The 143,215-nt window shown below is 47.7% G+C and overlaps 2 protein-coding genes across 2 annotated transcripts; both read right to left on the reverse strand.

The window, feature by feature from the left end:
* Nucleotides 1-11,632: 11,632 nt before the first annotated feature.
* Bcas1 (brain enriched myelin associated protein 1) lies at nt 11,633-71,477 on the reverse strand. Its single transcript, XM_042699292.1, has 13 exons — nt 71,426-71,477; nt 66,193-66,275; nt 63,697-63,775; nt 55,734-56,305; nt 44,807-44,962; nt 43,605-43,649; nt 43,002-43,136; nt 37,401-37,613; nt 35,117-35,158; nt 28,780-28,950; nt 23,249-23,314; nt 20,165-20,428; nt 11,633-11,956 (listed from the first exon to the last, which is right to left on the reverse strand). The coding sequence occupies exons 2-13, from the start codon at nt 66,268-66,270 to the stop codon at nt 11,882-11,884; spliced, it is 1,896 nt and encodes a 631-aa protein (XP_042555226.1). The 5' UTR covers nt 66,271-66,275; nt 71,426-71,477; the 3' UTR covers nt 11,633-11,881.
* Nucleotides 71,478-113,382: 41,905 nt separating this feature from the next.
* LOC122124591 (1,25-dihydroxyvitamin D(3) 24-hydroxylase, mitochondrial) lies at nt 113,383-134,249 on the reverse strand. The gene is made up of 12 exons (XM_042699251.1): nt 133,765-134,249; nt 133,397-133,587; nt 131,843-131,936; nt 130,486-130,582; nt 127,867-127,958; nt 125,058-125,169; nt 123,745-123,890; nt 118,515-118,681; nt 117,396-117,474; nt 115,859-116,056; nt 115,643-115,762; nt 113,383-113,867 (listed from the first exon to the last, which is right to left on the reverse strand). The coding sequence occupies exons 1-11, from the start codon at nt 134,023-134,025 to the stop codon at nt 115,652-115,654; spliced, it is 1,548 nt and encodes a 515-aa protein (XP_042555185.1). The 5' UTR covers nt 134,026-134,249; the 3' UTR covers nt 113,383-113,867; nt 115,643-115,651.
* Between the last annotated feature and the right edge of the window lie 8,966 nt (nt 134,250-143,215).

Raw genomic sequence — 143,215 nt, forward strand, 5'->3', positions numbered from 1 at the left:
TCAAGTCTCTCTGTGGCTCATAGCCCAGCTTCCTTTTTTTCTGGAGGGCTTTCCCCTAACATTTTGCAAATGATTTATGCCTGACATTATGAAATCCTGGTCAAAATTCAGCCTAAAAGAAGCCTTCCCACATCCTCTAACTAAACCTTTGGTGCCCTTTATTCCAAATTATCCTTGTCTCAGTCTCTCTCTCTCTCTCTCTGATAAGAGTTTGACTATATAGGCCAGGGCTGGATCTGAACCTGTATCCTCTTACCTCAGCCTCATGAATGCTGGAATTACAGGTATGCCCTACTAGTTGGGTTCTCTGTTTTGTTTGTAATAGCTCTTCCTTCCTTCCTTCCTTCCTTCCTTCCCTTCTTCCTTCTCCCTTCCTCCCTCCCTTCCTCCCTCCCTCCCCTCCCTTCCTCCTCCTCCTCCTCCTCCTCCTCTTGTTCTTCTTCTCTAATCCTGGGGCTTGAACTCATGGCCTGGGGGCTGTCCATGAGCTCCTTTTGCTCAAGTCTAGCACTTTACCATTTTGAGCCACAGCACCACTTCTGGTTTTCTGGTGGTTCATTAGAGATAAGAGTCTCATGAGGGACTTTTCTGTCCAGGCTGGCTTTGAACTGTGATCCTCAGGTCTCAGACTCCTGAGTAGCTAGGATTACAGATGTAAGCCATCACCACCCAGAAAGTATATTTAAAGTTAAAAATTTCCTGCTAGGAGCTGGGAAGATGGCTCAGTGGTAGAGCGCTTACCTTGCATGCCTGAAGCCCTGGGTTCGATTCCTCAGCACCACATAAGCAAAATGAAAAAAGCCGGAAGTGGTGCTATGCCTCAAGTGGTAGAGCTCTAGCCTTGAGCTGAAGAGCTGAGGGACAGTGCACAGGCCCAGAGTTCAGGCCCTACAACCGGACCAAAAACAACAACAACAACAACAAAATTTCCTGCTAAGTATGGCTTTACTTAGTCTAACTGATGTTTTGTTTTGTTTTAGTTCTGGTCCTGGGCTTGAACTCAGAGCCTGAGTGCTGTTCCTGAGCTTTTCAGCTCGAGGCTAACACTCTACCACTTGAGACACATCTCTACACCTGTTTTTGTTTGTTTGTTTGTTTGTTTTTTAATAGCTTACTGGAGCTAAGAGTCCCAGGAACTTTCCTGCCTAGGCTGGCTTTGAACCTTGATCCTCAGATCTCAGCCTGCTGAGTAGCTTGGATTGTAAGTGTGAGTACTATGTAATGCTCAGCTTGAGTCCTTGTGTCAAAGAACCATTTATATCATGTATGCTTTTATGCCTGGAAACCTATTAAGTTCCCTTTCACTGGCCAGGATGTAACAATGTTTGTAAATGTTCCTTGTGTACCTGCAAAGATTATACACTGTGTAGTTATTGCTTATTTCATTCAATGACTGGTATTTATTTGTAATAACTTATTTCATTGGTTACTTCTCTAAAGGTCAATAAGGTCAAGTGTACATATGAAAGTTGGCCAGCATTTCTTCATTCTCACTGTCTTTTTGTAATTTGGTCTAACTCAGTGTATGGATATTTTTTTTTTTTAGATCTGGAGGTTCCTGCTTTACATATATTGAGGCTTTATTGGTAGACACTTGTAGACTTAGAATTGCTTATCCTTCTGTTAGAGATAAGACCTTATGCCATTGTAAAATACCCTTTTTTAATATAGTTTCTTTCATTAAAATCTACCTTGATATTAAAATAGCTTCCTTTCTCTTTATCTTCCCTCCCTCCCTCCCTCTCTTCCTTCCTTCCTTCCTTCCCCTCCCTCCTTTCTCTTCTCCCAAGGCTTTTATTCTGTGGCTTGCAGCAGTTCTGCTAAGGTCAACTGCCCCCTAACGACTGCTTTAGGAGGGGTGGGGCGTGGCCCAGCCACCAAGGTCGCCTCCAGAATAGTCCTTTCTGGTGTCCTTCCTATAGTGCCACTCAGAGCATGAGGTGGTTTGCATGGTAACTGGCTTGGGTTCCCCGCCCCCCACCCCAAGTTGGCCATAGCAAATAGAGGCTGAGGGAACGGGAGAAGATTAGATGCCGTGGGTAAGACACAGGAGCAGCTTCACCCGAGAGGAGGGCACCCAGAGCAGCAGCAGGCTGGGCCCTCTGGAAGAAGGGAATGACAGGAAGTCACGCTCAGCCTCAGAACCTGTGAGAGGGTGGCATTCATTGCTTCTCGTTATTGTGTCACAGTCCCCCGAAGCCAGTGCGGGAAGGATCAGCAAGGCTTTCTTCTGGGCCTGTGGGAGAGAGTGGCCCAGGACGGTCCTTTCTTGAGCCGTACAGGTGTTCAGGCTGCTGTCTCAGAGTGCTGTGCCGAAGAGGGGTGAGACCCAACTCCCTCCCCGCACACACACCAGCACCCCTCCCTGCACACGTCAACTTTTCCACTCCCGCCTGCCTGCTGGCTGCGCATGGGTCTTGTTTGTGATTAAGAGGTTATACATTTGCAAAGGAATGGAAACACCTCTGGAGGTCGCAGCCATGGACCTGAGTTTTCAGGGTCCTCACGCTGGAGACAGGAAGAGATCTGTTTGCAGCGGGATTTTAGATATGGATTTTTTAAAACCATGTTCAGGTCTAGGGTATCAAGTCCTGTTTTTGTCTTCTCAAAATGGCTACGCTACTTGTGAGCAACCGGCCAGTAAAGACAAGGTGGGAAGGGGTGGGAGGAAAGGGAAAAGCTCCCCTGCCACCCCCAGCGCTGGGAGGGCTTGTGTCCAAGTAGCGAGAGGCTCTGTTTTGTTTTTTAATGATGATGAAATAGAGACTCGAGGCAGACTACAGAGACTGAAGGGAAGGCAGGAGTATCAGAGAGAAGAAACAAGTCCTAGCGGAAATTTAATGGGCTGACAGACACTCAGAGAACAGTTGAATCTTAGCGTTTGCACAAGCTTGAACATTTATTAGACTTGAACATTTATTACTGAGGGCTCTGTGCTAAGTGCTTGGCCCGGAATAGATCATGAAACTTCTGGGCAGACAGGCGCTGGTGACTCACGCCTGTAATCCCAGCTACTCAGTAGGCTGAGCTCTGAGGATCATGGTTGGAAGGGAGACTCTTATTTCCAATGAACCAACAACTTTGCAAACTGTACCCATATTCGGTTCCTTCTATCGCACTATTGGCCGGGGCTCTGCCAGTGACTGTCAATAACACAGGAGCTTGGCCCCAGGTAGTCGATTCTGGAGGCGACCCCAGAAAGATGGTGACCCCCAGAAGCACAGAGGGAGAGAGTGTGCTTGTGATACCATGACCGCGGTGGCTATAATGTCCCTGAGTGGAAGGGGGGCTCTGTGGGAGCGTGCAGCCTGCACCTCACATCTGCCCTCTAAGAACTGTCTGCCAACTCCTACCCCTCGCAGGATGAGGGCTGCCTCTGGGGGTGCGGAACCCCAGCTGTTCCTCAGTGCCCGCAGGCGGGCTATAGAACCTCCTTCAGTCCCTGCAGAAAGCCAGGAAGAAAAGCCAAGAACCCAGGGCCTTTGAGGTGGGAAGCCCAGAGTGCTGACATGACAGGGGGCGGGCCACCCAGGGCATCTGTTACTATGGCAACCAGCTGCTACCATAAGTAGATACAGCAGGAAAACTCCTCCCCAGAAATCCCCATGTACTCCATAATGGGATGCACACCAGGAAAACCATCTTTCTTTTCTTTTCTTTTCCTTTCCTTTCTCTTTCCTCCTTCTCCTCCTCTTCCTCCTCCTTCTCCTCCTCTTCCTCCTCTTCCACCTCTTCTTCCTCCTACTTTTCCAACTTCCTTCTCCTCTAACTTCTTCAACTTCCTCCTTCTCCTTCAGCTTCTTCCTCCTTCTCCCCTTCCCGTCCCCCGCCCCCCACCAACCAGTTGTCACAAAGAGGAGCGTGGGGGTGTAGTGTCGCCATTGGGCCCAGAAGGAGCAAGCTGGGTTCTACCTTGGACGCACGTGCTGGTACCCTCGCTCACCTGTGATGCACACTGCTCTCTTGGACCCTGTGCTCACATACTTTAAGCAACTATTTCATTTCATCCGCTCAGCATCTCTCTAGACACATGCCTTTAGTATCCAAATGCTACAGAGGGGGTAAACTGAGGCCTAAAGAGGCAAAGGAACTGTGCAAGACTTCACAGCCATGGGTCATGGCAGTGGACTCTCTTGGGTAGTTGGCTGAACCAAATGCTTACTAACACTTGAAAAATAATGTGTCCCTTGAAGAGCTAAATCCACTTTGAGGCTTTATCTACGTGAGTATTATAATATTACGTTTGTTTGAACAGAAAATGAGGCAGTTCATAACCTCTCTCGGACGGCTAATTCACTCAGTACATATTATTGGAACTGAGTTTGCACTTGAGCCTATCAGAAGCCACCGTCACTGAGATCTTTCTATGGCTCCCTATGGCCCTGCAGAAAGAGAGTTTGGGTGTCGTGGTACATTCTGGGAATTAAACTCAGGGCCAGGCTCCTGCTGCGCCTGCTACCTAACCACAGCTGCTCCTCAGTGCTTGGAGTTTGTTGCAGTTTCTTACAGTGGACTCCTTCCGTGTGCACTGGACAGTCAGGCCTGGGCCACCTCCCCAGGCCCCACCCACTGCCCACCCAGCCCAGCCCAGCCCAGTCTGCACAGCTACTGACTATTCATTCTACGGTCTCATTCTTGCCACTTGCTTGTTTCATTGGGAACCACTTGGCCAGCCTTCCTTCTTTGTGAGTTAGTTCTACTGTCCCTTCTGTAAATGGCCAATTTGTGCCCGTGTAGTCTTGTAGCAGTGCCTTCTCGAGACCACTGTGTGTTGCCTGCCTGTCTCTCCTACAGGCGTGCACAACCTTGGGTGAGGTTGCTTTTCCTCTAGGCCGTAGGGTTCTGGGTTAGCTTCTCCTATCTGGGCACCTTTGGGCTGGTCTTTGGCCCAAACAATGAATTGGGGCTCCATGAAGTGGCTTCTGTACCTAGCCCAGTGCTCTTCAATGCTTTTCCCTGCCTTAGAGCTGTGGGGCTGGCTTGCTGTGATGCAGGTGACGGGTGCCACTCCAGGGTTTGTTCTGTGGGTCTGGATAGGGATTGGAGGAGAGAGGGATCGTGAGACAGACAAGAGCTCCAGATCTTGCTCAGCGCCACTTTCTGGAGAGCAGGCTTCCTCCAGGCACGGGCCCTGCCGGGCTGAATCTTGTGGGAATGGTTGACTCAGGCAGTGCTTTGCCTTGAAAAACAAACAACCCCAACAATACTGCTTCTTGCTTTCTTGTTAATTCATCATTGCAGTTGTCTTCTCAACACTGACTCGGTCAAAAAGGTCAACTGAAACAGATGACATGAGTCTCTGGCCTGTTAACAACAGCAGTTCTGCATTTTGCATAGTTTCAGGATGAAGTCAACCCACAGAACAAGGTGAGCAGAGGTTCAGAGTCCCAGAGGCAGGCTGTGACATCACCCTTAGTGTGGAGACCAGCCAGAACAGAGCCTCAGAGAACCAAAGCCAAGCATCTACAGATGAAATGGTACATAGCCATACTGTCATAATTATCAGTAGTCAACTTGAGTGGGAGTTTCTGATCCTTGGTGCTTAAAGTCTCAGATGCTGGAAGGTGTCATTTGCTACTCGTTTATCACATAGCAGTGTTTGAATGGCGTATCTCACTCCAAGCTCACAGTAACTCACCCCTGGACACCATGGCTCTCCTATGGTTGACAGAGGAAATAGAGAGGAAAGCCGACTGGTTCTCCTCATGGCGGTGGACAGGGGAGGGGTAGGCTCACTTTCTGGACCACGCAAGGCCAGCAAGGGTGACATCAGCACTCTTCAGTGACGCCAGCTTAAATGCTTTGCCACCATGCATTCTTCCTGGAGCGTCTTCAAAGGTGGAACAGAGAAGAATGGAAAGACTAACCCAATCCACTCATCTTTGTTTGGATGGCTGGGGGGTTAGAGAACGCAGTTGCCTAATTTGGTTTTCTTGTTTCAGTTCCCTTGGTTAAACTTGACTGTATTCTAGAAGTCGATCAACAGACACTCTCCTAATGCCTCTCTGGCCTCGTTGTTTGGCTTTGCAATCATGGAATGGAGCCTGGTTTGAGAGCATGGAACCTCAGCTCCTGGGGAGCCCCCCGGGCCGCTGAAGTTAGACAAGCCGTGTTTTAGTGGCAGGAAGTAATGCAAGAAGGAGCTCCTCCTTGGTCAGCAGTACAGGTGAGCTCCGGGGCCATGTAGTCAAGAAAGTATGATTCCAAAGCCAGTGAGCCAGCACACACCCCTGCAGGTGCTGCCTGGCCCCATCGTGAAATGAGACAAAGGAAACAGCGAGATTCCACGGGGGCCACGTAGCATGTGCACAAGTGCATGCGGACCATGATGTCTCAGCTGGAAGTGTGGTTTCCTTCCCTGCTCCCGGCCATGGCTTCTGCGCTGGGGGTGGGAAGGCTGGGATGGAGAGCCCGAGGCAGTGGAGGTGACAGAATTCACAGAGTTCCCCAGAAAGCCCATTCATGCAAAGAGCACCTTCCTCCTTCACTGGAGATCTGAATTACGACATGCATGTGGACTTTGCTGTTCAGTAAAAAATGGCTTTTCTTCTTAATGGAGCCACTAATGTCTAGGGGGCCAGGGCCGCATCATTTCCATTGAGAGAATGAGCAGAGCCTACAGACAAGCCTGACTCTCCTCACCCTGCAAAACTGTATTCTTAAAAGGCTTAGACAGGTCTGGCTCCCCGGGTGACGCCTGTAATCCTGGCTACTCAGGAGGCTGAGATACAAGGATCGCACGTTGAAGCCATCCTGGGCAGGAAAGTCTGTGAGACTCTTCTCTCCCATGAACCACTAAACAGCCTGCAGCAGAGCTGTGGCTCAAGTGGTAGAGTGCCAATCTTGAGTGAAAAAGCTCAGAGACAGTGCCCAGGTCGGGTCCTGAGTTCAAGCCCTAGAACTACCACCAAGATAAAAATAAACCCCACCAAAAACGCTTAGAGAGTAGCATTGAGGGAGTGGTGTGGAGCCGTGGCATGTGCCGTGCCCACCAAACACAGCCCTGCCCTGGCTTGGCAGGCAGACAAGGGAACAGTTGGTACAACTTCCCTTTCCTTCCCTTTAAGAGAGGTAGGGGAGATGATTTCATTCTAAAAATCTAATTAATCAGTGATGGTGATGATGATTATCTGCAGTGTTGTGGAGGAAACAGTACTCGGCTTGGCTTGTACTAGGCAAGCACTGAGCTACACCCTTGGCCTGGCTTTCTCTCTCTCTCTCCCTCCCTCCCTCCCTCCCTCCCTTCCTTCTTTGGGGTTACTAGGATTTGAACCCAGGGCCTCACGTTTCCTAGGCAGGAGCTCTATCACTTGAGCGGTACCTCCAGGCCATTTTGCTTTAGTAATTTTTTTTTTTTTTAGCCAAAATCTCCATTTTTGCCAGAAGCTGGCCTAGAACTTCTGTCCTTCTCCTCATCCCTCCCATGTAGCTGGGGTGACAGACGTGTACCACCAGACTTATGACCAGCTTCTTTAGTGAGATGGTGTCTTACCTTTTGCCCAGACTGGCTTCAACTTTAATCCTCCTGATCTCTGTCTCCCCAGGGGCTGGGCTGAGCCACTGTGTCAGCTGGAGTTTGTTTCTTAGGACCTAGGACCAGCTGTGCGCTTGCACAAGGAGCTAGTGGGCCCACTATGGCTTCCACAGAAGTTAACTTAATGGGAGCCAGAGTGCCCAAACTGTTTGCAATACACGAGGGCAATCCAACTGCTGTGTGTGTGTGAGTGTGTGTGTGAGTGTGAGTGTGAGAGAGACAGAGACAGAGACAGAGAGACAGAGACAGACAGAGAGACGGGGCTCTCATAGTCTCCCTCCCTGGCCAGCATCTCTTTAGGGATGTGGCTTCTGCTTCCCGGTGAAGGATTCAGGAGCGGCCTCACGGGCTGCTGAGAACAACTGTTCCTTTAAACCAATTCTTTTATGGATACCAGCCAAAGTCACAGTCAGCTGGAACCAGTGTGTGTGTGTGTGTGTGTGTGTGTGTGTGTGTGTGTGTGTGTGTGTGTGTGTGTGTGTGTGTGTGTGTGTGTGTGTGCCTGCACAGTGGCATGGCCAGTGGTCCAGCTCGCTACCTCCACTCCTGGAAAGCCCACATCTTCCTGGCCTGGGAGAGGATGCGCTTCCCTGGGGACCTGGAAACAAACCAGCAGAGAAGTAAGGAGTGAGCAGAGCCCCGAGGACACCTCTGCCCTCCAGGCTGGGCAGGCAGCCGCGACCTTTCTCCCGCCATGCTGCCTGCTGCCTGCCTTTCCCTGCTGTTTCGCCCTGCCGAGGGGCTCGGCCACATTTGGAAATCTTCCACCCCAGCCTCAATCTGTCTGCGTCCTAAGGGCTTCCTGAGCTCCCAAGGGAAATTAGTATTTCCCGTGAACGCATCAGAAATGCAATCACCTCCCAACCGCACACACACAACACACGCACACATGTACACACCAAGTACACACAAACACACAACATACCCAGCACACACACCACATACATACCACAGACCACACACCATACATATACTACATACATACTACACACACCACATATATACATGCCACACAGAAACCACGTATACCACACAAGACACCACACACATGCCAAACACATACCACATAAACACATATACCACACATACCAAACACACTCACCACATACACAGACATACCACACAAACACACATACCACACACAATACACAAGCATACCACATAAATCACACACCAAACACACAAACACACAGCACACACACACAAACATACCACACACATACTGTACACATATCACACACACAAACACACATACCACACATACCAAACACAACACACACAAACGTATCACACAAATCATACATATACTGCAGACATACCACACAAACATATCACACAAGTCATATACATACACACAAACAACACACACATACCACACACCAAATACATTCAGAAACATACAACACACAAACATGCATACCACACAGACAACACCCAGCAATTACATGAACATATAGATACACACAATGCATGCAGCCCACACAAACATGCATACCACACACATCACACACAAACACACAACACATAAAACACACATGCCATACACATCACCCCCAGACAGACAGACAGACACACACACACACACACACACACACACACACACACAATCCACAACAGAAAGGTGGGTGTGATGCTTGCTTCTCTGACTACAGGTGAGTTTACACTCCCATCAGTGAGTCATTTAGGGGTTTAAAAAAACAAAAAAGGCACACAAGCATTTCATTAAGAGGTCCTCCTCCTCTTTGTCCAAGGGGTGGGGTGTGGGGGGGGGGGGGGAACTGCAGGTGTATCCCCCACTGGTATTCTTTGCCAAGAGGCTCAGCACAAAGCCTCTTTTTGTTTGTTTTTTTTCCTGTTTTGTTTCCGGGAAGGGGGAGGGGCTGGTCCTTCAATCTGCTTCTGGCTCTGTCTGACATTTCTCCTGGGGCCCAGCGAGGTGAAACTGGCAAATGACACTGTCACTTTCCTAAGGGACCTGGGGACCAGGGCTCACTGAAGGTGGCAGCAAGCGCCCCCCGAGGGGTTTCCAGACAAAGGGGTCGCCAGCTGCCTCATTTCCTAGACTCGGCCTCTTTCAGTAATGACGGCGCAGTGGACGGACAGTCACCCTTCGGGCAGCCCTCCAGGGCCTTTCCTGCCCAGTGGCCAGTGGAGCTCAAGGAGCTCTTATGGGGCGGGGTGCCACCTCCTCATCTGGTCAGCAGGGTGAGGGCTGGGACCTGACTTCTGCCCACTGGGTCTTTAAAATCTAGAACTCAGCGGGTGCATGTTGGGAGACAGCAAACCACCAAATCTAAATCTGTATTTAGAAGACCTTCCTTCCTTCCTTCCTTCCTTCCTTCCTTCCTTCCTTCCTTTCTTTCTTCTTTCTTTCTCCCTCTCCTTCCTTCCTTCCTTCCTTTTCTCTTCCTTCCTTCTCATGGGCTTTCCTGCTAGGGCTGGCTTTGAACCCTGAGCTTCAGATCTCAACCTCCTGAGTAGCCAGGATTATAGGCATAAGCTACCAACACCTGCTGAGACTAGTCTTTTCTGGACCTAGCCCCCAAATGTCTTTTTGCCAAAGGTGACCCCCCTCCCCCACCGTGTGTTAGGATCATGCATTCATTCAGGGATCATTTCTACTCCCTGGGAAGTGGTTGCACAGTTGATGGATGTATTTGTGTGAGCCAATATGCACGTGTGGCTCTGTGCTCCTTGCACGTCTGTGTGCATGCACAGGTCCACTCCTGCAGACGGTATGCATGTGCAAAGGATGGTTGTAGATACACCTGAATGTGTGTGTGTGTGTGTGTGTGTAGTGGACGTCATCCATGCATGTACACTCTGCTCAAGAAGCTCAGCTCCTCAGGTTATTTATTGGCCTTGCTGCTCCTCCTACCTCCCAGGGCAGGCTGTGACTCAACTCCAGGGGACACAGGGCGGGTCCCCTGTCCTCAAGGTAACACCAGATGCATGATGCAATTTATGCACCAGCTGAGGCCAGCGCTTGCCCCTCCCCTCCCTGCCCTCCCCCCCCCCCCTTCCTGTTCTTTCCCTAAGCTTGTTCCCAGCTATGACACCAGTGAATTCCTCTTGTAGCCTGGCCTATGACAGCATTTTTCTGAACGTTCTCTCTGCAAGGAGACCCAGGCAGATGTGGGAGAGTGTTACCCTCCAGAGAGGACAATGGAGGTGAAGATCAAGCTGTAACAGCGATCTGCTTTAAAAGTTGACCATCAAAAGATTCTGGAGAAGGACATTAGGTTTTTTTTTTTTTAATTCTCATTATTAAATCAGAAAAAGAAAGGTACAGTATACCTGACTGCCAGTCATTTTAATGGACTCACGGTCCTGTTTAGTCCTCTGTACAGGAATTGGGGGCAAAAAAATTGAAAAACAAAAAGCAACCCTTAGGTATGTGAATAATCTGTAAATGTTTATTAATTGGAGTTATAGGGAGGTTTTTTTAATCAGAGAACCTGAGAACATTAGGAAATTACAGACAGACTCGTGATAAGTGTCAGACGGAACATATGAAGCCAGCCCTTCCGCCATCTGAGAAGCATTCAATCTTTGTTAGGGATTCTGGTGGCAGATTAAAAAAAAAAAAAAAAAAAAAAGGAGGCTATGGCTCCCCCTTGTGTTGAAAAATAAACCTGCAACCCCGTTTACTTTTATTACTTTTTTTTTTCTTTTTTGAAGTTATAATTCTCACCCTTGCCCCTGAGACCCAGAAACAATTACTTCCCCAAATGATTGCAAGCGCTCTCCAAGAAACCATTTCCACCCCATCAATGACTCTCAAGGACCCACTTTGAACACCAGCTCTGAATTCTCCCCCTCTTCAGATCCCACACACTCCATTCTAGGAAACTGGCACCAGCCCAACATGGAGCTCGCCTGAATTCTCCCTCTTTGAAGCATTCACTTAAACAAGTGGATCCTCCTCTCCCCTCTCCAGGCTTAGAGGATGAGCACTTGCTGAAAAGCTCCATTCCCCCACTTCATAGATATGTTTTTTTTGTTTTTTTTCCTGCAACTTACTTGCTACCTCTATTGCACATGACACCAATGTCTTCCTCTACCTCCCTCTCCTCCTGGCGGACAACCATCCACTTTCCTGCTTTAACTAGTTGGCCCGCTAACCCACCTTTATGGTGATTTTCTAGGAAAGACTAGATCTGAGACGTAAATGATACACCTCAATGTACAACAGTCGGGCTTAAGCTCAGGTTTAGTGCGCAGGCAGGAGGCTACGGGACGGCTGTGTGAAGAGGAGATATATACACAGTGTGTGTCAGGGCAGGGGATGGAGTTGACAGAATGCATCCTGGGGGAGGAGAACCTGGCGGGGCGGCGCTGGTTTGTTTACTTGGCTTTGCCCACAGGTCCGATGGATACAGGGTCCGTCTGCACTTGGGCATCCAACATCCGCTTTGGTCCCTGGAGAAAAACAAAGCAGAGGTAGAAGACTGCTGAAGGCACTTAACAGGAGCAACAGTCATAATTTCATTAGTGCATGTGTGTGTGTGTGTGTGTGCAAGAGGGCTTAAACTCAGGGTCTGGGTGCTGTCCCTTAGCTTCTTTTTTTGCTAATTAATTGGAAGTAAGAAAGTTTTATGTATTAATAACATAGTGTGTGTTACTCCTGGCTGTCACAGGAAGTAGGGCTGTAAGCTCCACCCTACAGCATAGAGCAGTATAGGGTGTGGTATAGGCCTCAGCGTAATACAGGTGCACACAGCAGATAATATGCTCCGGATCAGCTGAATGGGCTTCTGATGTCACTTCCTGGGAGAACTGTCTAAGGGGTTTAACACCCTCACTCCTTCCTTTACCCCAGGAGGGGAGGGACACTACAAGTCATGGAGTCTAAGTTTGTATGTGGACACAGTACTTGTGGTGAGCTACCTGCTGGAAAACTGCCACGCCGACCCCAGTAGAGTCTGCTTAGCATGGGAGACCATCTATCAGACCATGATAGGGGCTTCGAGACCTATCTGTGAGTCTTGGGACTTCACCGAAGTCTACCTCAGAGAATGGGGCTTTACAGAAACCTATCTCCAAGTTTTGGGACTTCACCGAAGTCTACCTCGGAGAATAGGGCTTCTAAGAGGCCTAGTCCTGGGAAAAGGCTGGAAAAACCCCTGGGAAAAGATGTGTTTCTGCCTTTCTTCACTGCATAAGAGTGCCTATTAATCTTTTACTGCTTCTACTGCTCTTTGTACTTGCTCATTGTCAACGTTCCCTTATTCAAAGCTCTTTCTTAAGAGTGTTGGCGACTCCAATATCTGATGAGTGTCTTAAAAATATGACTAACTCACCAGAGTTAAGTGCTAACCTAAAACCCCTCTTATGGAGGCTAGTAGACAAGTCATAAGTAAATATTGGGGGTTTCATGATGTCATTTCAGCAGAAGGAATTGTTTGTAAGAGATTTACAAGAAGCTGTAGGCGCGGCTAGAATAGAAGGAATGTATGGCAATTGCTGAGATAACTACTTAGGAGAAAGAACTTCTTGTTACTCTCTTTCATTTACTAAAAGACTTGCTAGATGTAGGCCTCGGTGACCTTGCTATTGAGGAAAGAACGGGAAAGATCTTATGGGACAGTTAAGGCCTCTATAGAAATAAGGTAATGGTTAGTTGATGACAAAACATCAAAACCCATTATATTTCTTAGAGATAAGCCGGAAACAAGTGCCTATCAGGTGACCACCCAAGAAAGAAGCCCTGCAGCAAGATTGTGTAACCTTTTGCCCTTTCTCATGGAGACTTTTGCTATAAAAGTTTGTTATCCTCTGCATTAAATCGCACTCAGCATCCACTCCTAATGTGTGTGAGTTGTCTGTTTGCCATCTCCCCACCTATTCCAGGTTCCTCCCTTAGGTGTCCTCCGTCGTCCCGACAGAACCCGGTCCGCGGCAGGTGGCGCCCAACGTGGGGCAGAGGCTGAGGCTCAGAGCGGGGCACGAAGCAGTCTCTTTAGTCAAGGAACCTTGGGAGGTAAGCATCTCTCTCTTTTCTTTTCACCTGGAATAGTAGTCAGAAGCTCGTTGGGGTGCTGCAGGCCCCTCAGTTGTGACTGAGAAAGATAACGAGTAAATTATGGGGAGTTCATCTTCTAAGAATAAGGATAGTTTGTCTCTATTTTAAAACATATGCTAAAAGCAAGAGGCACTAAAGCCTCCACAGCAGCAAAGGGAGAACAAACTAATCCTCGGTTCCCACAGGAAAAAGGCAACCATTGAAAAAGTGAATGTAAATCTAAGTTCCATAAAGACGGAACTCCTCCTCGAGAGGAAACAAAAAACGGAAAAAGGGAACCATTGAAAAAGTGAATGTAAATCTAAGTTCCATAAAGACGGAACTCCTCCTCGAGAGGAAACAAAAAAGGGAAAAAGGGAACCATTGAAAAAGTGAATGTAAATCTAAGTTCCATAAAGACGGAACTCCTCCTCGAGAGGAAACAAAAAACGGAAAAAGGGAACCATTGAAAAAGTGAATGTAAATCTAAGTTCCATAAAGACGGAACTCCTCCTCGAGAGGAAACAAAAAACGGACAGAGGGGCAATCAGCCCCTCCCCAAGAGAATAAGAAACAATTAGATCATTTGATACAATTTTCATATTTCAGGAATGGTGAAAGCCTGCAGGTGTGGTCTTGGGGCTGGCGGAGAGTCTTGGCGGACGCGCTATAAGACTGCCAGCGGGGCCAGTGGGAGACGTCCCCTGGACGCCTGGGTGGGGCTGTCCTCGAGATCGGGTAGAGGGGGTTCGAGTCCCCCTGGTCAGTGGTGAGATGTCACCCCATTCACTGAGACCTGATTTTGTCTTTGTGGCCACTTGTTTGTCTTGTTTAGTGTGTGTGTTCGTTTTATGTTTTCTGAGGTAGGGAAGATTTGGGTGAGTATGGCAGGCTCACTCAGCAGACTCTGGATTCAGCTTGCTGAATGAGAACAGCACAGAGATTCAAAAGACTAATTAGTGAATTGCCTTGCTAGATAAGCAAGCTCTGGGAAAATGAAGCCCAACAAAGGTACCTAGTTAAAAGAAATACTGTCTTAAATTTTTGTTTAAAAACTTGAAATAATGTACGTACAACTGATTTTGATTTTTGCGCGCTTTAAGATCTGTGTGTTTTGTGTGTGTCTGTGAACATGTTCAAAGATAAGAATTGTCAGCATGCTGTAACAATTGGGTGAGTTTAAATTTAAAATTCAAAAGGTTATGAGGTTTGGACATTACCAAAGATTTTAAAAAATCTTCACATTGTTTTAAATGGCTTTGTAAAGATTCTTTAACTTGCAAATTAGAAAATCTGGTATTTTAAAAGACTAATGTTTTAAAATGCATAAGACTGTTTATTCTGTAATCAAGTTATCTGGCTTAACAAAAATGCATTGGCTGTTTGGGATCTAATTCCCTTGGCTAAAATTTGGGGATAAATATTAGAAATTTAAATGTAAAGGTTAGTTTAACACTGCCAAAGATGTTACCTGTTTTGTCTGTCTAAAACTGTATTTCATTCGAGAACCAAGAGAAGAGACGGGGAAAAACTTAGAAGCCAACAGAAGACCTATCTTTAGGGGTAAGGGGTGAGCAAGCAGAAGTGCAGTTCAGCTGGTCATGCATGGTGGGACAGGCCCTGGGAGGAGTCCACGCATGGTGAGGCAAGCTGGCACGAACGCAGTTCATCTAACCCTAAAGAGTCGGATTGGGTGTGTGCCCATTCCATAGAAGGGGCTGAGTGGCCCATCTTTGTTCTCTCTTTTCCCTGCAGATACAGACTGAAAACATGATGGTTAAAATGAGTGATGTGATGATCTGATTAGTATTGCTAAAACTTCCCCTTGGATGTGTTAACATTAAAATTAGAAAGGCCTTAAAAAGAGGGCTAAAAAGTTATTTGTATAATGTGACTTGCTTTTAATGTTTTACAATTAAGATATTTTTGAAAGTTATAGAGGTGTTAAGTCTAGCCTCGTGGTATAATGATGGTGACTGTAATTTTTGCATTAAGGAAAAATTGTCATTTGAGTTTAAAAATCTTAATGTGTGTCTGCTTTAAAACAAGCAACCAAGAGGCAATGAGTGACACTTGGCCTCAAGATTTCAAGGGATCTTTTCAAAACGCAAATGAAAACTAAAGTATGAAATATTAAAGGTGATTAATAAGAGGCTTTTAAAAAATTAATTTAAAAAAATGGATTTTTGGATATAAAGTTTAAATGTAAAATTGTTCTTGACATTGGCCTCAATGTGCACAAAGGAAAAATTAAGATTATCAAAAGAATTGCTATTCTAGTTTGCTCTTATAGGTCTTTTTAAGTCTCCAGCAAAGTCCAGAGCAAAACACAGAGGATTCTTAAAAGTTTGTCAAATGTAACTTTGACTCTTAATAAGTTTCAGGTAAGAGCATGCTTAAAAGCTACTTCTATGTTGACCACCTTGTTGCTTTTAATTGGAGGAAAGTGGCCTTTTATAAGACTCACTGATCTGCAAACTGGTTCAAAGCCAGCCCGGGCAGAAAAAGGTCCCAGTGAGACTGTCATCTCTATTCAGCCGGCAGAGTACTAGCCCTGGACTAAAGAGTCAGGGGACAGTACTCAAGCCCCAAGCTCGAGACTCACAGTGGCAGAGTACTAGCCCTGGACTGAAGAGTTAGGGGACAGTATTCAAGCCCCGAGTCTGGGACTCAAAGTGGCAGAGTGCTAGCCTTGAGCTGTAGAGCTGAGGGACAGTGCTCAGGCCCTGAGTTCGAGTCCAGCGACCAGCTAAAGGGAAATGCCAATGAGGCATTTATCCCAATGTGGAGAAGACACTCCTGGGACAAAAGCAATGGAGGAGCATCCAGAGGCAGTAAGCCACTGCTTGGATGGCAGAAATGTCAGATCTTAGTGTCATTTGTGCGTGGCCTTTCAAAACTGGTCAGAGCCGGGAGGTCATAGGAAGATAGTTTGGAAGCATGCCTAATGTTCATGACTACCTTGTAAGAGACAGGAACTTGCCAATCCTCTATGATAGTAAAAAGCTAATGTTATAAAATGTGGGGGATAGTTTAAATCTCAACCCCTTTATGTGCCAAAAAGCTTTAATTGATTGGCTGACACTAGTTACATGAAGTTCATTTGCTCAGGAAAAAGTTTGCAAACCTGAGTGTGTTTCTATTGATATCTGTCTAAAGGCCTGCAAAGGTAACTTAGGCATCTTAGGCATTGTTGAGATCACATTCCTAAGCCATCTAGGAAGATGCTTTTGCAAACCAGAGTGCTAAACAAGCTACACTGCTGTAGCCGGAGAAAAGGTCTGTGCAGTTGTCAAAGGTTAAATATTGTTCCTAATGACATCTAACCCTGATAGCCTCTTTGTAAAATAGGCTAAGGTTATAGGTTCCTGGCTAGGTAAGATCAACGCCCCTAAAGTCAGCTTGAAGAAGTTACAGAAGATGGATCTTCGCCCTTCTACCCCCATTTTTAAGATCAAGGGTCCAGAGTCAGAAATTTTGGAGAAATGAGGCAAAAAAAAAAAAAAAAAAAAAAAAAAGGCATAAAGAATAGTGTTAACTGTTGTAGGTATGCAAGGTGTGGAGACTGCATCTGTCAGAGATGGCTACAAGACAGCCTTCTGAGCCTTCTGTCTCTATTTACAAAAATATCTGGTTAGTAAAAAAGTTGTGATTTTGGTAAATTGTCCTGGGCTATTGTTTAAACATCTTAAAAACCAGCAGGATCAAAGCCTGCCAAGCCTATGCAATGTATCCTTAACCAGTCTGTGTAGGAATTTACAGCCCAGCATGAGGTGTGACAGTCCCTTGGAGCCACTGAGAGATCCTGCTGCTGCTGCTGCTGCATACCCTAATGGTTAAAGTTCAACGACTGCCTGACAGCCACCTGGAGAAACTCCTGCCTAAAGATTCCATCACCTCAGTCTGCTTCCTGGTTGACTGCTGCTAAATCTACGATCTTGTCGGACATTCTTTTGGGTGATATCCAAAAACCCTCTCTTCCCACAGTGGATATTGGGGACAAGGATATCACTGGCTTGCTTGCCAGTGCATAGTGACTGAAAATCCACTCTATGGTCACAGCCTAGTTTGGCTCTGGTATGGTAATAACCTGAGTGTGTTATCAATGGAGGTAATACTCTTAGCCTTAAAATCTAGCAAGCTTCTACATCACAGTGGTGCCTTAAGGCTGTTCTAAGATAAAGGTTCCGCAAGCAAAAGGAAAATTGTGCAGTTTTAAACTACAGCTACAAAGATGCTCAGGGATTGTAAAGAAAGAGGGTGGTAAAGAAAGCCTTGGAAAAGGGATTGTAAAGAAGGTAGTAAAGAAAGCCTTGGGAAAGGAATTGGGGAAAAAATTGATATCCACTTTGGATAAGAAAGGATTTGAAAAGTAAGAATTGTCTTTAAAGAAGACAAACCTCAGAAAGTTTAAGTATGTAGCAAATGGTATGAGTATGTCTTAAAATTGGAGCTTACAAGTACAGCTGGTATAAAATTGAGTTAACTGTGATACACGAAGTCAGGACTGGTGAAAATTTAAAAAAAAAAAAAAAAAAAAAAAAGGGGCAAATGCCACGCCGACCCCAGTAGAGTCTGCTTAGCATGGGAGACCATCTATCAGACCATGATAGGGGCTTCGAGACCTATCTGTGAGTCTTGGGACTTCACCGAAGTCTACCTCAGAGAATGGGGCTTTACAGAAACCTATCTCCAAGTTTTGGGACTTCACCGAAGTCTACCTCGGAGAATAGGGCTTCTAAGAGGCCTAGTCCTGGGAAAAGGCTGGAAAAACCCCTGGGAAAAGATGTGTTTCTGCCTTTCTTCACTGCATAAGAGTGCCTATTAATCTTTTACTGCTTCTACTGCTCTTTGTACTTGCTCATTGTCAACGTTCCCTTATTCAAAGCTCTTTCTTAAGAGTGTTGGCGACTCCAATATCTGATGAGTGTCTTAAAAATATGACTAACTCACCAGAGTTAAGTGCTAACCTAAAACCCCTCTTATGGAGGCTAGTAGACAAGTCATAAGTAAATATTGGGGGTTTCATGATGTCATTTCAGCAGAAGGAATTGTTTGTAAGAGATTTACAAGAAGCTGTAGGCGCGGCTAGAATAGAAGGAATGTATGGCAATTGCTGAGATAACTACTTAGGAGAAAGAACTTCTTGTTACTCTCTTTCATTTACTAAAAGACTTGCTAGATGTAGGCCTCGGTGACCTTGCTATTGAGGAAAGAACGGGAAAGATCTTATGGGACAGTTAAGGCCTCTATAGAAATAAGGTAATGGTTAGTTGATGACAAAACATCAAAACCCATTATATTTCTTAGAGATAAGCCGGAAACAAGTGCCTATCAGGTGACCACCCAAGAAAGAAGCCCTGCAGCAAGATTGTGTAACCTTTTGCCCTTTCTCATGGAGACTTTTGCTATAAAAGTTTGTTATCCTCTGCATTAAATCGCACTCAGCATCCACTCCTAATGTGTGTGAGTTGTCTGTTTGCCATCTCCCCACCTATTCCAGGTTCCTCCCTTAGGTGTCCTCCGTCGTCCCGACAGAACCCGGTCCGCGGCAGAAAACTATTAATAATAATGATTTCCAGTGGTCAAGTTGGACCCTTCATCCTGTCTAGGACACCTGTGGAGTGTGATAACCAGAACCTGCGGGCAGTGGACTGCTTGGTGACAGGGGTGGTCAGGAACACTCAGAGCCGTGGCTGCTCCTTCCTCCGTCCCCACATCTGTCACCCCTGAGGAGACTCTGTGAGCCACCCCCTCCTCTGCTGGCCTCCGCCATGCCACATGGCTGTGTCTGAGGACTCCTCAACCTTGCTCAGGCTTTGGGGGCCGCAGTGGCTCTTGGGTGGGATGTGGTGGTCCCCGGGCAGCCTGGGAGATTGTTTCTGCTCACGTTTGCTCTTGAGAGCCAGGGCCCTGCTCACTGCTCATCTGTCTGAACTTCAGCCAGGGGGTGGAGTGGGCTCCTGGCTTTCACATTTGCACGGAAGTGTGAGCATTTGTTGTCTGACTCAGCACCAGCCTCTCAGGATACTGCCACCCCTCTGAGGAGGCTGGCTAGGCCCATGTCATCAATGACCCTTCCCAGGAAAATGTCCTGGCTGGGCATCATTCTCAGGACCTCATTTCTTCTCAGGCTGACCCTGTGAGGGGGTCCCGAGGAGCCCCTCCTTGGAAAAAGACTTGAGGCTCAGAAAGGTGACCCAGCCTGCAAGTGACAGCGCTACAGTCACGTTTACATCCTGGAGCACGCTGTCTAACTGCACCCATGCACTTCAGTTGTCAAGGGCGATGCTCTTCTGCTGCTGTGGAAGTGAGTGCTGACATTTAAAATGAGCTGCTTTCCCAGGCAACCCTGTCCTTCACATCTGCCCCACGGCCCTGCAGGACAACATACAACTTCTCTCTCTTCTCCAAACACACCAAACTCACCGAGCTCAGTACCCCCTGGACTTGAGCCGGTGCTGTACCTGGTCCCACAAAAGCGTCCCCGGCCTCCTGTCTGGCACCACCGACCCTCCTGGACCCCCCAACTCAAAGCAGCACATGGTTCTGCTCCCCATGCCTCTCCATTTTGGAAGTGGAAATATTGCCCAAAATCCGGGGGGGGGGGGTGGAAATCCACCTACCAAGCCCTTGAGGAAGCCCCCGAGTGACTGCCGCCGCTTCTCAGGTCTCTTCTGGGGCTTGTCCCCGTTCTGCAGTGAGTTCGAATCCACCCTGGCCTGCTGGGCACACTGGGCGGGCTCTCTGGCCTCCTGTTTGCCGCTCTTCGGCTTGCTCCCCTCGGGCGCTGGCTTCTTCTCCTTCGAGGACCCCTCTTTGCCCTGCTGGGCTGTCCCCGTGGGCTCCGGCTCGGGGGGCGTGGTGGCCTTCTCTGTGGAGTTGGAAGTCTGCAGCAAGTTCAAACAGAGCCCTTTTTCAGTGGCCGAGACCCAGTTCTCCACAGGGGAATGGATCTTACAGCAGGGATGCTCACACTCCCAGGAGTTTTAGGTGAAGTGAAAAACAAGAAAGCTGCGCAAGGTGGCACACAGCGGGCGACACACTGATTTCTCTGAGGATGCAGTACTTAATTTTGTGCATCCCCAGCAAGCATTCCGTTCTCTTTTTTGGTAGACTTTGGATTTATCTGAGAAGTTACTCTTCTCCCCCTGTCTATTCTGCGTGGCCTAGGGAAATGAATCCTGCCCCTGGACAAGACCACGTGACTCTAGCCTGGCCAATCGGAGCATCGCACCGCATTGGCGAACTATGATTGGTTCAAGGTAGTCAAAGCCAGACAGAAGCTTTGCTAAAGTAACCCAGAGGGGCCTTGTCATTTTCCATTAGAATTGAAATGATGAAAATAGAAGCGTGGGGTGCCCAGAACTGAAGTCATTCCAGGAAAATAGGCCTTGAGAGGAAGCCAATGTAAGAAAGCTGAGGAGAGGGGAGGGGGAGGGAAAGAGGAAAGGGGGTAGAGGGGAGGAAGAAAGAAAGAAACCAGGGGCTAACATGTCATGCGTTACTCCTGGATCTAGCTATTCCTGAAGCATTGTCCTGCCTATGCCAGCTTCAAGAGGATTTTTTTCACATTGACAATTATAAGCAACAGCAGCCAGTGTTCCCAGGAAGCTATCTGTAGCCTGCATGCACACTGCATCCTGCTACCACCAAGCTGCCAGTGCCTAGATGCAAATTCCCCAGAGCCACAGCCAGCTCAGAGACGGAGATGGCCCCAGAGAACAGCAACTGCACCAGGAGTCCTTAGACAGGCCAGGAGCCAGTGACCATTCGACCTCCTGTGCCATTTTAGTTGGGTAGACTGTTTAGCAAGTGGCTAAACACTCAGGATGTGGCCAGGTGTTGGTGGCTCATCCCAGCTACTCAAGGAGGCTGAGATCTGAAGCCAAGTAGAAAAGTCTGTGAAACTCTTCATCTCTAATTAACTCACACACACACTCAAGTAATAGATTGCTAGCCTTGAGCAAAAAAATCCAAGGGACAGCACTCAAGACACTGAGTTCAAATGGCAGTGCATGCACACACAGACACAGACGACACAGACAGACAGACCGACAGACAGACACACACACACATGTACAGAGCTAAGGATCTGGAGTCAGGGACCTGGTGTGGATTTAGCACCACCCACTCTGGCTGCATGACCTGGAATAAACTGTCTGGTCTTTTCGGTGACTTGTCTGTGTGGAAGTAACAAAAGACGGGACGCTCATGGCGGGGAAAGGGTTAAGTTAGCTGGGGATGAAAGGCCTGTTTGGCCTGTGTCTGGGCTGTGCCAGGCTCCTTTGCTTTGTCCTGGAGTGCAGAAGATCCAGGAGAAGGAACTGGCAGTTCTGCATCCCGAGAAGCCCCAAGGAGTGGCAGAGCTGGTGGGCCTGGGAACATGGTGGCCATTCCTCTCTTTGGGATTCTGAGTGCCATGGGCAGATGCTTAGGGTGACACAATGAGGCCCCGGGTCCCTCGGGCTTATCTCTAGCCCTTCCTCTCTACCTTACTTCTCAGCTCATGGCCTCCGCCTTTCCTTCCAGGAAAAGGCTTCCAAGTAGATGTCAATTTCCCTTCTGTCTGCTGTCAGGGCTGTGGGCCAGGTCTCAAAGTATCACCTGCTTCTGTGGTCTAAAGAAGGCTGGAAGGCTGACCCATCTCATGGGACACACAGCTGCTCTTTTTCTTCTATGTGTGTGTGTGTGTGTGTGTTCATGCATGCACACCAGTTCTGGGGCTTGGACTCAAGGCCTGAGCACTGTCCCTGAGCTTTTCTACTCAAGGCTAGTGCTCTATCACTTGACTCATTTCAACTTCTGGCTTTTTGCTGATTAATTGGAGATAAGAGTCTCATGGACTGATGCCTGGGCTGGCTTCAAATCACAATCCTCCAATCTCAGCCTCCTGAAAGCTAGGATGTCAGGCGTGAGCCCCGGGGGCCTGGCTTGCTGTCCTTCGCTTACACGCGTGGTTATTTCCCCAGGGATGTCTCTGCTCGCCAGTGTGCCTGCCTCTCTCGCTCTCCTGGACTGGAGGGCGAGCCCTGTTCCTCCCCGGTATTATTCCCCAGCACCAGGTCTCCTTTGGCACGTGTTGATTGGATGGTGGCCAGCAAGATGCCCTCCACATACTCCCACCACGCATTCCTTCCCCATTGTGTAGGCTGGGGGTGGGACACACAGGAAACTCTGGCTCTCATTGGCTATCTGCCAGAGGGGATTTTGATGGACAATGTCCATTTACCACAGGAAGGCCCATTCCCCCCAGGCTGGTATTTCCTTTTTACTGGCTTAGAACCTGATGTTTTCAGATAATAATGAATGATTCTCTGGTCTCCTTGTCTGTGGATTCAGTCTAGAATGGAAACCTGCTGGCTGCTTGAGTTCTGGATGGGGTTGGGAACGGGCAGAGGAGACAGGCAGCTCACAGGTGGTGAATGGTTATGATCTGTGATCAGTGCCAGCAAGAATGGAGAAGACCTAACAATGACTGGTGGGCTTGGAAGGGCTCTCAGGGGAGGAAGGGGAGATCAGTGCGAAGTGACCGAGGACCTGCAGCTACTCCTTGCTGCGTCTGCAGAGCTCAGCCCAGCGCCTGCTGCTGAGTCTGGGGCTGGGGCACCAGTTGGCTGTGGCTCAGAATCACATGGGAAACGAGGCTGCAGAGAGAGAGAGAGGGTACGGCAGCTACACCCGCCACCACGGAGTTCAAGCTCACTTACGTGGCAGCCAGAGTCTTTCCCATCCGGTTCTCCAGAGCGGGTGGTCCCTCCGTCCCCTCTCACTGACTACAATAACAAGCACACGGTGACCTCTCAGCGATCACAGGCATGGTGAGTGCCAGGAGTGCTGGGCAACTCTGAAATGGACGATCTTAGTCATTTGTTCTAGAGATTCGGGATCAAGGAAACTCGAAGACCACGGTAGGTGCAGTGGCTCACACCTGTATTCCTCCTGTTTGGGAGGTACAGGTTGAGGATCACAATTTGAGGCCAGCCCAGGTATCAAGCTCCATAAGACTCCATCTCAACCAATGGCTGGGTGCAATTGTATCTGCCTGTCCACCCCAGTGACACAGATAAACACACATCTGGGAAGAGCAACATCCAAGCCAGCCTGAGCATAAGAAAGACCATACTGCAAATAGATAGATGGCCTTTTCGAAAATAATCAAGGGAAAAAGAAGCCGGGAACATGGTTCAAGTGGTAGAGCACCTGCCTTTTAAGCACAAGGTCCTGAGTTTAATCTCCATTAGCACCAGATAATAACCTTCCTGAGAGATAGGGATCTGGATATGGAGCCTCCTTCTCATCACTCCACCTCCACATCCTGTCAGCGGCAGGGGGCTGAGGGGTGTGTGTGTGTGTGTGTGTGTGTGTGTGTGCGCGCACGCACGCCGTACCATCTGGGTAAAGGGGGAGCCTGAGAGGTTGACAAAACAGAACGGACAGCTTTCACTCCTATCTCAGGGCTGGGAAGGTAGGCGTTCGCAGACCCAAGGGAGTCCCCCAGTCCTGGCTGCAAAAGGTTTCCACACTCAGGGCACACGGGACCCGCTCAGCACAGGCCCCTGCCCCGCTGAGTGTACATCACCGACAATCGGTGATATTGCTGTTGTCGTTGGTACTGACATCACATGATGGCGATGCCCCGAAGCGTGGGAGGAAGGCAGACATTGCCCAGATAAATACTTCCTCAGAAACTCTTCCTTTAAAGAGCAGATCATCACCAGTACATTAATATGCAGGGAAAGACTGGGATGAGGGAGACTCCTCCCTACATCTGTTCTCCCCAGATAGTAATTCTGAACAGTTTTGATTATACCTATTAGATTGCGTGTAATCAGCAAGAACCTCATTTCTTGGCTATCTCTTGATTTAAGCCTTTAATTGGTCCAATATTAAAGTTCACAGTCTCTCTCTAAGCCTGAGGATATTACTCCAGCCAAGGTTTTCCTATAAAACTAATGGTCCATGGAAAGAGCTGTCAGGAAGAGTTAAAAAAAAATAACACGCAATGCCACGGAGAGGGGAGAGGTGTTGTTATATGTACAGATGCTAACTCCCAAACCTACACAGCTCTACCTTCCACCAGTTTGGTTCTGAGTCTGCTTACTTCGTTGGTGGGTGCATGAATTCAGCATCCTGGTCATTTACTTTATAAAGACAAACTAGCACATTGGATATCTACTTTCCTGGTGTGCAGCTGAATTAATATGCATAAGGGTGCTTTGTTATTTAGCAAATGCTGATATCTTAGATGCTTCTTGTAATTACTCCAGAGCACAGGGGGTCTGTAGGATTTCTGTGAAGTGGTGCTTCTACATGTGAGTGATATGATGTTAGGTCTTACAGGATTTTGTTTTCTCTTAACTCAAATACAAGATGCTATTTTTTCTATTTTTATTTTTATGAGAAGTTGATTTCTGGAAAGAAAATTGTTTCTTTAGTAAGGATTTAGGCAATGTATTTGGTTTGAAATAAAATTATTCAACTGAGAGTCATTCTGCCATGGAATATTAAAATATGTGAAAGAAACAGGAGTGACAAGAGGGTTGAAGGTAGAAAACCAATAATATGGTGACTGGAGAAACCATGCAGAACAGTGTTTGCAATTCGGTTTTCTATTGACTCATTCCCTCCTTCGCCCTCCCTCCTTCCTGTCTTCCTTTCTAGTTTTTCCTCCTTCCTTTGCTCCCTCCCTCCTTCCCTTTCTCTTTCTCTCTCTCTCTCTTCCTCTCCCTCTCTCTCTCAGAGGTCTCACTGCATAGCCCAGGCTGACCTAGAACTCATGATCTTCCTACCTCAGCCACCTAAATGCTAGGATTAAGGGAGTATGTTATCCTGCCTAGGTTAAATCAATCATTTGCTTTAAATAATGTATTTTTTTTCTTTTTTGCCAGTCCTAGGTCTTGAACTCTGGGCCTGGGTGCTGTCCCTGAGCCTCTTTGTACTCAAGGCTAATCCTCTACTAATCGAGCCACAGCACCACTTCCAGCTTTTTCTGAGTAGTTTATTGAAGATAAGAGTCTCACAGACCTTCCTACCTGGGCTAACTTCAAACCTCTATCCTCAGATCTCAGCCTCCTGAGTAGCTTGGATTACAGGTGTGAGCCACCTGTGCCTAGCTAAATCGTATTTTTCCAATACTATTTAAAACGAATTTGAAACATTCACTTATTTGGCTCCAAGGAAGCCCCTCAAATTTCTGCTGTGCTTCACAGCAGGCAGGCACATCACTATTTACAAGCCCTTCAAGGAGGCTTTCTCCCCCGCTGCATAAATCCAAGACTTTAAATCAATTTGGAAGCCATGAATATGTTGCCAAAAGTTACTTCCTGAAAAATAATCCCTGGAGCTGACTTCCAGGAGTAGGGTATCTTAACACATGTGCCTAAAAGTGAGTGGCTAAAGGCCTTCAAGAGAGGGAGAAGCCATGCGTGAGAGGTCTGGGACCCACTGGGTCTGGGCATGGAGTCGGATCCCCTCCCCACCACGGAGTGTATTCTCCATGAGGATGGAAAGTCCTCACAATGCAAGATTGCTGCTGATCCTCTACTGTCCAGAATGTAAGTGAGCACTGGCTAATTCTTCACTGAACAAAGTAAATGAATGAAAGAAGAATTGGAAAAATGCTTAGAACAATCTAAATGTCCACCAGTGGAATAAAGGTTACTCTGAATGAGCAATACCTGCCAAAGAACTTGTAAACAGTGTAGCGGTTTTATATCGGGGTTACAAACTCACACATCCACAGGGACAGAGCCAGCCAAGGAATGAGCTGGCCTGGCCTAACTGCAGGGAGCAGTGGGAATATTTGTGGACTGCAAACCCCACAACTTAATCACAAAAGAGAAAAAGGACAATCAGGATGGCTGGAGTTCTAAGTGAAAAGCCCAGCAGCCATGGAGCTTTGGAGCAGTGTTTGAGAGTTAAAAGGAGGGGCTGGGAAGGTGGCTCAGTGGTAGAGTGAGTGCCTCGCTCGAATGCATGAGGCCCTGGGTTCGATTTCTCAGCACCACATAAGCAGAAATAGCCAGAAGTGGTGCTGTGGCTTTAGTGGTAGAGCGCTAGCCTTGCGCTGAAGAGCTGAGGGACAGCACCCAGGCCCAGAATTCAGGCCCCATGACAGACAAAAAAAAAAAAAAGAGAGAGAGTTAAAAGGAAAGAATAATATTCAACTTCTGAGGTAGTACGAGCAGTGAACATGATAAACCTGTTGTTCTTCTCCACCGAGGGCTGCTGAGGAAGACAGTGTCCTCTCTTCCTTCTGCCCATATTCTATGGAGAGCCAATCCCAAAGGATTTTCATATCCAATCCTCTCTCACCCAAACACTAAGACTTTTCTAGCTGTGGCTGCTGGAAAAGTGCATCTAATAGACACCACTAGGAGTAAACTGAGGTTACGTAGAGCCTCATTCTAACTTGAGAGTTTATTGGGGATGGATGCAAGGCGCGGGTTAGAAAGTTCTGGATTATTCAGTTTCTTTTGTTTTCCTCTCTTTTAAGTCAAGTTGATTGGAAGGGACTGTTACTCTATTTTCTTTTTTTTTCTGTATTTCTTAACTAGCCAGCATCCAGAAAAGGGATTGCTCATGGTATTTTGGTGAAATATTGGTGATCTCATTTATCATTCAGATGAGTTGCCAGAACCTGGTCAATGTGTGTTCTTGTCCTGGCATAAAAATTGGCTTAGATACTGAAAATGGTGATCTTGGTGCTAAATTGTAGAGCTAGTGGCCAGCAATAGAGATAGCCCAGCCATACATAGTACCTCTGACCTACTTTATACCTTTGACTCTGCGAGAAACCAACACAAAAAAGGAAATGAGCCCTGCCAACAATCTCTGACAGAATTATTTCTAATACACTTCAGCCCCCGCTGGCAAGGGGTTTACTGTGTTTCATTTTGTTTGTGGACTAGAAAGAACTCTTTACGGGTCTGAGCTTATGAAACTGGAGAATTTTCTTTCTCTAAGGATTAAACTCCCAGATACTGAAAATAAAGACACATTATAATTAAGTTTGTGTTTTTCATTAAAAGAGAATTAAATCAATGACCTTTCACTTGAGGTTTGGTTAACCTGCTGATTTTAGGTTTTGTTTCATTGTATTATAGAAGTTCCTGGCTGTTGAAGTCATATAATGCGTGTATACTTTTGTTGTTGTTTATTTTTTGTTTTGATACCAGTACTGGGGTTTGAACTCAGGGTCTTAAATTCTTATTCACTTGGCTTTTCCACTCAAGGTGTGTGCTTTATCTCTTGAGCCACACCTCCAATTCTAGCTTTTTTTTTCTGGTTTACTAGAGGTAAGAGTCTCTTGAATTTATCTGTTCTGGTTGGCTTCGAACTATGATCCCTAGATCTCAGCTTTCAGAGTAGCTGGGATTACAGTCAGGAGACAGAAGGGCCCAGCAGAGATAAGAGTCTCATGGACTTTCCTGCCTGGGTTGGCTTTGAACCATGATCCTCAGATCTCAGCCTCCTGAGTAGCTAGAATTACATGCCTGAGCCACTGGCTCAGTCATTTCTCGAGAAAGGGTGTCACTGTGTGTCCCAGAATTGGTCTCAAATCTTACGATTTTCCTATCTCTAAGCCTGAGATTACAGGTGTACACCACCATACCTACATAATTTGGACTTTTAACACAATCCTTAAAAATACCATGTGTCCTTTTGTTTGTTTTGTGTCAGTTGCAGGACTTGAACTCAGGCTTGGTTGCTGTCCCTGAGCTCTTTTACTCAAGGCTGGCACTCTACCACTTTGAGTCACAGCACAACTCCAGTTTTCTGGTAGTTAACTGGAGAAAAGAGTCTCATGGCCTTTCCTGCCCAGGCTGGCTTTCAATGGCTATCCTCAGATCTCAGCCTCCTGAGTGCTAGGTTTACAGGTGTGAGCCACTGGCACCTGGCCTGCCTTATGTTCTTTAGGTAAATAAAAATATTTGAACCAAAGGGAACTCAATATTATCACCCTAATGAGAAATGCAGTATCATTTGCCACCCACAGAAGGAAACTTTAAACACACACAACATGAAAGGCAGGCAGTACCATTCACTTCTAGGACACCTAGGACCCTTGACCACCTCATCCTTAGTTAAAAAGGGAACTGGGTGGAGTTAAAGAGGGGTTAGAGTATTAGCAGCACACTTCCTCTATGATCCTCTATGATGGAGCTGCATGTGTACCATTCATGTTTGTTTCTGTGCCCCAAGTGTCACCTTCAATCCCGTGCAGGCGGGCACTTACCATTTGTCTGAGAAATGCCATCAGGGAGCTCCTCCGTGGTTGGCTCTCTTCTTCTTGGAGCTTCGCTTGTGTGGGTGCAGGTGCAGCCTCGCCTTCAGTGAGGTCCACTGTCTGCAAGGTGCACTCTACTTTCTCACACCTTACAGTCTCTACTGCTGAGTCACACACCACCTGAGTTGTTTTGCCAGGTAAGGAGAAAGTGAAACAGAAAGCCAAACCAGGGCAGGTGTCTCCCCCACAACACGTGTTTTCTACAGGGTCTCATGATGGAGCGGCTGTTCTTCCTAGTCAGACCTTCTAGAAGTGACCCTCTTCAAGTGCGGGATGTGATCCCAAACAGCCAGCAGCTGGGTGACGGACGGGTGGACTTCCCTGGAGATAGAAGGCCCCCTGGGGCACAAGGCATTGCCAGGAGGTCCCTTTTGTGTGTGTGTGGAACTTCACTCCAGCAATCCCAACTCTTGGGGCTACCATAGAGGCAACGACACCTGGCCCCCTCACACCTCTTCTGAGACTGCGGCTTTGCAGGAGGACATTGCAAAGGCCACTAGCTTTCCCAGACTGGATCTCCTCCGTGAGACCTGCACCTTCTCACCCGTCGCTTAAAACAGGAGCTACCAACATGTCAGTGGCTCCTTCTCACTCCCTGTCAGCTCAGATCTACAAAGAGAACCTGGAAGAAGGCTGACTTGAACTCTGGGCCTGGGTGCTGTCCCTCAGCTCTTCAGCTCAAGGCGCGTGCTCTACCACATGAGCCACAGCGCCACTTTCGGTTTTCTGGTAGAGATAAGAGTCTCATGGACTTTCCTGCCTGGGCTGGCTTTGAACCATGATCCTCAGATCTCAGCCTCCTGAGTAGCTAGGATTACAGGTGTGAGCCACCAGCACCTGGGTTTGTCATCTCCTATTATCAGCAAACATGGAGAAGTACCCGACACCAGGTTAGCAGGCAGAACACCCCAAAGCTTAGCAATAAAACCACAGGAGCACATTCCAGTACTTCTTAAGACATGTTGTGACTTCTATTTCCCTTCTAGTGTGTTAATAAGCAATGGCTCGCTAGGTGAGAAAAAAGGACAGTAAGGATGGTTGTGAATGGATCTCAAGTTGTGGTAGGCCATGACAATAAAAAGAAAGAAAGAAAGAAAGAAAACCACTGGATTAGCCAAATGTGCATGTGAATTAGCTCCTGGGGCCCCAGCCTGACTCTAGGAAGCCAGGATGAGCTGGACTGGTGGTTGGATATGGATGCACTCTAGAAAGTAAGTCTTAGGCACAGGGCCAGGGCACAAGCCACAGGGCACAGACAGGGGTGCAGGCTGTATGATATTGGCTGTTGAGGTCCTCAGGCTCTGGAGCAAGCTGCCTGGACCTAAACCTTGCCTTTCTCCTTTGCAGGCCTTGTCTGAGGTCATGCTGTCTTCTCCCCCCTGCTCAGTGGCACACTATATACCCTAGAACGGTTCTGAGGACTGACCCAGCCATACACATCGAGTCCCTTGGTCTCTGCCAGGCACATAATAAACATTCAATTAATGGTAGTGGTTGTTACTTGTGTTAATGTTAGGCCTATTTACTCCTTAAGCATGAATTATCCAGAGTCACCCATCCATACATCCATTATTTAGAGATGATTATGCTAATAACTCCCTCTTACAATATCTTCCAGTGTAGGCGTTGGTTATATAGAACCTCAAGAAACAGTCTATATTTTACAAAGAAAAGCGTAAATGGTTGAAGGAGTTGGCCCAAGTCATGTTCAAGGGATTATAGGCATTTCAAGGAGTATGGTCTTTTCTGCTGGCAACTGAATAGTAGACTAGCCAGGAAGATGTGGAACAAAGAGTTTGAAAGTAGGGTCTTCTGGTTGTTGTTGTTGTTTTTTTTCATGGGTTCTACAGTGTCTTTAAGAACTTTGGTGCTTTAGGTCCTTTGGTTTTGCTACGCTTAGTATACTGGATTTTCGCCCTGCTGTTACCTCCTGGTCATAAAACAGCAGTTACAATTCCAGGCATCACATCCTCAATTCAATGTCCTGAGATGGAAGGATTTTGGTTTTTTTTTTTGGGGTGGTGGTGGTCATAGTAAAGAATTTGCTATAAGTGAACTTCTGAGTTCTGATACTTTATTTCAGGATATATAATTTTCATTGGCTGAAACTAAGCCATATCCTTACCCCTAGATTAACTAGTGGTGAAAAAATTAGGATGACTGGTCTAGACAAATCCCTATCAAATACTTTGGGGAAGGTAGTTGCCGACCTTGCTTCTGATCAAGGGTCAAAGGATGAAAGATGGGAAGTAATGCACAGAGTTTGATTTATAGACCCCAGATTTTAATGGTTCTGTGTTTAGACATTATGATTCTTTCTTTTTTTGGTGCTGGACCAGGGGCTTGAACTCAGGGCCCGGGTGCTGTCTCTGAGCTTCTATTTTATTTTATTTGTTTTTTTGCTCAAGGCTAGCACTCTATCACTTGAGCCACAGCCTCACCTCTGGCTTTTTGGTGCTTAATTGGAGCTAAGAGTCTCATAGACCTTCCTGCCTGGTCTGGCTTTGAACTATGATCCTCAGATCTCAGCCTCTTGAGGAGTTAGGATATCATAATTAATTTTGTGTGTACCTGGAGGAAAAATTCCCCTCCTCATAAAGGATCAGATCAAATCACTGCAACTTTGTAAACCATCCTTATTTGAATGACAAGGATTCCATGGGTTCCTCATTCCAAATGTGGGGAGATGTCAACTTATAAAAGGACATGAGTTCATTCTCTGAAACACAATTATTTCAATAGGCAAAATACAGGGGTCTGGAGAGACTTCTATTTCCTTTAAAGACAGGCCAAGAAGCTGACTTTCAGTAGACAAGGAAAATCCCAACACCCAGCATGGAGCCCCAGGACAATCTGATTGGCACATTCAGACATAAGAATTCAATTTTTTATTTGGCTACACTGTATGATTTCCTTCCAGGCTACAGCTTTGGAAAGAGTCTTTTCCTAGTTAGAGTACGTGGCTACATCTGCACATTTTAATTTTGGGTTTGATGGATATAATGAAAATCAGATTTTTGCTCTATTTTTATTTCCTTTACTTTTTGTACTACAGTTCAGAATGAAGTTTAACTTCAGGATGGGATATGGTACCCTGTGCTTAAACAAGGCAGGTGTGCTCAATGCACGTAGTGTACATCTTGGTGCAGGGTTTGGCTTAAAGCCTCACATGTCCCAATCTGCTTGCTTTCAAAATTTCATTTATGCACTTGTCACTAGAACTGGGACTTTGGAAAATGACTAGCCCAAAAGACTTCCCCTATTTAAACTTCACCTATAACATAATAATACTGTCATTTAAAGCCTTTTTTTAGAAGTGTGTGTGTGTGTGTGTGTGAATATGAAGAATTAAACTATTGAACTTAGGGCCTTGAGCTCTTGCTCAGTTGTTTCGCTCAAGGCTGGTACCACTACAACTTGTGCTATACACTTCCATTTCCAGCTTTTTTTTTTTGCCAGTCATGGGGCCTGAACTCTGGGTCTGGGCGCTGTCCGTCAGCTCTTCAGCTCAAGGCTAGTGATCTACCACTGGAGCCACAGCGCCACTTCCGCCTTTTTGTTTATGTGGTGCTGAGGAATCGAACCCAGGGCCTCATGCTTGCAAAGCATGCACTCTACCGCTGAGCTACCTTCCCAGCCCCCATTTCCAGCTTTTTGCTGGTTAATTGGAGATAAAACTTTTCTGGACTGGCTTTGAACTTTTGATCCTTAGATCTTAGTCTCTTGAGTAGCTAGGATTACAGGCATGAGCCATCAGTACCTATCTGAAGTTTTAAAACTATTATTATTATTATAACTACTACTATTACTATTTTGTGCCAGCATTAGGGTTTGAACTCAGGGCCTCATGCTCTTTCTCAGATTTTCATTCTAGGCTGTCACTCTACTACTTGAGCCACCTCTCCACATCTTGAGAATCTTATAAGATTACTCTTTGTTTCGGTTCATAATGTCACTAGTAGATTACAAAGATTGAGACATCGTTTTTCCTATTTCCCTCATTAGTTTCTAGTTCTCAGATTTTGTTCTGGGGCAAGAGCCATCCCTTCCTTTAACACTATGCGATTGGATGAAGCTGGCTGGACAATCTTAGCCAACCAACATGCAAACTCCTTGGGTATGATGGCTTAGGGCTGGAAGCAGTTGGCACAAGGTATTATTTTTGCATGTATTCCCTCTCCCTTCCTTTGAGATGTATGGGGAGGCCTGCTGTAATGACAGAACATGAGTCTCTGTGACCACAGCTACACAGACTCATTAGGAGCTATGGCCTTGCCCAGGGTGCTATCTTCTCTGCTACTAGAAGTGTTCATCCTACTAAGAACCACATCTTCATGCTGTGTATCAGCAAAAGGAGGCCACAGGAAGCAGCCACAGCCAACCTAGAGCGGACCTATGGCAAGAGTGGGACAGAAAAAGAAATCTTGGTTGTTACAAGCTACCAGAAGTTAGGGCTTGCTTGTTGTTGTAACATAACATGGCAAAGGCTGAGTACTGGAGTGCAGGGACACATTTGTGCCAAGGAAGGAGAACAAATTCCAGGGAATATACACAGGTTGCTACTGGACAAACCTCCCCTTCATTCTGGACTAGGTTATGTGATCCTGGTTGGGAAGGGGAGGCCGGTGTGTTGGGGGGTAGGTTCCTGAGCAAGCTTTATCTGAAACAGGTTCTCCTGCTAGAGATTAGAACTACTATATTCCGTTTTCTTTTCTATCCAGGTTGAGTTTTCCTTCACATAAGAGATACCACAAAAGTATCTATATGTCTTGGTTCTTATACATTATTGACAAGGAAATATTGTTATTATTATTACTTAGATCACATACTCAATTAATCAATGGGTAAAACAATTTCAGGTTTAGGAGAAGCTCTAAACTTCTATGGGCTTTGAAAAATCTTAATTTTCTTTTGATAACTTTGTTGAAATCCATCTGATCCAGATTTGGAAGATACAGGTGAATTTTGCACTGATGAAAATTGTGGACAAGAGAGATTTAAAAATAAACTCAACCACATGTTCCCCAGAGAAGGCAGTCATTAAAGTATTCTTGTAATATAGCTACTGGGATTTGATTGTCCAGTTGAGATTTAGAGTGAGTGTCACATGCTGTGTTACCACCTCTTGGTAGCTACTGAACCTTGGACTCTCAAGAAAATAGCCAGAAAATCCATAAGATCTTTCTAGAATCATGAGAAGCCTGCACTTTGCTGAGCTGCTAACTTTGGTACAATGAATGGAAGAGGAAAGAAGAAGAAGAAGAAGAGAAGGAGGAGGAAAGGAAAAGGAACAGTAAACAAACCAGCACATAGATCTTACATTTTTCTCCTAACCATAATCACACTACAGCCATTCAGTTTTGATTTGCTGTCATAGGTAAGAGTTGTGAAACATACTTGGATTTTCAACATCTGTTTGACTCCAGCAACTAAATAAAAACAAAAACACACCTGCCACCCATGGCAAGTAAGCAAAAGACACCAGACAGATCCAAACATCTTTTGCTTTGGCAAAACGATCGTGTTCTGTTTCTATCCTAAGAAGCTGTGAATTCATTTATCTTCATTTGTAAAATTCTCAAAGACTGTGCTTATTTCAGGGCAGAGAGCCTGAAATTTATGAAGGCCATCTACTGATCTTCCTAGAAGATGTTTTAAAAAGACGCTTTGTGGGTGTGTATGTGGTGCCTCCTGTAGTTCCAACCTTTTTGGAAATAAATATAGTATAATTTAAAAAAATTGGCCATGTCTTAAGAAGACTGAAGATTTGTAATATCTGGCCCTTTAATCAAGACCAGACAGATGCAGTTCCCCTCTATGGAGTTAGCTCTCCCGCCGAGACCAGCAGTTCCAGCCTAGATTGCTACAAGATGTTCTTAATGCAACTACCTGCCCTGGGTACCGCCCTGTGTTAGTATGGAGGAATGTGTGTCACCATGGAAACAAAGATGAAAGCCCATCCAAGGCGGAACGAAGCGGGAGATGATGCATCATTATCCGTCAAGGGTGTTCAAAGCCATTCCATGTGAAGTAGACTCTTTCAGCCTCTAAATGATTCCAAATGGTGGAAGCGTAAGCTCTGATTTTTGCATTTATTTTGCATCAATCCAATAGGAGTTAAAAAAAAAATTCCCTCTCCGCAGTGTCCCTAACCACGGGAAAGGGTGAAAGAGTCTACAGCGGGTGAATTAACAACCCGGGAGACAGGCAGGCCCCAGAGCCCGCGAGCCGACCGGGCCCAGGGTCCGACAGCCATGAGCGCGGGGTGGTGTCGAGCGTCACTTACGTTCTCCTCTGCCCCTGTGGACACTGATTCCTCCTTAACCGACTAAAAGAAAGACAGAGACAAGCGTGAGCGTCCAGACGTTGCACGCGCGCGCACACACACACAGTTGCACAAGAGCAGGGGGCGAGCCGGGTTTGCCGCCAGACCTCGTTCCCACGTCGTCGCGTGGAGTCGGCCACGCGGGCGCTCGGAAAGGAAGCGAAGCGTACGCGGACGCGGGAAGCGCAGCGAAGGCATGAGCCACGTGAGTTCGTACGTAAGTTACGTAAGGAAGGAGGCGGCGCACAGGCGGGGAGGCGGCCGGCCGCGGAGGACCCGCCCCCCGCACTGTCCTTCCACGCCTGGTAGCTAAGGAAAGAGGCAAATCCCGCTCGTCGCTCGGTGCCAGGCAAAAACAAGGACTCTGCTCGGCAACGGATCCAGAGGCATTCTCCCACGGCCTTTGGGGAGCAGTGCAGGGTCAAGGCTGCTCAGAACCGTGCCACAGGCCGGGGGTCAGGGCGGCCGGAACGCCTCGTGGTGAGCTGTGGGAAGTGGGGTCCGGCACCCGAGAACTCCAGCGCTGTGGTGAGCTGAGCTCCGCCCCGGGCCCCGCCCCGGGCCCCGCCCCTCGCCCCGCCCCTCGCCCTGCCCCGTCCCGACCCCGCCTCGCCCCGAGCTCCGCCCCCCGCATCCTCACGCCTCCTTCTTTCCCAGGCGGCCCAAGCTATTTGGTGGGCAAGTGCTGGTAGTTACCGACCATGCTGACATTTAATACGTGTAATACATTCAATAAGAGTGATACCAGGGGCTCCCGGGCCGCCTGCGACTCTTCCCTTAGAGTCCGAGTTGTAAACTTTCCCCCGCATCCATCTTACTACTGAGATCTGCACCCCCACCCCCTATAAAACATTCAGGAAGACATTTATAAAGATGTCTTTCAAGCTGGTCCCTTGTATCCATGTCCCCAAATAGCAAGTCCTATGATCGGTACCATGCTGTAAGAAGTATAGGTTCTTGGTCAATAAAAAAACGCGCTTTTTTTTTTTTGGTGACAGTACTGGGGCTTGAACTCAAGGCCTGGGTGCTGTCTCTTAGCTTTTTCATTCAAGGTTAGATTCTACCACTTGAGCCACAGCTCTCCTTCTGGCTTTTTGGTGGTTAATTGGAGCTAAGAGTCTCATGGACTTTACTACCTGGGCTGGCTTTCAACCATGATCTTCACATCTCAGCCTCCTGAGTAGCAAGGATTACAAGAATGATCTACCAGTGCCTTGATTACAAAGCTGATTAAAAAAAAAATCACCACAATCTTTTAAATAGAACCGAAAACAAACATCCCTATTATATTTCCTAGTAGAATACTGACTCTTCCATGATGAGGGTCATGGCTTTAGTGACAGAGTCCCAGCTTGGCAAGCTCAAATCCCTGAGTTCAAATCCCAATACCACCCACACGAAAAACCCAACCCCACACCACAAGCTAGGAAAGCAAAGGAGCTGGTTATACTAGGCTTTCAGTAGATGGTGCTTCACACCACCTGGCAGGAAAACCTGTGTGTCAAGAAAATGACGGTGCTCTTCCTTCTTGTTGGATGTAAGAGAGAAATATAAGATAAAGGTGATTTGGTTTAAGTTTCTCTGACTGATTGTTTGAAATAATTGGCTAAGGAGCCACAGTTGAATGAAAAGATAGGAGACAGCAAGTCTGAATAAGTGAATTCCCATAATTATGTTGGTCCTGGCTATTATTTCTTCTGGGAACAGCTTAAACTTTGAACCTTACAGATTCTAATCATTGAAGAAGTATAGGCAATGGCCTAGCGGCTGTCCCAGCCTGGACAGCACAGATCAATAGAGCAGATGACATGAAGATTGAGAAAGTATAGCTAACCATTACCGATTCTGGCTGGCTGGGAAGAGAAAACAGAGCCCCCTCCCCCCCCTCCCCCCCTCCCCCAGCTCCCTGGATTCATCTTGCCAGGGTGAGGTGCTCACAGGAAGCTAGAGAGAACCCACACTCACCAAGAGTTTCAGGACAATGATACCAGAACTTGTCACAATCGCCCACCAGGCAGAGTGAAAAACCCTACTTGTCCATTTCCTTTTTGGACCATGAAACACCTGTCTGTATAATATGATAGGCATTTCTCCATCAGTATATCAGAAACTTGAGAAGTTGAGTCACAGAGAAGAAGGAAGAAGGAAAACCTGGAGGCATTGTTGAGTGTAGCCATCAGAACGGATTTTGCAAGTCCTTCTCGCCGGGGCACTTTGCAAACCTTGACACACACATCAGACTAACCTTTTTCCAAAATAGCTTTCCCAGAGGCAGCGAACCGGGTCCCGGCTTCTCCTTGCCACCTTCCTTTGGTGTGTCACTGCTTGTCACAGATGGCCCGTGACCCGGGGCATTACAGCCTTTAGGACTCTTGGCTGTCACTTGGGGCTCCTGGGATGTGATGTTACTTTTGTCTGATTTCAGGTTGGCTGTAGGGGTGGGTGGCATTTCAGAACCCTACAGAGTTAAAAAAAAAAAAAAGCTGAAAATAATTCCACCATTTTAAAAGTGAGAGGATTCTTTATTTTTTAAAATAAGTATGGGCAGCCCCCCCCTCTCTCTATATATATATTGCCAGTGCTGGGGCTTGAACTCAGGGCCTGGGCACTGTCCCTGAACTTCTTTTGCTCAAGGTTAGAGCTCTACCACTTGAGCCACAGCATGCCACTTCCAGTTTTTTCTGTGTATGAGGTACTAAGGAATCGAACCCAGGGCTTCGTGCATGCAAGGCAAGCACTCTACCACTGAGCCACATTCCCAGCCCTGGACTGTCATTATTAAGTTAGTTTTCTTTTCTCTAATTCTTGGCATTCTCTAAATGTCTACCTTGAACATGGACTTTGCTAAAATCTTAGATTTGGGGGAAGGTCAGGATAATTTCCTTCTGGGGAAAATAGAGAAGTATTATCAGGGATGAAGATGAAGAAGAATTCTGCTGTTATAATGTGATGTTCTTACCAGGGCCATTGGTCTCCAGATGATTTTGATCCTGTTTCTGCCTGAAAAACGTTTGAACTCAATGTACCCCAACACATGTGTGTATCTTTTGTGAATGTACATTGTTTTACTAAGCTAAACTGGAAATTAAGGAAGAGTGGAGGGTTGCAATAGAAGTTCTAGAATTTTCTCTCATATTCTCCTTAAGAGATCCTTGATCTCAGCTACAAAGTCTAAAGTAGCTCAACTGGAAGTTGGTGAAGGGTCTCCAGTTGGAAATGTGCCCACAAATTCCGTTTCTTCACTTCTTGTCCAAGTCACCAGACTTCACAATGAAAGCACCTTCCAATACTATTCATTTTATGCATACTCTCTCCTTCCTTCCTGCCTGGTGTCTACCTTAACTGCTCATTCCCCCCTTAACATCTTCCATGTACTTCCTGGTCTCTTTCCTCTCTCCCAGAGTGGCCATGCTGAAGTTTCATCCTAAGACATCTGATGTCCTCAGTAAAGGGCTGAGAATTCCAGTGCTCTGCCCACCCCCCCCCCCCCACTGAGAATCATAGCCACAATGTATCTGGATGTAAGCAAATATGGACCTTTAAAAAATTTTTTTTGGTTGATCGTGGGTCTGAACTCTGGGCCTATGCTGTCTCTCAGCTCTTCAGCTCACGGTGAGCGCTTTACCACTTGAGCCACAGCACTACTTCCGGTTTTCTGGTGGTTCATTGGAGATAAGAGTCTCAGGGACTTTCCTTCCTGGGCTGGCTTTGAACCATGATCCTCAGATCTCAGCCTCCTGAGTAGCTAGGATTACAGGCGTGAACCACTGGTACCCGATGGACCTTTAAAATTTTAACACAAGGTTCATCTGACCTGATCTCTTTCTCTTCCACATCTTCATCTTAGGAACTTTTGTCCCGGGGACTTGTGACTCCAGCCCTTAAACTTCCCAAGCCTGTCATTAACTCCTGATTAGATTCTCTGACTAAAAGGGGGAAAAACATCTAGCAGTGAAAATGAAGGTGCAGATAAATTCAGGAAATTTCATAGTATTATTACTGGTGCTGGAAAGAGTCTTAAAGATCATCCAGTCCCATGCTAGTATTCAGGTGAGGAAACCAAGACTTTGATCTTCCCAACACTAAACTAGACTCCTATCTGCAGTGACAGCCCTGTCTACCTTCTTCCCACACAGCACATTACCTCTCAAGGGTGTTGACTATGTACTGCATGAATTAGAGAGTGAATGCCACAGTAAGTCTCACCAAGTTTCTACTCTCCCTCCCTCCTGGCTGGAGTCCTAATCAGAATGCCAGTAGTCTTTTTGTTCCCTGCTCACCCCTCTTTTTCAAGTTTCCCAAGGAAAGCTCCCAAACGGTATTCAGCCTGCATCAGGAAATTTAGGATTCTTAGAATTATAGAGAACACTAAAAATTCTCAAGTAGAGAATTAAGAAGCAATCTCACGATAAGGGATACCGGCTTTAGAATATGCAAATGCAAATACAGAATACCCCCATTACATTTGAATTTCTGGTCAGCAAAGAATTTTCCAGCATAGGTATTCTAAGTATCATAGGGGAAATGTGTCTATGGAACAGTAAAATCATTTCTTGCTTATCTGAAATGTGATTGTAACTGGGGACTCTGTGTTCTGTCTGGAGATGTTGTCTATAAAGCATTCACGTGTTGGGTTTGGAGATAACTTTATGTCAAGGCACCTTACCTCCTCAAGAAGTTGTCTCCCTTCCCCCCCCCCGCCCCCCCCCCCCCCCCCCCCCCGCTTTTGACTGCCAGTCATGGGGAGAGGGGTGTTAGTAATACGTAAACATTACATTAAGATCCAGAAAAAAACAATGAATGCAAGGCAGAGCCTATGAGTCATAAGGGCTGAGACAAACTTCAGCTGGTTTATTGCATCGAGGAGCACTCAGTAGACAGCCGTGTATTTCTGGGTGTGACAAACACCTTTCGAATTAATGCCCAGCCTCGCTTGTTGTCACGCAACATTAGCTGACATGTGGCAAAGTTTGATGCTGAGCCATTGCATGCAATTAAGCCAAGAAACAATGATTGATCTGGACTCAATCAGGAAGGCTGGTACTCTTATTATTTATTACAGTAGCCCTTATGCATTTATTAATTTTAGGCTTCCTCCCTTTTTGAAAACTCAGAAAATTCTTTTTTGTATGAAGGAAAACTTAGATGGGGAGAAAACAAACAACCAAAGTCAACTTCAGTTGGTAACTATGGTGTTTTTGTTTGTTTGTTTGTTTTTAACCACAGAATTACAAGGTTGTGTTGTAGTCCTGACTTTGCTCAATGTCCTCTGTTTTGGCCCTAGTTAGAACCCCAGGATAAATCCTGGGAGGGTCACCTTCCCACAGTCATGACCAAGGATCACACACAGGATTTGCCTCATCTTTTTTCCTTTTTTGTGCCTGTCGTGGGATGGTCTGTCTGTCCCTGAGCTTTTGTGCACAAGGCTAGTTCTCTACTACTTGAGCCACAGTTTCACTTCCAACTTTTTGGTGGATAATTGGGGACAAGAGTCTCAGGGACCTTTCTATCCTGGCTGGCTTCGAACTGTGCTCTGAGGATCTCAGCCTCCTGAGTAACTAGGATTTCAGGTGTGAGCCACTGGTGCCTGGTTTCAGCCTCATCATTTTAGTCATCCTAGGGTTCACCCTTTGAGAACAACAAAGTAATTGAAGAATGAAAGTAACTGTCCTAGGTACAGAGGTGAAGCTAGTGAATTCTACCAACTGTTGCGTAAATGAAAATCCAGCTTGTATAGGAATTGTTATCATACTTTAATTTGTATCTGCAGGGAAAACAACACCTCTTTCCAGGGTTCAGAGTCCTTTTCCTGATGGACCTTGGGAGCAGGATGTGAGCCAAAGATTATGGAAAGCTCTAGAAATACACTGAACTTAGGTATCCTACTTATGAGTAGGAAGAGATACTACAGGCATAAAAATGGAATGACAAAATGAAATGCAGTGGAGAGGGGTGTGGTCATACCCTTCATAAACTTCCAAGGCTCCCTACCTAGAAGGGCTCAAGTGGAAGTTAAACAAGATTGCTTTGGATGAGCTCTGTAGTGGTTTTCATGAGCAGTCAGTAAACTCTCTTCCAAACTCTGCAGTGGCTGTAACACCACTGCTATAGACAGCTAATATCTCCCCTCTTTCTCTCTATACAGAACAAAATAGTCTATATGGAAATTGAGGATGTCTACCTAGAAGGGCTCAAGTGGAAGTTAAACAAGATTGCTTTGGATGAGCTCTGTGGTGGTTTTCATGAGCAGTCAGTAAACTCTCTTCCAAACTCTGCAGTGGCTGTAACACCACTGCTATAGACAGCTAATATCTCCCCTCTTTCTCTCTATACAGAACAAAATAGTCTATATGGAAATTGAGGGTGTCTTCATCGCATGGGTTATACACATATAGATTCAGCCAGGAGAACTTTCTATCAAGATTCTACTTATACTCACAGTCCTGGGACTGTAAGGTCCACTTGGTAGAGAGAATAGTTAATGTTTTATTTTAATAAAATTTCCTAGCATGAAAATCCAGTATGAGGATTTTTTAAAAAAAATGCCAGTTCTGGGGCTTGAGCTCATTTGAGCCACAGCTCCACTGCTAGCATTTTTGGTGATTACTTGGGGATAAGAGTCTCAGATTTTCCTGCCTGGGTTGCCTTTGAACTGCTGATCCTCAGATCTCAGCCTCCTAACTAGCTAGGATTACAGGCCTGAGCCACCAGTTCTTCGGGGAATCTTTTTAGTTGATAGCTTCCGGCACACAATGGCATCTTTCTGTATGTCAGGACAGTGGTGTTTCCAACAATGACCTCATGTTGTCCTCACGTTCCCTCCACAGGCAGCCATGACGGGCTCTGCCTTCATTCATTGTGGGTTTTTTGTTGTTGTTGATGTTAATTGTCTTGGCTATTACTGAGGGTCAGTACAAGTTTAGTAAACACAGGAACTAGATACAAACAGACAGACACGTTATCTTGGTGTTAGAAGAGTGTTTCCCAAAGTGCAGTCAGCATACCACTACCCGGCCAGAGATAACTTCAAGTTGCACAGAAGTACAATACACAATAACATTCGATTGTGAAAATTCTTTCCCTTTTCCAATTCTCACATGGTCCATCCAGTAATGTGCCCTGGAAAGTCTCCTTCGGGTGCTGGCTGGCTACAATGTTCTTTCTTATTAGCCAGCTGCTTTTTCAGTAAGCCAGAAGCACACTGGATCCAGATCTGTACTTAAATGGGAAAGTTAGGATGTCACCGCTGATTAACCACAAGAATGGTTATCTTTCTCGTATGCGGAGTGGCTTTGCTTTCCAGGTATGATGAACTATATAACAGTTCTTTTTAAGATAAGAGATGATGAATTTCTACATAGAATAGTTTATCTGAAAGTGGCCAAGCAGGTATGCAAAAGAGCGATATTTGGGAAACATGAGGTGAGAATAAATTCAGAACCCTGGTCCACAGAGATGCTTATAAAATGGGGATTTGAGTCCAGGCTCATAATACATTAACCCTCCCTCCCCTTTTTTGGTTGGTCATAGGGCCTGAACTCTGGGCCTGGGCGCTGTCCCTCAGCTCTTCAGCTCAAGGCTAGCGCTCTACCACTTGAGCCACAGCACCACTTCCAGCTTTTTTTCTGTTTATGTAGTGCTGAGGAATCGAATCCAGGGCCTCATGCATGCAAAGTAAGCACTCTACCACTAAGCCACCTTCCCAGCCCCTAAATCACCCCATTTTAATGATCCAGCTACCCCAGGCTCAGGCTTCATCAAGCAGAGCTGAGGGCCTGGGCTGCCTGAGCATCTGTGGCGAAGACCAGAGTCCTTCCTCTTCCTCCAGATGTACCAAGATACAGACCTTATGCCTAAAGAATTTCCTAAAGTGCAGCGCTAGCCTGGGGCTGTCCAGGTGTTTTTTCTTGCTGCCTTTAGCCTGGCTCTCGGATGTCATCTGACCAGCTTGTCCATCACACAGGCTTTCGGCTTTGGGTGCCTTGTGGGCAATGGCATTAACAGCTTAGAATTTTGTTTTTAAATAAGTCCATTGGCTTTCTTTCTGTTGTTTTAAAGGGCACTAGTACAGGGTGACAATTAACTGCTGCTGTTTTACCTCCATCCCCTAACCACAAGACAACCTACGGATGGTTATCTTTTTTTTTTTTTTTAAATACTCCCAAGTGTTCTGCTGAACTTCATGGTCAAGCTCAGGTACACAGTGACCTAGCTAAATGACCCAGATTACTACATCTCAACCCCTCCCCCAGAAAACCCGCAATTCAAACCAAAACCAGTTCTCTCCTATCTGTTTTCTAAAGATAATAGCAGGACATCTGAGCTCTGTCTACATGATTTAAAACATCCAAATAAACAGTACACTAAAAAAACAAAGAGTCAAACAGCCAGAGAGCTAAACCCAATTCCATGCACAAAGCCAAACACAGAAGGACTTTAGGCTCCCTACCTTATCTTCCGGGTCTTTTTTTGTTTCAGCTTTGTTAGGCGAAACCTGAAAAGTTTGAAAAAAAAATTGAATGTTAAAAACCACAGGTCTTTGGGTTGAATTTTATTTCATAGATGCATAATTCTTTAGGTTGGTATAATGTACACTAGCAAAGAAGGAAATAGCATTCTTATTTTTTATTTTTATTGTGAAAATACTGTACAGAAGGGTTACAATTACATGGGCAAGATGATGAGTACATTTCTTACCAAGCATTGCAGCCTCCTCCTTTGTTTCCCCTTCCCATCCTCCCCTCGCCCCTCCCCCCTCCCGAAATAGCATTTTTAGATCAGTACAAACCCCAGTGACCTCTGAGTAATAAAAAATTAACAAGATGAATATTTTGTAATGATATTTGTACCTATCATCATATTTATGTATTTATAATATTTGTAGTACATCTTAGCTTATACAGTCATCAAGAGTTGGACCACCTTCAAACGTATGTTCTGAAAGGCCACGGACTTGCTATTAGTTCTACTACCATGATCCCAGACATGATCTGTTACCGTGATCCCAGACATGTTTTGTGGGCTTGTTGTCATTTTATCTTTTGAGGTTAGTCTTGATGTTTGCTTAGAGTCCAGACCATTTGGGGCTGGCTGGTTTTACCTTCATCTACTCAGTTCTCCTTTGAGTACCTGGCATCCACCGGGATAGGTAGTGTCTGGGCCATGCCAGGCCCTGGGCTTTGCTCTGGAGGTGGGGGTGAGGGCAGTGCAGAGGCCAGAGCTAAGTGAGCAATGTCAGGACAAGTTGGGTCTCCAGCCAATTAAAGTACTAGACGTAGGTGTACAAGATAGAAACTGATTTCTACAATATTTGCTTAGCCTTGTGAGTGGCAAAGTTGCTTTGATAGGTGAGCACCTCAGGATAGTATTTCCCAATAACTTTAATCACCAGTGACCAGAAGAGATCAATGTGCAATAATAGCATTTCATAGGATGCAGCTCGCGGGTCACAGTTTGGGCATCCACAGTTCCTGTCCTGGCTCCAGCCCTGATCTCTCTCATCTAATTCCCTGACTAAGTACTTTTTGCGTGGCTCGAACCAACCTACGGAACTATCATCCATGCTGTATAACCACATTCAGATACGCATTATTCTTAGAATCTTCCCAACTGGCAACCGCATTGGGGGAGCAAAGAAAGAAATGTACTTACCAGCGTCTTAAAGAAACTCATGATGGAGCTGTTTTCGCCCGTCTGCGTTGTCTGGCAGTCCTCCTTGGGGATCTCCAGGTCTTCAGGGTTTCCAGGGCCAGAGCCACTCACAGTTTCAACTCCTCGTCCTTCTGTCTCCTTGCTGTCCCCTGTCTCCTGGGAGCGACACAGACTTTTCACAGTTGCAGCTTGTTGAATGTGAACTACCAAACGCATGTTTTTGCTTCACACCCCTTTCTCCCTCACCCCCTAATTCCAGCCATACTTCTTCTGCCCACGGGGCGTGCAGGACAATGGGGGGTTTGTGAGCGCCCTTCCCCTGTCCCTTCCCCCAGTCTCTACACACTTAGCATCTGCGGTTGCTCAGAGGACGTGAAGGGGCAGACGTGGGGATGCAGGCGCTGTTCTAAACAAAACCCCTTTCCTGTCCCTTCTGCAAGGAGGCTGAGTGAGGGCTGGTGGTGCCCCCATCTTGCTGTTCTTATCTCTTGACTTGGTCCTTGTACATCGTCCCTGCAGATGGCTCTACTGGATTTCCCATCAGCCCTGCAGTAGTGAATCATTCCAACCAACCCAACAGACCAACCTAATTCCCTAACCATTCTGCTCGTGGGCTCTGGGGGTTCAGGGGTGGCAGGGATGTGACATGAAAAGAATCGATTTTCTCCTCTAACGCACCCAGCAGGACCGCCTGCATTCTCGCTCTGCCAACCTTGCCCCAGCCATTGTCCTGGGCCGAGTTCTGGCATCTCTCAGGGTGTCCTCATTCCATCCCATCTTCCACTCAACAGACCCCTTCCTCCACCCCCTCCCACCCTCCCACGGCCTCCCGTGGTTCTGGAGTCAGGCCCAGGCCCAGACACAGGCTGCCCAACATTTTACATGGTGTGGTACTCACCAAATTCTCCACCTCTCCCTGTTCCTGCCCCCCTCTCCATTCTGGCCACAAAGGCGGGGCTTGTGTCTCCCTCGCTCATTGTTGTTTCTCCAAGTACCAAGCCCACAGAGACCCGCAGATGGCATGTAATACATATGTATCATCTGACTACTTAATAGACATAGAGTGCCTGAAAACTTTGTCTAAGTGGGTCAGGCTTTCTGTACCCACTGGCTTTTCTCAATAGGAGAGTAGGCACAGCTCTCTCTTGTCCTAAGTTGCCCTGTAACATTGTATATATCACCTATTGTATTTGTTGGTTGAAGTGTTATTTGTTGTCCAGTGTCCTTACTGAGGAGGATTTATGCAGCATTAGGGTTTGAGCTCAGGGTTTCATACTGGCTTGACTTGCTTACTTGGCAGGTGTTTTAGAACTTGGGTTAGGTCTCTAGCCCAGCTTTTTGCTGGTTATTTTGGAGATGGAATCTCACAGGTTTTATTGCCCAGGCTGACTTTGGACTGTATGCCTCAGGATCTCAAGTCCTCTGAATAGTTAGGAATATGGTACCTGGTACCTGGCCCACACTTTTATTTTCATCTCTCCTGCATCTCTACTTTGGTGGGACAAATTACCACATTTCTGGGACAAGAGCCATGTAAATTTTGCGGCTTAGCAAGTTAGAATAATATAAAATAATAGCAAAATACTCATTATGTATTCTTGTAAAAAATAGCTTTTACTAGGCGGATCTCTGGTAGGCACAGTCCTGCCAGAAGGGCTGAGCATGCATGCATTGCACTGGGGAGACAGCAAGGGATGCCCAGACATGTGCGGGGCGGTTAGCCCTTTCCCTCCATCAACTGGTGATTTACATTTCAGCTGGGCACCGACGGCTCACGCCTGTCATCCTAGCTACTCAGGAGGCTGAGAGCTGAGGATCAAGGTTCAAAGCCAACACAGGCAGAAAAGTCTGTGAGACTCTTATCTCCAATTACCCAGCAAAAAACTGGAAATGGAGGTGTGGCTCAAGTGGCAGAGCACCAGCCTGGAGTGGACAAAACTAAGGGATAGCAATCAGACCCTGAGTTCAAGCCCCAGTACCAGCACACACATGAAGAAAGAATGTGCACTATATGTGGTTCTGTTTATATTGTTTTCTTGAAATGAGAGAACTTACCAGTGCTAGCCAGGAGTTTAGTTTAGTACTGCTGAGGAGGGAGGTGCTCGCCATGGGCGGCACTTGGTGTCTGAAGTGTGGTGAGCGCTTTCTACCTGCTGAGCAAGGCATCTCTACAGTTCTTATAGCTGTGTGTGGATCTATAGTATTTTCAAGACTCACAAAACTTATAGAATAGTACAGGAAGAAAGGCAGCAAAGGGTGTCTCTGAAAGTCTAACTCTGCTGGAATAATTGAATAAACTAACATGTAGTGGCACCTTGGAAGAAAATATTTTGTACCTATGAATTTTATCTGAGGAATGTGTGACAGAAGGAAACACATTCACAAAACTAGTAGAATGACTAAGCTCTAGATGCCAGGATGCATGGAAAACGATTTAAAAGATCCAACTTAGTTCTTACAAGAGTCCTGTGAAGAACACACTGTTTAGAATTCCATTTTACCTATGAATAAGTTGGCAGATGAACAGATTGAAGACTGGCCTGAAACCAGAGTAGAGCTGGGACCAGACCCCAAGCCAAACGGCCTGAGCGTGTAAGTACTGCTCTGTCTTGACTCCCTTCCTTCAAGTGCTTATTCAAATTTCATCTTTACCAAGGGTTTTAAGTTCCCTTCTCCTATCCTCTTCCCTATTATATATGTTTCCACTTTGTTATCCTTATTAGTACAAAGATACATGGAGATGTAATACACAACAAAGGTGATGCCTGGAATCACGTAAGTGAAGGAAGACTTCCAATGAAACACCGAGGAGACAGCAGAACAACTATCTGGGGCAAAACTTAACTTGGATCACAATCCCACCCCATGCCAAAATAAAATCCCAGTGGACAGAAACACTTGGAGAAAGTATGCCAAACGTTTTGTGCTCACAGTCATGATGGCTCTGTGTCTCTGACTTGAAACCTAGAAATCATGAAAGACTGAAAATTAAAAAAATATATACCTGCTTGTTCATAAATGCACTTACCCAGCTGGCTGGGCCAATGGAGGCCTTCTGGCATTGCCAGATAAAATCAGAAATTAATTCAGTCCAGCTGGAGAGCAATTAGGCACTGATACTAAAATTTTAATCATATGATATATTCTTTTACTGATCCTACAAATTCACATGTGTGAACTAAGACATTTTCAGTTACTGATCCCAGGAAATTAATAAAAAAATTAATAGGGACCTGGATCAATCAATCATCATCCATTCATGTATCCATCTATCCATCCATCCACTCATCATCCATCCATCCATCCATTATTCCATGGAAAAATTCATGAAAGAATTCCAAATGAGCTGGGCACTGGTGGCTCACACCTGTCATCCTAGCTACTCAGGAGGCTGAGATCTGAGGATCATGGTTCAAAACCAGGCCGGGCAGGAAAGTCCATGAGACTCTTATCTCCAATGAACCACCAGAAAACTGGAAGTGGTGCTGTGGCTCAAGTGGTAGAGCGCTCGCCTTGAGCTGGAGCTGAGGGACAGTGCCCAGGCCCAGAGTTCAAGCCCCACAACCACCACCACCACCAACAACAAAAGACTTCCAAGTGAAGAGGTTTTTTATGGGAAGATATGGAAGGTATTAACTGAAAAAAAAAAAGAAATAAGAATTCATGTTTTAGTTGCTTATATCTGCCTAAAGAAATCCCAGAAAGGAACATTAAAAAAATGGCATTGGTGGACAGATATCTCTTTGTGATGTCTTGTGAACCAGGTAACTTCATTATCTATTAAATTTTAGATTAAATGAAGCATGCATGACTCATGAAAATGTTTTAAAATCATCGGGAACATCAAAATGAACACGGCTGAGAGAAGGTTCTAGACTCTAGCCCGGGGTGTGCAGCCCAAACCCTTTGAGTTGTAAGAAGATCCTCCTTCCCTGCCCACAAACTGTCACTGGCGTGTCCAAAGCATCCTCAGGCCACGGCTCCATTCTCAGAAATTCTAGACAGAAGCACGAACATACTCCAGGAAATACTTGGAAACTCCCTTTAAGAAAGCAGGTGTTCTCCGGGCGATATTTCATCCGAGTCAGAAGTCTGTTTGTGCTTTTCCTGTCTGCTGGCACAGCATTATCCTAATTTGATGGTCGGTAATGGAGCCCATATGAGACTTCCGGCACCTTCTTCCAAGTGCAGTGTCAGCTGGATGTCAGCTTTATTCCTCGCAGCAGGGTGTGAGCGAGGGCAGGGTAGAGGCTACAGAGCCCCCAGGCAGGACTCTGCTGCCCGGCCTCACCTGGACAGGCTGGAGTCACAGCTTCTGCTCGGTCTTCCTCCTCCAGCGCCCAGTATGGTTGAGCACAAGAAATGTTGAAGGGACGCAGATCGGTTGCTTGGCATCTGTTAGAAATCTGAGCCCCACACTTCCTGAGATCAAAGGCAAGAGGAATCTCATTTCCTCTCTTCCTCCTCACAACTGCACGAAATGGTTTAACTTGCCAGGCGATCAGAGATGGTCTCCAGACGATCATGATGATCATTAGGGCTTGCTTTCCTTCCTCCTAGAGCAGCCAACTGTGTGAAGCCATTTGTCAGATTTGGGGGTGGGGGGAGTGGGGGTGGGGGTGAGGTGGAGGTGGTGGAAACTGGGCTAGGTTAATTCTTGCAGATAGAATGTGGCCTCCAATTTGCTAGAAGGGAAAGGAAATTAGCCAGTAGGAAGGAACATCGAGACCGTTTCCTGGAATCTCAGTGTTTCCTAAGCAATGATTTCTTTTCCTTTTTTTTTTTTTTTTTATAACCACAAAGCTCAGAGCCACTTCAGAAAGATCAATAAAGCCAATTATGAAAGGGTAGCAGGGCAGACACCTTCCTGTTTTCTCTGCACAGACCTCATGTTAGACACAGGTGTGTTTAAGAAATTGGGGTAGGGCTGGGAAGGTGGTTCAGTGGTAGAGCGCTTGCCTTGCATGCATGAGGCCCTGGGTTTGATTCCCCAGTACCACATAAGCAAAAAGGAAAAAAAAGCTGGAAGTGGCGCTGTGGCTCAAGTGGTAGAGCGCTAGCCTTGGGCTGAAGAGCTGAGGGACAGCGCCCAGGCCCAGAGTTCAGGCCCAGGACGGATCAAAAAAAAAAAAAAAAAAGAAGTTGGGGTAACTTTTGAGTGAGGAATTGTAACCCAAGCTCGGGATGGTTTATTTTAGGAATTAGTGGAGAGAAGGATGACCCCTCCCAGGCACTGACTAGTGACAAAGGGCTTTTTCTCGTACCATTCTGGGTGTCGTGACTCCACAGCACAGCCTAGTGGAGCACCCTGGGAATTGCCCACATTATGGGTTTTGCTTTTGTTGACCACGTGATTCATGCACCACATTGACATTTGCATTTTTTTCCTTTCCACGTTGGGAATGCTAGACTGCTAAGCCACACGCCCAGGCCTATTTCCTATTTTTCAAATAAAATCTACTCTGCTTTGGGTGCAAGAATGGACAGGTGGACAAAAAAATGAAGGGGTCATTTTGCACCCAGACATTGGCGTGTATGTTATACTATGCACGAATGTCTCCACGTGTCAGATCCTCTCTGTGTGTCATCCAGCATAATGATGGACACCATACATCCTCAGAGTCAAGCTGGGCATGGCAACACATGGCTGTAATCCCAGCTATTCAGCAGGTAAGAGGCAGGAGGATCTTAAGCTTGAGGCCAGTTTCAAGTTATTAAGATTTTTTTCTCAAGGAACAAAATGTGAACAAAAAAAGCTTACAGTGAACTTGTTTGCCTAGAAAGCTCAAGGCTGTACACACAGCCCCCAGTAATGCAAACAGACAACACAAAAAACTCCAGAAAATCCATCTTAGTGGATCTTTAGGATTTCCCTAACTTTTCTCTTACAAACAACTTTTAAAAAAGTCTTCAGAGGATGAGAGGAAGAAGTAAGAGAGGAAGGGATGGGGAGAATGCATATCCTGTGAAGCTAGGGCTACTGAGGGAGGGCTGGCTGAGAGGCATGCGAGGTAGTGACACCGACCAAGACGCACTGCACTCTGAACTGACTCGCTGCCTTTGGGCAGCAGCTTGAACATCACAACAACTAAAAAGTTCTCACAGATAAAATTTTGCTCCACTTCTCAACTAACTCTTAAAAATAGAGAAGGGCACATTCCAAAAAGCATGCATGCTGTAAACATTTTAATTCCGTATTGTGGTGGAACCAAGCTTTTTAGTGATCCAAGTAATAAAGTGAGAAATTATCAGAGACTTTAGAGAGGAATAAAATATGTGCTAAGGGGGAAATATAAGCTGAGTCAAACAAGATGTAAACATTTCCACTGAGCCATTTCCCATACCATGGTGGAAAAGAGAGAGACAATTCAGCTGCTTATCTAATTAAACTAAGATAGATGGAGGCACCTAGCACGAGGACACATGGATTTATTTTCCTATTTATGCAGTTCTAGGCACACTTGGTGGGCAAGCACTGATCGACAGCTAATTGGCCCTCTTTGGCCCCGTCCCAGTATGAGGCTCTTATTGTCAATCATAGCATTGCCTATCTTCACTACTTTATAGACCCCCAACCTCACAGTTTGCAAAACTCATCTTGGACTAAGTCTAACGCAGGATATTCACACATGGGTCCTCAACAACTCACTAACAGAGATGCTGTATTAGTGAGATTAAATAAAATAGTTATTCATGCAGCCACAGATGGGGGATAGGAAGAAATCTATCAGATGGAGCAATCAGGAGTTGCTTCTTATAAATCAAGAAGAAGTCTTCAATCTCAACACTTCCTCTACCCCCAGAGCAGATGAATCTCTGCACTTGATTTCCAAGGCTTGTAGAAGATGGGCAATGCATTAGCGGTGAGACACTCCTATCTTGCTTTTGGTTAGGGTAGCAGTCTTCACTAAAGTCATGTATGGAAAAATGGATTGGCTGCTGGCAAGGCCTGGAGGAAGTAATGCTGGGAGAGGTCCCAGGACAGACACGTGCAGGAGGTGCCGTGTCCCAGGCATTCCAACAGACACCTTCTCTCACCAATGTTTGCACAAATCAGCCAGGGAAATCAAGGCAGAGTGGCCAGGAAGGCAAGGGCTGGGGGAGCCAGGCGAGGAGGAGTTTAGAGAAGGAAGTTTCTGGCAGACCAAATTGAGATGGATCCACAGGGAATTCGGCAGCCGGGCTGAGTTGTAGAAGGCAAAACATCACACCCACTTTGACCAAAGCCTGAATCATGCATGTTCAGGGCAAAGAAGAGAGGAGGAAATGAAAACTTCTGCATTGTTCAAGAACCAGAGCACCATGCACAGTCACAACTTCCTTTAAGAAAGCCTGTCTCGGACTTGGAGGTGTGGGACAAGGTGTGGTAGAGGACCAGCCTTGAGCGAAACAGCCAAGCAAGCGTGTGAGGCATGGAGTTCAATCCCCAGTCATGGTACACACATGTGTGTATGTGCGCACGTGCGCGTGTGCACGCGTGCACACACACACACTCATGCATACAAAGAAAGCCTGTCTCTTACCAGAAGCTAGACTACTCGAATGGGCCAGGGACATCTTTCAGGGCTTGCACAAGGCTGGTGTTTAAGTAACAACTGTATTACTTGACTGAATTTTTAACAGAAAAGAAATACTTCCTTTAAATTTTAGGTGTACCCTGCATCCCCCACTCCCCATCCCAAATTTGCTTCTAGAAGGTCTAGGTGGATAACAGAAACTTAGTGTGGGCTTTTATTTATTTATTTTTAACCAAAAGGTCAAATTTCCATTATGCGATTATTTTGTGCACGTGTGATGAATCTTTTCAATGCTTATCTTAGAGCGCTGGGGAGGGAGAGGGGAAAAAACGCCATCCCTGCCAGCCTGTTGGATTGGGTCAATCACAGCTCAGTGAAATCTTTCAGGCACATAATTTATCTTTTCTTTGGCCTAGGGGGTAAATGCTCCATTTGTTCATGAATTCTTGCCTTGTTTTAAGTATGCCATGCTCTGAATGTAGTTTTCTAAGGCACAAAAATAAGACTGTGGTCGTTTGTTATGTTTCCCCAGAATGAAGTAGAGGTTCGCTCTCTGTCTTCACATTCACAGTTCTGTGGCTTTGTGGTTGAAATTCCAATCCAGCCAGGAGGAGGGTCTAGTGATGTGGGGGAAGGGCTGTGTGTGTGTTGGGGGGGGAGTGGGAAACAAGGGGAGGGACAGCTGACATGGAACAGCCCTGGCATAATTTACTCTAAGAATTCTGAATCGATACATTGACACCCGTCTATGCATGCTGAGGTCTTCCCTCCAAGAAAGCCATTGATTAGAAAACTCCATTGACATTCCCTTCTGAGGCCCACATTCCCCCAAGATCCCAGAGGACAATGCGTGTCTTCCAATCACAGATGTATCTAGGGGGTCTGAAGAGAAACTTTCACAAATCTGAAACTTAACTTTTCTCCCTTAACACTCCTTGCACACTTACGTATTTGAATACTCACATGTTCCCAGGCTGCAAGAGAAATGGCAAAGTCATCACTTACATAAATAAATGTCTTACACACACCTAATGCAGAGGGGACGTTCATAGTCAAAATGGAAATTTGCAGTGTCACAAATAAACCTGGCATGGTCAGGGCAGCCTGGCACTGGTGGCTCATGCCTGTCACCCTAGCTACTTGGGAGCAGCTGAGATTTGAAGATTGCAATTTGAAGCCAATCCGAGAAGGAAAGTCTGTGAGACTTTTATCTCCAATGAACTACCAAAAAGCTGGAAGTTTAGCTGTGGCTCAAGTGGTAGAATGCCAGCCTTGTCTGTAAAGCTCAGGGATAGTACCCAGGCCCTGAGTTCAAGTCCCAGGACAGGTATGAAGAAGAAGGAGCAGGAGAAGTAGAAGGAGAAGGAGAAAAAGGAGGAGGAAGAAGAGGAGGGAGGAGGCGGCGGCGGAGGAAACAGTAGCAGATATTCAACTCATCTCATAAACAGTTCAATCTTTTCTTCACTAGGAAAGAATTGGCTTTGGTCTAGCAAAGAAACAAATATTTATTAAGAAATCAAAATCACCACATCCAAATGTCTTCAGAGGCCCATCAGTAATGAAAATTCAATAGGACTTTTTCAAGGAATTCCAGATACTTCTGCAGACTGAAAACTAGTTTATAGCCCCCAGGGGAGTAGCTTTTGGGGTCCTGGCCTATGGGTTGCTCCTCGGGGCACTGCAGCCAATTCGCCTGGGCTTGTGCCCTCAGAAGAGCGCTCTGCGTGGCCATCCCAAGTTTATTCATTTGTCATCTCCCACTGGACATCAAGTCCCACAAGGGCACAGACAGCGCCATGCAGCACCGTGGGCCCACGTGTGCCTGGCACTGTTTCACATTTGCTAAAGGGCAGGTGCCTGGATGAGTTTCAAGTCTTACAGTTTGAATCGCACCAGCAATAATGCAATCAGCTTCTGGAACTGGTGCAGTTTGGAAAAGAGACATTAGAAGGGAGGAAGTTAAATTTCTAAATGGAGTCTTGGGCATCAGCTCTTGGAGAGTGATAGAAATAGGTTGTAAGTGCCTGGCCATGGAGCCTCAGTTTCTCCCAAGTTCAGCTGTCTGCTATGTTGAGCTGATGTGTGGCTGTTACAATGTAATTCTTGTTGTCAGCCTGGAAGCATTTAAAGCACAGGCTGACCAACGTTCATTTTCCTTAGGAAAAATAAGCTAAGAATAGCCTGGCCTTGCAAGTGCTGGATGAAAGAGTTATTAGCACCCTGTTAATGTCTCATGACATTATTATTAAGACAAAGGTATCGGGTGCCAGTTTGGAGACACAACCATACCCTAAGGAGCACAGCCCATCCGATCCTTTGCCTCCTAAATCAGGAGCATTTAACTTTATTCTTACAACTTAATAAATAGTGTTATTTCTAAGTCTTCTAAAACAAGGGAACATTGACTTCAAATGCAACTTTTATTTCCTCTATATTCCAGGAGTTCTTTTCCTGCGTAGAACACAAGCTCTCATGGTTAATGCTTCTCACTGTAACAGTAACAAATAGTAGTAGTAGTAATAATAATAATAACAATAGCTGCCTTTCTTTGCCCAGGAAACAAAACAATGGATTCAAGATATCTCCCTTTAAAAAAACTACTTTTTACACAAGTCTTGTTCTAACTTGTTGGACATTGATTTGTATGCAAACCATTCCATGCAGGTCTGTCTCTTCCCCCTCCTATCTCAGTGCAAAAGAGAGCAGAAATCCCACCATCATGGAAACCTGTCCAGCCAAGCCTATACCCATTCTCTATGCAAGAGATCTGAGATGGGCAGGGAGGGCCTTTTTAAGGAATAACTTTTGTGTCCCACTTTCTCCTTCTCCTTCTTCTTCTTCTTCTTCTTTTTTTTTTTTTTTGCCAGTCCTGGGGCTTGAACTGTGCAATGTCCCTGAGCCTCTCTGTGTTCAAGGCTAGTGCTCTACCACTTGAGCCACAGAGCCACTTCTGGCTTTTTCTGTGTGTATGTGGTACTGAGGATTCAAACCCAGGGCTTCAGGCATGCTAGGCAAGCACTCTTCCACTAAGCCACATGCCCAGCCCGGTGCTCCACTTTCTGTCCAGACCCCACTGATCCTACGGATGCAGCCTGCACAGGGCTCAGCCTCTGATTAGGTGGGAGAACAGATTTCCTCTGCGTGGAACCTCTCTCCTCTTTTACATGCAATAGAAACAGCAGCTGTTTCTGTTCTTCTTGGAGATGTTTCTGCCCCGGGGGACCTGGAGGAGAGGCTGAGCTGCTCCTGCTATTTGTTCTAGAGGGACAGTCTGCTTGATAGCTAAGGTGCTTGTACGCCTATGGGGGCACTGGGTGCAGCCACTGGGGATGGACAGACACCCAGGGCGCATCCGCTGCAGTTGGACATACATCCAGGGCGCAGCGCGCTGGGGATGGACGGACACTCACCTCGGTGGCAGGGCGGCTGTCCGCGGGCCCTGGTGGCCGGGCCGTCTCCCCGGCCTGCTCCCTGCGCTCTGCCCTCTTGGCTGGTCCTTGGTGGCCGCCTGGCGCCGTGTCCCCTCCCTTGTCCAGTGTGAAGAACTTGTGGAAGATGCTGGCGTCCAGGGGCTTGGCGGGGGCCCCGGCCTCAGGCTGGGGCGGGCGTGGCGCCGGCGAGCAGGTGGCAGGGGCGGCCTGGTCCCCGGCCGGGGGCCGCCCTGGGGTTTTATCTGCCCCGAGCCCGGGCACAGCTGGCCCCGGAAGTGCCATGTGCTCACTCGGGCCTTTGTCCGCGGGGGCCGGGCCTGCGCTGACATCCAGCCCGGCGGCTGCAGCCGATGAATCCCAGCCTTGGTCCCCGGGACGCCCTGGTACCGGCCGGGAGAGCATCAAGAAAAAACGCGATTTAGCAGCTGGTGCCTGGGGCTTGGCCGCCTGCCCGAGATTCTTTCCGCCGGCCCCGGCCACAGCGTCCACCTCCTGGGCCTCGCGGGGAGAGGCAGCCGCTTTGTCCTCCCGAATGCCGATGCCCAAGTCCACTGCAACACAAGCACAGACAGAGGCCAGTCACCAGGCCGGGGAACCCCAGGGCCACAGCGGACCCCAGGGCGCGCTGCGCCCAGCGCACAAGCCAGGGCGACAGCTTCCCGGTTCTGATCTTCTTGGGAGAGGTGGTGAGGGGGGGAGACATGGTCCCCCAAAACCACTTGGCTGCCAGACCCTGAGAACAGACCCTGTCCTAAACCTGAAATCACAACGGGAGGGCTAAGAGAGCAACCACAGCTTCGGTGCTTCAGTGTGAGAGCATTAGCCTGGCAGATAAATCGTCTTGGGGTTGCTCATCAGGGCCACTCCTGGGACTTTTGCTAAACTTATTATTGCCTCACTTACTTGTGCTTGGATTCACAAGCCAAATCTGTTTGTGTGTTTTTTTTTTAAACACTATAATTTTATTGTTATTATTAAGGTGTTGTACAGAGGGGTTACCATTTCTGTCTGGATTGGTTTTATTTAGAATGTTTAAAATCATAATTATAAAGGTGATGTTTTCATAACCCTGGCGGCCCCACTGGGTGGTGGCTAACACAGAGGTCCAAACACAGACAAGAGCAGTGTCTGGAGATCCAGGAAGTAGGAACCTAATGTGTCATTTGAACTTCTGGATCCAGCCTGAAGGTGAGCTCAAACATGACACCAAACAGTAATTACCCATCCTCTCCTTATGCTGGTTTAAATGGAGCAGATGTTTAGGGAGTGACCTGGAGAGAGTCTCAGAGAACTGGTCAGTACCTGTCTCTCTAGTGGAGTCAGTAGGTATGAACTCCCCCAGGGAATGCCTCTAGATTCTTCTACCCAGTCTAACGAGTATTTAGGAAGGAGGGAAAAGAGCAGAGAGATAAATACAGGAAAAGGGCTGTGTGGAAATGAGACTCATTTACCAACATTTTGTCTTATCAGTAGAAACATCCACATGGAAAGAGAGACCGTAGCCACCTGACACCGTAGTCAAAGCAGATCAACTGAGTGCTAAAACAAATGCACACCCAGGCCTGCAAAGCGCACTATGTGAGGAGAGCAGACCCCTCCAATCTGTGTGAGGAAGCTTTGCAGTTCTGTCTGACAGACTCTTACAAAGATGATGATGGTTAGCTGGGTATTGGCATTCACACTGTAATCTTAGCTACTCAGGAGGCTAAGATCTGAGATCGAGGTTGGAAATCAGCCCAAAGAGAAAAGTCCATGAGATTTTTTTTTTTTTAATCTCTAAAAAATCCACCAAAAGGCTGAAAGTGAAGCTGTGGCTCCAGTGGTAGAATGCTAGCCTTAAGTGTAAAAGCTCAGGGACAGTCCCTGGCCCTGAGTTCAAGCCCTAGGACAAGCACAAAAAGAAAAAAGAAAACAAAATCAGAAAGAAAAAAAGAAGATAATCAAGCTAGCATGTGAAGCCCTGAATTCAAGCCCTAGTACCAACCAGTACACACATGTGCACATGTATGTGCATATGTACACATATATACACACACACAGACTGCAGTGACATAATTAAAATTTTTTTTGTCGGTCATGGGGCTTGAATTCTGGGCCTGGGCACTGTCCTCAGCTCTTCAGCTCAAGGCTAGTGCTCTACCACTTGAGCCACAGCGCCACTTCTGGTTTTCTGGTGGCTTATTGAAGATAAGAGTCTCACGGCCTTTCCTGCCCAGACTGGCTTTGACCCACAATCCTCAGATCTCAGCCTCCTGATTTGCTAGGATTACAGGCATGAGCCACCAGCGTCTGGTGACATAATTTTTTTTTAAATAGTGTAGTGTATTGGCTATTGATTTCTCACTGTGCGTAATTTTATCAATTGAACGTTATCCTAAGTATGCCTGCACAGGAGCCAGCCTAGTACAGAGAGGCTTTTTGCTGTCTACAATTTCTGGTAGCCCTTAGGTGTTTGGGGTTTGACCCTCATGGATGAGGGAAGGCCACTGGCAGAGATCCCAGGGCAGAGCCTTGCAAGCACTTAGCAAAGATGGCAGACACAGCCATCCTGTGGTCGTTTCCGGCTAAGATCTTATTATCTGAATCCTCCCACTTCTGAAGGCTAAGAGGGAAGCAGAAATGGCTCATCATGATCTTATCTGCAAACAGCACATCCATTTAGGAAAATGTTCCTCACAGCCCTACTTCCTATGTAACTGGCTTGTGTGTTGGTATCCTGGCCTGCAGGATAAAGGATGACTCCCATTGCAAAGAAAAATCGTGCACCTTGCCAGAATGACAGGACTTTGGAGAATCATGTGGATTCATGCTTATGAGCATCTCAGATCAGGGCCATTGTAAGATCAAGATCTGACGATGCTACGACAGTTCGTGGAAGATGAAGGGAAGAAGTTCTTCAAAAGAGAGTTTTCTTTGACTATCAAAGGGTTGGGAAGAGCCCTTGGGAAAACCAAGGAGGCCACCCAAAGCTTGCCAGGAGGACCCATGACCGGAGTCAAGTGACACTTCAAACAGCTGTGGCTTTCTGTGTTGTGCAGATGAATTTGTTGTTTTTAAAGTCTGGGAGTCAGACTTGGAGGGAGAGGCTAGATTTGAACATTTCACTGAACGGTCACATTTCATGGTTGTCATTTCAATACCAAAAAAAAAAAAAAAAAGCCAGGATGGTTTGGCCAAGAAATTCTATCCTGAATGAAAGAGTGGTTTTAGGGGCATCGGGGAGGAATTCTGATTACCAGCTGGGTCTGGACACTTAGCAATGAAAACACTGGGTGCCGAAGGAATGTGAACAGAAGGTAAGAGCTAACCCTGTGCTGTCCAGAGAACACCTCCTAAACTAAAGGCAGCTGTGGTCATCAGTCATTGTGGGGTAAAACTGTGACATGCCCTCCTCTTCACTCATGCCTCCAAAATCCTGGTGATCACCACGTTAATTCAGGTGTAAAACTAGCAGTTGCTCCAATAGGAGCACATATTACCCCTCAAAGACACATCTGATACCTGATTTTCTCTTGGGTTTGTATTCCTCAATTGGATATGAATATGCATGTAGCCTATGAGGGCTACCAGAAGTGACTGATCTCTCGTAATGTTTTTCCTTCTCTGCCTCTCAAACCAGATGTGGCTTATCAAACTTGGCACATACAAATGTGTACAGATGTAGAGGCCAGGCAGGCATATATGAAGGATTTTTTTTTTTTTGTCAGTCATGGGGCCTGAACTCTGGGCCTGGTCGCTGTCCTTCAGCATTCCAGCTCAAGGCTAGCACTCTATCACTTGAGCCACAGTGCCACTTCTGGCTTTTTCTGCTTATGTGGTGCTGAGGAATCGAACCCAGGACCTCACGCATGCAAGGCAAGCACTCTACCACTGAGCCACTTTCCCAGCCCCAGGATTTTTAAATAATCCTAAAATCAGGCTGTCATTGAAGTAGCTCATCGTCTGCCCTGGGATTCCTACAGCAAGTCACACCTGGAGCTGCGTGAAGACATTGTGTGAAGACTGCCACACGCTGTTCTCTCTGTCCTCACACTTGATGGCACTAGACTCTCCCAGAGAGCTGCAGAGGCTGGAGCTGGCCCGAGTCCTTGCAGGGGTGGCAAGGCCTAGTCGGGCACAGGAGGCCTGAGAAATCATGTGTACAACATGCATGAGACATGTCCGCTTCTATGCTTCCTGTCCACTGCCCACGGCCATCTGCCTGTACTGGTAACTTTGTACAACCCCCAAATGATGTTAAAAATATCCAGATGGAGCCGGGCACTCATGCCTGTAATCTCAGCTACTCAGGATGCTGAGATATGAGGATCTCAATTCCAAGTCAGCCTGGGCAGGAGAGTCAATGAGACTCTTTAGCTCAACTTAACTCTCTATCTCTAAAAAGCCAGGAGAGGAGCTGTGGTTCAAGTGATAGAACACAAAACCTCAGGGACAGCACCCAGACCCAAATTTAAGCCCCAGGACTGGCAAACACACACACACACACACACACACACACACACACACACACACACACACACACACACACACACACACACACACACACACACACAAATCCAGATGGCCTTTGGCAGAGAGAAAGGCTCCCCCATCCCTTCACGGGCCTGGTTCTTATCTCTGGGTCTCGACAATAATGCAGGCAGGTGAACATGGCCCGCAGGGACTTCTTTCCTAGTTTTGGAAACAGTTTTGTTTCTTGTTTAAAGAGTAAACAGATGCTGTGGTGCACATCTATAATACAGACTCCTGGAGGCTGGGGCAAGAAGGGACCTGAGTTCAAGGCTAGCCTGAGGAATAGAGCAAAGCCCCTTCCCCCTGCAAAAACAACAAAAAAACCCCTAATACAAACATCAAGAACATAGCCCTGCAGTCAAACGTGGAGCAACTGGGCAGCAGTGTTCCGAGCCTTTGCACTCTGTCAGGGAGTGCTGATTTCTAGCATTGTTCATGAGCTCAAGTGTCAACCAACACCGGCTACTTTCACATCAGTAGTTGGGCTTTGATCAAGTATCAACTTTCAATTTGACTAAAATAACTCCACTTACACATATTTACTTTTTTTGGGTGTGCGAGTCCTGGGCTTGAACTCAGGGTCTCGTCTCTGTCCTTGAGCTTTTGTACTCAAGGCTAGTACTTAGCTCTGGAGCCCACAGCTTCACTTTCAGGTAAGAGTCCCACAGATGTTCCTGCCTGGGCTGGCTTTGAACTGTGATCCTCAGGTCTCAGCCTCCTGAGTAAAATTATAGGCCTGAGCCACCAGTGCCTGGTTCATATTTACTTAAGAAAGCAAACCAGGCATTTCCTCCTTTTAGGAAACATCGAATAGATACCAGAGGAAGATATCAATTTTAGAAACTTCTCATCCACGTGAGCAGAGGCATTGTTCGGTTGCTGAGAAACCATGTGTCTACAGATCAATCCTGTCAGCCTCTGCCATCCCTCAGCGAGAGGACCGAGCAATTGTTTTATCTCAAGAGGCTTATGCGGCTCATGCTCCAGCAGGCAATCAAAGCAAGAGAAAAATGGGGCATTTAAGGCACAAAATGAAGGTTTAGGCATAAGTACTCAGATGGGGAAAATCTGGCCAGAGGCTCCACAAGGAAGAGCCACCAAGGGTGGGCAGGGGGGACAGACCCTGGCTGGTGCTGGCCCTGACCCCTCTCACCTCGCTCACGCTGAGAAGGGCTGTCGTTGAGCTCCCTCTCAGAAGCTTGGACTACCAGATTCCTTGCGGAGGTGACGCAGAGAGCGAACGGCAGTGCTGGGATCTGCAGCCAGGCTGGGCAGACTCCCGCGATCAAGGGCACTGCTGTCTCAGAGAAACGCACATTTTGTCTTTCAGTTCTGAAAGTCGCTAGTGAAAACCAGGCCGCTTTTAGAAGCTCTAGAGGAAAACCCTTCTTCCTCAACTTCTCCAGCACCCAGAGGTCACCTGCACTCCTTGGCTTGTGGGTCCTCTGCCTCCAAGTTCAAGGCAGCGGCAGAGCCTCTTTAGATATGTCCGTCCGTCTGTCTATCTCTCTGTCATCTGCTCCCATTAGCTCTTCTTTTCCTGCTGTGCCCTCCCTCCTCACTCCTTGTAAGGATCCTGGGGGTTGTGCTGGCGCGCTTGGTAATCCCAGATGGCCTCTCCCTACAAGGCCCTTCATCTCAAGTCCAGAGTGTGCTCCCGCCGGGTACGGTGACACGGTGGTCACAAGCCGATGTCATCCTAGCAGAAGGGACATTGCTCCTGCCTGCAGGCCCTGCCTCTCATGCCCTGGGGCCTCAGAACTGGACACCGGGAGAGCCAGTGTGCTCCCTGGGGTGGAAGCTGTCTGCGGAGGTGCTGACTGCGGGACCGATGGCTGCTTCTGGGTTTGGGGAGCAGGACACCGGCACAGCACACCCACAGACACTCAGCATGCCTGTGATAGTACAATGGCACCTCCTTACTGAGACCTTACTTCTCCCCTGCTCCCCCCCTTTTTGGTGCCAATAGTGGGGCTTGAACCCAGGTCTTGGCACTGTCCCATAGCTGTTTTCCCTCAAGGCTAGCACTCTATCTCTTGAGCCACAGCTCTACTTTTGTTTTCTTCTTCTTTTTTGTTGGTAAGTTAGATAAGAGTCTCACGGCCTTTCCTGCGCAGGCTGGCTTTGAACCACAACCCTCAGATAACAGCTTCCTGGTAGCCAGCATTGCAGATGTGTGCCAGTGGTGGCTGGCTGCCCGGTCCTTCCTGGCCCACACCTGCCTCTTCCAGCCTGGCTCAGGGTGGAGGTCTGTGTGAGGGCGCAGAGACCGGCGACCTTTCTCCGCAGCATGGATGGTTTCCCGGAAGCACCGTTCTGTTATCGACCAACAAAATGTGCATGGCATCTCATGGGCATGGTGCTCTCACCGCTTGGTGCAAATCCATGCCATGCCCCTCCTCAGGGAGTGACTTTCGTGACAAAGTAAACTTGAGAATGTTTCTCCTGAGGTGACTGAAATCGTCTACTGCCTTGGGCTTTCTCGCTTTGCTTTTTTTTCAGGTGACAAAGGGGAGCCATGGCTGTCATTCGCCGGTCTTACCGGATGGAGGATTGGCCAGTCCCTGGGGGCTGTGGCATCTCCGTGGCTAACACCTGATTAAATGGGGGCATTGCAGTCTCCTTCCAGGATGAGGGGTTGCATCTGGCCCCGAGGGGGTACAGTCCCTGCCTTCCTGTCCTGTCCCTCCAACTGTGTCATCGTGGGCCACTCGGCCACAGGAGATCTCACCTTCCTCCACTCTTCATCAGGGTCTACAGTTGGATAGCCCCCCAAGGAGCCCCCCCAACCCCATACCCAGCAGAAGGGGACAAGCTCCACTGCGGGGCAGGGTCCACCCTGATCTCAGTCAGTGTCAGCAACATGTCCCATGAGGCCACCGTGTAACACGGCCAGCACCTGGAGATCCAGGACTCTAAGCTAGACTCTAAACTCTCTGAAGTGTTCCTGGGGCTTTCCTCTCAGCTCACGCAGACTCCCCTGTTCTTCAGGCAGACAAGATGGGCACTGTTACAAGCTGAACCAGGTCCTAATTCCTGGGAGTGGGGCTTTATTTGGGAATAATCACGTGAGCTCCTAAGGAGGACCCTAGCGTGTGTGTATGTGTGTGTGTGTGTGTGTGTGTGTGTGCGCGCGTGTGTAGGGCACGAGGACCCGGCGCAGACCTCCCGGGGGGGGGGGGGAAGAGGGCCACTCCCAAGTGTGGACAGAAAGCAGGTCCTCCCTCCCCACCTCAGGGGGAGCCAGCCCTGCCACATCTGGATTCGGAGCCTGTGGCTGCAGTGTTGTGAGCCAACCAGCTTCTGTGGTTTATGGTGTCAGGGAACAAATAGAGAGCTTCCCAGATGAGCCCGCCAGTGGCTTGGCCCTTCCCCTCTGCCTGTCCCTGTCCCAGGCTCTGAGCCCCTCTCAGCCCAGCAGGGTCCTTACCTTCATCGTAGTGCTGAACTGTGTGAGTAGACAGGATCACTCCAACGCCGTTTTGATCACAGTCCCCATCCCACGTGACCTGCAACAGAACCAGTGGCGTTACCAGGCAGGCCTCTGGGGAAAGAACTCAAGGCTACATGGGTGCCACTGGAAATTCAACCGAACTACAAGGCTATGTTTCTGGGAACCACCCAGCTTGCTATCTTACCTCAGAATGCACACAGCACCCATGCCTGGGCTGGCCGCTGTCATCGCCCAGGTGACCTGAAGTGAAGGGGATGGGCACAGCCACAGGCAGGCCCTGCCCCCTTCCCGTGGAACAGATGGGATGCGGAGGATGGAAGCGGGCATGGTGTGGAGCAAGAATTTCCTGTGCTGAACTTCCTCCACAGCTGTGTGGGCTGAACCTCACCCAGATGTCTCCCACACACACAAAACTGTCATCCACGCCCCAAGTCCACATACTTGCCAAATGCAGCAAGTTTATTGGCGTATGGATATGGGTGTGTGCACATTGCATGCAAGCACATACATGCACGCAGATGTGTGCATGGGTGTACTCACATATAATAGGTGCACATGCACACACATGCATGTATGAGCACACATGTATATGTATATGCATGCCCGCAAATTTGCATGTATGCACATGTGTGTGCACATTTGCACATGTGTGCATGTGTAATGTGCATGTGTGTACGCACGTGCTTCTGTTCAATACTCCATCTTTGTGGTTGTGATCTTTATCTAAGTTTAAGGCACTACCTGAATTATTATTATTATTATTGTCAGTTGTGGGTCTTGAACTCTGGCCCTGGGCACTGTCCCTCAGCTCTTTAGCTCAAGATGAGCACTCTACCACTTGATCCACAGCCTCATTTCCAGTTTTCTGGTGGTTCACTGGGGATAAGAGTCTCATGGACTTTACTGTCCCGGGCTGGCTTTGAACTGCAATCCTCAGATTTCAGCCTCCTGAGTAGCTAGGATTACAGGTATGAGCCACCGGCACCCAGCTTCTTTTCCTTTTAGAACTAGACAATGTTTGAAAATAGAGCGATTTTATGAATGCTGTTTCCAATTCCAAGTGACAAACGAGACGTGTTTGTTGGCTGCTGCCAGTGCCGGTCAGGCAGCCCTGGGCCTCCATTTCTCCATGGCAGAGCCTCCTGGTACACTCTGCCTCTTTCTGCCTGGCTCCTGGGGGCTGCTCTGGGGGTTATCTGGGGACCTTGCTCTTGGCCACAGGCTGTGCTATCTGTTGGTCTCAGGTGGACTTAGCAGCAGCAAAGCATCCAGGAAAGGATAGCTTGCAGTCAGAGTTGAGGTCCACCGTGCAGGCCTTTGCATTGGAGTTCTGCAATTCCAGCCTTCTCTCCTGAGCAGGGTCCTCTGCTGAGTGACCCGCACCAGCCCCTGCACCCTCCTTCTGCAGGATTTCCATGTCTGCACTCGTCCATGTCTTCAGCTGAGTGGATGGTGGCGGACCTGGTTTCTGTTTTCTGGATGTAGGAGCTCCAAGAGGTGTCTGTGTGGCTTTGGCCTCTGTTCTTCTGGGGACAGAACCCAGGGCCTTGTGCTCTGCCATGGCCACACCCTGAGCCATGGCCTTGCTCCGAGGGTAGTCTTCCTTCAGCCAGACTGTGCGTTCTACCAGCCAGGACGTGAGCATCTGCCCTCGCTTCCCCACAGATGGAGTTTCATTGGTCTACAGGGCAGCTCAGGCCCCATGGGGTGGAGGTTCCTAGGGGTCCCCCATGTCAGCTGAGATCTCCAGTCACTGATGAGAACCTGGGGTTCTCATTCTTGACACAATGGACATTTGGGGCAGTGAAGTCTTTTCCCACAGGGGCCTCCTGTGTGTTCAGAAGCAGCCCTGGCGTCTGTGCACTCCATGTCAGAGCTGGCTCCCCTGCGCCCACTCCACACACCCTCAGGAGCGGCGATGGGTGAAATCTACCACCAGATCACTCCTGAGGGCAGGCTTCAGATCATCTTCTGGGGATGACTTCTGGAGACTATCTCTGCAATGTCTGCTTTCGGGCCAGGCCAGCCTCAGGCCTGCGTTTTTAGTTAGCTCCTTAGGTGATGTCAGAGGTCTTGTTTTTGTTTTTGTTTTTGGTGCTGGTCCTGGGGCTTGAACTCAGGGCCCGTGCGCTGTTCCTGAGCTCTTTTTGCTCAAGGCTAGTGCTCTACCACTTAAGCCTACCTCCAGCTTTTTTGGGTAGTTAATTGGAAATAAGGGTCTTTCCTGCCTTGGCTGGCTTTGAACACTGCAATCCTCAGATGTCAGCCTCCTGAGTAGCTAGGATTACAGGCATGAGCCACGATTACAGGCGTGAGCCACCGGCAAATGGTTGGGTCCAACTGTTTTATCAAGCCATAGTGACATCAGCCCCCACCCCCACCCCTTCCTCTGTGTGAGCGGTGAGCAGACCCTGACCTCTCTTCCTCTGGCTCTACCCATTAGCAACGTCCCAGTGACTCCATCTCCTCTACCTTGTGAATGTGAGTGTCGGCTTCTGATTCATTCTCCTGCTCTTCAACTCTTTGTGGCACACTCATTTGGTTACCCATCGTTCCTGTAATAGAGACAAGGAGGGAAAGAAATAAAAACACAACCCAAACCAAAGTGTCACAGTCACAGTGGAAGCTACAGTGCACAGCCCCCGCCCCCCCGTCCCCATATCCAGGTTAGAGCACATTGCTTAGATTGGTTATAGGGAAGGTAGTTGAGTACTCTTAGGCCCTCCCTGCCATATAAGGTCAAGGTAGCCTAATTTTCAGCTGCATATCGTGGCTGGTAGAAAATATTTATCATCATTCAATGAACAGTTTGTTATTTTTATTTTGTGGTGTGTGTGCTGGTACTGGGGCTGGAACTCAGGGCCTGGTGCTCTTGCTTGTTTTCTTCTTGTGCTGTACCACTTGAGCTATTTCTTCACTTCTGGCATTTTGCTGGTTAATTGGAGATTAGTGACTGTCTGCCAGGGCTGGCGTCACACTGTGATCCTCAGATCTCAGGCTTTTGAAATGCTAGGATTATAGGCACAAGTTACCAGCACTTGACTGTGTTTATAAAGGTTCTCAATTTCTATTATCAAACACTTAAGGTAGCTTCTCAGAAACAGGACGGAGGGGACCGAAAGATGGGGAATCCAGTCTGTCCTTTGCAGATGTTACTTAGAATCAGGTCACGCCACTTTCACCAACAATTATGCAGTACTTGTGAAATCCCTCCTGTCCATTCAACAATATATTTTTTTTTAAAGAGCAGGATTTCTATGGAACAAAAGCAAGGGATTACTGCCACCTCTTGGTAGACAGGTGTAACTACAACATAGATGATTTCTTTGGGTATGCCAGCTGTGTTGAAATGACTGGGCAGGTTGAAAGGGGCGTTTTGATGATTGGCAATTAAACCTCAGCTGACACTTGAAAGAGACTGGCACATCTTCCAAGGCCCACAACATACTGCAACCAATAAAGCAATAAGGGCAAACCTCGGCTGATAGGCCTGGAGAGCTCAACGCAGCAGCCCACCTCCAATCTGCGGATAAGGTAATTTTTCAAGATAACCTTGTTTAATTGAGAAAAAAACTAATTTTTGTGGTTGAATGTGGTGGCTCACACAAGATCAGGAAAATCATGGTTCGAGGCTAGCTTAGGTAAAAAGTATACAAGATCCCTTCTCAACCAATAAAAAGCTGGGTACAAGTTGGGCATTGCTGGCTTGCGTCTATAATTCTAGCTACTCAGAAAGCTGAGATTGGAAGATCATGGCCCAAAGACAGTCTGAGCAGAAAAGTCTGAGGGACTCCATCGCTAAACTTGTCAGCAAAAAGCAAGGATGGAGGCATGGTTCATGTGGTAGAGTGGCAACCACGCAAATAAGCCAAGCAAGTGCAAGGTCCTGAGTTCAAACCCTGGTACCACTAAGTTAAAAACAAATCAGTAGGTGCAGTAGTATATGTTTGTCATCCAGGCTGTGGAGGGACGCACACACCGGAGACTCATAGTCCTCGCCAACCCGGATGAAAGCAAGACACTAATGGGAAAAAATGGAAGAAAATGAAAAGGATGGGTGGTGTGATTTAAGTGGTAGAGCACCTGCCTAATAAGTGTGAAGTCCTAAATTCAAACCCTGCATTACAAAATGAAAGGCAAAAAGAAAATTGCCAGCCTTTATTTTAGTCTCCTTTTCCTAAATTAATGGAGGGAGGGAGGGAGGGAGAGAGAGAGAGAAGAGAGAGAGACCTAGGACTTGAATTTAGGATCTGGGTGCTGTCTCTGAATTTTTTCACTTAAGGCTAGTGATCTACCACTCAAGCCACAGATGTACTTCTGGCTTTTTGGTAGTTAATTGGAGATAAGAGTCTCACAGACTTTCCTGTTAGGACTGACTTTGAATCATTATCCTTACGTCTCAGCCTACTGAGTATTTATTTAGTATTTAGTATTTAGTGTGAGCCACTGGTGCCTGGCTGGCATTAGTTTTGCTTTCAAAATCTTATTTGGCATTAAACACACTGTTACCTAGTGGTAAAGATTTAAGTCCCTTCCCCTCCCTCCTCTGTTACAGTTTTGCTATTGCAGTCTGAGCAGATCAACACTCATTCTGTGTATTGATTTTTCACCCTCTGTTCTGCTGTATAAATCATGCCACAATTTTCTTTGGTATTTGCATGGAACCCAAGAGCACATAGAATATAAGATATCAATTGCATGCCTGTCTTACCACAAGAAATTAAAATTACAGGAGCATCGTGTGGTCTAGGGTCGAGATGAAAAATCGGCCACTGATAATTGCACTCACTCAAAGGCATGGTGTGAGCCGGTGAATAATGCTAGTTATTCCCAACACTATTTATTTCTCTTAGGAATGTGTGGTCTCATGAGCTCTATCCTCTGATTGGTGTGTGAGCGTGTCAGTCTGGCTGTTGCCCTAGCAACTGTCTCTTTGACACCAGTTGACAGGTAACAGCGGGCCCTCCTCTGAGAGCCTGAGCACACAGTGTGGAGACTAAACTTCTCTGCCAGCAGGCAGCCAAGTGACTGCCGGGTGGAAGGGACAGGCCAAGGAAGGGCAGGATGGTGACAGAATGAGTCACCGAGTCAACAGAAACACCTTCGATCAATGCATCGGACTGTGGACAGATGATGAGCCTGTGCACCACCCAGCCGAGGGCAAAGCCACCAGGGCGATGTGGGCACCCAGGCACAGCCAGCCCCCTGCTCCAGCCCTGGAGGACACATCGCATGTGGATGACGACGGACTCGCTCTGTGGGCCCTGTCCCCATCCAGCTCCCTGTCAGCCTCGGGGCGCCAGGCACAGAAGAGCAGGCTGCTGATGGCACCCGGAGTGCCCGGGACAGAAATGCTGCCCCTCACGGTGCTGCTCACCCCCTGGGCCCCGGGATGGGACTCCAGGAGTCCCAGGGGAAAGGCTGGCACTGTGTCTTGGTGATGTGTATGTCATTGTTGCCTAAGCAGATGCGCAGCTCGCTCTCTTAGTCCGAGGCCTGCATCACACAGCTATGAGCAGGTCACAGGAAATGGTGTTTCCTCTGCACCTGTGGGGCAGGGGTGGGCACGGAGTCCTCCCTCAGGGGGCAGGCCAGGTACAGTGTGAGGCGGGACACGGGTGCTTTGCCCCTGTCTACCTTCATCCTGCCCTGGCCTTAGCTGCTGCTTGTATCATCCTCCGCTGTCCCGAAGCCCCCGATCCCCGATTCCACAGAGGAACCTGAGGCTCTGGTGGGCCGTGTCTCCCCTCCCCTGATCCCATGAGGGTGTACCTTGTTTTCCTTACTCCCCATTTCTAGATGGAATTATTTGAAAAGCAGCAGTCAAACCGTGAGGAGATGGAGCTCGGATTTGAACCCAGGTCCCTGGGATTCAGCACTGATCTTACGTACTTAATGGGTACCCATTCTGTGCCATTCCCTTCGCCAAAATTGAGGGACTCAGAAGACTCAAATCAAACACAGCAGGAGCTAAGAGTCTCATCCTCCCTTCCTGGGGTCCGGTCTCCCTGGGTAGCCGTTATCCTTGACTAGCTGGGACAGAGGGTCTTTTAGAACCACTGCTTCCTAACACACATTTCCCTTTTCTCAAAAGAATATTCTCTGGAGGCTGGGCATGGTGGTAACGCTAGCACTGAGGAAGCAGAGGAAAGAGGATCAGGAGTTTGAAGCCAGCCTGTGCCACACAGAGAGACCCAGGCTCCAAAGAATAAAGAAACAATGTGTCCGTCAAACCTGCTCCCCAGGGGCTGAGCACTCTTCGCCAGACAGAATCCGCTGCGACATAGGACATTGGTTTGTCCTGCTTCTCCCACTTAAACGGTGGGAGCCGACCCTCTCCTGGCTTTTATGTAGGAAGAGCTATGTGCTGCTGCAGGACCCGGGCTAAGATGAGATCAACCTTAACTCTGCGGTTAGTCTTCTTTTTACTGCAGGGATTGGCATTTGTCTCTTGTGTTGAGCTGTTGCTGGGGTTTGAACTTCAGGCCTTCACTTGCTTAGCCGGCTGCCTTGCTCGGCTGGTACTGTTTGGGCCACACCTCCAGCCCAGCTGGTTATTTATTTGGAAGATGGGAAGGTCACAGACTTTGCTGCCTGGGCTGGCTTAGAAATTCAATCCTCCAGATCTCAGCCTCCTGAATGGCTGGGATTACAGGGGTGAGTCATCAGCACATGGCTCGCAAGCCATGTCTTACCCTTACTTTCTCATTTAGAAATCTGCCTTAAAATAGAACTTGACGGGGCTGGGAAGGTGGCTCAGTGGTAGAGCGTTAGCCTTGCTTGCTCAAGGCCCTGGGTTCGATTCCTCAGCACCACATAAGCAAAAAGAAAAAAGCCAGAAGTGGCGCTGTGGCTCAAGTGGTAGAGCGCTAGCCTTGAGCTGAAGAGCTGAAGGACAGCCTTTCATTTGGGGGGACTTTGCCCCCCTTTTTCCCATCCTGCCTGGATCCCATAGCCTCCTTCTAGAAACCGGAACCAGCTCTCTGCCTCCCCTACCCAGCCTCATTCTTGATTGTGAACTTGATAGGATGATGACAAGGAGGAAGCCACCGCTGAAGTGACAGCACCGAGGGCTCATTCGAGAACGTCCTCTGAGTCCTTTGGTTTCAGTGCTGTTACTGGGCTCACGGAGGCCCAGGGGGTGAAGGAGTCGGCGGAAGGGGTGGGGGCTGCAGCTGGGGAGGGGGCTGAGAGAGGAGGGACTTGTGCTCTGGCTCCTGAGTCCCCACCTTCTCCCAGGGTGGTGTTTCTGAGGCCGAGCAGCTGAGATCTGAACCCAGTCCCTGCCTCTTGGATGGGAGGATCCAGTCCTCTTCCCTGTCCCCCCACCCCGCACTTTAGGGACCCACTCAGAGTCTGCCTGGCTACAGGATGGATGACCACAGGCTCCTCACCTTCACTATTAGTTCTCCTCCCCCCCTAACACCTGCAACAAGGCTCCGCGGTTCCAGGCTGGTAGGAGCGGGTCATGTCTGGTTCTCTGACTCTGTACCCAGCCCTGTCCGATGAGTACTCCCGGGGAAACTGAGACTTCTGGGAAGTGCCATCTTTGAGACAGTGAAACTGAGGCCCGCCCCCCAACTCAAGGCCACAGTGGGTAAGTGTCAGAGCTGGAGTCAAGCTGAACTCTGGCCCCTGCCTCTCTATTCCAACCCCTTCCTCCCCAGCCCCTCCAGCCGAGCCTGGACAGTCTGGAAGCAGTTACCTGGTGGCGTGTCTTCGGCGCCCCGGCGTCCCTGGAGCTGCTCCTGCTCTGAGTCCTGTGACTGCAGCTGCTGTGGCCAGTGCTGGGCTGTGAGCTGAGCCCAGCTCCTGCCTGTGCTTCCTTGTCCAGGAGCGCTGAATACACACAGCAGGGCAAACAGCCTGGGTGGAGCCAGCCCCCTCCCTGGCCAGCCCGGTGGAGGCCAAGTCTTCCTGGAGTCAGCTGCGCTGGCCTCCCCATAAAACAGAACCCCTGAATTCCCTCACATCCCCGCCTCCCGACGCCCCAGGCATTCTGGCTGGAGCCCCTCACCCTCCCAAGGAGGCCTGAGGCAGCCAGGTGCACCTGGGACCTCGGTCCCTTCCCTTGTTCCCGCAGTCGCCATCAGAGCAGGGAGAACGCATTCGGTGAGACCAGCCTGCCTCCCTTTCACCTCCATTCCATGCAGACTAGCCCAGCACCGCCATATCTGGGCACCTGGTTCCAAGGAGATAATATCTAACCACTGTGTCACCCAGTGTGAGTGGCCCTACTCCTGTGGCCTACTGCCCCGGGGACCAAACTCCATCTTCCTACAGGCCTAAAGTTCAGACAGGCCACTGAGTTCCTTTTAATCCCAGCAACGATATTGGTTAAAGCATCTTATACGAGCATGTACAGTGCAGTTTAAACACGGGTTAAACTATGGCGAAAGAAGAGAGGGAACCCGAGGAATGGGGGGCGGGAACGGTCGAGAACAGGATGGAAACTAAATGTGTGTTGATTTCCAGCCTTGCTACTACAAGCGTCACAGATTTGACTCTGAGCTTCCTAACAGCCAATGCAAGAGAAGAGCAAGGTGAGTCCCAGTGCTCCACGCTCTGAGGGATCCTCCAGAGGAATGCAAACCCGTAATTACGGTGGCTTCGGGCAACAACACGCCAAGCCTCCGTCACGAGCACTTGGCCAGCATGGAAACAGGTGAGTGTCCCTTGCTTTCATCCTGCTCAGCCGCCTCTGTGGACGACCCCTGGCACCGTGTGCTGGGGGCCTCGTGTGTTCTGTGGGAAGGAATGTCACTAACTCCCTTGCTCCCATCAGACTTATGCACAGCCCAAGCTCAGCTGAATGAATTCCAGGATGGTGAGGAACCCCGGGACCTGGGTGGAGGTAGCAGGGAGGGTGGTCTGGTGTGCCCACGTACAGACACGGGGCCTACGACCGGAGGTGTTCACAGCCACACCCCATACTTGGGTCTCCTCCTAATCATCTGCCTTGTGAGCTCCACCCCTCTGCCAATATTGACGGAGTTCCCACTGGTCAGCGCTGTTATCAGCTGCGATCTGGGAGTCTGGAGGGCGCTGGTCGCCCAGTGGGGAAGGCACTGGAAATCTCCCAGCATCCTTTTCCAGGCCAGTCCCCAGCTACCCCTGCGTGCATTGTCCTCTGCCATGGAGATCGCTGGCTCCTGTCCTCTGAGCTGGTGTCAGCTGTGGGAGTCACCTGGACGGTGGCGTGGTCACAGTGGGCCTGGCATCAGGCACCGCTGTAGTAAGATGTCACCCTGCTCCACAGAGTCAGTGAGCCCAGCCCCGCTTTTCCTTGTCTGTGCCCACTCACTGCTGGGTATTTCCTGTGTTTTATAATCCTGCCGTGTATCAGAAGTACACTGGAGACCGATGTCTTTCCCCAGTGCAAGCCAGAGATGTATCCATCCACCCAGTAGTCACCCACCTGCCCTCCTACCAGCCTGCTCCCGCACCCACCCTTTTCTTCCAGCATTTCTTCAATGCTCACCTAGGTGCCAGGCCCTGAGAACTAAGATTACAAAAGGAAACAAGATAAAAAGAGTTCCTGTCTGGCTTATGAACCAACAGGATTTAGAAAGGTGTGTGTGTGTGTGTGTGTGTGTGTGTGTGTGTGTGTGTGTGTAAAAGTTTAAAGAGCAGTAAATCAAGGGAGAATGAGGCTGGGGAGACAGTCTGTCTCACTCAATCTATAGTGGACAGAAAGGCTTTTTTTTTTTTTTTTTTTTTGGTTGTTGTTGTGTCAGTCCTGGAGCTTGAACTCAGGGCCTGGACTCTGTCCCTGAGCTTCTTTTTGCTCAAGGCTAGTGCTCTGCCACTTGAACCACAGCTCCACTTCTGGTTTTCCAGTGGGTCATTGGAGATAAGAGTCTCACAGACTTTCCTGCTCAGGCTGGCTTTGAACCATGGTCTTCAGATTTCAGCCTCCTGAGTTGCTAGGATTATAGGTGTGAGCTACCAGTGCCTGGCTCAGAAAGGCTTCCCTAGGGAAGCATCTTATAAACCAAGAGTTGACTAAGAATGGGGCCTTGGGCAGGAGAAAGCCTGAGTCTGGCTGGGTGGAGAGTGCTGTCACACAGGGCCACCTGGGAAAGGCCCCAGTTTGGGGTCCTGGGGGGATTGCATCCCCTTGGCTGAGCCCTTAGGGGTGTCAAGAGTTTCGCTCGGGCTCTTCCTGCCCGAGGAGCTAGATTTTCATTTGTGTTTGCATTCTGATGCTGGTCCAATCTTGGTCAATATTGTCCCAGTTTTATTTGGCACCAAGATCAAATGCCACAGGGCTGCTCAGAGCAATTAACCTTTAGAATTCAGCCAGCGGATTGGCGGTGGCCCTGGTGAGGGCGATCGGGACTGCGCTCTGGCTCAGCCTCACTGGCTGGGGCCCCCGCCCAGTCCTGGCATGCTTCTGATGCCCAGCAGTCTTTACCCACAGACAAACGACAGATGTGCACAGGCTCCCATGGACGTCCGAGCTTAAGCCGAGGCAGAGCTGGCTCTCTGCGTCTTCTTGGTGCCTCAACCTTTGCCCAATGCACGGCTCCTCGTTTGTAGTGACCGCTCTTAACACCATAGATCCTAACATTAATGTTGCTCACAAGCCTAAGAAAGGTGGCTTTGGAATCACAAAGGCTGCATGACTTCTGGGAAGTTACTTAACATTTCTGCCTCTCAGTAGTGTCTGACTGTACCATTGGCTTTGGTAACAGTAGCCAACTCAGGGCATTTTCAAGAAGATGGTATGGATTGCTAGTTGAAGTGTTTAGAATAGTTGGTGGAGAGTGAGAATAGGAGTACTTGCTAAATGCACCAAATGTAGTGAGGAAGCACAGGGCAGTGATACAGAGTACTTACTCGGGAACTCTGTCTGATGTGAATTCCGCCCCTTCTTAGCTGTGCAGCCCTGATTCACCTTGGTCACAGCTTAGGATGGCATGATTGAGATGAGGGAGCACGTGTTGTAGCCCAGTGGTGACGTAAAGAGTGGCCATGACCACTGACAGTCTCAAGTTGGGGTCCAGCTGATGGCCTGCCGCCACAAGTTCTATGATCAGATGTGCCGTCACGAATTGTATGTTCAGATGTACAAGAGCAAAGTGAGTGTGCATACGCGTGCAATCCCCACCTTGCGGAGCCCTGTGGAGCACGCCCCTGGGAGCAGGGCCTGGGCAGTGGTGCAAAGCCCTACAGTTAATCCTGACAACAGTCCCGGGGTACAGAGCAAGGATTGATGTTTGAGTGGTCAGCTGCCCAGGATGGGACCTGTGTGCAGTTCAGTTGCCCAGCGCTTGCTGTGCTCTGGTTGGCTGTGAGATCAGTCACTCCTGGGTTTGAGGGATGTGTCAGGCACCACCCTAGGCCCATTTTGGGAACAATAGCCACATGTGGCTCTCAAGGCACAGGGGTGGCTGGCGGGAAGCAGGGCACATAGGGCAGCCTCGCCCCTCTGGGGGACTGGAAACCCTGTGCCCACCACCGCTTCTGGATCTAGGGGACCCAGAAAGTTCTCTTCACCTGCTAGGTGTGCAAAATGCTTTTGACAACCAGGACCTGCCACCTCCTCGCCCCACAGAGGTGTCTGGGATGACACATTTACAGCCCCAGTTTCTTAAGAATCCTATTTTCAGGTCTCCACCACCATGTGTCAACTTCCACGAGGAGACACAGCCCTGTTGGCACAGCTGGGCAGGGCGAGTGTTTCCTGAGGAGTCTCCAAGCAACTGCTCACCCTCCACACCAGGTTGGCTTCCTGCAAGGTCGTTTGGAGTTCTTTTTTATATTTATTTATTTTTTAATTGTGAAAATACTGTACAGAGGGGTTACAATTACATGGGCAAGATAATGAGTACATTTCTTATCAAGCATTGTTGCCTCCACCTTTGTTTCCCTTCCCCTCCCCTTCCTTCCCCTCCCCTTCCATCCCCTACTCACCCTTTCCCTCCCCTCTCCTCTTTTCTCTTCTCTCTCTTCCCCCCTCCCTCTCCTTCTCTCCTGATTTCCTGAGGTTTGAATCCCATTGGGCGCTTGTCCCCCAAACACCACTCATACTGCTGGCTGTCAAGCTAGCAACTTCGGGTTCCAATTCAAGTTGGGCAAAGCTGCTACAGTGAGGAGAGACACCGGGACTCTGTAAGAAAAGATCTTGCGAAGCTCAGGGGATAGAACTTTTTAAAAATTTATTTAAAGTCACAAACACCTTTTAATCTTCACATTGTTAGCCATTATTATCTTAATCTACATTGTTTATGAACACTATGGCCTTTAACAATAAAACTTAAAAAAAAACCCAAATCAGGTAATGTGTACATTTCTTTCCTTTTGCTTAGTACTAGTCAGCTTTCCCTCTTTCCCTCTCATTCCCTCCCTCCCGTCACCACCCTTGGATGCTTAGTTGACTTTCATCAATGTCCGGCGCAGCTGCTGTATTTTTTCACCTGCTTTCCACTGATTCTGTGCCCTACACCCACCTTCCGTCGGATGTGCACATGTACACACCGCAGTTGAGGTAAAGAATACACAGATTCGGTGCCCTGCACCCGCCTTCCGTCGGATGTGCACATGTACACACCGCAGTTGAGGTAAAGAATACACAGATTCGGTGCCCTGCACCCACCGTCCGTCGGATGTGCACATGTACACACCGCAGTTGAGGTAAAGAATACATTGTCATCTAAAAAATCCCTTGTCTTTGGGGTTCTTTTCAGTCTGCTTCTTATTTTACATGCAAATGAAGGGGTGCTTCGGTGTTGCAATTTGTTTTTCTCCTGAGACTATTCCTTTTTGGTTTCACTGCATATGGGTAACTTGAGTCCTGTTTTACTTTGTCATCTCTCATTGCATTTTAATTTTCATATCTGCATATCAGAGAGAACATGTGCCGTTTGTCTCTCTGATCTTGGCTTACCTTGTTCAACAGGATTTGTTCTAGTTACATTCATTTCCCTGTGAATGCCATTGAGAATAGAATTTTTGACGGAAGTTGGGGTTATTACCTACCTCTGCTCAATGGATTCCTGTTTCTTTGTTCCTGACTCCTTTGTGTGGACACATGGTTTGTGGTGGGCCCCCCTCCCAGCTTCTAGCACCCTAGGCTGTGGCAAACACATGGCTTGTACATCTCTGCTTCTCAGATATCCCTGAGGAACAAGAGGGAAAACAGAACAAGCCTTTGGATGAGAGGAAAGGTATTTGGAATCAGTTAGGAAGTTAATAACTCAGGGTTTTTAATTTTAACAATCACCTTCTGAATGGAAGCTACTGCTCTCTTGGAAAATGTCCTAAGGTTAGAGCATCCAGTGCTGATGGTGGGAGACTCTGCCAGGGTCCAGGGTGATGGGCAGAAAGCAAAGGTGGCTTGCCATAATTTCATAGGGACTCAAGCCTCAGTTTCCTCATCTGTGAAATACGAATCACCACAGTGTCTCCTGTAGGTAAGATTTCATATATTGTGCTGAAAGTGCTTGCCAGAGTCAACAAGAATATTACTCTTGCCATATCAATGTTATTTTGTATTCTGGTACAGTTATAGAGCAGAAACCCCCAAGCTAGACTGCAACTGAATTTCTCAACCGCTGAGTTAGGGAGTCTTGGAGAGGAATTAATTTTATTAAAAAGAAAAAAAAAGGGGAGGGCTGGAGGTATGAATCTAGTGGTAGAGTGCCTGCTGGGCAAGTGTGAGACTTGAATTCAAACCCCAATGCCACAAAAAAGAAAGAAAAAACAAAGCAAGAAAGAAAAGGAAGAAAGGAAAAGTAAAGAAAGGGAAAGGGATGGCAAAGAAGAGATGCCATTTCTGTGATTTTCAGTGTGGTGAAGCCATTGTCCCTCTGCTCCATTAGGGATTTAGTTGAATGTGGAAGCCCCTGATCTCTTAGGAACACAGGCCCATAAATCCCACAAAGAATGGTTTCATTGCCACCATCTTATCTATCACCTGTACACTGAACTGGCCATACTTTGGGTTCTCTCTTTCTTTCTCTTAACACCCACTACAGAATTATCCCATTTGGCATTCACAAAAAATCCTGTGGTTAGAACAGAAGGCTTCAAAATTTACCATCAGGATAGACATTTTTTTAACCGGGTCATATTCATAGACATGCTCTCTCTCTCTTTCTCTCTGTCACACACACACACAGGAACATCTGCTATGTGACACTTTCCATTCAAATTCTTACTGTATTCTACTTTAATCCACACACAGAAAAACTTGCTATGAACCACAATATCAACTCCATGAATCACAATGGAGTCTAATTCTTAATTATTTCCAATTTACAGAGGCAGAAGCCTTCGGGGAAGTTCGGGCAGGTTCACAGAAACCTGTCCAATCAGAGCTGGGGCTGGAATGGGACGCCTCCCACAGCGCCCCGCTGTGAGGGCAGGTGTTTCAAAGCCCTCCACAGCTGGACCCACCTGGCTTTATGAGAGGCAGCTATGCAACACACCCTCCCCTCCCGCCTCGAACTCAACGGTTCTCAGCACTGGCTGCATGGTGGATACTCGAGCTGCTCTCCCTGGGATTAAAATTTCATGGATCCGAGGCAGCGTGGGCCAGGGTAATTTGTATCATTTTACATCTGCTTAGCTGATTTCCATGTGCATCAAGAGCTTTATCGTCTCTTGTTTCTTCCTCTTGTGGTGGGGGCTGGGATGGCAGAACACGCTAGTTAATCTGCTGGGGCATTTATTATCCAAGATCAATGTCATGCACAAGCCGGCACGTGTGCAAAACCCAGTGCGCTTTCAATTGCGGCCTCATCCCCTGCACCTCCCCTCCCCTGGCTCACAAGGGTGGAATCGCACTGTATGGCGGGTGGGGGGGGGGGGAGCACGTGATTTCCCGCCACACCACACTTTCCACCCAGCTTTCCCTGGAGGAGAGGAAAACAACGACCGCAGTGAACGGAGCCCTGTGGCAAGCCTGCATCTGAGTTTGCGCTAATGATCCTCTTCCTGTTCGTGCTCGGTGACTTCACGGCCGGGCCAGGAGGGGCCCCGGCCCCGGGGAACGGGAAAGCCGACGGCCACATCCAAGTCCTCCCTTGAACGGCACCTTCTTCTTGGAGCGACAGCACCAGCCCCACGAGCGGTGGAGGGACCTGCCGGCCGTGGAGTCTGTTTCCCGCTCAGGCATCGGCACCGAGAATTCACGGTCTGTTTTCCGATGTGGGAGAAAACACTCATGGACGGCATCCACGCGCTCGCCACGCGGCTGGCCGCCAAGCAGAGCCCGCGCTTCTGGAGGGAGGCGGCCAGGGCGCCCTGGAGCCGCGCGGGGCCTTCGGGATGCCTCGGGACGACGACGCGGAGCCGCGCGGGGCCTTCGGGATGCCTCGGGACGCGGAGCCGCGCGGGGCCTTCGGGATGCCTCGGGACGCGGAGCCGCGCGGGGCCTTCGGGATGCCTCGGGACGCGGAGCCGCGCGGGGCCTTCGGGATGCCTCGGGACGACGACGCGGAGCCGCGCGGGCCTTCGGGATGCCTCGGGATGACGACGCGGAGCCGCGCGGGGCCTTCGGGATGCCTCGGGACGCGGAGCCGCGCGGGGGCCTTCGGGATGTCTCAGGACGCGGAGCCGCGGAGCCATGCGGGGGGGGGGGGGGGGGGGGCGGGGCCTTCGGGATGCCTCGGGACGCGGAGCCATGCGGAGCCGCGCGGGGGCCTTCGGGATGCCTCGGGACGCGGAGCCGCGCGGGGCCTTCGGGATGCCTCAGGGCGCGGAGCCGCGCGGGGCCTTCGGGATGCCTCGGGATGACGACGCGGAGCCGCGCGGGGGCCTTCGGGATGCCTCGGGGCGCGGAGCCATGCGGAGCCGCGCGGGGCCTTCGGGATGCCTCGGGACGCGGAGCCGCGCGGGGCCTTCGGGATGCCTCGGGACGCGGAGCCATGCGGAGCCGCGCGGGGCCTTCGGGATGCCTCGGGACGCGGAGCCGTGCGGGGCCTTCGGGATGCCTCGGGGCGCGGAGCCATGCGGAGCCGCGCGGGGGCCTTCGGGATGCCTCGGGACGCGGAGCCGCGCGGGGGGCGGGCGGGGGGGAGTCTTCGGATGCCTCAAGATGACACCAGGCAAACCTGGAGCACGGGGACGAAGCCCTCGTTCCAAGGAGAGGCCAACGTTCCGGAACACGGAGCTCAACGTCCAGGTGATGCCCGCTGCTGAGTTGGTTGGTTGAGAGTCATTTCCCGTCACAGAAGGCCTTGGCGGGGCCTGTGCCGTGTGCGTGACATGGGAGCACGGCCTGTCGTCACTTCCCGTTAGGCCGAGTGTGCACCGTGTGATGTCCGGGCAGCCGTGTCAGAGCGGGCCTTGATTGCTTGCTATGTTGATGTCTGAGCACGGTATGTGGTCGCTTCCTGTCGGCTGGGCATGCGCTGTGTGCATGACTTCTGAGCACCGCCGTGTTGTCACTTCCTGTCAGAGTGGGCCTTGCTTGCTTGCAGTGTGCCTGACATCCTGTCAAACTCTGATGTCGCCACCTCCTATCCCAGGGGCCATGGAGGTGGTGGTGAAATCGGGGGCCGGGGTGAGCCGTTGCCCATCACATATCTGCGAGTGCCATGGCCAAGAGAGGCATGCAGGCCCTGTGCCCCGTCCCCGTGGAGCGGGGAGGTGTGTCTGCGAGAGGACAGGGACGTTGAGGCATTATGCAAATGAAATCCATGCATTTTAAATGCGAATCTCTAGCAAGCTCATCCACGATGTCATGCTTGTGATTTGACAAATGTTATTAAGCAAGGAATAATAAAAACAGAAGAAATGATGTTGGGGAAATGTAAATAATCGGATAGTACTTGTCAGAAACCTTACTAGCTGCTGGCTGCGGTATATAGTAGTATAGGCCTGTGATGTCAGCTAGGAGGGAGGCAGGTGGATCTTGGCTCGAGACCAAGTCAGGGAAAAGTTAGTTTGAGATCCTATCTGAAAAGTCGAACTCAAAAGCAAAGAACCTGAGGTAGTGTTCAAGGCTCAAGTCCAAGCTCCCAAGCTCAACCCCTAGTACTGCAGAAAAACAAAGCACACAAAACAGTATCTTATTTGAATGAGTAGAAAACAATTTTTTGGGGGGAGTCTGGTTATGGGGCCTGAACTCTGGGCCTGGGCGCCCTCTCTCAGCTCTTCAGCTCAAGGCTAGTGCTCTACCACCTGAACCACAGCGCCACTTCTAGCTTTTTTCTTTTTGCTTGTGTGGCGCTGAGGATCAAACCCAGGGCCTCATTCATGCAAGGCAAGCACTCTACCACTAAGCCACCTTCGCAGCCCCTAGAAAACAATTTTTAAAGTGATGGGATAGAGTAAGTCATGAGTTCTTGATAATATTTTTAAATGAGTTATGTTTTTTATTACCCCCACCCCCCCATAACCAGAGTCCTTTCTTGTTTGGAACACACTCAGGATTTTGATTTTTCCCACAAGGCACAGCCCAGGGTTGGACGTCTGTGATATTCTCCAAAGTGTGGATGGAAGTTTGCAGTGGCTACAAGACTTAATTGTCCTCCGATCCATTATTAATGTTGTGTGACCCTGAGCCACTCATTTTATTTCTCTGTGTTCTAGATTTTTTTCCCCCTTTGCATAGTAAATGGGATGGGAAAGTTTGTACTTGAAGCTTCTTCTAGATCTGTGTTTCCAGGAGGGGTTAGTAAATTAAGTCACAAATCATCTAGCACTACTTCTGCCAGCTGCATTTTCCTTGGATGCTGTAGCACAGCATGGAGATTAGAGCAGTGTTCTGGAGAGTGGATCACGTACTCTCTCTGCTGTGTGGCTTTCATTCCTTTTGCCTGGATTCCCATTGGAAGTTTGGAGTAGTGGTGTTTGTACACATAAAGTGCTGGTGCAGATGGCTGGCACATTGCCAGTATCAACTTAACTTCTATGTGCCTGGCACCACTTCAGGTGAAAACCGGGAAACTGATTTTTAAAACAACCCTCATTATACTGATGTCACCAGGGAACAACGAATGATGGCCAGTGCCACATGTACTTCTTAAACTAGCCAGCAGGTGGCAGAGATGGACTGCATTTTAGATGATCAGGATCCACAGTTCCTTCTGTCTTGGCTTTTGTGAAACTAAACAGTTAAGTCTTTATCAACATTAAAAACCCCTAAACTCTGTATAAATAAAGGGCTATATCACTTGATGTTTTATGGAACTTTTGAGGAAAGTTCTGGTTAGTGCCCTGGTTCTATGTCAGCATCCAGCATCCTTAACCATATCTGAGGAGAGGAGTAGCCCAGCTTGACTTCTTGCTTAGGGAACAACAAATGTCCCCACAGTTTTGGCTTCTAGGAGCTGAGGGCTCTGTTACATTTTTGTAGCAACAGTGATGAGAACATTTGGAGGAGTCATGATTAAGGAAGGTAATGGTGGATTAGGAGCTTTTTCCATTTAACACTGAATGAGGCATCCTGGTAACAAAAGAAAGTCCACACACTGAAAAGAGACAGGAAGAACGGTGGGAAAAACATAAAACATGACAGCTGAAAAGCATGTTAAAAAATGCCCAGAAGAGTGATGGAGATGGAGAAAAGCAGAAAAGAGTCCACAGATCCTACCTGGCTCCCTGGGGTAGGGGTGGGAGGGAGAGTTGAGGTAAGCCAGGAGGTTCTGGAGACTTGAATTTCTATCTTCAGGAGTCACCCACTCTGAGGAAGAGGCCCCATTGCTGGGGGATCTTTGGAAGCAGAGCTTGGAGCCTGACGCCCATGGAGTGGGTTTGGTGGTGAGCTGTGTGGTAGGTTTGGTGATGAGGCATGTGGTGGGGTCCGTGGTGAGCTGTGAGGTGGGTTCCATGGTGAGGTACAGGCAGGTTCTGCGATGAGCTGTGGGGTGGATTCCATAGTGACAGCACAGAGACTGGTGGCAGAGTGCATTAATCCTGCTTTCTCTGTCGCCACTGCAGTGCTTCCCACTCCCTAATGCATTTAGGGATACTCTTGAGCTTAGAAACATGTTGTCCGCAGGAGCATAAACTGGAGAGCCTGGGAACACATGGGGCCCTTCCTGGTCCACACACTGCAAACTCCTGGCATCTAGTAGTTGCTGCTGATACAAAGAAGGAAGCTTCCAAACCAAACTGGTAGCTTGCAGGGGGACAGCACTCAGCCCCCACCCAGAAACCACCTGGCTGCACACTGGGAGTGCAGGAGGCCCCAGCCAGCCCCCCTCCCTCCTTCCAGCTGCTAGGGGCTGTCTTAGGGCTTTATTTTTTGATCGAGCTGACCCCTGCATCGAGCAAGGCAATCTAACTCCTCTGACATTGAACAACGTGACAGAAATGCAGTCTAATGACGAGGCAGTGGGTGGAATCCCAGACAAAGAAGGATGGTAAGAATGATCACTGAAGCTGAAAAAGACCTGGTGAACTCAAAGGGAATGCAGACGAATGAATGACAAAACGAAGGTAATTCCAGATGTCAGAGACAAAGAAATAGAAATCCTGAAAGAAAAAGTATTACATTGTAATTCTGGAAATGAAAAGCTCAGTACAGTAGTCAAATACAAAATTCACTTGAAAGCCTCATGATTAGATTGGCACAATTTGAAGACAGGATGTCAGGGCTTGAAGTCAAACCTTGAATAAAGATTAAAAAAAGAAAGACTGGAACTTGTCCCCTTTGAAATACCATCTAAAAGACCAAATCTAAAAATCATGGGCACAGACAATAGATAAAGCATATAAGCTAAAAGCAAAAAAATTCAATAAAACAATGGAGAAAATTTCCAAATTCTGAGAAAGAGATAGTCATATAAGCACAGGAAACTTTTAGCACACCAAATAGACAAGACCAGAAAGAATCATTCCACATCATAATACACACACACACACACACACACACACACACACACACACACACACACACACACAAATATATATTCAGTCATACAGAACAAGAAAACAGTATTGAAAGTTTCAAGAGAAAAAAAAGTCGCACAAAGGTAAACCAGAAGAATAATAGCAGATTTGCAACAGAAATTCTGAAAGCCAAAAAGGCAAGTGATCAGTCATTCCAAGCACAGAAAGAAAATAGTTGCTTTAACCCACAAACTTATACATCACAATTTAAGGAAAAATAAAAACCTATGATTAAAAAAAATACCCAACGGAATTCATAACCACTGAGCCAGCACTACAGATGAAACTTTGAGGAATTATACACATAGAAGATGAAGATAAATGTGAGCATGATAATACAGGAAAGAATAAATATCACCAGAATAGTAGACGAGTAAATGAGAATCATAAAAAAGAACCTGAATAGAATGACATTTAAATAATAACTCTTAATTCCTCGAACAAAAGATACAGAAATGTAGATGACATTAAGAAACAAGACCCAGCCATTACTGAATACAAGAAATGTACCTCACTGGCATAGACAAATATAAACTTCAAGGAAAGGACAAAAAAAGACATTTCAAGCATATGATCTTCTAAATAAGATAGAGCAATATCTGATAGAGCAAACCTTAAATCAGAAGTGACATAAAGGTTACTTCCTATTGACAAAAGGGATGGTCTGAAAGGGAGCTACCATTGTGAACTCATACTTTATGTATACATATATTTTCTTTTTTTGGATACATATATTTTCAAAACCCAAATATTACTGGACACAAACCCACAGCTAGGCCCAAATGCACTAAACAGTGGATGACTGTAATAGATTATTCAGATTTTTAAAAAAAAACCACAGAAACTTGATAATAACACAATAGACATCTACAAAATATCTCACCAAGTGCTACATATTCTCAGAAGCCCATAGAAACTTCTCCAAAGTAGATCATCTTTTAAGACATGAAGCAAGTATTAACAGATACAAAGAAATTAAAATAGCTTCCTGTGTTTTATCAGAATGCAGCTGAAAGGAACTAGAAATCAACAGCAAGATAAACTACACCAAGTTCACCATCACACGGAGAAGAAACAACATACTTTTGAATGTTCATTGGGTCCACTGAAGAAATAAGGAAATAATTTTTTAATCCTAGAAATTTAAAATGAAAATAAAACATACCAGAACCTTTGGGACACAGGAAAGGACGTGCAAAGAGGAAAGTTTATAACCATTATAAAGAGAGCTCTCAAAGAAATAACTCCAAACTCTTAGAAAAGCAAGTACACACCAAACAAAACCAGAGGATGGGAAGAAATAATGAAGATTGGAACACGAATGAAATGGAGACTAACAGAAGATAAAAAGAATTAGTGAAACAGAGTTATTTCTTTGAGGAATAAACAAGATTCATGGATCCTTAGCTAACTATAACCAAAATAGAGGAAGACTCAAATTCATAAGAGATGAGCCCTGTGGGTTTTACAGAGTTTCCAGGAGGACTGATTAAATGCAAACCCTTGGGGACCATGGCCCTGCACTAGCTGCAGGCTGCTGTGTAAAATGTTACTAAATAATGTTATAAATATTATTAAATGTTATGAAATACATAGAGACTTTTCCCCTTCACAGTTTCCAAGGGCCAGGACCCTGGAGGTGCTGAGTTCCCTGCTCAGCAGGTGAGACCAGGGTGCTGGCTGGCCTCCATTCTTTTTAAGACTCTGTGTCCTCTTTCTCCATGGGCTGTTGGCAGAATTCATTTCCTTGCAACAGAATGATCTAGAAGCTCCTTTATCTTGCATTTGTTTTCCAGAGTTCACTCTGCCCCTAGGGGGTGTCCTGTCCCTTCCATTAGGGGCTTCCAGAAGTTATTCACAGCTCGGATGTTCGCATCCTTCCAGAGCCTGGCTGTGGGTCCTTCTGCCTCCCAACTTCCCTTAGCCATGGTGAAATCTATGAGATGTGATCCAGCCACAGATCAATTGTGCCATGAACCACAGAATGTGACTTAAACTTTCCATCCATCTTTTGACAGACGCTGTCCACACTCAGGGAGGGGCTCTGTAAGGTTTGTTCACAGGAGAGATGGAAATCTTGGATGCAATCGTAGAATTTGTCACAGTCCACAACTAGCGCAATTGTGGGAAAAGTATACTTGTTGGAAATGTTTTGCCCATCTGTTTTAAAAAAAGATGAGCAGCTTCACTCCAATTTTGAAGCAAATACATGGGTCAGCTTTGGGAGATGAAATCTAGCTATATATGCATTTTATCCATTTGTTGGATTTCACCCAACAACAACAGTCTTTTGGTTCTGTAAAGGACTGAAATGTCTACAGACCTTTGAAGAACATTTCTCCATCACAGGTTTTTGTTTTTGTTTTTTGGTTTTTTTTGGGGTCCGGTCGTGGAGCCTGAACTCTGGGCCTGGGCACTGTCCCTCAGCTCTTCAGCTCAAGACTAGCGCTCTACCACTTGAGCCTCAGTGCCACTTCCGGCTTTTTTCTTTTTGTGGTGCTGAGGTATCGAACCCAGGGCCTCAGGCATGCAAGGCAAGCACTCTACCACTGAGCCATCTTCCCAGTCCTCCATTACAGGTTTTATAAAGTCAAATTAGGCAGAGTATTTCTTCTTTATTTGTTATTTCTTTTTTATTTCATAGAGAAACTTGAATCCTTACTTGAAAAATGTAAGCATGAATATGAACACAGTTCACCACATTGGTTAAGATACAGGTGGTTGGCTCATGTAACTGTAACCCCTCTGTACATCATCTCTACAATAACAATTAAAAATAAAATAAAGTAAAAACAAAAAGATGTAGGTGGTTCAAGTGCTAGATGAGTAGCTTCCCAACCTCAGGGCTTTAGGGAGAAATGGCCAGATTATAAGAAAGGACATAAAAGATAAATAGGATGTGAATATAGAGGAAAGGAAGGCAAGCTTCTGCTGGACTTTACATAACCTGAACAAAGAATGAGTTAAAACACTGTGACACTACACTCTTACACTGTGGGGCTCTGTACACCTTCCTCTGCGGGGCAGACCGTGGACTCCTAGCTCAGTTTCTCCCTGGTGACCACTGTGTCCTACTCACTGTTACCTCACTTTCTGGGATGTCAGTATCCACTCCCTCTGTCCAGATGCTAGAACATTCTAATTCCAGATACCCATGAACTTGTCTTTCTCATTTTATTCTGCTCAAAGAGAAGTGACCTCTACCCTAGCCACCTGCACCAATAGCACCCCTTCACCTGGCCTTCCCTGTCCCCCCAGCCTTCCCAGTCCCTGCTAACCTTCCCTGTCCCCCCAGCCTTCCCTGTCCCCCCAGCCTTCCCTGTCCCCCCAGCCTTCCCTGTCCCCAGCCTCCCCTGTCCCCCCAGCCTTCCCTGTCCCCCCAGCCTTCCCTGTCCCCAGCCTTCCCTGTCCCCAGCCTTCCCTGTCCCCAGCCTTCCCTGTCCCCAACCTTCCCTGTCCCCCCAGTCTTCCCTGTCCCCCCAGCCTTCCCTGTCCCCCCAGCCTTCCCTGTCCCCAGCCTTCCCTGTCCCCAGCCTTCCCTGTCCCCCAGCCTTCCCTGTCCCCAGCCTTCCCTGTCCCCAACCTTCCCTGTCCCCCCAGCCTTCCCTGTCCCCCACCTTCCCTGTCCCCCCAGCCTTCCCTGTCCCCCACCTTCCCTGTCCCCAGCCTCCCCTGTCCCCCCCAACCTTCCCTGTCCCCCCAGCCTTCCCTGTCCCCCCAGCCTTCCCTGTCCCCCCAGCCTTCCCTGTCCCCAGCCTTCCCTGTCCCCAGCCTTCCCTGTCCCCCCTAACCTTCCCTGTGCCCCCAGCCTTCCCTGTCCCCCCAGCCTTCCCTGTCCCCCCAGCCTTCCCTGTCCCCAGCCTTCCCTGTCCCCAACCTTCCCTGTCCCCAGCCTTCCCTGTCCCCAACCTTCCCTGTCCCCAGCCTTCCCTGTCCCCAACCTTCCCTGTCCCCCCAGCCTTCCCTGTCCCCAACCTTCCCTGTCCCCCCAGCCTTCCCTGTCCCCCCAGCCTTCCCTGTCCCCCCAGCCTTCCCTGTCCCCCCAGCCTTCCCTGTCCCCAACCTTCCCTGTCCCCAGCCTTCCCTGTCCCCCCAGCCTTCCCTGTCCCCAGCCTTCCCTGTCCCCCCTAACCTTCCCTGTCCCCCAGCCTTCCCTGTCCCCCAGCCTTCCCTGTCCCCACCTTCCCTGTCCCCCCAGCCTTCCCTGTCCCCAGCCTTCCCTGTCCCCAGCCTTCCCTGTCCCCCACCTTCCCTGTCCCCCCAGCCTTCCCTGTCCCCCCAGCCTTCCCTGTCCCCAGCCTCCCCTGTCCCCCCAGCCTCCCCTGTCCCCCCAGCCTCCCCTGTCCCCAGCCTTCCCTGTCCCCCCAGCCTTCCCTGTCCCCCCAGCCTTCCCTGTCCCCCCAGCCTTCCCTGTCCCCAGCCTCCCCTGTCCCCCCAGCCTCCCCTGTCCCCCCAGCCTCCCCTGTCCCCAGCCTTCCCTGTCCCCCCAGCCTTCCCTGTCCCCCCAGCCTTCCCTGTCCCCCCAGCCTTCCCTGTCCCCCAGCCTTCCCTGTCCCCAGCCTTCCCTGTCCCCCCAGCCTTCCCTGTCCCCAACCTTCCCTGTCCCCCCAGCCTTCCCTGTCCCCCCAGCCTTCCCTGTCCCCCAGCCTTCCCTGTCCCCCAGCCTTCCCTGTCCCCAGCCTTCCCTGTCCCCCCAGCCTTCCCTGTCCCCCCAGCCTTCCCTGTCCCCAGCCTTCCCTGTCCCCAGCCTTCCCTGTCCCCCCAGCCTTCCCTGTCCCCAGCCTTCCCTGTCCCCCCAGCCTTCCCTGTCCCCAGCCTTCCCTGTCCCCCCAGCCTTCCCTGTCCCCAGCCTTCCCTGTCCCCAGCCTTCCCTGTCCCCCCAACCTTCCCTGTCCCCAACCTTCCCTGTCCCCCCCAGCCTTCCCTGTCCCCAGCCTTCCCTGTCCCCCCAGCCTTCCCTGTCCCCAGCCTTCCCTGTCCCCCCCAGCCTTCCCTGTCCCCCCAGCCTTCCCTGTCCCCCCCAACCTTCCCTGTCCCCCACCTTCCCTGTCCCCCCAGCCTTCCCTGTCCCCCCCAACCTTCCCTGTCCCCAACCTTCCCTGTCCCCCCAGCCTTCCCTGTCCCCCCAACCTTCCCTGTCCCCCCAGCCTTCCCTGTCCCCAGCCTTCCCTGTCCCCAGCCTTCCCTGTCCCCAGCCTTCCCTGTCCCCAGCCTTCCCTGTCCCCCCAGCCTTCCCTGTCCCCCCAGCCTTCCCTGTCCCCCCCAGTCTTCCCTGTCCCCCCTCCACCTTCTCTCTCCTCACTCTGTCATAATTATTCTTCATACCTCTTTACCTGATGGTATCTTTGATTTGTATGAGCTACCCATTTAATTTTTGTAATTTTCTAACTACAGTGTAATATCCATGTGGTCACAGTTTTGCTCTGCTTGGTTTAGAGAGACAATGTTCACATGAGGTCCCTGACCCTCTGTGTTAGCCTCATGCCAGGGCTTGTGAGAAATGCAGGCCACTGGGCCCCACCCAGGCCAAGTCCTCTGTGGCTGGGATCTGGACAGCCCTCTGGGAGAGGTGGACATAGGTGACAGACATTGTGAGGATAATGCGTGTCTCAGTGAATTAATGTGAGGATTAGTTATGTGTCCTGCATCCTGACACAACCAGCAAATACTTCGCCCCTTTCTTTTACCTCCATCTTCCTTTTCATTAAAGTTATAACCAAAGCTCATCACAAACCTTAGGATTTTAATGCTAATAAACTCCACAGACCCCAGGCACATAAAGTCTAATCCAAACATAGCAAACATCAGGCAGAATAAATTCAGAGAAAACAGGCTCCATCGTGCATGGGAGAGCTAACCCCTTGGATGCATTCCACAGATAGCACTGGTGGATTTTTCTGGACATTTCAGCAGGCAACTCCTGAAGAAACAGGATCAGCACCTGGTGTGGCTGAGCTTTGCGGTGAGTGTTGGACAAGTGATGGTCTGGGGTATGTATGTGTGTGTATGTGTGCAGGTGGATGTATGGCCAAGAGGCTAGTGAGGACTTCGGTTGACAGATGTGCTCCAGTGGGGTGCAGGTAGCATCCCTAGGCAGGGCCATGGATAACATTATTTGGGGAGTTGTTTTTTTCTGTGTCACTGTGGCCCTCAGACATGGGGGATGGAGGGTTCCATTCTGTGGTTTGTCTAGATGGATGGGGATGGAGAATATTCCCTCTGTCACTGTCCTCATGCTGTGGCAGAAATACCAGCTCGTGGGACAGAATCAGTAAAGCTAAGTGGATGTCAGGAGGCTCAGGAGGAGAAACTGCTATTATGGATTGAAGGCCAGGCATGAGCCCCCCCATGCATGGGGCCAGGGGGCAGACAGTACCTTTGGCACTGGGACGCAAGTTTCAACATCAGAGTATGGTGGATTCCATTATAAAATGCTGGTCTGGAAGATGGCAATAATATGCCTGAGATGTTTATTCTTTGTTGTCTAGAAATAGAGTATTTTGGGGCAAGAGCTATGTGCTGCTTGTAACTTTTGTGAGCCATTGGAATGGAAGGTATTATCCAAGCAAAAATGGGGATGCAAAAGCAGATTGTAGAGTAAATCTTGAATGAAACCGCAAGCCATCCCTTACATTGAACATATATTGATCATGTACTTTTTTTTGTTTTGTTTTGTTGACTCAGGACCTGGGTGCTGTCCTTAAATTTTTTGCTCAAGGCTGGTACTTTACCACATTGAGCCGCAGCTGCACTTCTGTTTTTTGGGATGGTTAATTAGAGATAAGAGTGTCATGGACTCTCCTGCCTGGACTGGCTTTGAAACACGATCCTTCAAAACTCCTCCTCCTGTGTAGCTGGGATGACAGGCCTGAACCTGCCAGCGCTGGCCATGCACCTGTTTATATGTAGCTTGACACAGTGCAGTCCACTGTCAGGAGTTCAGGATGGCTGTTATTCTGAGAAAAGAGTGGTGAGAATGGTTTTGCTGGAGAGAAAGCAGTATACATACACTGTATAATATCTTGTCTTTACTAAATTTTGGGGGCACAAATAGCCAGCAACAAGACTTGATGAAGCCATCTCTGTGTGCAGAAAATGTCCCGTCATTTAAAAATCTTGTCTTATTACTTGGGTCTTCTCTTTTCTTGTTTTCTCTATAGCATCTTCTACTTAGCTCTTCATTTCCTTGGACAGTTACAGCCAAATCTCTTGTAAAAGGATTTGGGATTATGGGTTTCAGGTTGGGATGCTGTGCTTTGTTGTCTATGGGCTCACATGCAACGGCTGCAGTCCAAGCTAGTCTGGGCCGAGTGAAGTCTTTCATCCTATGTGATCCGTGTGAGCGTGGGGGGCATCGCTCACAGCGGGGAGAGGACAGGATGGAGAGCAACCCAGCCCACAGTATCTTTCTGGCTTCTGACCAGCTGTTTTGTTCCTGGCTCCAACAACCAGCCCAGGCTTGGGAGGAAGTGCGGCATGTGCAGAGTGACTACTGACCTACTGAAGGAGGGTTCAGCCAGGACAAGGAGAGCCATGACTTCCCAGTTAAAGTGTGACTGCAGTAAGGTGAGCCCAGGGGCAGGGAGTTCATGGATGGGATCCGTTATCAACCAGAGCAGATCATTGGGGTGACTAGGTGCAGGAGGGCCATGAAGAAAGACCTCATCCAATCGAAATCATGTGACACCCGGACTGGCTCGTGGCCTAATGTCCCAGCTCAGCGCACTGTGGAATGTCTCACCTGGAGTGAGCGCAGAGGGATGAGTCATCCAAGGTGGGGAGGGTTTTGGCATCCCTCACCTGGCTGTCAGGAAAGCAGATGAAACACCAGCAATTCTTCCCCAAATGAGTCTGTGGTGGGTTGTTCTATTCTGTTCTATTCAATTCTATTCTGGACATTTACCATGAGATATTTTCTTGACACATGCTCTCTTTTTCTTTCTTTCCCTCCTTCCCTTCCTCCCTCCCTCCCTCCTTCCCTTCCTTCCTTCCTTCCTTCCTTCCTTCGTTCCTTCCTTCATGCTTTTTTGTTTTCATCTGTCTGTCTTTTTTTTTTTTTTTCCAGTTCTGGGACTTGAACTCAGGGCCTGGACACTGTCCCTGAGCTTCTTTTGCTCAAGGCTAGCACTCTACCACTTGAGCCACAGTGCCACTTTCAATTTTTTCTGTGTATGTGGTACTGAGGAATCAAACCCAGGGCTTCATGAATGCCAGGCAAGCACTCTACCGCTAAGCCACATTCCCAGCTCCTTCCTTTTTCCTTCCTTCCTTCCTTCCTTCCTTCTTTCCTTCCTTCCTTCCTTCCTCTCTTCCTCTCTCTCTTTCTTTTGGTCAGTTTTTGTTTATTTATTTGTTTGTTTTGAAACAGGCTCTTGTTACATAGTCCATATTGAGCTCATACTCTCAATACTCCTGCCTCAGTTTTCCAAATGCTGGGATTATAAACATGAACTGGCATGCTCAGCAAAACAATATTTAAAGCAGTTAATCTGATTCAGGGTGCAGCAGGATGTTGTATTAAAATGTCTCTTCAGTTCCTTTTATTCTAGAACAGTCCTTAGCCCTTTTCTATCTTCTGACACTGGCAGTTTGGAGGAGCCCACACCAGAGGTTCTGCCACATGAGAATCGGTTTAGTTTTCTGATTGCTTCCTCTTGGCTAGATTTGAGTTAGACATCTTGACAGAAAAGCTACAGGTGTGTCCTTGTGTGCTTGGAGTATCACATCATGAAGTGCACGATGTCACGCTGTCATCTGCATGGAATGCTGGGTTAGGAATGGCTTTGAAATGTTCAGAAGGGGACTTGTTGGAATAAGTTAATGGATGTGATTGCTTCCTGGGGCATGAAGGCTGCTTTGTAACAGGTTCTCCTAGGAGTGCTCTTCTTTGCTCTATACAAGAGTAGTCTCTGAGGCAGTGCCTGCTTTGGCACATGTGGTCAAGAAGCTTATAGTCGGCCAGCATCAACTAAGCCAAATCCCTGCCCTCCTGAAGCGTCCTTTGCCGTGGTGCACAGGTGAGTAAGTATGCAGAATCAAGGCCACAGATACGCAGAGTTCAGGTAATAAACCCCATGAAGAGGAGCGAGGCTGAGGAGAGGGTGGGGTGTCCTCCAGAGTTCGGTGGGGGGCTGAGGGGACCTTGCTCAGGAGGTAACATTGGGGCAGGGACAGAATGACATGAAAATGGGTCATGTGAGACACTGCAGGAGGAGGGAGGGCTGGGGAGGGGCTGAGAGGGCTGGATGAGAGGCCGGCTTGCTGTAGTGGAAGAGAAGCCACAGTAGAATGGGTGTGAGCTGGGAGAGTGGGGCCTGAGGGGCAAGGAAGCAAGCAGGAGGAGCTGAGGACCACACGTACTCATGGAGGCTTTCCAGGCCTCCATGGGAAGCACATCGTCTGTGGAGTGAGGACCCATGGGAGGCTGAGGTCAGGGCCAGCCAGGCGGCTCTCAACTCTTGGTCCTCCTGTCCCTGCTTTCTGGGTGCTGGGATTACAGCATCCTTTGGCAACTTGGTGGAGAAATCAATGAGGAGAGGCTCAGGGGCAGTAATCAGAGGAAAGCCTCGAGGGAGCCGTGACCTTTTGTTCTCTGGTTTCTTCCCAATGCCAGTATTTGTTAAATGGATGGTGGGTGCAATGTCATTAGCTTCTATCATCATTAATATTCAAAGATGGGAACATTTCTTGGTGGTGGTGGACTTGCTTTCTGATGATTTGACTGAGATGGAGCCACATTTTTCTGAACTTGCTTTTCTCTGTATTTCTTGAGATTTGCACGTGGTTCTGAAGAGGGAAGGGCAAGAGCAGGCATTTTCAACACCCTCTGAAAGCCAACACAGGTGCAGCACTTTCACAGCTCATACCGGTTCTTGCTGGTCTGTCTGCAGGCCACTGTTGCGGGCATGGGGTGGTAGCCCATGCGGATCAATTCTTTCTGGAATTTGAATCTGTCTACACCCATGCAGGGGTGTAACTGCATGGTGAGAGGCTGGCATCTTGTGTGGGTCACACACATCACTGAGATTGGAGGTGAAGTGGGGATACAGCCTTCAGCAGTCCTGAGGATTTCAGGTTGTATCTTTCATGCTTTATTTTCTTGGTCACCAGGTCTGCTACCTCCAGGAGCCTTCTCCCAACTCTGGAGTAAACACCCAAATTCAAGGGCTTATTCATCTTAAGGACTCAACTTAGGCATTTCTATTGTGGTCAGTACCTGAGGATCTCCACCTCCTAGCTATTCTGGTACCAGTGATATTCATGGAAGAGTTTTCTAATAGATGACAATGAAAATTCCCCAATCTCACAGATGTTTGGTGAGATTTGGCTGTTGTTTGTCCAAGAAGGATGTGAGAACGCATCTCAGATTCGGTTTTGTAACACATGAACCGAATGACTCCTTGAGGAGTCGTGGAGGTGACAAGGTTCAGTTGGCAATGATTGGCAGACTTCTTCCAGAACCTTGGGAGTTGTGACCTTTAACCAAGTTCCTGAGATCAAAGGTTAGTTGCAGTATAAGGCCAGATGTAAAAGACCCCTATGTTTTGGGGTAAGTAGGGAACAAACACTGTGGCTTTTCAAACTCAAGAAGGAGCTTGCAAGTTAGATTTCAATTCTTCCTAGAGCTGGAAAATCTGTCCCAATAGATGGCCAGGCCAGGAGGAGCCTGGGGCAGGCTGGAGAGTGCAGGCTCACTCCAGGTGCGGCTGCTGTTCTCTTCGGCCAGGCTGCGCCAACCAACCAATCTCGCTGTTTGTGGAGGTATCCTGGTTAGACACACCCAGACCACTTTGCTTATTTCTTAATGTGTTTATTAACAAGCAACAACTGTCGATACTAATAGAATACAGTGATTTTCCAATAATCACTGGCAATGTGCATAAATCAGGGTAATTAGCATTTCTGTCTCCGTATCACTGCTTTTTGTTTGGAGCCTTCAAGTGCCTTCCTGCTGGACCTTCATAAAATAAGCTACTGGTTCTCATGAACCAGCCCCTCCTCTGTGCTGCAGAACAGCAGCCTGCATTCCTGCATCTGTGTCTTAGTGCCTGTTTTCCATCCTTTTTCTATCCCCCTCTCCAGCTGCCCTATCCCTCCCAGCCTAGGAATGTCTATTCTAGATGTGGATCAATACCTATTATTTTTCTGCATGTGAGAGAGAACATGGGAAATTTGTCTTTCTGTGACTGCTTATTTATTTTAACATGATGTCCTTGTCTTCCAGTTTTGTTTTTTTTGTGGCTAGTGACAGGATTTTGTTCTTCTTTGTAGCTGAATAATATTCCATTGTGTATACACACAACATGTTTATCCAGGCATCAGTTCATGGATACCCAGGTTGATTGCTCATCTTAGATGTTATGAGTAGGGATGTAGCAACCTGTCTTTGATGCGATGATTTCACTTTGTTTCACACTTTCTCTTTTAAATAATGGCCAGGAATCTAGATTTCATGTTAGCGATGGATGACAGCTTTTGGGGGTTTGAACTCAAGGCTTCACACTTTATGGGAGGCACTCTACTATTTGGGCTATACCCCAGTCCATTTTGCTTTCACTTTTTTCCAAATAGTCTCACACTTACGCCTGGGCTGCCCTGAATTGTGATCCTCCTGTTTATACTTCCAGCGTACGTAGGATAACAGGCTTATGCCACCACTCCCAGCTTTTATTTGGTTGAGATGGTGGGGGGAAAGGGGTCTTGTGTGAATTATGCCCAGACTGGCTTCAAGCCTCAATTCTCCTTATCTTTGCCTCCTCCCATAGGAGAGAGGTGTGATGTGAGCCTCTGAGCCTGGCCTAGGATGTTCTAAAATATCAAATAAACCAAATGGTAGGTGTCTGTAAGTGGGACAAGGCCCAGAGATGAGTTTGTGGCCTGTTACGTAGGGAGGCAGTTGTAGAGTACACCTAAGGTTTACAGGGGTCCTGGCGCCCATCACAGAGGTGTCTGTCTGGGAGGAATCAATGTGGATGGCTAATGTGATGCAGTTCGTTCAACAAAACAAGAGCAACAAACAGCACACGGATTTGTCAGCTTGGTGTTTGCTGGACAGTGTGACTGATGACAAGCATCAGTCTGGCAACCAGGAGACGTCCACAGGAAGAAGGGACAGAGATGTGTGAGGGATGGAGAAGCAACGAGGGACCAGATCTGTTCAATTTTCAGGGGGAAGAATGACAGGGTGAAATAATAGAATAACAAATACAGTACTTGTTTGTCTAATTTGTTGTTTTAATTGTTGTTTTCTTCTGGGGAGAAAACCCAGGACCTGGCACTTAGTAGATAAATGTTCTACTGCTGATCTCTACCTCCAGCCTGAGAATTGCAATGTCAACAGACAGATAGATTCTAGCACACTGGAGAAATTCCTGCATTCAGAAATGACCAGATCAATACTGTGTGCTTCTCTTCATTTCCTCCCCAGTACAGACTTTCCATGTGTTCAGGGGAAAATTCTTTCATGGAGTTCAACATCTGAACTCTGTGATGCTTGAATCATGGGGATTGGTTCAACCATTAAGAAACTGGTCGGGCACAGGGCTTCTTTTCCCATCTGTTGTTTCTATGACAAGTAGGAAGCAGGCTCACTGTAGACCTCAGTCTAAATCTGAGAACATAAGAAAAATCTCAATAGCTAAGATAAAAGCTCTTGACTTTTAAAAGTTCTGGGACAGGGACTGGGAAGGTGGCTCAGTGGTAGAGCGCTTGCCTTGCATGCCTGAGGCCCTGGGTTCGATTTCCCAGCACCACATAAGCAAAAAGAAAAAAGCCTGAAGTGGCACTGTGGCTGTGGCTCAAGTGGTAGAGCGCTAGCCTTGAGCTGAAGAGCTGAGGGACAGCGCTCAGGCCCAGAGTTTAGGCCCCACGACTGGATTCCCCCCCCCCCCCCAAAAAAAAAAAGTTCTGGGACAAATCTGAAAGTTGAAGGCATGCCATGCTCACCAGTGACTGTATTAAAGAATCTTCTAGCCAGGCACTGGTGACTCATGCCTGTAATCCTAGTTACTTAGGAGGATGAGATTTGAAGATCTCAGTTCAAAGCCAGGCTGGACAGGAAAATCTGTGAGACTCTTATCTCCACTTAACTACCAGAAAACCGGAAGTGGTGCTGTGGCTCAAGTGGTAAAGTGCTTGCTTTGAGCTGAAGAGCTCAGGGACAGTGCCCAGGCCCAGAGTTCAAGCCCTATGACTGACAAAAAAAAAAAATCTAATACACTCCGTGGAGTGACAAGGTGTGTGGCTTCCCTCCCTCCCTCCCTCCTTCCCAGTGCTTACTAGGCCAGGACCTTCAGTACCATCACTTCCTTCCCTCTTCATCCGGATTCTGAATCTTGCAGACTTTGCAGAAAGCGATTCACTTTGTGTCTGCACTGCCATTCACCACTGTGCTTGTTCAGCCCGAAGTTCAGGCTTTGTGAAGAATTAATGAAGATTCTAAACTCCCACAACAGCATTATTTGCTATTAAAGAATTTTCTTTTTATAGTAAACTAGAGGAAGGATGTTCAGAGTTCAGGTTCAGAAGGTGCAGGGTGTTTTTGCTCAGCAGAACCTCAAAATAGAATGGGGGGGAGACCATTTGGTAAATCTTTAATTCTCAGATACTCCTCCCCCCCATGAATGCAGATTCTGCTCCCCTTCCGCGTCTGCACTTGGGACACAGTGCTGGCCCAGAGACTGATGTCATATCTGTCCATGTAAATGCTCAGGGGCAAGATGCTGGTGGCCCACTCCTGTAATTCTAGCTACTCAGGAGTTCTTGCCCTTGGGCCTCTGGTGTTGGAGCCCTCAGACCTCAATGCTTGGCATTTTCCTGGTACTCTTCCAGTAGCTGGACTACAGTTGTTAGTCTAAGGCTCTTCACAGCCTCTGTTTCCAGCCTTGGCTTTCTGCCCTGCCTCACCTTCCCTCTGTTCCATGTTTAGCTCCTTGTCATCTCCACCGGCTCAGTTCCCCATCATGTCTGTCAGCTGCAATCTGGAAGTCCTTCGCCATCTTCTTGCTGGCACTGCTGCTGATGCCGATGGTGTCTTGGCCACTGCTGCCTCCACCATCTCCTCTTTGTGTTATCAGTCCATCCCACTCTAATAATGATTAAGACCAAATAGAGACAATATCACTTGATAGACGCATCACCAGACCTTAACATAGGACATGTCTCTGGGCGACTTGAGATGTGAGCCCAACAGCCAGAAAGGGGGAGTCTGGTGATTTTAGTTGCACTGATCACAGGACAGTTCTTCATGCAAATGAAGGGCTAAATGAACCAATGAAAAGCCTTCTTCTGGACCACCAGAGAATCCCTCCCCCATGTGGTTTGGGTGAAAAATGCCTGGTAGAATTTACTGAGACTTTTGGAGGCAAAAAGTCTAGTGTGTCATTTGAAGCAGTCATGGCTGGGACAGTACATTCAAGAGCCAGAGTTGTGCTTTAGCAGTAAGTCACTGTGGTTGTTGTGTAGCTTCCTCAAGGCATCTGTGGAGTGTTGAGAGATGTATAGCTGACTGGAGGATGTCAGACTGGCTGCTTGGCTTAAAGAAGCCAGGACTGGGGCTGGGAAGGTAGCTCAGCGGTAGGGTGCTTGCCTTGCAAACATGAGGCCCTGGGTTCAATTCCTCAGCACCACATAAACAGAAAAAGCTGGAAGTGGCGCTGTGGCTCCAGTGGTAGAGCACTAGCCTTGAGCTGAAGAGCTGAGGGACAGCACCCAGACCCAGAGTTCAGGCCCCATCACTGGCAAAAAAAAAAAAAAAAGAAGCCAGGACACCAGGAAAGGGTCTAACAGCTGTCAATTAGAGAGTCAAGTCACCCCAACCCAACTGCTTAGTTTATTTATATAAAAAATCGTTAAAAGGGATACTTACAGTAATGGTCTCTCATTAATACTAACAGTGCTTCAATAGTACTTAACAGTGATTTATTCGGAACCAAATATACTTGAGGTCTCATGGGTCATTTTTATCTATCTCATTCTGTCTTAGAGAATATTTAAAAGCATGAAGGAGAGGTATGTTTACATATGAAAATCATCTTCCTTTTGGACAAGATTCTTCATATATATATTTTTTGACCCACAATAAGATATTTAGGTCAACAGGTATCATTTGAAGAAACTAGGCTTGGCTTCTTTTTAAGCACGATTGAAAGTTTTACTGTGTTTAAGAAGGCTTCCCGGGGCTGGGAAGGTGGCTCAGTGGTAGAGTGCTAGCCTTGCATGCATGAGGCCCTAGGTTCAATTCCTCAGCACTACATAAGCAGAAAAAAAAAAGCTGGAAGTGGTGCTGTGGCTCAAGTGGTAGAGTGCTAGCCTTGAGCTGAAGAGCTGAGGGACAGTGCCCAGGTCCAGAGTTCAAGGCCCCATGATCGGACCCAAAAAAAAAAAAAAAGAAGGCTTCCCTTAGTGAGTGACTCTTTATTCCTTTCCTTGAGGGAAAGAAAAGGAATCATGACAGCATTTATTCCTAGCTCTGTGCAATAGGAACAAGGTGGAAGCAGCCTTCTTTCTCCTCAGCTCTCCTACGTTCCTTGTATTGCTCTGGAGAAGGATCAAAGGGCACAGCTAGAGCTCTGGCTGTTCACTGGACTCACTAAACCCAAGGAGGAGAATCAACATGGCAGCGCCACTCTGAGTCACTGAGAATGGAGGAAGAGTTTGGGGTTGACCAGGTTCGTTAGGCTTCATTTGTGTGAACCAACATGGTGACCTCCCTCTGAGTCACTCAGAGCAGAGGGAGAGTAGGGAGGTGAACAGGTTCGTTGGGTCTTGTTTGTGCTCCTCACAGGCAGCATTCCTCCCTGGGAAGGCAACATCATGTTTTCTCTTGCCAGGGACAGTCAGGTCAGGAGATGCTGTTGATTTTGTCTGTGTGTCTTGGTGCCAGAGAAGATCCCAAAGGGCTTTGACAATGATGATGATTGGGTAAACCTTAAAGAATAGTGTGACTGTCATTCAATAATATAGGCTCTTAATAAATTCCTGGGGCATGAATTCAAGGAAATACAGCATGAAAACCGGCCCCAATAAATTAAAATACATTAATTAAAGAAATATGAAAAAAACCTCATGATAACAGAGAAAGCGGCTCTGGGTTGCTCTTCAGAGCCCTAATTCCGCACCCAGTTAAATCTTAGCTTTTTGTTTTTCAAAAATCAATTTTCCTTCATGTCAGGCTCTTTGTATTACTTGGAAGGTTGTAAAAAAGACCACTACTGATAAGTTCAATCATATCCTACACTAAATCTTATTGATATACCTATGCATACATGCATATGTGCAGGCAAGAATTTGCTTAACAGTTGATTATTGGCATATTTTTGTGTTTGGTAGATCCTTAATTCAATAAAAATTACATGCATTTTGGCACTTGTCTTTTATTTGTTAAAAATATTTTTTTTCTGGGTCTCAATTACTTTAGTAGGCATTGAAATCTGACCTTACTTCAAATCTAATTAAATGGCTGACCTGAGTCTGGCATGACTTTTATGACTTTTTCAATAAATGAATAAGTAATTCCTGAGGATCTTCGAAAGCTACAAAATTCTCAAGGCTTGGTACTAACTTGATAGACTTGGTAAATTTATGTGGCTCTATTCTCCGGCTGGGTATCTGGATTCTGGAGGAAATGGGGGGGCGTGTGAAGGGAGAGGCATAGTCTCTCATGATTTAAACATCACAAAAGAAATGGACCAGCTATGTAACATCTGCACTGCAGCCCTAAAATGAAAGTGACTCTTAGTGATGTCTTTAATAGCATTGGAAGAAGGAAGACAAAGAGACACGAGTTCAAGCGGACACCATCTGTTTCCTAGACCCCAGGAAAGGTTGATGTGTGTTTGAACGACTGCCAGTTTGTGGCTGAAAGCCAGAGAACACCCACAGGAGGAAAGGAAAACCATCTCTGGTATGGCCAATAAGTGAAAGCATGCATCAGAAAGTCACAGAAGTGACACTTGGAAGCACATTTGATGAGGTTCCCCATCCATCCATGGTTGCTTGCAAAGCTGGTAGCGAAGGAGAATGAGACCATTCAAAGATGCTCATTTGGTGTTTTTCATCTTGGGAATGCATTATCTTAGGTCCAGAATGAATTCCTCTCCCCACACACAATGTTACACACATGGCTTGGTGAACTGAGAAAGAAAGCCAGAGGAAGCTGGGTGCTCTAGAGAGAGGGCACAAAGCACTTACACAGAGTCTGGACAGGAGCAAGTTGTACACACAGCACTCTCCTTTCCTGAGGTGCAGCAGGGTACATTGCAGTACATGGTAATGATCCCAATCTGCGTTGAAGAAATAGCATAGATGCCTTGGCAGTGTCCTGCAATCTCTCAGCTCACCACAAATGACAACTAGAAGTCAGTGATCAGGAAAAATAGTGTTACTGTCACTTTAGGTTCTTTTTAAGTCTCTAGATGCTTGTTCTCCTGACACATGTCTTTCTACCTGAAGTCCTAGATGATCTTTATGGAATTGTTTCTCCAAGTCTGTCTTTCATTTCTTCTTTCATTTAGAGTTGGCCCATTGGGCATTTGAGTAGTCTTCCTTAAAATGACCAGCCTGGGAAAATAAACCATTCTGAAATATGCTCAGACCTACTGTCAGCTGAGGTTGCAGTTGATAGATAAAGTGTGAACTGTATCTCGTGATGTTGTTCATAATGAGGAACTCTGGTCTCCTCCAGGGAAGGATATTCCCTTCCTCATTTTGATTCCTTTTCCTTATGAGGCCACCCAACAATTGTATCACAATTGCTAATGGCACTGGTGATTCCTGGGCTGTAGTTGTTCTCTGTAGGTTTGTAACTAGGCTGCAGACCAGAATGTGTGGGAGACAGTACCCCACCTGCATACCTGGAGATGCTTGGTTCGTGTACTTTGGTAATAAAGGCCTCATTGGGCTTTCACAGGCTGTTGGCTCCTGTTTTCTGTTCTTTGCTGTCTTGGCTGGTGTGTAGATTCTTGCATAAGATTCAAAACAAGTTGCCTAAGCTGTCTGCCACAGAAACTTCCTGCATAGTGAGTCTACTTGGTACCTGTAGGTTTGAGGTCCATTCTACTTTTGTCTATTTTTTTTTCCTTTCTAAAATGTTTTCTCTCTTCTTAAAGATTGCTTCTAGAAATGGTATTTAGCTTAATACAATTAAAATGCATCAGTACCAAAAAAAATAGTTTTCTTTGGTCTAGAAAATGCTTTATATTTTTATTCTCATGAACATCATATACATAAATTACAACCTTCTAGAATGAAAAAGTATGCAGTCCCTAAGGAGGACTGCTCCCCAGCGACTGGAAGTTTAGAGGAAAGTGGAAAGCGAAGTGTATGAGGAAGAGAAATTACAATCTAGGTTCAATGAGTTCCTTTCATCCTGTAATCTTGGTTAGACCTGAGACTTTAGGAACTTCAGCCAACCAGAGCAATTCACATCGCTTAATTGCCATACTCAGTCTTTTCCCTAATCTCATATCCTTGGCTTCCAAAACTTCTGACTACTCAGGAGAAGATCAGCTATTTCCATTTACACTGCTATCTTGATATGCTTCATCATTTTTTAAAAGGATGCAGTTTGCTAACTTGCCACTGGTATGTGATGATGATATCATTTATTTGCTTCTGATGAAATAGGCATTTGCTCATTTATTTTCCTTCTTCAAGAGGGAAATGAGTTCACATAGAACACATGATAGGATAGATTATTCTTGGTTGTCACAGATAAATGTGTTATTGGAGACCAGGTCTTGTTATGTAGCCAGGATGGTCTTGAACTTGAGATTTTCCTGTCTCAGCTTCCTGAGGTCTGTGATTACAGGCATGTGCCACCACTCCTGGTTTAAAATATATTCTTTCAGCCACTTGGGAGATCATTAGGATGATATCACTACCTGTGCCAAAAGTAAGAATTTCAAGAGTGATTGACAAAAAGGCTTTCTGGTCTTGAGAAGCCATTGAACCATGGTTTAGTTGTGGGGATAGCCTGAGATAACCGGGAGAGACCGTTGTTAGCACACAATGCTTGAGTGTCTTCTCTGTAGCACATGCTCCATGAATGCATGGAGGTCAGGGTTTTACTACATAGCCTAGGCTGAACTGGAACTCAGTATGTAGCTCAGACTGTCTTCAAACTTGCCATTCATCTGCCTTGGCCTCCTGAGTGCTAGAATTATAGGTGTGTGCCTCCATGGCTGCCTAGAACATCTCCACCTGGCATAGCTGACATGGCGTATTCCTCGGATAACAACCCCTCATTTCCCCTCACTAAGCGCCTGGCAAGGCTACAGCAGTAGTCTCTGCCTTTGTGAATCGGCTATTTTAGATCCTTCATGGGAGCAGAATCACAGTTTTGTTCTTCTTCAGGTGACTGACCAGTCATGGCATAAAGGTCAGAACAATGTCCTCAGCCTTCACCCATGTTGTTGCTTATGACATGATCCCTCTCCCCTTTTTTTTAAAGGGTTGGGTGATAGATACTCCATTGTGTATATGTAGCACATCATCCTTTATCCACTAGTCTATCAATGGACTTGTGCATTATTTCCACATCTTGGCTATTGTGAGTAATACTACAATGAATCTGGCTTTTTGGTTTTTTTGGGGGTCCAGTTGTGGGCCTGAACTCTGGGTCTGGGTGCTGTCCCTCAGCTCTTCAGCTCAAGGCTAGCGCTCTACCACTTGAGCCACAGCGCCACTTCCGGCTTTTTTTCCTGCTTATGTGATGCTAAGGAATCGAACCCAGGGCCTCATGCATGCAAGGCAAGCGCTCTACCACTGAGCCACCTTCCCAGCCCAATGAATCTGTTTTTGAGATCCCAATCTTAATGAGTTTGGATAAATCCCTCAAAGTGTGATATCTGAACCACATGGTGGTTTTATCTTTTGAGGATTTTTCAGTTTCCAGAGTGGCCATACCATTGTCCATTGTACTCTTAGTGAATAATGTGATTGGGACAGCACAGTTCTAATTTTAAAACTCAGAAGATCACTAAGGACTTCCTCTTCAAGAAAGGAACATGGATCTTAAAATAAGACTATTAGTAGTTAATTTTTTTAAAAAAGATAAACAGTAGGTATATCCTATTGCAAAAGAAAGAGTCCCTCCCTACAATCTGAGATAAACGTTGCGAATCTCTCTCTTCTCTCTCTTTTCTCTCTTTTTCTCTCTGTCTGTCTGTCTGTCTGTCTCTCTCTCTCTCTCTCTCTCTTTCCCTCTCTTTCTCTGTACTGGTTGGGGGCCTAAACTCAGGGTCTTGTGCTTTTGCTTGTCTTTTTCACTCAAGACTGGTGCTCAACCACTTGAGCCACAGTATCACTTTTGGCTTTTTGCTAGTTAAGTGGTGATAATCTCATGAACTTTTTTTTTTGCCTAAGATGGCTTTGAACCATAATCCTCAGATCTCAGCCTCCTGGGTAGCTAGGATTACAGGATTGAGACATGGATACCCAGCACAAATATTTTCTTATATACTGACAGTCAGCACACTTCTCTTTTCCTCTTAAAATTGCTCATTTCTACTTACAACATGTACCCAGCCATCCTGCTGCAGTGAGATATATTCAAGAAGACAGTGGTTCCTACACAAGGGAGCTTATTTTGCCTCCTTTGAAGTGGAGCAACATGGAGCTGGGCATAATGTCCGCACTGTTTCTGGATTTGTCTCTGATGATTAAAAAGCTTCCCTGTGCTGTGTCAACCCCTTGGGCATTCATCATTAGGACGTGGGGTCAGTTGTCAGTGTAGGGATTATGTGAGGGTCCACAGTGCCTGAATGGAAGGGGCACAGGACGTGTGGTTTGTGAAGGAAGCAGGATTGCTCAGGCGTGGCTGCAGTTTTCTTTGAAGCTTCATTGTATTCTATGCAACTGGAGGAACAGCTCCTCCAATAACTCTGCCTGTGCCCTGTGTCTCCACCATGCTGAAATAATGTAGGGATGGAAGGTATCAGAGTCTTTGCTCCTGTCACGGCCCAGTACTTGTTAATGTGGCCAACATGCCCTTTCCAGGCACAGGAACAGTTTTGCGGAGTCATGAATGGCAGTTGGCTGGGTTCCTCTGGGGCAAAAGGTGTCTTTGTTCCACCTCCGTTGCTGCTCTCCCAGAGTCCTCAGTTACGGTCCATCGTGCGCTTCCTATTGTCTGAACTCTTATGCTTGCATGAGTTGTGATTCAGGATTTTCCACTTGCTTCTTTCATTGGTCCATTCATACAGTAGCATCCCAAAGCTCTCTTTCAGGTGCTGGAGAATTTGTCAATGAGCAAGATAAGCAAATCAATGCATTCCTGTTGAGGAGATAAGTAGACAAACCAGCACTATGATTGTAGACACCATGATTGGGACAAGGAAGGGAGTCGTAGATATGGGGTAGGGGTGTTACATGGAGTTTAAATGGTGCAGCCACATTAGATGAGATAATATTTTAATTCTGAGATCCAATAACAGCCCACACAGGACAATATATATATATATTGGGAGGGGTCTGGTCATGGGGCCTGAACTCTGGGCCTGGGTGCTGTCCCTCAGCTCTTCAGCTCAAGGCTATCGCTCTACCACTTGAGCCACAGCATCACTTCCAGCTTTTTTCTTTTTGCTTATGTGGTGCTGAGGAATTGAACTCAGGGCCTCATGCATGCAAGGCAAGTGCTCTACCACTGAGTCACCTTCTCAGCAGGGCAATATTTGGAGGAAGATTATTCCGAATAAAGATCCTACATGTCCCCAAAGGCTCTCACACAGGGAGGAGCTGAGACTCACTGGGAATGGAGGAGGAGGAGGGCCGGAGGGTGGGAACAAAAGCTTTCAGCCCCAAGGCTTTTGCTACTACTTTATCTGGTGGGTCGTGGTAGAATGGGAGATATATTGGGAAAGTGGGCAAACAAGAGTTGCAAACTTCACTCACTGGAGTTTTGCATGTGAAATGTGAGAGACAGACAGGTAAGCAAGGCTGATGCCAAAGGTTTGGACTCTAAGGTTTTTGAGTGCTTATTATTTACCAGGTTGGCATTTCGGTTATAGTAACGTAGCTTGGAACAAGATTCACTGAGACCCAACTCTCATGGTATAACTTTTTTTTTGTCAGTAGCTAGACTGAGCATGGTGATCTTCAAATGCAGCTTGGTGCTTTGGCTTTCCGCAAGTTTCCAGAAATGACTAAAAATTTGGGCAATATCCAGCTATGTTCAGTAACAATCTCATTTTTCTCAGCTAACTTTGCAAGTGCTGATTCATGCTCCGTGGAAACAGTTTGTATTGCAAGATAAATACTTATTAATGAATAGACCCCCATAGTAGTTTGAACATAGCATGGAATGTGTACTTTAAGCACAGGTGAAATTCTTTCTGAATTAGGTAAATGGAATGCACTCTATCAACTGCCCCTTGTGTTACAGTTAACAAGCTTCATAGTTTTGTCAGCCTAGTCTGGTCCAGGAAGCCAATTCTTCATTCCATTGTTAACACCATTCAGATTTTAATCTCCAATAATTAATAACTTATTCATGACTACCAGTGAAGACCTTTTTAAGGTCATATATGTAAGTCTCCAGTGAGAAAAATAAATGTCTGTGAAAGGAATAATGTTCTTTTTAAAATTATAATTTCAGTGAATAAACTTTGCACCTAACACTTGACTTTTTTGTAGTATTCATTAATAGTATCTCACCAAGGAAAAGTCCTAGCTATAGAAGGTCTGGAGCATAGCTCTTGGCTAGAGTAATAGGACTTCAGGAGACATTTGACAGTGTATGGCGAGATACAAAGTTCTGTAATGAGATATAAAGAAGCTACAGTTTTTCCAAAAGCAGGAAAAGAAGTTATCCGATGCATTTTTGTTCACACTCCCAAGATCTCGTAATCAAAAGTCATCTCAAAATTTGTGGATAAAATGTGTTTCTGTCTGATCTCCTTGGACAGGAACAGCTACCAGTCGGTCATTCATTACCTAATGAGTTTGATATTGATCTACTCAATTGAGTTGTCCTCTCTTTCAGCGGACTTGTTTTCTAGTCTTTTTCTCTAAGCCCAAACAGGAATATGCTAGGCAAGCTTATTCCTAGGTTCATTCTAGGTTAGTTGATGAGTTAACTATATTAAGCTCTTCCGGCACTTGTAGACTCTTAAAGTCTTAATGTGAATTTTTTCCAGGTCACTTGCTGGTGAACCTTAGGAAGATTTGTAAAATTGACTTAATGCTTGTCCAAACTCAAGCTGTCCAGGACTCAGCATCCGGAAGCTCCAGGACAAATTAGATTTGGGAATCTCATTCAGAACATTCTATTTCTACTGTTATGACCTAGCTACCACTGCTTGGCATCTGGAAGGTAATCTTTGACCTCCATGTTTATGAGGTTAGCTGTTCACTTGTATTAATAGTATGATTCTGCTATGTAATGAAAACCAGCACCCACCTTGGTTTTCATCATGCCATACACAGCTGTGCACTTGCATGTTTTCTTCTTTCTTTTCATTTTTATTTTCGATGAGAAGTGAGTCATTCCTCATATGTGTAGCTTTATAATGGCAATGCATACCCCAAATTAAAAGTAGTAAAGCTACTTGAGAACAATGAGCTCAGATAACGTGTCATAATTTAGGTCCTAAAAAAAGAGCAAATAAGTCAATCTCAGCATGAAGACTGAACGGAGGCAATAATTGAAAGAATGAGGCCATGGAAATGTCTAGAAAGGAGAGGACACAGCTCCATCGCCCAAGAATAGAACTTTGATTGCTTGAAAAGAATGTGACGTACATGAAGTCAAAGAGTTTACTAGACAGCTGTTGGTAACTGCTCAGTCTGATAACTAATTCAGGATCTTTACATTCTTTCGTTTGGCTTTTCCTTTGGAATATGAGCCTATCGTCAGGTCCAGGCCAGAGGCAGTTCTTTAATTAGCAAGTGACAGCACATCATCTTTGTCATTCTCTATTAGAAACAAACCACAAGCTTTGCTCCCATTCCAGAAGTGGGGGTCAACACAAAGGCAAAGTTGTGTCCCAGGAAGTGGGGATCCCTGCGGCCACCTTTGCAGCTCTGCGCAGTCAGCCTGGGTGGGAATCCTGGTCTCATGAGATGTTAGTTCATATGTGACCTTACATGCACTGTTAATCACAAAGCCTCACTTCCCTGATCTGCAGAATGGTTTATTTGCAACTACAATATCAACTTGCAACCTCAACGTTGTTTATTTAACATCAGAGATGACTAATTTCTAGTCATTCTTTATGCCATTTTGTAATTTTCCCCCCCCCCCAACTTTTATGTCTCATAAAACATTATTCATTAAAATTTTTATTGGCTCACTACCCCTTTAAAACTGAAATCAATGAAAAAATTCAACTTGTTCATTAGTACAGAAATATAGAAAGAATTACTATTACTAAAGGATAATCTTAAACATATATATTACCAGGAATGAAAAGTTGTCTGTGTACTTCTTAAATGCATCCTGCATATAACTTGGGAATGGCATAAAAACTGCTATAAATATACTGTCATGACAAGTGTACAGTCAGTGCTTAGTAAGTCAAAGCTATGAGCCTGATGTATTCATAAACTTGATGTCCAGAATACATAGTATAAGATAGCAAGTACAAGGCCTCCCAGGCATTCTGGCCAGTGCTACTCTGCCTAGTCATTACCCATGATCCTCTATCCTGCCCTGTCTGAACTCAGCTTTACAACATTTCTCAGTGTTGTTGTGGGCAGCTGCCACCAACAGTTGGTGTTGGCACAAACCAGAAGATATTTACAGCCTCCATAAATCTCACATGATATAAGGAGATATGGACAAATAACTGAAGCAGCATTAACAAGAAACGAGCTGAAAAGAGGTAGATTTATAAACAAGGAAAACAAACACAAAAGCAAAAACAAAGCATTTATTCTTCATATGCACAGAGTGAACACTTGGCTACATATTCATCTTGACCCCTGTCATCTTTGCTCCCATAATCTAGGATATCTCCCTTACCTCACATTTCTGCTCCTTCTGTACAAATATTATTATGACATTCTTTTCACTAAAGCTAAACAACTTGGGGGCAAAAAGCATTTAATCGCACAAATCTTCTAACTAATTGAGAAGCATTTGTACTCAGGAGTGGATGCTACTTGGAAGGCCTATGCAGGGGGCATCTTGATGAGGAACAGTGCAAATATTTTATTGCTCATAAAGGAGGTTTTGCAGGACAGAGGAATCAGGAGCAGCAAGAAGAGCTTCAGCCATTTAGATCCTGTGTGGGAGATTAGAGTAAGTTCCATGCATGAAGCTGAATCACTTGACTTTCCAAGTTGTCCACCTAAACACTTGCTGATAGATGAATTGACTGGCGCATGTAGGTTCCTTGGGTACCAAAGAGTACAGGAAAACCAAGGAGGAGGGTACAGTTAGAGTGGGGAAGGAACCCAAAGTTTATGTTTATTTACTATTTCTCTGAGCAAGGTATTTAACATCTCCAAGACCACTGGAAACAGGCAGCACACCCAAGGAAATAGGACATCAGAGCATGCTCAGTAGACATCAGCCATGGGGGCTAACCATACGTGGTTAGTAAAGATGGAGAGTACGTAAGGGTCAAAGGAAGATTGTAGGAGATTTCTAGAGTGTGCAGAAGAGAGGGTGATGAAGAGTGGCAGGTGGCTTAGAGGATGGAGGCTGGGATGGGGAGGGCAGCAAGCAGGAAGCTGGCTGCAGCAGACCTGTGAGCCAGAGAGCCATAAAGACCCCACGGGTCTTCCACAGGAACAGAAATGGGAAACGGTTCATCTGATCCTACATGCTTCCGAGCACGCAGTAAAACACCAGGAAGCAGGAGAGCAAGCTAAGAGAATGCACCTACAGCATCTCAGAGCTGTAGTCTATGGTGCTAACTTACTCTCTCAACAATCCATCAAGAGCGCTGTGACTGCAGTCGGTGAGGATGGGACCCTTCTGACACGGGGAGGGGTAGGGTCACTCGGGGAAGGAGCTGGGCTTTAATGCCCATGGATCTGCTCTCCACACGCAGTGCCTAACCACCCCAAGAAACTGCCACTCTGTTTATTCTTCTCAACCCACTTTGGCAGCATTTCAGGCAATTGACAAGGACAGTGCAAATACCCTCCAGATACTCTCCATGCAAATTCTGTGCATATTGGAATTTTACTGCTGTTTGTTCATCTCCTCTATACAAAATACATACTCCCTATGTACACACACACCCATCCTATGTATACACTCTCTCGATGTACACACCCCCCCCCATGTATACACCCCCCCTAATTTCCTAGTTCTGAATATTCAGATACTCTAGATGCATTTCTATCCTGGCAATGAACACACATACAGGGACAAAAATTTTGTTCCTAAAAGCCATATTCCCCAGCCCTGCCCCCAGCCCGCCCCCCGCCAAACAAATTGCATTTAAAAAAAGCCCACTGTCCTGGTGCTGGGCCTGTAATCCTAGCTACTCAGGAAGCTGAGATCTAAGGCTGGAAGCTCAAAGTCAGCTGGAAATGGAGCTGTGCTCAAAGTGGTAGAACACTAGCTTTGAGCACAAAAGCTAAGGGACAGTGTTCAGGTCCTGAGTTAGAGCCCCAGGACGGGCAAACAAACAAACAAACCACCAAACAAACATTTGAGGACACCTGGGCTGGAGAATTCACAGTCATCTTGGAATACCTTTCTGTTTAATATAGTAAGGAAGGGCTCAAAAACAATGACGTAGCCAGGCACCATAGCACATGCCTATAACCTTATTACTCAGGACCGCTACCCCTATGCCATGTTCTCTTATTCAGCCCTCTGCTCCAGGTACGAGTGGTTGAAGCACACAGTCAAAAGCACTATGGCACAACTTCCTTCCATCCATCTCCTGCTTAGAAGCAGTTCCCCCATGAATAATTTCCCGCCAGCCAGAGGGGTAGCAACAACCTGCCGAAAGCCCAGGTCCCTCCTTCCTTCCTTTTCTTCTCCTTCCCTCCTTTTCTCCTCTCCTTCTCAAAATATTATTTGGATCTCACAAAAGCCAAAGGGACTGCATTCCCAGTATATTGTTGAGCACTGGATTCCTAGAAACATTCAGGGGGCTTTTGTGGAAAGTAAATAATTGAGCCTGGCTTCCTGGAGACAGCAGAGGGGCTGGAGAAGAGGGATTGATGAGCCACCTTCCCTGAGCAGCATATATTCTTGATGGTGGCCACAATCGTTCAGCGTTACTAAGCCTTTACCCTATGACAAGGACTGTATAGTATACTGATCTATGGGCCCTCAGAGAGATTTTACAGCTTGGCTCGAGTCTTGGGTCAGCTGCATATCAACAGGATGACCTTGGGAAGATTGCCTCCCTTATGCATAAAGACAGTCACAAGCACTACCGAGCTGAACAAAGTAAAGAGAAATATGTCATGACAGCAGCCTCTGGTAGACTCTGAGCTAGGGACCACAGTTTCGGTGGCACACCGAAATGAGCACGTCCCCTTTCTCACTGTACCTCATATTCCTCTGTGTGGGGGGAGGGGAAGGGAGGGTAAGTGCCAATCAAATGATCACACAGATGCTGCTGTGGCAAATGGCCATCATGGTGAACACCACCATGTGAGTCTTTCAGAGACTGGATGCAATCCATCATCAGCAGATTTGGGCTCCCTTATATATCATTCGGTTATTCTAAGATCACCGAACTTTGTGTCTCGTCTCGTGTGTGAAATGGGAAAGATGATCACACCCACCGTACGGGTGGTGGTGGTGTGTCACAGATTCATACACAGCAAATTCTCAAAAGTACCTGCTCAGGAAGAACAATCAATAGGTACAAGCCAATATCTGTATTAGCCAATAGGTATTACTCGTTATTACTGTCATGGTGAGAGCCATGTTGGTATCAGGGTCTCCTGCAGGCGAACGGCTCGGGGAAGTGAGGGCAGGAGACATTGTCCCCTCACCTTGACCCCCTACAGCCCTTGGGCACATCTATATCATATGTTCCTGCTGGCCGGCACCTGGAGCCCTCCTCAGTGATTTCCGTTAGATTGTTCAGCCATTGTGCCTGGATGCACTAAGAGCCAGATGTGCTTGGAAGTCATTACGCCCTCTAGGTGCTCCACTCCCTGGTCACTGCCCCTCAGATCTCCCCAGAAACCACTTCCTTTGGGAGTCCTGTTCCCAATCTAGGTCACCCAGGAAGACTTGCTCCAGAGAGGCCAGGCTGGGCTCTGCCTGGTGCATGCAGCAGAATGGAAGGAAGCCAGCAGGGCAGGAAGGCAGCTGCAGTGACCAGTGCTCCTGGGGGTGGGGATGGGGGGCAGCCGTGGAGGAATAGAAGTAACTGCTGGCCTGGGTGGCCTCGGGGCTAGAGGACTGGTGGAAGCCTGGGCCTGATGAGACCACACCGTACAGCATGTGGAAGTTCAATGTACAGAGCTGTGTCCTCCTATGAGAGCCAGAAAGTCACAAGACAGGGGTCAAGGAAGCCAAGGTACAAAAAGTAGATGGGGAAAATGAGTCCCTAGAAGCAGGGGGGAGCGGACTGTAGCAGTCCAGGTGAGAAGTTTGTAGTAACAGCCCATGAGGAAGACACAGCACTTCTGTGCTGGACACAGAAGTAAATGGACTCGAACATTCAAGCAGCAAAAACTGGCCAATTATGCTGTAACTAATGAAAACGTTTTGTCATATGAAACACAATGAAGAGGGAAAAATCTGTCATGTATTTTTAAGGTTTTATTTTTATTTTCAGAGAATTCAAAGATATATAGATGAAGTTTGACAACACACAAAGATGGGAAATTCCAAAATAATTTTACAGTGGAGAGAGAAAGCAATTACTTATTTTAGCAACATGAAAATGTTCATTGAACTATAACGTTATGAGTGCATACTTCAGAAATACTCTAAAAATATAAGCTAAAACGTAAAATCTTTGCCAAATATACAAAAATATTTAATATGCATTGAGAAAAAATATTAGTAAAACATATGTATGAATAAATCGTATGTAAACAATGTTTTAAGGTTTGGAAGTGTTGCATAAATTTGTGTATTTTGCATTTATGAATCATGTTTTTCCAAGAAGTTCAGATAACAAAGGGACAATAGTTAATTTGGCTATTTGTTAGTATTACAGTTGCCCCATTGAAGAGAAGAAAAAGTTAAGGCATGGAGAGCTATTTTCTTAAAGTCATAATGAGTGTTTCTAAGCTATGACTGAACTTTAGAGCACTGTCCTGTACTGAGATCCTAAAATGAATTTCAATATATCTTTATATAAAAATATGACTAAAAGTATGACTGAGCAAATCCACTAAAATACACAGGCACACACATACAGAAAAAGATGAATAAAAAATTTCAAAGTCCTATGATCAAATGATGCTACTGTAAACCACCAACGTATTCTTATATCAGGAATTCTGACTCCTTAAAAGAAGAGATAGTCTCTACTTTCTCAATAATGTTCGATGCAAGAGACATTAATATGCAGATTGATGAGGGGCTAATCAATCAACATTTAGCTTAGCTTAAATATCTACAAGGTATTTCCCAAAATATTACATGAAATAAAGTTACAATAAGTAGATTTCCATTAGTCCCAAGCCCCAGAATCTTTAGCTTTACTAGCTCTTTTATTCTGAAATGTAAACTTAACTCTCAAGGATTAAAAAGTGAACTTGGGCTGGGCACTGGTGGCTCATGCCTATAATCCTAGCTACTCAGGAGGCTGAGATCTGAGGATTGTGGTTCCAAGCCAGCCCAGGGAGGAAAGTCTGTGAGACTCCTATTTCCAAAGAACCACCAGAAAACCAAAAGAGGAGCTGTGGTTCAAAGTGGTAGAGGCCTAGCCTTGAGCAAAAAAGCTCAGGGACAGTGCCCAGGTCCTGAGTTCAAGCCCCAAAGGTGACAGAATAAAAAAAATAAAAGAACTTGGAAGGCAGGTGCAGAAACATGGAATAACCTTTGCAAGACTTGACAGCAGTGCCTCACTTTGATTTCGTGTCATGAAGAAGAAAGGGTCCATGAGCAACTCCATGGGAGGGGGGCACTAGACGGGGCAGGTGTACAGGACAGGGAGGTACAGACAGCGCTGGCTCCCCGCCCACTCTGCTTCTCTGTGCAGGATGTGGTCTGTAAGTACAGCCACCAGACACTGCAGTTTTCACCGCAGCTGTGTAGGAAAGAGGTTAGGAGCCCTTGGTCCTTCCTAGGCTGCCACGTGCTCCGGGTTCCACGTTTGTTTTCCATTGATGCAGAAGCCACAAGCACCATTCTTGCAGGGAGGTAAACATTGCTTATCTTGATCTTGATGAACAACAACATCAAAAAGAAAACCTCTGAAAAATACAGTAACACCCTAATTATATATCATGGGAAAGCATTTAAATAAAAGAATTTATTAGCAAAAATAAAAAGGTGAAGTGCTAAAACACTAATGAACACACCAGCTATCCGAGTTGGGGGGGGGGGGCACTGAGTGTCTCACAATGAAGCTAGACTTCTTAATCGCCTGTGTTGGTTGAGGTGCTCAGAACTGGTGATGGGAAACGCAGGGGGAGGGGAGGGGAGGTGGGGGAGCAAGGTGTTCCTTTGGCCTCATTCAGGATGCTCACCTCACCCTGCATGTTGCTACCACCAGCCACCTCTACAGGCACCCTTCACTTGCAGCAGCCCAGCCTGCAAGTCCTGGGCAGGGCCGAGTGGGTAGAAAGATGGTGGCTGAGCCTGTGACTTCTACAAAGCCACATTGGGAGGGATGTCATCATCCCTAGAGCGTGGTGTCTGAGGTTCTTGTGAGCTGAGTTTGAGTCACTTCCCTCATTCTGAATTTTTCGTGTGTGTGTGTGTGTGTGTGTGTGTGTGTGTGTGTGTGTGTGGGTGAGGACATATGTTAGTCTACTCCCTGGACTGACAGGCTGATGGCTCTATTAAGGAAGGGCTTACTCAGGACAGGGCTCAACTGGTGGCAAGGAGATGATTCCGTGGTAATTACTTAGACAGGAGCTGGGGCCGTAGACAGAAATGGAAAAGTTGGGAAGAGCTGTGAGGACTCCAGAGGTGTTAGCAATGTCACACACACCATGTTGTAAGAGTGTTAGACTGTATTTAAGACTAAACATGTAACCATATTTACATTTAAAGGTGGTAAAGCAAGATCCAATTGGCAAAAGAGAGCCCACTTTATTAAAAAATTTAAAAAGCTTCCTATAAAACTATTAGGACATAGCCTTGGTAGGCAGAAGAATGGTCTCCAAATTCAATGTTTAATCCTCAGAGCCTGCAAAGTGCGGTTGTACAAAGCAAAGGGGCTGTGCAGACAAGATGGGACTTGGAATAGAGCTCATTCATTCATTCAGGGTAAAGCTTGTGGGAGAAGGGAGGCGGGGGCAACATGCAACTAGAGATTAGAAGCTTGGGAGAGACTTAACGGGTCATTGTTGGCCACAAGCCGAGGAACACAACAGCCTCTGAAAGCTGGGGTGACAGCACGAAGCTGGTGGCCATCAGTCCTAAAACCGGAACCAGTTCTGCCACAGCCCAGGGGCTGAGGGAAGGAAATACATTCTCCTCCTACAGCCATTAGGAAGGAATGCAGCCCGGCCAGCCCTTGGGTTTTGTGGTCAGAGCCACTGGAGAAATAATGGAGTGTGTTGCTAACACACTGACAGTAACTTCTCACTGCAGCTGTGCAAAGCAAAGCCCCTCTACCCACACGTGCAGCAGGGTCAGTTGTGGCCGTGGTCATTTCTCAAGGAAGCCGGAAGTGGGTATGACAGAGATTGGACACCCACAAAGTCTGAAGTCAGTGTCAACCAGCCCGGTCCAGAAAGCTCAGCCACCTCTGCTATCCACACGCCCAGATCCACAGCCAACGTTTATAAGCACTTAGCTGGGCTAAGGATTTCTACTCATTTCTGAGATAGATCCTATGTTGGCCTGTATTTTACAAAAGGAGGCAGAGAGGCGAGGTAGCTTCTGGAGGTCAGCCATGGGAGGGGCGGCGGGGGGGAGCAGACATAGATTCACATCCGAATCTGGCTCACTTCCAGGCTCAGCTCACCCCTGGGTTATTGGCAGCACCTTGCAGGGGCAGCAAGCACCCCAGATACTCACCCAAGCACCCTATCGTGGGACAAAGGCGATGGGGAGCTCACGGCCAGGCACCAGGATGCCCAAGTGTAGAATCTCCACAGGCTCTCGGTCTGTGGCCACAAGTTCGTATTTGCGAACAATCTGGAACACACAGATGCCAAAGAGTGAAACTAGCCCTCCTCCTTCGGCCGTGGAATGGCAGGAGGATGCCTGCATAAAACCCATCTTGGATCTTACCCGGCACAGCGCCAAGTGGAGCTGGAGTTCGGCCAGCCGGCGGCCGATGCACATTCTCTTCCCCACGCCGAACGGGAGGTGTGCAAAGGGATGGATCTTTCTCTTCTCTTGAAGCCAGCGCTTGGGTCTGAACTGATCTGCATCTTCAAAATTGTCTTCATCGGACCCCAGCACCTGAGTATTTAGCATCAACACTGTCTGAAACATAAGTAGATGATTTTTAAAATAATCAGAAGAGAACACTTGGCTGGCAACATTTGTAAAGCTGATCATCTTAAAAAATGTCAACGACATGGTATAACCCCTATTTTCACTGTATTTGATGTTGGTATAATTTGGGGAGCAGAAGGGAAAAAACAAATTGTTTAAATAGGGATACAGGTGGACCCACTGCAACAATGAGATGTACGAGATGCTATGTTGAAAAAAGAACTTTACAATTTAGGTGGGGGGGGGAGTGTAGTTGTGGAGATGGGAGAGAAGGGATGGTAGGGGAAAAACAAAGGAGGAGGCAACAATGCTTGATAAGAAATGTACTCATTACCTTGCTCATGTGATTGTAACCCCTCCTTACAATATTTTCACAATAAAAAAACTTATTTAAAAATGTAAACTAGTGGGAAAGAGGGAACAGCGGATACTATGCACAAGGAAAGAAATGTACATATCACCCGATGTGGAAGAAATAATTGTATTGTCAAAGCTCATAGAACTCATAAACTTTATAGACCATGACAGACAACTTGCCCCATGAAAATTAGAATGTGTTTGTCACTTTCACTAAGCATCACTAGCCCACAATACTGTAAAATTTGTAAAATTAGGTAATCACTTAGTCATGATAAAGAATTAAAAATGTAAACATAATCCACAAATATGCAATAAGGACAGATGGTTGCCAGCATACATTGAGTGCTCAAAATATTCTGAGTAATTGCTGGGCTCCTGTGGCTCACTCCTGTAATCCTAGCTTCTCCAGAGGCTGAGATAGGAGGATGGTGGTCCAAAGCCAGTCAGGACAGAAAAATCTGTGAGACTCTTACCTCAGCAAAAAGCCAGAAGTAAAGGTGTAGCTCAAGTGGTAGACCACCAGTCTTGAGTAAAAAAGCCAAGCAAGAATGCAAGGCCCTGAGTTCAAGCTGCAGATTGTCTCACAGATGTACACACACACACACACACACACACACACACACACACACGCCCATAATTGAAACATTTTGCAGCCTATTTTCATAGCACCCTCCTTAGAAGATGTTGTTTTTCTCCTACTCTTACAAATGAGGAAGTTGAACTTCACAGCTAGTCACTGGAAGCCACACAGTTCAAGGTGCCAACAGGTCCTGGGCTGTCTCCAGGGCCGTTGTTTATAGTTCTGTATGGAGTAACGTATCAGATATGCACTGTGCGTCATGGATTTCTGAACTGTGGACCCACAGAATTGAGACCTATTGCTCTTCTTATCAGGGAATCTGATGAATATTTGGGAACTGTACCTTTTAAAATGCTATAAGGTGCCGAGTATACAGATCATACTTACTCCTTTGGGTAAAGCATAGTCACCCAGGACTGTGGTCTTATCAAGAGTTCGAGTTGTAAATGGCACACTGGGGGTAATCCTAGAAAGAGGAAGTCAATCACAAAGATGTCCACCGAACATATTCTGTCTGACCTTGCAGATTGGTTTAGATAGGTACATGCTGTACATGTTCATACTTAAAAAGAGAACATAAGCGGGGCACCGGTGGCTCACGCCTGTAATCCTCGCTACTCAGGAGGCTGAGATCTGAGGATCGTGGTTCAAAGCCAGCCCAGGTGGGAAAGGCCGTGAGACTCTTATCTCCAATAAACCATTCAGAAAACCAGAAGTAGCACTGTATCTCAAGAGGTAGAGCACTAGCCTTGAGCTGAAGAGCTGAGGGACAGTGCCCAGGCCCAGAGTTCAAGCCCCATGACCGACAAATAAAAAAAAAAAGAGAACATAGTCAAAACTCTTCACAAAGGAGTCTTGCAGTTTTCTCTGTAACACTCACATCTTGTGTACTTTTTTTCTTATCTTATTGCATTGGATAAATCCCCAGGGCAAGGCTAGCAGTCACAGATATCAATGTATATGCTTTTCATGCTTGTTACTGGAAGCCTGATGTTTGTTCTATGCATCTGTCTCTCCTTTGTGAGGTTAGAACAGTTTCTTTCTTATTCTAAGATCCACCAAGTTTGGTTTTCTGGAAAGTGTGTATAAAGAATCCTCAGTGAGATAAGGCACATAAATGGTGATTTTAGAAATTGAAAAAAGAAAGAAAACTTTCACTAGACATTTTATACAAACTCAAAAAATGAAGGCACATCTATTTTACTATCTAACAGTATGTGTTCTAATCTTTTATCTCAAATTCTACACTGTGCTCTGCTCTTTGTCAGTGCTCATGGCCATTAGAGAGGTGTTATGAACTAAAGGGAAGAGCACTTACTTTCCAAGACGCTATAGAACTTGCACAAATGATTTAGGAAACGCGTGAAGGAAAGGTGTGCCCAAAGCTCTTCATCCCAGTCTGCTAAATGTTCATAATTGCCCAGTGTGAGCGCGGGACTTGTGCGTTCTCTTCGTTTTAGGGAACATTTTCCCAGTGTTTCTGGTGACCTAGACCCATGTGCTTACCTCATAGATTCCTTCAGGCAGGCCTTCAAGTAAGGCATTTTCCTCAAGTCTTCTGCCCGGGCCACCTGGTTCTCAGGCAGTATGCTCTGAATTTCCTGAAGAAGTCTTTGTTGTGCTTGAGGGTTTCGAGATAGATTGTAGAGCACCCACATCAAGCTGTTTGCTGTCTGAAAGCCACATGGACACAGATTTGAGTTCTACAAAGAAACTATCTTAAACCTCTGTTAGGCGAATTAAAAAGTGGTGCCTGGCACCTTGCTCTCCAGATATGTTGGAGCTTTGTTAATTTACTTTACCTTAAACAAATCTCACAGGTAAAAATGTCTGATTAATTTCGCAGCACCTCTCAATTCAGCCGAGCTTATTTCCCGAGGGAATCAAAATGAAATTCTTTAAATACATTCTTTAAATGAAGAAAAGTGGCTGCATTTGGGACATTTAAAAATGAGAGTGACACAATGATTATTTGAACACAAATGAATGAGTGTCAAACTGGGGAACCGAGAAGGGAACTACTGGATTACAATGTGTTCATGTGGAGGCTCTGCTAACATCTCCCTGCCAGGAGGGAGGGTCTTCGCTACTCTAGGGAATGGAGTGCAACAGCCCTGGCTGTTTTTTCCTTAGAATCTATGACCGCCAAATACAACTTTTTATGTAAAAAAAAAAATTGCTGGTGTGTAGAAAACTAAAGCTAGATCCTTATATATCACCCTGCACCAGAATCAACTCCAAATGCATCAAAGACCTTGAAGTAAAAACAGAAACCCTGAAAACATTACAGGAAGGAATAGAAACTCTAGGTCTCCTTGGCACAGGCTGAAATTTTCTCAATAGAGACCCAGAAACACAATAAATCCAAGAAAGGTTGGACAAATGGGATTGCATGAAATTACAGAGCTTCTGCATGGCAAAGGACATCAATAGAAAGCCCATGGACTGGGAGAAGATCTTCACTAGCCATACAACGGACAAGGATCTCCTATCTGAAATATACTTAGAACTAAAAAAACTAAATCCCCCAAAGAAACAACTAAATCCTCAAAGAAACAACTGCCCAGTAAATAAGTAGGCTAAAGACTAAAAGAGAAACTTCTCTGCAGAGGAAATAAGAATGGCCAATAGGCATATGAAGAAATGCTCAACTTCTCTAGCCATAAAAGAAATGCAAACCAAAACAACGTTGAGAGTTCTCCTCACCCCAGTTAGAATGGCTAGAATCAAGAACTCTAATAACAACAGATGCTAGAGGGGATGTGGCCAGACGGGAACCCTTCTGCATTGCTGGTGGGAGCGTAAACTTGTTCAACCACTTTGGAAAGTAGTATGGAGGTTCCTCAAAAGACTCCACATAGAGATCCCCTATGACCCAGCAATCCCACTTTGGGACATTTACCCAAATGATCACAAACAAGACCATACTAAAACTACCAGCACAACTATGTTTATTGCAGCATTATTCACCATAGCTAAGATATAGAACCAACCCAGATGCAGCTCAGTAGATGAATGGATCAAGAAAATGTGATATATATATATATATATGTACATATATATCTATATATGTACATATATACATATATAGGAATTCTGTCCTCCATCAGAAAGAATGACATTGCCCCATTTGTTAGGAAATGGGAAGATTTGGGAAAAAAAATTATATTAAGTGAAGTAAGCCAGGCCCAAAGAAACATAGGTCCCATGGTTTCCCTTATTTGCAATAACTAGTATATATCTAGGGCAAGCAGAAAAGGTCAAAAGCTATGCACATATGATCGTATAAGATGATGCTAAACAAAATGAACCCCAAGATAGGGACACAAGAGGTTTTTTTCTTTTTCTTTTAATGTAGTATGTGATTTTTTTGTTTCTTTTGTATGTTCTTTCCCCATGCTATAACCCCTGTTGTCACTGTATTTGAGTCTGGTGCCCTGCATCTTGTATATACACTTTTCTAATTTAGGGAGGGGAAGGGAAATAAAATGCTGAAACAAGGATACGGGTTGACCCATTATAACAATGAAACATACAAGACATTATGTTGAAAATGAACTTTACAACTTGGGGAGGGAGGGAGGAGTAGGGGAAGGGTTGGTAGTGGAAATACAAAGGAAGGGGTCACAATGCTCGATAGGAAATGGACTCATTACCTTACTCCTGTAACTGTAACCCCTCTGTACAGTATCTTTACAATAAAAAATACTTTTAAAAAGTTGGTGTTGGTGCATGCTTGTTGTCTTAGCTATTCCAGAAGTGTGGACAGGAGGGCAATTTGAGGCTCTGCCTGAGCTAAAACTCACTACCTTATCTAAAACCAAAGCAAACACTAAAGCCTGGGGTGGGCTCATGTGCTCCTGGCTGAAAGCCTGAGTTCAGTCCCCAGTACCACCCGAAAATTCCACAGAAGTGGTCCTGACCGACGACAGAGACAGATTCTTGCAGTTCAGGAAACCGCATGTGTAGGATGCAAGGATTCCTCTCTTCTGAGAGTCTCCCCCCTTCCCTGGCATTTCTTTCCCTTTGTTGTTTTGGGTTTTTTTGTTGTTATTTTGGGACTTGAACTCAGAACTGGGGCGCTGTCCCGGAGCTTTTGTGCATAAAGCTAGTACTCTACCACTTTAAACCACGGCACAATTTCTGGCTTTTTGGGAGTTAAATGGAGATGAGAGTCTCATGGACTTTCCTGCCCAGGCTGGCTTTGAACTGTGATCCTCAGGATTGCTCAGCCTCCTGATAGGATGACAGGCATGAGTCACTGACACCTGGCTATTTTTTAAAATGAAAATTTAAACGTATTTTTTGCCACACTCTAAAAAAATCACCACAAAAGTGAAAATGCATGATCAGGGCTTCATCCACCCGCAAAGACCCCTGTGAGGGTACCCCAGCACGGGGCTGGGTGCTTCCAGCCTCTGCTTCTGACAAAGGCCTGTCCCAGGTCCCAAGCCTGCTCTCTAAAGGCAACAGGAAAGAATCATCTCGTGGAACGAGCCATCACGGCATTTAGACATGTCCTGTTTACCACCAGGACTCACGGGCACTTGCTTTCTAGATCTTTCTAAGTTAAGTCTTCTGCTGGAGGTGGTCCCTCTGTCCTTCCTCCACGGAAATGAAGGCGCTGTTTCTAATCACCAGGTCAGAGCCAGTGGTGAGTTAATATTTTTGGAAGAAGAGGCCTCCCAAGGGGGCTTCTTCATGGGAGCACAGAAACCACACAAAAAACTTATTCTGCGAGTCCTGTGACAGCACCAAATTATAGGCAGTCAAAATCTCTCTGATCTTCCAAATGTGACTTTCACAATAAGCAGGACCAAAAAAGAAACGGATCAGGTGTACAACCCTATCAGTCAGGCCTTACCACAAGTCCCAAAGTGAACTCCCCATGCCCAGATAACCTGTGTGGCTGTCTGGGCCTGTGAAGAGAATGGCAGGCTTGGTCTCAGAGGCCCAAGCTATCCTGGCCTGACCTCTTTCCTTAGCTGACCCTCCACTTCTTTCCCTCAGCAAAGTTGTTCCTCTGTCCACCCAGCCAGAGTCCACGTGTTACAAACACAAATGGCCAGGTGACTTCCTGGCCCGAGTCCCCTCACAGGGTAATGAAATCCACAGGGTCTTGAGAAGACCCCGAAGACCTGCGTAGCCTGCCTGCCGACTTCTCTAAGCTCAGCTCTGCCACCATCCTCTACCTCCATCTTTCTGTCCCCAGTGCCTTTGCACCTGCTGTTGTTTCCTCTTCCTGAATTTTATAGTTCTCCATTTCTCTCCTTCAGCAAGTATTTCTTGGCCAGCTACTGTTTCACAGCTCAGGAGTACAGCAGTGGAGAAGAGCAAATCCCTGCTCTCACAGAACACACACCAATAAGAAGACTAATGGATGAAGCTACGTGAGTCTGAAGGAAGGTTTGTGACCCAATAGGAAATGGAGTTTGCATAAGTCCTTGCCTTCACAGCCTCCTGGAGTAGGAGGGGGAACCACAAGTTTTTGTATTGTGAAAGAGGAGAGCATGGAAACATTCTGCCTGGAGACGTTTAGGTGTAGGAAATGGCAGATCTACAGGAATGTTTAAATGCATCCTACAGTGAGAGCTCGAGAAGCAACTTAAAGGCAGCTGAAACGGCTGGATTTTGGCTTCATGGAGTCTCTCCTAAGAGTGCTGACTACCTCACACACAGCATTTTAGCAGCTAAAAGTAGCTGGTTCGTTTCAATGCAAATTGAGCTGTCTACCCAGACCCAGTGGCTGAAGCCCCTTGGGGGGGGGGTGGAGATGGGGGTGGGAGGCTGGTCTAGGCCCAGCCTAGGAGGGAAAATGAAGTTTGAGACAACCCCATCTCAACCATTGTCTGGGTTCAGTAGCAACTGCCTGTCATTCTAGGCAGTGCCACTGGGAAGCACTCGTGGGAAGATCACAGTCCATGCTGGCCTGGGCAGAAAGTGAGACCCTATCTTGAAGATAGTCTGAACATACAGGACAGGACATGTGGCTCAATGATAGAGCATCTGCCCAGCCAGGTGCAAGCCTACTATTGCAAGTAATCAAAACTCAAACCAACAACAACAAAAACCAAGCGGTCCCAAACTCACTCTATTTTTAATTTCAAGGAAGAATACTATCATTGGCCTGAAAGATTGTATCTGTATTATTATTACTATTATTATTATTATTATTTTGCTGTCAATATTGCCAGCCACAGGTAGGCACATCAGGATAGCATGTATACTATCCTAAATATGTTTGGTTTAAAAACTCTAAACGGCCTCCCTAGAACATGAGGGTTCCTGCTTCCAAGGTCAGCTGCAGTTTTCAGCCCTGCAGTGGAACTGGTCAGACCTTTAGCTAGAGTTTGATCAGGAGCTGTCCAAGCCTCTGGGCTTTATGTGTAGGCCCCGCCCCTCCCACTGCTGACTGCCCAGCCAAAAGCTCCCTGGCTGCTGATAGAAAGAGGGAGCAGGGCTGGGAAGGTGGCTCAGTGGTAGAGCGCTTGCCTTGCATGCTCGAGGCCCTGGGTTCGATTCCTCAGCACCACATAAGAAAAAAGCCGGAAGTGGCGCTGTGGCTCAAGTGGTAGAGTGCTAGCCTTGAGCTGAAGAGCTGAGGGACAGCGCCCAGGGCCAGAGTTCAGGCCCCACGACCGGACCCCCCAAAAGAAAAAAGAAAGAGGGAGCAGCAGGAGGGCTGGGTGGAATCATCTCCAGGAAAGCAGTTTATTTAGTGAACAGCCACACTTACTGTTTCCACCGCAGCCAGCTGGAGCTCTGTGACAGCTGCGTACAGTTCTTTCTTGGAAAGCCCGTGGTGGTGATAAATATTGCAGAGGAAATCAGTGCCAGGATGCTGGGAATACTTCTCTAACCGGTTATCGATACATGCCTTGACTAACAGGAAAAGGGGGGGGAGGAAGCCAGGTGATACTTTAAACAAAGAAAAAAACTTAGGGGCAGTTAGGGGGCGTTTTAAGACTCAAAGTCCTTCTTGAAATATCTGAAGCTTCATGTTAAACTGGCAAGGATTGGTAATACCCTCATAAGGGAATCTTGGATGTCAAGACTCCCCCCGACCAGGTATCTCCTTAAAATGGAGGTTGGGGGCTGGCCTGGGTGTTGGGGAGCTGGAAGGCTGCATTTCTAACAAGCTGCTGGGGAATGCAAGCGCTGCCCTTGGCATTCATGTTGTGAGCAAGAAGTGAGAACTTGGGAGAGATCAATTTGAGGGTTCATGCTCAGAATCAGAACTGGGATCTAGAACTGAACACACCCATGCATACGCATGCTATGCACATGTGCAAATACAGTGCCTATGCGTATTGGCAATAAGGTAAAATCTTTCAGCATTTACAAAATCCCCTCTAGGTGCTGCATGTTGCCTTCGCTTTGATCCATCACACAAATAATCATTGGACTAAGAATAATCACCATAGTGGTGATGATGATGATGATGATGATGATACAGGCATACATAGCAATTAGGCCGTAAGCCCCGAGGCCCTCTGTCTGGCTGCATGTGTCAGAAGTTACCAAGTGCCTCTGCTCTATCACTTAGGACAGATCAAAGGACTGTATATGTTTGCCTGAGGATAAAGTAAGTGTGCAATCCCTGATGTGTAGTAGCCATTGCTCTAACCATGGGGAAACCCTGGTGTGTTTGTGGTCCATGTCTGCCTCAGAAGCCCCCACGCTAATCCTCTGTCCCTTTCAGAAACATGGCCACCCAGGGTGAAATGCATTGGCCAAGTCGTCACACACAGGGAAGTGGAGTTCTTCTTCTCCAAAGCTCTTGCTTTTAATCAGGTTTAGACCTCAGAGAAGACGACAGAACGCTGCCTTCTGCCCTTTCCTTGCGATTCAACCCCATGCCTGTGTTTATAAAGCCTGGGGGAGTCAGGAGGGCCAAGGCTCTCAGCCAGGGTCAAGGCTTTCAGGTCAAGGTCAAGGGTCTTGGGTGAAAGCTCTCAGCCAAGGTCAAGGCTTTCAGCCAAGGTCAAGGCTCTGGGGCCGGGAAGACAGCCCTACCTCCCGCAGCTGCAGAGCAGCGAGATCCTTTACCTGATCTGAAGATGGTGTCCCAGGCCCGGGTGTGGTCCTGCCAGACTCTGGTGTTGAGGCGCTTGTGCAGCTCCACGGGGGTGACCATCATCCTGCCGAACGTGCTCATCATCTGCGGCACACACACGCGTGCGCGGGCGCTTGACACTGCAGCTCCGTGCGCACGTCAGTCAGCGTGCACGCGGGACTTGTCCCCGTCCCGCCGCACGTCAGCGTGCACATCAGCATGCACGTCAGCATGCACATCAGCGTGCACGTCCGCGTGTACGTCAGCATACACGTCAGCGTGCACGCGGGGCCTGTCCCTGTCCCGCCGCCCATCAGCGTGCACGTCAGCGTGCACGCGGGCCTCTCCCCGTCCCGCACGTCAACATGCACGTCAGCGTGCACGCGGGCCTGTCCCCGTCCCGCACGTCAGCGTGCACGTCAGCGTGCACGCGGGCCTGTCCCCGTCCCGCACTCAGCATGCACGTCAGCGTGCACACGGGCCTATCCCGTCCCGCACGTCAGCGTGCACATCAGCATGCACGTCAGCGTGCACGCGGGCCTGTCCCCATCCCGCACTCAGCATGCACGTCAGCGTGCACGCGGGCCTGTCCCCGTCCCGCACTCAGCATGCACGTCAGCGTGCACACGGGCCTATCCCGTCCCGCACGTCAGCGTGCACATCAGCATGCACATCAGCGTGCACGCGGGCCTGTCCCCGTCCCGCACGTCAGCGTGCACATCAGCATGCACGTCAGCGTGCACGCAGGCCTGTCCCCGTCCCGCACTCAGCATGCACGTCAGCGTGCACATCAGCATGCACGTCAGCGTGCACGCGGGCCTGTCCCCGTCCCGCACGTCAGCCCGTCAGTGGACCCGCCTCTCACACCCCGCTCGTGGAAGGTCAGAAGTCCCAGGGAAAGACGTTCCGCCGCGCAATGGAAAGTGCTGGACTCGGACTGGGAGGGTGGCCTCGTGGGCCGTGGGGTAACAGCGTGGCCCCGAGGGGGCCTCAAGACGCCAGCCTCACCGCGGCGAGGACCCGGCCACCGAGGGGGCGGGCACGACGCCGAAAGGGGCGGGGCGCCGAGCCCCACATGGTGAGCTGTCAAGACGTGATTGGACAGTGGGCATCTTGGGGGCGGGGCATGCATGGCAGTTGGAAACCGTTGGAGTGGGGGAGGGGCGCAGGGCTCCGAGGGGCGGGGGAGGGTAGAGAGCGAGGCCAGAGGAGAGAGGGCAGCCGCGGGGAGAGGGGCGGGCGGCGGTGGAGAGGGGAGCCAAGGAAGAGCCTTCCCCTCCGGGCGCCCAGCCGCGGCCCCGTCCCCGCGTAGACAGCGTGGATCTGCTGCCGGTAACGGCGCCTCGGTGACTGCCCCGCTGTTAGGCGTCTAATGGGCGCCGCGCGGCCTAGCTCGCCTCAAGCCGGGGCTCGGGTCCTCGGCCCCACGTGCGTAGAAGCGGCGCCGAGGCCCAGAGCCGCTCAGGGCGGCGCCCAGGCCCCGAGTTCAAGGCCCAGGACCCGCAAAACAAAGTGTGGGGCAAGAACAGCCGTGACAGCCACGGCAACGACCAAACACGCCGGGTCCTATGACCCAACTGTGAGCACGATGAAGAAGCCGAAGGCGGGAGGGGAGGGGGAGGAGGAGGGGGAGGAGGAGGGGGAGGAGGGGGAGGGGGAGGAGGAGGGGGGGAGGAGGGGGAGGGGGAGGGGAAGGAGGGAGGGGAAGGAGGGGGAGGGGGAGGGGGGGAGGAGGGGGAAGGGGAGGAGGAGGAGGAGGAGGGCGAGGAGGGGGAAGGAGGGGGAGGGGGAGGAGGAGGAGGGGAAGGAGGGGGAGGAGGGCGAGGAGGAGGATGGGGAGGAGGGCGAGGAGGAGGGGCAGGAGGAGGAGGGGGAGGAGGAGGAGGGGAAGGAGGGGGAGGAGGGCGAGGAGGAGGGGAGGGGAAGGAGGGGGAGGAGGGGGAGGAGGAGGAGGGGGAGGAGGGGGAGGGGGAAGAGAGGGAGGAGGAGGAGAGGGAGGGGGAGGGGGATGAGGGGGAGGAAGGGGAGGGGGAGGGGGAGGAAGGGGAGGGGGATGAGGGGGAGGAGGAGGAAGAGAGGGAGGAGGAGGAGGGGAGGAGGGGGAGGAGGAGGGGGAAGAGGAGGAGGGGGAAGAGGAGGAGGGGGAGGGGGAGGAGGAGGGGGAGGGGGAGGAGGAGGAGGAGGAGAAGGGGGAGGAGGAGGAGGGGGAAGAGGAGGAGGGGGAGGAGGAGGAGCGGGAGGAGGAGGAGGGGGAAGAGGAGGAGCGGGAGGAGGAGGAGGGGGAGGAGGAGGAGGGGGAGGAGGGGGAGGAGGAGGAGGGGAAAGGAGGCCCAAGAGGAAGGGGGGGGGAGGAAAAGATGAAGGAAGCAGAGAAGAAGGAAGTAGGGAGAAGGGGGTGAAGCTGTAATTTCATTTTCACTTTGATCTCTAATCATCCCCTAACCTCGGTCATTCCCAAACCCAGGTCACAGGGCTATAACTGTCCATCACCTTAAACCTTTCAAAAATTAAAAGTCTGTAATTTTTCACTTTGTTTCACAGGTACTGACTGTTGACCTGGAGATCCCAAGATGGCTGTAAAATAAAATCTTATGTGATTAACAATAGCCTTGCCTAAGCAAAAGAACGGTGATGCACCGTGATTCTTTATGATACGTGCGCCCATGCATGTACGCGCATGAAAATGAATACTGAAACTCAATGAACAACTACACAAGGATAAGCTGTGGGTTTCCTCAGGCTTGGAGACATTGTGGCATCTGCTAAGTTCCAGGAAACATCTCCACCCTGAGGGACACTTACTGTTTTGATGGCCATGATGAAATTCAAGGCCTCTTCCTCTGTGTTCCTTTGAAGGAGCCCAAATCTCTTCTCATATAAGATGAAGCAGATACCTGTTACTCAAGGAAATCATCGCTGTTAAACAATCCCAACGAAGCTGGAGTCTGTGAGTCATCAGCTGTTAAAGACTTAATTCTATGTCTCATAGACATTTGGTCTTTTCTAAGGGGGACAAAGAGCCCCACGGTAAGTCCAAGAATATCTAGGAAAGGCAATCAGCCAGGGAGAACACTCCTCAGGGAGAGACACACTGCCGTGGGGCTGGGTTGTCACAGAAAGTTCCAGGGCAGAGGTGTGGTGGGGTCAGAGTTCTGCCCTGACTTCGGCTCAGTCCCTCATTAGCTTCTGCTCCTGAACATGCCCGCAGAAGCTGGCATGGGAGGAAGGGAAGATACAGACTGCATCCCCACTTACCTGTCCCCCTCTGGACTAGCACTGGAGAGATACCTTTTCCCCCATCTAATCTTTTTATTTAGACATCGCTTTAAAAATAAAATCTGTAACCCTTTATGTTAAAACCTTGTACTGACAGGAAAGTTGAAACAGTGTAATGAGTATGTGGGTCTTCTAAATTCAGACACCGTAATCGTGAGCATTTGGCCACACTTCCTTTCTCACTAGGTGCATAGCTGCTCAGCACTTGACCCGCCGGGCTGTATGTCCCGAGTCATTTGAGAATAATGAGCAGTGCTGATGATTCTTCACAAGTAAATACGGTAGCAGTGACCTACTAAGAGTAACGACACCCTCTTCTATAAGCATCATCCTTACAACACACCCGTATATCATACAACTGACATGCTAAACAAATGCACGTTCCGTAGCATGTCTACTACATCCCCTATTGTCCTAAAAGTTGTCTTCTGTTACTATTTCCTTTTGGGGTCAAAGACCACCTAAAGTGCTGTTTGATCACTGGATTTGCAAAATGGGACACTGAGTGGCTGGTCTAAACTTGGAAAGCTGAGAAGAAAAAGAGTAACTTATAGCTTGTCAGACTCTATCTGCACTTTGTGAACTAACTCAATCCTGTAATCTTGTTCTACCTGTTGAGGTAGGTGTGTGTGTGTGTGTGTGTGTGTGTGTGTGTGTGTGTGTGTGTGTGGTGTACCAGTCCTGGGGCTTGAACTCAGGGCCTGGGTGCAGTCACTGAGCTTCTTTTGCTCAAGGCTAGCACTCTACCACTTCAGCTGCAGCTCCGCCTCCAGCCTTTTTTTTTTTTGAGTAATTTATTAGAGATGAGCATCTCACAGACTTTCCTTCCTCAGATCTCAGCCTCCTGAGTCGCTGGGATGACTGTCGTGAGCCAAGGCACCTGCCATTGTTGCACTGTTTATCTGGAGATGCCTGACAGTGGATGTCTTTGGGAGAGTGGAAGAGCTCTGGGTGGTCCATGGACATGTATAAACCTCCTAGTTGCTTATTTCCAGCCCACTCAAATCACAGTCATGATTCTGACTTTGCATTTTTGAAAGCCCTCTTCTTTATGCTTCCCTTGAGGACAAGCGGGGGAGTTATTGGTTGAAATGGGGTTTTCCTGACTTTCCACCCAAACTGGTGAAAAACCTTCCAAATCTCTGCTTCCTGCTCTGCTGTTCTTTCTTGACTCATTCAATCTTTTCCTTTACTTGTTGACAAAGTATATATTGCAATATGCCTCAAACAGAAGCCCAGGAGGAAGAGATGTTGCCTGTGTGTTATCTGCTGTATCCCTAGTGTCTACACAGGGCTTGGCGCATAGCAGTTGCTTGTTGAATGACTTCATAAACAATCCATAGTGCAAGACACAAATTTTAGTGCTTAAGAGAAAAAGCACAAAAAGGTCTTATACAGCCTCGTGGGCAGGGAGATATTGTAACAGGAAAGTCATCAACGGATCAACATTTGAACCTCCCCCAAACCACTTACACAATTAAATGAATCATGCAGCTAATAAGTAGCTGCTAAAGATGGCTGTCCACCCTCGGCACCCTTTTCTAAGATTAAAAGGGTCCAAAGATAGAAAAGAAATTAAAAATGCTTAAAGGCGGGAAATTGGGCAGGAGAGATAGGTGAGGAGCTAGGGAATTTATATATATATATATGTATAGGTATATATATTTTTTAAACAAAAAAATGTCAGAAGTTAAAACTAGGAAGTAAGCTGAAAAAGCAGACAAGCTCCTCTCTCTTCATACCTCCTTTTTAATGTTAAGTGGCAAGATTAGAAGACATAGAAAGGGCTGTGTAAATCTACTTCTCCTTTAAACTGATAAAAATTGGTAAAGGAAGGTGTGAAGGACCGAAGGAAGTCCTAAGGTCACCCCTGTTTTGGGTGGGCCTCATTCATCGAACTGTCCCCAAACCATTGTCTAAGAATTAAGGGCAGTTGGACCTCGTGTATTCCACCCAGCTCTGAAAGAATAAAAGCTACAGATAGGAACCATCATTTTGAGTCTTGAAACTCTCATTTCCTTTGTAGGGACAGGAAATGTATCTCCCCCCTCATTTTCTATTTCTCTCTCTTTTAAACCTGTTATACTAAAATAAAACCTTGCCACCACTTAACAAGAAAATAAGTGGACTGTGAAGATGACTTACTTTCAAAGGACCATTTGTTCAGTTCCTTGTACAAGTCCTCAATGTGGCCTGTGGCATCAGAAAGCTCATCTATTCTACTCATGAGATCAGCCAAGACCTGACCCAAAACAAACAAATATGGAAAGTACATGTTAATGACAGGGAAGGAACAGGAAAGCATCCAGGCCACTGAGCTAACTGGAGGGTTTTCTGCATGGAGTATTCTTTGCCTGCCGTGTTATTCCTTGTGACTAGCCCTAACTACATAGTCTCCTTCTCTATCCGCCTATTCCCTGGCTGCTCTGTCCTGAGTTATTTCCTGAGCTCTTCCAGCAGCCACCCTGAAGCCTTTGTTCTAAAAGCAAGTCTGGGCAAGGTAAGAAAAGAAGGCTCTAAGTACAATGTGGGCATAAACCACAAGGAAGGAGCCAACCGAGGGAGCCCGTTGGGGTGACAGCTCAAGGACAGGGCTGCTCCAGCTAGCCTGAGGACTGCATCTCCAATGCCACACCTTGGGTGGCAGCATCCTTTTGCCTTGGTGGATTGGTGGAGGTGAGCATGTGGTTGGCCTTAGTGCCAGGAGATCTGGAAACTCTGTGGGCTCAATAGCTCTGTGACCTTGGGACAGTCACTTAAAATCTCTAGATGTCAGTCTCAAAACCCCAAAGGGTTCAGTTCACCTTTGAGTATAGGCCCAAGCTAGCCCAGTCATAGCAGCAGTAACATTGCCTTTCCTTTCCTTTATTATGTAACAGAGAAAACCAAGCTAAGACACGCCAAGCCACTCGCTCAGGGACTGATAACTTGCCGTGCCAGGCCCTCGGAAGGTTGTGTGATCAGAAAGCCTTTGAATTTATAACAGAAGGAAGACATTGCTACAGGCTTGTCGCCCCCTTGTGGCTCATGTTGGTAAAGAACAGTGTTCAACTACTGCTTGTTAGGAAACCTTCAACAAGGTCTGTCCACACTCCACTGACTGCTGATGGTCTGAACACATTCCATCCCATGTTTCTCTATCTAGCAGGCTGGTCTCCTTGCCTGGATATCTTTCTTCACCCTCTTTGCTGTGTAGGTGTCTATTCACACAGCACAGCCCAGACCAAATGTCACTGCTTGAGAGGACTTTTCAAGCATTTAACTTCAGCTGGCAAATGATTAGGGAACAGAGGAATAGAAAAGTTAAGGGGCAAGACTGGAACATAAGCAACACTCATTACAGGATTATTTTTAAATGGAGAGAGGAATAAGGGCTCAGGGAAGGCGATGTGGATTGGAATGGAGAAAGAGCAGAAAGAGCAGACCCCCGAATCCTCCCCTGCCCCCAACTCTTTCCCCTCCACGTTGTAGCTGTGACTTGGAGGGACGTGAGTTTGCAAACCTCATTAATTTTGTTGTCCAGCTTCATAATTTCCACTGGCTTCATTAGTTTCTTCTGGAAAGCACTGCGGACCCTCTGCCAGTCCTCCCCTTCCCTGAGAGAGAAGCAGGAGTGTGTTTAGAATGGGAGGAAAGCAGGAACGGCTGGAGGCACCTCCAAGCAGCAACCTCTTGAGCCCCAGAAGGAAGTGATGGGTGAGAATCTCTGGAGAAGAGGCTGGCAGGCTTCACCTTAGCAGCATCATTTGCAGCTGGCTTGATATTAGGATGAGCACACACGTCTTTTCTCTTCCTTCACAATGACCACCCAGAAGGTGAAGCCCAGATAATTTGGGCTTGGGGGCTTTTGATTGACTCTTGTTGGGAGAGTAGGGCTCCAGGAACCTCAATGCCAGTCACAAGAATAGGCATGTGAACAGCTCCTGGCCCTCAACTGGGATTTGTTGAAGGCAAAACTGTCTTTCAACCTATTGGCCTGCGTGTCACACCTTGCAAACCACTTCAGGTGCAGACTGAAGGCATAAGGCAGAGAGTGTGACCCCCACAAGCCCTTGTGTGGGGGATGTTTTGGGGCACACAGCTGCAGATGCCCCACAGCTCAATATGCCAACAATTACATCTGCAAAAATACAGCTACTAGACTAGAGCACTAGGGGGTGGGGCTGACAAAGTGCTATCTTGTTCAATGCTAATGATGCAAACAGCAGAAGTGTCCTCTGGCATAGTGGCATTTAGCCTCATTTAGAACGTGACCTTAGCCCCTGTCTCTCAGTCCAGCGTGGTCTGTAGACCTGCGTGTAACTTTGGGGGTCTTCTGAAAGAGTGGCCCCGGCAGACACAGAAGGAGTTCTTTTCTATGTTTACATCTGGTCTTAGGGAATGTTAAAGAACAATTGGTCTGCAAAGGACACAGGCTTCAGGGTCTCCCCAAGAGTCTGGGGGACCACAATTTGTCTCATCTTGGGGCCTTGTCCAGCAGCTAGAGAGCAAGCCAGTGATATCAGGGGACAGAAAGCCCTCCCTTCCCCCCTCCTCTCTCTCCCCTCCTCCTCTCCCTCCCTCCCTTGTTTTCTTCCTTCTTTCCTTCCACACTCTCTCCTTCCACCTCCCCTCCCTCTCTCCTTCCTCCCTTTCTTCCTTCCTTCCTTCTTTTCTTCCTTCCCATCTCCCTCTCTTCCTCCTTCCCTCCCTCCTTCCTTCCTCCCTTCCATCCCTCCATCCTTTTCTTCCTTCCATCCTCCCTCCCTTTCTCTCTTCCTCCCATCCTCTCTCTTTTCCCTCCCCTCCCCTTTTCTTTCTTCTTCTTCTTTTTTTTTTTTTTCAGAACCTAGGGTTCTGCTTTAGCTTAGGCTCCTCCACCCAGCCCATTTGGTTGTTCAGATAGATCAGGTCAGAAGACCCGATCAGCCTGCCTGGCCTCCAGCCCGAAGTCCTCCCTCCGGCCTCCACCTTCCGTGCTGAGTGGAGGCTTTGGTGTCTGCCCTGCACGAAGGGAGTCCAGCTGCCGGGGGCTGGGGACTCTGCGTCGGGCCCGCCGCCCGCGGCGGGCACTCACAGGATGAGCAGCCCGTAGGCCTCCTGGCGGTGGTCGCGGTAGGCCTTCCAGGGCTTGATCTGCAGGCGCTGCGGGTGCGCGCCCTCGGCGCGGTACGCGGCCTCCAGCAGCGCGGGCGAGCCCAGGTGCACAGAGTCGAAGGAGCCCAGCTTCATGCGGAAGATGTGGCCGTAGCGGCCGTGGTACTCGGCCTGCGCGGGCGGGGCGGGACGGGGCGGGGTCAGCGCATCCCGGGCGGTGGCCGGGACCGGCTGCGCCCTCCCGGCGCCCGGGGCGCACGAAACGTCCAGGAAGGGTGCAGCGGAAGCCCGGGGGAGCGCAGGGCCGGGAGGATGAAGGAATGTCGGGGAGGGGTGCAGAATATTTACCAGCGTGTCGTGCTGCTTCTTCAGGCCCCCTTTCCATAGGATCTCCAACAGGCTGCCCAGCAGGGGCCAGCTGGTGGGGCCGGGCAGGGCGCTCGCGTGCTGCGCCCCAGCCGGAGCCAGCCCAGGGCACGGGGGCGCGTGGCGCGGCGCAGGGGACGCGCATGGCGTCGTCGAGGCCAGGGGCCTGGGGCGCTCGTGGACGCTGTGCAGCCGCCGCAGGAAGGCGGTCAGGGGGTGCGACCTGCCCATTGGGGAGCTCATGACACCGGGGGCGCGGGGAGCGGGGGACACGTCTGAAGGCGCCGGGACGGAAGAGGGCAGAGTCGTCAGGAGGTGCTGGGGGAGAACTGTGTGTGTGTGTGTGTGTCGGGGGAAGCCCGGCTGTTCTAGAAAAGTGAGGCCGACGGGGGCCAGGAGGGGGGGTGGAGAGGGAGAGGCGCGCGCAGGGATGCTGGACGGCGCGGCCGGGCGATCCGGAGGAGCGCAGGGCGACGGCTCTGGGGAGGAGGGAAGAAAGCTGGTGCGGGTCCGCCTGGGCTCTGCACGGCGTCGGGAGCGCACGGCGGGGAGCGGGGCGCTGCGGGCTCTGGCGTGGCTTGCGCGCGGGGCCGTGTATTTATGGAGCCGGGGGGCCGCCCGGGTGGCCAATGGGCCGGGCCGAGCGGGGCTGGCGGACGGATCGGCGAGGTGAGCGAGGGCACAGGCCAGGAGGCGCGCGGGCTCCACCCCGGAGATCACTGGGGAAAGCGCGTCCAGCCCGGGTTCACCGGGTACAGCCTGGCCCGCTTGCACAATCGCCGTGCAGGGCGGGCGAGGCCTCTGGGTGCGCCTGGAAGGGTGTCCGAGCCTGCCCGGGGCCGAGAGCCCGCGCCCCTCCGGGGAGGGAACCTTGTCTTAGCCAAGGCTGGGCTTCCTTAGCTGGAAAGCTGGCTTCCCCAGCCCAGGAAGGAAGCAGGGACCGGGGAGACACCACACACGCATAGGAAGAGAGCACTGAGCCGGCAGGTCCCGAAGGGGCCCCGAGGGGTCCGCTGAGCCTGCGGAATTTCCTTTCCGGTGGGCGCACTTTGAGATGCCCACGTGCGTTCACGATTGCCCCCAAAGCATCCACCCGGGCCCTCCTCCCACAGGCGACCAGTCACTGCTGCCGTGTCCTAGACGGGCAAGCAGGCTGGGCTGTGTGTGTGTGGGGGGGGGGGGGGATGATGGAAGCCCTGCTGGATCGAAGTGCTTTTGTACAATTACTTAAAGATGATGGTGATGATGATGATGTTGATATTGATGTGGTGTCCCTGAGGTCAAGGGAATGGCAGGCTTAAATTTCTGCTGGGCAGCGTTTTCCCCAAGCCCCTCCCTCCTTCTCTACTCTGTGTGCTGCGCAAAGGAGAGGCTGGCCGCTTCAAACCCGGGTTCCCCACGGTGTCGCCTAGGTCCTGCCATAGCCATGGTAAGCGAGCCTAAATACACAGCTGCACGAGCACACGTGCTCACGCGCGCGCGCGCACACGCACACACACTGTGGCTGGTAAAAGTGAAACCCATTTGGGCAACCGAGGAAAATGATTTGAGGATTTCTGTTGATGAAAATAACAATATTCACAACAATAATAATCTAATGCAAGGCTATGAGCAATCCGATGCGGGGCGGGACCTCTTGGTTCCCCTCCCCGCTTTTCTGACCCCTGCCAGGGTCCTTTTGACCCCAGCGCTGGCAAAACCTTTCCTCCTAATTCTCCCCTGAACATTTATTGCATTTGTTGCAAACCTTTTGCAGTCCAAGTTGCGCTTGAGAGCTATCATTTCAAATAAGTCCCGAGGGAGGCTGGGGGGGGCAGCATGGGAGGGGGGCAAGGGGGCAGCATGGGAGGGGGGCAGGGGGGCAGCATGGGAGGGGGGCAGGGGAGCAGCATGGGAGGGGGCAGGGGAGCAGCATGGGAGGGGGCAAGATGGGAAGGGGGACCATTGGTCAAGATGCACTGTACTCATCATCTGATGGGCGGAACTGAAACCCCTTCCCAAAGCAACTTAAAGATAGTAATAATTAATAAAGATTTGTCCTTCAGAGATTAACGAATGTTTATGCTAATAAATATAATAAGCTATATCTAGACGGGATTTGTTAGATCTTTTTAAATACACTCACTATATAGTATACATTAGTTAACATATTCTATGGATTTACATAGCCTATTACGTGCTACATATCATATACTGTCTGTACATATCACATAGTTATGGATACTATTTGTAGTGCACACAAATGAAGCTTTTCTTGGGCTTATGGTGAAATGAAGCACCAAGCTAGACATTTACATCATCTCCCCAGCCTAGTGTCGAGAAACAACCCCACCAAATTGTAATTGACTCAGAAAACTGTGTATTTGAATAAAATTAAGGACAAACCAGCAAAAAATAAAACCCACTGAGTTCAAATCCCCACTCAGCTACTTAGCAGATGGACAAGCCAATGTGCCTCCTCCTCCTCCTTCTCCTCCTCCTCCTCCTCCTCCTCCTGCTTCTTCTCCTCCTCCTCCTCCTCCTCCTCCTCCTCCTCCTCCTCCTCCTCCTCCTCCTCTTCCCTCAAATACCTACTCACAAAACAGTGCCCATCCCATAGGCTGTTCTGAAGATGGCTGAAGGCTGAAACCTGGGCATGATATCTGTCAAAATCATTAAGATCTAAAGGGCCTAGGCTCTAAAATAATGAAGAGCATCTTTCTCTTACAGGTCTCTGCCCAATTAGACAAACCTTAAAGTTTTTGTCATTGTCTCCTTGTTTTGGTCTTTCCTCCAACATATGACCAAGTGACAATTTTGTTGGCTAGAGCCCAATAATCAAATAATAGGCAATTGATTATGGATTACTTCCTTATTCCCCAAGTAAGAAATTGAGTGATCGGTATCAATGCATCCTTTGTTTTCTGCGGAAGGAAGTTACTAGCAAATTCAGAGGGATCTCAGCTGGGGGAAAAAGCAGTCCTACAGGACAAAAATCATACTTTGGGTCTCAATAGCTTGGGTTGAAACCATGGCTCTACTACTTGCTAGCTGTGTGGCCTTTGGGAAGTAATGTAACTTCGCTGTGCTCACATTTCCTCAGCAAAATACGAACTACGCTTACATCTCTGGAAGCTATGTTTAAAACATCAAGTAGAACACACCATTGTCTCCACAAAAATTATTTTGGCCTCTGTGTTTGCTTAAGGATTTCTGAGCAGAGTTTAGTCATAGTAGGAAGTTAAAATTTTATTACAAATATGGAAAAAAGTTTCTTTCTGTGGTCTATTTTGCTGGTCCTGGGGCTTGAACTTGAGGCCTGGGAACTGTCCCTGAGCTTTTGTGTTCAAGACTAGTTAGTGTTCTACCACTTGAGTCACAGGTCCTCTTCCTCTTGTTTTGGTGAGTCTCACAGACTTTCCTGCAGACTGGCTTTTAGTTGAGATCCTCATATCTCAGCCTCCTGAGCAGTTAGGATTCCAGGTGTGAGCCACCGATGCTGGGTGGAAAAGGGTTTCTTAAATCTTACGAAATGCAGTTATACAGGGAGAAGTCTTGAGCAGTCATCATGGAAAAAGCTTCTCTGTTGTGTATGGAGGTGAAGGAAAATGTGATGTGTACATCAAGTTAATGGATCATTTTACTGTTACTGTTGGTTGTAACTTGTTGAGGAACTGCTATGCGAGTGTCAGACATTTTACTATTGCTTCCCACCCAACAGAATGTCAGGTCTTCTTTTCCATTTCACAATGCCAAGATTCTGATTTCTTGCAGACTTACCACATTAATTTGTCTTATCCTCAACTATAAAATGGGAAAAATAATAGCAGCTCTTTATTGAAATAGTATAGCTGTAATAAGAGTACCAGGTGCACTAATGCAACTTATATTCTAGCTGTCTTCAGAATGCTGGCTCCACGATGCAGGGGGTCCATGGCACAGGATGGGGCACAGTACAGGATGCTGAAGGGTGCAGGATGGAGAATGATGCAGGATGGAGAGTGCGCAGGATGGAGTGTGGCGCAGGATGGCGCAGGATGGAGCGTGGCGCAGGATGCTGAGTAGCGCAGGATGGAGAGTGCGCAGGATGGAGAGTGCGCAGGATGGAGTGTGGCGCAGGATGGAGTGTGGTCCAGGATGGAGAATGACGCAGGATGGAGCATGGTCCAGGATGGAGCGTGGCGCAGGATGGTGCGTGGCGCAGGATGCTGAGTGGCGCAGGATGCTGAGTAGCGCAGGATGGAGAGTGCGCAGGATGGAGTATGGCGCAGGATGGAGTGTGGTCCAGGATGGAGAATGACGCAGGATGGAGCATGGTCCAGGATGGAGCGTGGCGCAGGATGGTGCGTGGCGCAGGATGCTGAGTGGCGCAGGATGCTGACTGGCGCAGGATGGAGAATGGCGCAGGATGGAGAGTGGCACAGGACGCTGAATGGCGCAGGATGGAGCGTGGCGCAGGATGGTGCGTGGCGCAGGATGGAGAGTGGCACAGGACGCTGAATGGCGCAGGATGGAGCGTGGCGCAGGAGGGTGCGTGGCGCAGGAGGGGCGTGTCTTGCTGTGTTTCCCGTATCCACACTAGGCCTGGGTTAGTTTAGGGGCTCAGCAAATACTTGCCAAATATTATACTGAGAAAGTAACAGAGAGAAGTGCCTTGCTTGGCCTCACTGGATTTGTTCAGCTCATTCTGTTTCCAGAGAAACTCAGTTCTTGGAGAAAGTGTCTAGTTATAAACCATATATATATATATATATATATATATATATATATATACACACATACATACATATATATATAGAGAGAGAGAGAGAGTGTGTGCTTTATTCTATTGTTTTGCAAAATGCCTAGGAAGATAGAGATCTTAAAGTGACTTTTCTGCATATGAAAATGGAGACTTGATCAAATGAAGTAATAGGTGTAAAACATTTTGAACCACGTGGGTTATAAATGTTAGCAATTCATAAGATGATTTAAAAATAACTTTGGAAAATACAGATGTAACTGTGATACAGAGTCAGGTTAAGTCAGCTAATAAAAAAGGACCATGGAATCTTCTTTTTATCAGTATATATTAATTGTATAAAAGAAAAGATTTCGTGATGGCATTTTCACATATTTAACACACTTTGGTCACAGTGACCCCTCCCCCAGCCTGTGGAGTCACAAACATCCCACTGCTTCCATATGGATGCCTCATGATTCATACTTAAAATTACATAGTCACGTTGGTGCCCATTCTGTGCTTCTTGCAGGATATACCTTGGGTAACTCCATCAGGGTCAATTTTAGGGGAATTCTGCCACAGGATTATTGTTGCCAGTTACTTGGACTCACAGTTCCTTTTGCCCCTATGTGTTGGGAGCCTGCCTTGGCTGTTGGCTTGGATGGATAGAGTATTGCTGAACCTTTGCTGAATTCTTCTAGAACTTTAAGATGGACCAAGCGAGCACATGCCTTGACAGGTGATTGGCACTTAACAGCACTGGGCAGAAATCACCTCTGTGGTTAGGATGAGTAAACGGGAATACAGGTATCTGGTTGCTTGTTAATTATCATGGGGCATGGAGGAACGGCAGGAGAGCACCTGAACAATACAAAACAAGGAAACTGGAAGGTCCTTTTGTAGTTGCAAAAGGCACTGACAGTTTCCATACTCCAGATTTTATTACCCCATTTTCTACCCTGAGGGAAATGCAGCCCTGCTAAACTGCCCACACTGGGGTTCTTGGGCAATCGGGAATGCTGATGTTTACAGTCCCAGCAGGAAGTCTTCCAGGGCCAATGTGATTGTAACTGGGACAGAACAATTCCGGGTCTCTTTTGTTTACAGGAACACACAGATTGCTCCAGAGCAATAGCATTTCAGTGGGTTCCTTAACTTTTACTCCATCAAGGGACAATACAATTCTTGGGGAGCAGAGTCACTCAACAAGTGGTTATGCGGGCCTACTATGTTCTGGGTACAACTCTCAGTGCTGCTGTCACAGAGATGAATGAAGGCCTCTGTTCTTGGGGATCTGGCTGGATTCCATTGGGGAAGAAAGATACCACATGCGAACCAGAGATAATATCAGGGGACTTGGAAGGTGGCTCAGTGGTAGAGTGCCTGCCTTGCATGCATGAGGCCCTGAGTTCTATTCCTCAGCACCACATAAAGCAGAAAAAGCCAGAAGTGGTGATGTGGCTCAAGTGGTAGAGCACTAGCCTTGAGCTGAAGAGCTGAGGGACAGCGCCCAGGCCCTGAGTTGAGGCCCTGCGACTAACAGAGAGAGAGAGAGGATATCACTACAATAGCCATAAAAGTAACATTTGAGCTCATCTGGAATTATGGGAGTAGTCAGCTTCAGCAATATGTGGAAGAAGAGAGATAGAGGCTCATCATCCGGACAGCAACAGGCCTAAGGAGACCCACACAGAGACCTGCACAAAGGACCTTCCCCCCACATGTGACTTCTTCTCTTTTGTTACTGTTGTCTTTAAGTAGGTGCACAAAGCAGTTTTTGAATACAATGCATTTTGATCCACATCACTCCTCTCAACGTTCTCACCCATCTTTCCCCTACCCATCCCTTCCCTCACTCGTCTTCATTTTGTAGGGTATACATTGGATTCTTGACTGTATTCTCCCCCTCTCCCACTCTTCATTCGTCTACCCTTTGATACCACCCCACCTCTTTCAAGTCTCCGGCTGCACGACGGATCGGTGATCTCTACATCCAATGACCAGAAGTCTCCTGTGGCATGCTCTTTTGTTTTGCTGTGTCAGCGTTATTTTAGCCAGTGGATAGGCTTGGAAGTTAGGAGTCAATACTTACAGATTGTTAAATAAGAATTCAGCCGGCCAATGTCATTCAGATTAGTTTTACTTTCACCTGTTCACATGTGCAAGTTGGCAGGACACAGGCGTTGAAAACGAGCGACATGTGATCAACCATGTGACCCACCAAACCCTGCATAATTATCTGCAGCACCTAGGTGGGCAGCCAGCCTCCTTTCTTATCCCTGACACCAGTATGTGAGTTCTGGTTATCCTCCACCAAACCCAGTGCTGCTCTTCACCACTCCAACAATTAGAGTCCAATATTAGAGGCCTGCTTTATGGTGCTGGTCACTGGTACCAGTGAGTTGGATATCTTTTCTTAGAAATTAAACTTCACTCTGTTATTATAACAGCGAATGCACCTATGCTATCATTGTGTATAAGAACAATTAAAAATAATGGTAGACATATAACTTTACATTTTGTTACTTTATATATAGACTGGAAACATACTATTGCCCAAAATGGATTTTGTAACATTCTTTTAATTAGCGGTAAAACTCACTTCATTGAAACACCATGCCTGCGAAGTAGTTGCAAACACTCCAGTAGTGCTGGGCCAGGGTATTTCAGTGGCCCCTCTGCTAGTCAGAGAACTATAGATTCTTCTGCTCAGCGGTGCTGGCCTCCAGGAAACAGTTCTCTTCAAACAATCATTGTTCTTTTAGCGAATCAGATTGATTTGATTTGGGTTTGTACTGTGTTTCTGAGTTCTGGTTGGCTTGCTCTGGGTTTGTACTGTGTTAGTGAACCTGATTGGCTAAATATGGGCTTGATTGACATCATCTGGACTTGGATCCAACCTTAAAGGATGCTGGGTAGTTGATTCCTGACTCCTAGCATGGCGAGGTAAGCTCATGACCTGGAATCTTCGTCAAATATATAAGAGAAAAGCAATGAGACTGTAACTAAAGTTGCCCACCCATTGCAAACCAGATCTTTCTATGAGCAATGTCTCTGTGAGGAGGAAATCTGGCTCAGGAACAAGTAGATACTAGGTTCTGAATAAATCCTTGTTCAATGGACCATATTAGAGAACTTAGAGTTAATTATAACTGCTATTTATACTAAGCAATGTTTCTTTCTCAATATTAAAATTGTTATAGGCATGTCCCCTTGAAACAGACAGGTTAGTTAATGATAACCTTTTCTTTTTGTGGTGCTGGGGCTCGAATGGGGCCTTGTGCTTGGTAGTCAAGCCCGCTTCTTGCTGAGTCACATTCCAAGCCCAGGAATAAGGCGTGCACACCACTTGAGTCACAGCGCCACTTCTGGTTTTCTGGTGATTTATTGGACATAAGAGTCTCATGGACTTTCCTGCCTGGGCTGGCTTTGAACCGTGATCCTCAGATCTCAGCTTCCTGAGTAGCTAGGATGACAGGCATGAGCCACCAGCACCCAGCATAGTCTTATTTTTATAAAGGTCCAAAAACTTCATACACAGGGGGTCTTAAACAAACAACCCCCCCCCCACAAATACCTTTTGTGCAAAACAAAAAATTGGAAAGGGAAAGAGATGACTGTGTTTTGGTTCAAAGACAGGGTGGCATCCTTGGTTTTGTGTCACCTTGTTTCCATAGTGCGTATAGCTTTGTGACACACACACACACACACACACACACACACACACACACACACACACACACACACACGGGAGACAGATAATTCTGGAGTCACAGCGCCACCTGGTGAGCAAAGGAAGTTTGTTCAGGCAACCGGTCCCCAGCATCCCAATTAGTGAGGGCCCTGTAGTCCTAGATTTGGCAGGGAAAAAATGTGCATGAAAATACAAACTCTTGTACATCACAATGGAATGAACTCATCATCAGCTATCTGCTGCTGCATGTGGATACTAAATCCTTAAATGCGCATTCTTCCATGTGCTTATTTATTCCTTCTTTAACATTTGCTGAGCACCCAGGTCTCAGTTGGTGCCACGCTGTGGATCTGCAGGGAGTGGTGTGGGCTGTTTGCTGTGGCTCTTCCAGACTTAAGGCCATGGGAAGGCTGTGAAGTTGCCTAAAGAGCGGAGGGTGTTTTAGGAAAGTTTTTCCCTTAGTCTGTGCTGCTACAAGAACAATACTGAAGACCAGGCAGTTTGTAAACAGTTCTGGAAGCTGGGATGATCTGGCTCATCAGGGTACCCGTGGGTGCCTTGGAGAGGGTCTGTCCTCTCGGGCCAAGATGGTACCTGGCCACGTCATGGAACAAAAGGAACAGTGTGTCCTTCAGTGCTAGAGGGTAGAAGACAAGGAATCTACCACCCAACCCTTCTGGGAGAGCTGGACACTCGACTGTGAGGGCTTTCCCTCAGACTCAGCCACCTCTGAAGGGCCTCATTCTGAACACCATCTGAACACCATCACGTGGCAATTACGTTCCCACACATGGATTTTGGGGGGAGGGGCCACATCCAGAGCACAGCAGCTTCCCTGGTGGAACGGCACAGACTATGGCTGAGTCTTGAAGACGAGTGGGATTTAGCCCAACAAGTAACAAGAGAAAGGAAGGGCCTGGGCAGCAGGAAAACAAGTGCAAAGGCCCCGAGGTGGGACAGGGCATGTGATACTTAAAGGAACAGAGGCCCAGAGTGAAGGCAGGTAGTGAGGGAGGGGGAGAAAGACGGTATGAAGC

Source organism: Dipodomys spectabilis, unplaced genomic scaffold (assembly GCF_019054845.1).
Source record: "Dipodomys spectabilis isolate Male_0828 unplaced genomic scaffold, ASM1905484v1 ptg000240l, whole genome shotgun sequence".
In the NCBI taxonomy this organism is placed as follows: Eukaryota; Metazoa; Chordata; class Mammalia; order Rodentia; family Heteromyidae; genus Dipodomys; species Dipodomys spectabilis.

Bases quoted from the DNA above. Each gene is read 5' to 3' on its own strand.
- Bcas1 (XM_042699292.1), bottom strand. From the start codon at position 66,270: ATGGGTAACCAAATGAGTGTGCCACAAAGAGTTGAAGAGCAGGAGAAT. The intron at 37,614-43,001 runs GTCTGTATCTTG...TTAACTCTGTAG, and splicing joins GGAAATTCTTTAGGCATAAG to GGTTCTGAAATGCCACCCAC. The intron at 23,315-28,779 runs GTAAGTGCCCGC...TTGTTATTGTAG, and splicing joins TGGCATTTCTCAGACAAATG to TCAGTGAGAGGGGACGGAGG.
- LOC122124591 (XM_042699251.1), bottom strand. From the start codon at position 134,025: ATGAGCTCCCCAATGGGCAGGTCGCACCCCCTGACCGCCTTCCTGCGG. The intron at 133,588-133,764 runs GTAAATATTCTG...CCGCCCGCGCAG, and splicing joins AGAAGCAGCACGACACGCTG to GCCGAGTACCACGGCCGCTA. The intron at 118,682-123,744 runs GTAAGTGTGGCT...TGTGGCTTTCAG, and splicing joins AGCTGGCTGCGGTGGAAACA to ACAGCAAACAGCTTGATGTG.